This window comes from Natator depressus, chromosome 4, assembly GCF_965152275.1.
Source record: "Natator depressus isolate rNatDep1 chromosome 4, rNatDep2.hap1, whole genome shotgun sequence".
Classification (NCBI taxonomy): Eukaryota; Metazoa; Chordata; order Testudines; family Cheloniidae; genus Natator; species Natator depressus.
This window is the reverse complement of record NC_134237.1, coordinates 51,015,503-51,159,681: the sequence shown is the minus strand read 5'-3', so window position 1 is coordinate 51,159,681 and position 144,179 is coordinate 51,015,503. Positions and strand designations below refer to the sequence as shown.

Below are 144,179 nucleotides of genomic sequence, written 5' to 3'. Positions count from 1 at the left end.
GATATTGGCAAAGTGGAGAAATGGTCAGAAATAAATAGGATGAATTTCAATAAGAACACATGCAAGTATTACGCTTAGGAAGGAATAATCAATTGCACAAATATAAAATGGGAAATGACTGCCTAGGAGGGAGTACGGCGGACAGGGATCTGGGAGTTATAGTTGATCACAAAATAAATGTCAACAATGTAATACTTTGCAGAAATAAAAAGCATACATCGTTCTGGGGTGTAGTAGCGGGAGTGTTGTAAGCAAGACATGAGAAGTAATTCTTCCACTCCAATGAGCATTGATAAAGGCTCAGCTGGAGTATTGTGTCCAGTTCTGGGCACTACACTTTGGGAAAATGCAGATTTTGGAGAAAGTCTAGAGGAGAGCAACAAAAATGACTAAAGGTCTAGAAACCATGACCTACAAGGCAAGATTGAAAAGAATTGGTTTTGTTTAGTCTGGAGAAGAGAAGTCTGAGGGAAGACATAAGTCTTCAAGTATGTAAAAGGTTGTTATGAAGAGGAGGGTAATAAATTGTTCTTATTCACTGAGAATGGACAATAAACAATGGACTTTAATTGAAGCAAGGGAGGTTTAGGTTAGAAATTAGGAAAAACGTCCTAACTGTAATGGTAGTTAAGCACTGGAATAAATTGCCTAGGGAGGTTGTGGAATCTCCATGATTGGAGATTAAGAACAGGTCAGATAATACATAGTCCTGCCTCAGTGTAGGGGACTGGACTAGATGACTGTCTGAGGTCTCTTCCAGTCCTACATTTCTATGATTTGCAGGCTTTAAGCAACTAAAATGCAGCTGAAGATATTTGAGTAATGACTCTAACTGGATCTGGACTATTCACAAATCACATTTCTACCTACGGTTGTATAATTATTTTTTTACGTTGTTTGAAGTGTATGTTTAATGGGGACATCTCAGGAGACTGGATAATAACTTTTTTAATATTGGTTCAAATCCAGGCTAGAGAAGCAGTGACTGAAGGTTGCATCCAGCTGCTGGTTTATGTTAAATGGATTTGATGGTTTCAGTCTAGGTTGTAAGTGCAGCGGTATCTGCATCACTAATGCAGTAAACACTACTGCCAAACTTGCTAGCAGTTGTAGCAGAGCCACAGGGATGAATAGGTCCAGAGAGTGAGCATAAAGGCAGATCCTCAAGATAATGATTAAGATCTATTATCTCAACTACTGGAGCTTTGCATTCTTGTCTCTCTTGCATTTGTTCTGTGAATAAAGACCTGAAAACTCCAGAGCTGTTGCTCTAGCAGCTTTAATTGTATGAAAGTATTTTTACAAATGGGCACAGCGAACTTTAATACTTGTATGTTCAAATTTGACCTTCAATGCAATTGTCACAGGTAAATCCTAAGATTATCATAACTAATAGATCAAAGAAAAATAATGTTTTCTGATGCTTTCAGTTAGTTTCCCCATTCTCCTGGCTTGAGTAGATCTTTTCCTCAGTAACACAGGAAAGAAACATTTAATTTAAAATAAATATATATAGTTATAAAGCTACAAACAAGTTGATTTAGAAGCAACTTGAACATCTGAATCTCCTTTAATTTTTAAAAACTAGCTAGATTTTAAGTTGACTGACCCTTAAATGACTATTTGGGTCTTGGCTTTTTAATTACTTAATTGCTACCAGCAGAGAACAGAATATGATGTGTTGTGCCTTGTTCTTCAGTACAAATATTGGCAACGAGCAATGTTAACAGTAGACACAAAGCATGAAGCATTTACTTTTATAGTCCTAGAAAGGTTATGGAAGAGCTCAAAACAATTCATTTAGTTTGTGATAAATTCCACTTATTGTTTTGTAGTCAGTATTAGCTGCTACCACAAATCCATTGAGGGAAGTGAATAAGAGTCCCTGAAAAAAATGGTGTTTAATAAACTGAGCAAGTGCATAGCGTTGATTCTCCTTTATTCTAAAATGGGATGTTTTTCTATAGAGGGAAGAGACATATTGGAAAGTCCAGACCCCAAAAAAGCACTGCTTAGCTACAGCTGTCATCTCTGTTTGGAAGTTTTGAATCCCATCCAGAAGCTTAATAACCTAATAAATGGTCAAAGGGGATCTCTGACTATAGATTTCAGAGTAGCAGTCGTGTTAGTCTGTATCCGCAAAAAGAAAAAGGAGTACTTGTGGCACCTTTATTTGCCACTCAGTGGAAGAAAAAAAAAATTCCACTGAATGCATCCGATGAAGTGAGCTGTAGCTCACGAAAGCTTATGCTCAAATAAATTTGTTAGTCTCTAAGGTGCCCCAAGTACACCTTTTCTTTCTGACTATAGAGTAATTCAACTAACTATGTTAAAATTAGTCTTCCAAGCAATTAAACATTGATTTGTTTCTATCATTAATACTGTTTTGGTAGAACATTAACTAACAAAGGGAAACTTAAAGGTACAGACATGCAATTGCAATACCTTGCTATAGGTAACCCCTGTATATAATTTGATCAGAAATGATCACATTGAAATGGAATTGGGAACTACTCATCAAATTAATGTTATCAGAAGCAGATTCTTAGAAAAGACACATACTGAGCTAGTGCCTCAGCTCTCGTGAATCAGTGTAATTCCATTGGAGTGAATGGAGCTTCTCTGGTTTGCATCAGTTTGGGATCTGGCCCTCTCATTGCAGGTGGCTTTGCAGGGACTCTAAGCCTGGTTCTGGTTTACACAAAGGCTCCTTAACAATCTGCTGGTAATGTAAAGAGGGTTTAAATTGGGTGTAAATTATTCTCTAACACCCTTCAAGGCATGTCCGTGTAAAAGAGAATTAGGTCCTCTCTACTTCATAAATAAAAAGGTGTAACTGATTTTCTACATCTGTTCATTGCCGGTGGGTATAATTTCAACATGGTTATTATGGTATTGCTATGGAAATCTCTCTTAACTACCCCACAGTTAGTGATGCATGTGTTAAGGAAAAGTTAGCACATGTGACTCCATTTTGGTTTGGGGCCCACCATTGTTTGAATGCCAGCACATTATACACCAGGAGGAGTAATCCTTAGATACTGAATCCCTGTGAAAATCCTCCTCCTTGTCTCCAGCCTGCCTTGATTTGCACTATCTGGTTTTTGTCAGTCTCTAACTCCGTCTCTTGGCCTTGATGTGAGGCCTCCCATCCTGATAATAAAAGTTACTGATGCATGGCTTTAGGACCATGCTGTGTAATTAACATACTGGTAGAGCACGAGGAATGCACCAAGCAGGGATAGGTGGTAGATAAGACAAGGGTTTGTTTATTGGCTAAGGTTTCCGATGCACGAGGGCAAAAGGTATATAACCTTTGTATAATTTGCATTCAGGGTCCCCTCCTGGCTAGCAGGGGGGCACCACACTCGAGCGTAATAAACTTAGTGTCTTTTGGGAACTCTGCAGTTGTGGACTTTATTTCTGTGCCTCAGCCTAGATTTGAACTGTGCGTGACCTATCAGGTGTAATTCGTAGCACTTGTGTGCATGTCCTACCAGGTGTAATTCGTAACACATGACAGTGATCTCTTTCCACTAAAGCAAAGGAGAACAGCTGCAGCAGAAATTTTGCGTAAGTTTAGTACCCATTCAGTGTCACCCGCCCCCCGCAATTGCCTTGCACTGCACAAAATATATTCACGATTGCAGCTTCCAGTCCTATATTGAGTAGCCTATTCTACATGCTAGTTATCCCTCCTTTCCAACAGAGCTCTGACATTTCATGTTTTTCCTCCTTCCTCGCTTTCTCTGATGGGATCCTCACATACACTCCTTGCTAGAAACTCCCTTTCCTCTAGCTTCATTTGCTCCCTCTAGGCTTTTCCAAGGTAGCGGATTCCTGTGCCTCATGAACTGGCTTCCCTGGCCCCTTTGGCTATGCTGACAGACAGACAAGATTGTTGTATGCGAAGCCAGAAGGTACAGAAATCTTTCCCTGCCCACCTTCTGCCATGGTTGGCTGGGGGAGGAGGGTGTACGTCAGTTGGATATGATAGCATGGAACTTTGTCCAGTGGCTGACTGTGATTAAATGCTCATAAATTTGAATGTGTAACACTTAGGGAGGGATGACCTGATTAAATGCCCTTGTGTGGTGTAGTAATTCTAAAGTCAGGCTCCTGTGCAGGCATGAACTGACCCCTGATACTAAAGGTGGTAAATGACCAATGGGTTTATTTTTTTGTTTTGTTGTTTGTGCCTCATCAGACAAAAAATATAGGCCACTTGCTATACAGGGGTGCAGAAGTGTGCAAGTGAAAGGTAAACAAGCGGTATATTTGCCTGGTTGGGCACATCTACAGGAGTGTAATAAATAAGGCCATTTAGCACCAAGGTCTCTTGGCCCCTGTAGTTCTGTTGCTACAATCCCCACACAAGCATGATGGCTGCTCCTTCCTACCCATAATCTGTAACACACGCAGAACTGAAAGTGGCATCAGCTGGGCCACAAAGGCTAAGCAGAGAGAGCTGGCCCTACCTGAAAGAGGGTGGGAAAGTACAGCAGTAACCCCAGTGAGATTGGTAGTCTGCCCTAAGAAAGGGAGGTGGATAGCTGCCTGAACTGTCAAGGCAGCTACTGGCCTGGGTAAAGTAAGGTATTTTGTTCAGACTGTATTTCCTAATTGTTCATTGAACTTTAGAGGGGTAGCTGATATTTTAAATGTAAGTAGATTTACGTAGCGACCTAGGCTTAGGATCCAGCCAGTCTGTCCAAAGAACAATGTGCGGTGTTGGGGCTGAAGTGGCCTTATCTCATTGATTACAATGCGCTCTCTGCACAATCAAGATTGTGTTAGTGCAAAGTATGCAATGAAATCATGTGGGCTTATTCTGGTTTCCCTTTTCAGATAAATAGAAATTATTTCCTAGTCTTCCCCAGCAGCTATAATAGGAGGCCCCTTAAATTTTTTGGACAGAATAAATCATCTAATTTATCTCATATGACTTCCAAAACGGGGGTTTCACCAGCACTTTGTGCAGTACCATCAGCTCTGCTGTGACTGTCTTTGTGTTTACAAGTTTCACATACTTACAAATCTGAGATGATGCTCTTTAACCAATCTGTAGTTGCTCAAGTATTTTAATAGTCTAGGGTCGCTTATTTTCTCTCTCTTCCATTTGTCATGTGAGACTTTTAAATACAGATGTTGCATAGATCAGTTTCTCCGTTAGTGCTAATATCTATTCAAAGAGTACATTCCGGGATTGCGTTCAAATGTTCAAAAATGAGATTTACTTAAATCCTAGGATTTTAAAAAAATACAGCTGGAGTTCTTTTAATTTCGCCATTCAAGGTGTGAACTCAAGTCACATTTTTCAAGTTTTTCTCCACAGTCATGCTGCCTAGAAACTTTAATTAAAAAATAATAATAATAAAAGTCCTGCCCTCCTCACTTGCCTCCAGGAGCTGGAACTTTATGAAAAGCACCAAGAATTGCAACACTTCTGATAAAAGGGTGGGAGTTGGCAACAGTGATTTGAAAATAGTGCTTTAGGTAGCCTGACTGTGCTATTGCAACACCCACACTAACACTTCATAACAACAGTGAGAATGAATAATCTAAAGGTGGGAAACAAGAAAACATTTGCCCGGTTGCCGGGCTATTTCTTGCAGCTGAATGTTCAGCCATGACAGTCTAGAAATCTTTGCTGTCTCCAATTTCTGAGAGGGTTGATTGAGTGTGTGGTAGTAGAGAGAAGGAAAAGCTATTGCATGTAAAATACTGTGTTCTCCCTTCCTGGACTTTTCAAAGTAAACACAGAGGCTGCACTATGAAAGACAGCAGAAAAGGATCACAGGCAATGGCTGAATGGTTCTTGGTTTCTTTATACAGACACTCTTGAAAGCAGCCATGCTGCTTTTCCTGCTCGTGCACCTAGGTTACGGTGTAGTGTAGAAATGGCCTTTGTTTGATAGCATGCCCTGTTTGCTTACAGAACTGTTTAAATTCACTTACCAAAACCAAAAACAGCCAACGTTGTGAAGGTGGAATTTAGGTTGCTACCTCACACCAGTGCTGCCTTTTTTCCCCCTTCTGGAAGGTAAGATGACCAAAACTGAAATGATAGAAAACAAGGAGAGGCTGAGCTAATGTGTCTCTTGCTCTTTACACAACATCTGTAGTATAGAGGAACCACTGAGGCCTGGTGGGCTTTAAATAACCATGTATACTAAAGACGTATACAACTGGCAATTCCTAGCAGCGCATATACACTGCTGCTATGGGAGGATTCTGGTGGGTTCTAAAACACAGATTACAGTGAAGGCCACTGGAGCGCGCTCACAACCTATTTAGAGGGATGCTTCCCAATTTCCATATGCTATATTCTGCATGCCTTGATTAAAATGTTAGTTACAAGAGAAACAAAATACAAATTTATAGAAACCATACAATGAGCAGCTAGGGTGCTATTTCACCTGCACTGCAGCTGCATAACCTTAACTCTGTCCCTGTGGGGTTCTAGTGTAACCCGCTTTGTCTGGGGTGCTATAGCAGAAGGGACCTAGCTGTCTTTGGCAGCTCACAATGAACCAAGCATGCTGGGTGGACCGAGGCAGAGAAAAACAGGCTGTTGGAGATCTGAGATCTCCTAGAGCTGAGTGTATATGCCTGTTAACCTTGACTTTAAGAGAAGGGATCTCACCAGTGTCCTTACTTGCTAGTCTGTGAAGGATGCTGTTTGAGACAACTACAAACTTCTTGGATTTGGAAGGGTTGAAAACTCCACTTGTTATAAACAGTCCCAAAGACTGAGGAGCAGTGGGGACACTGGGAGCAGAGAGAGTGAGTGTTTTGATTACGTTCTATTGAGTAATTATTGAAATAATTGAAAGTTTTTCTTTCCTTTTACATTATACCCTGTTAGGGTTCCATCCCCACTCTGAACTCTAGGGTACAGATGTGGGGACCCGCATGAAAGACCCGCTAAGCTTATTCTTACCAGCTTAGGTTAAAAACTTCCCCAAGGTACAAACTTTGCCTTGGCCTTGAACAGTATGCTGCCACCACCAAGCGTTTTAAACAAAGAACAGGGAAAGAGACCACTTGGAGACGTCTTTCCCCAAAATATTCCCCCAAGCTCTACACCCCCTTTCCCTTGGATCTTAAGAACAATGAAAAATCAATCAGGTTCTAAAAGGAAGAATTTTAATTAAAGAACAGGTAAAAGAATCACCTCTGTAAAATCAGGATGGAAAATACTTTACAGGGTATTCAGATTCAAAACACAGAGGATCCCCCTCTGGGCAACACCTTAAAGTTACAGAAAACAGGAATAAACCTCCCTCTTAGCACAGGGAAAATTCACATAAAACAAAAGATAAACTAATCCACTTTGCCTGGCTTACCTATACTGGTTGCAATATTGGAGACTTGGATTAGGATGGGTTGGAGAAGATGGATTTCTCGTCTCGCCTCTCTCAGTCCCAAGAGAGAACAAACACGTAAACGAAGAGCACAAACAAAAGCCTTCCCCCTCCCCGCCCCCAAGATTTGAAAGTATCTTGTCCCCTTATTGGTCCTTTGGGTCAGGTGCTAGCCAGGTTAGCTGAGCTTCTTAACCCTTTACAGGTAACAGGATGTTGCCTCTGGCCAGGAGGGATTTTATAGCACTGGATACGGAAAGGTGGTTACCCTTCCCTTTATATTTATGACACGCCCCCCAAATCACAGATAGGGTGAAACACTGGCTGTGATTTCTTTCTGGAGCTCGAGGGTAAAACAGAGTTAATAAGACACATGCATCTCTAAATATACTACTAACTGTATAAAAACTAATGATATTTCCCACATCTTAAGGACAATTTGGACCAGTTGATTCTGGGAAACTTTCACGGGAGAGTGCATCAGCCACTTTGTTAAAAGCTCCTGAAATGTGTTGTATTTCAAAATCAAAATCTTGGAGAGCTAAACTCCACCGAATAAGTTTTTTGTTATTTCCCTTGGTAGTATGAAGCCACTGTAGCGCAGCACGATCAGTCTGCAGGTTGAAATGCCGTCCCCAAACGTATGGGCGTAGCTTTTCCAGAGCATAGACTATGGCGTAACATTCCTTTTCACTGATTGACCAGTGGCTTTCCCTCTCAGACAGCTTCTTGCTGAGAAGCACGACAGGATGGAACTCTTGATTTGGTCCTTCCTGCATTAAGACTGCTCCCACACCACGCTCGGACGCATCTGTAGTTACTAGGAACAGTTTGTCAAAGTCTGGGACCCTTAGCACAGGGTCACACATGAGTGTTGCTTTAAGCTGGTTAAAGGCCTTCTGACACTCTTCAGGTCACTAAACTGCATTTGGCTGGTTTTTTTTGGTTAGGTCTGTCAGTAGGGTGGCAATTTGGCTATATTTCGGTACAAATTGCCTGTAATATCCGGCAAGCCTAAGAAGGATTGGACCTGTTTCTTTGACTTTGGGACAGGCCACTTTTGGATAGCATCCATGTTGGCCTGGACGGGGTTGATAGTTCCTTGACCGACCTGGTGTCCAAGATAAGTCACTCTGTTTAGGCCTATTTGACACTTCTTAGCCTTAACAGTTAGTCCTGTCTCTCTTATGCACTCGAAGACTTTTTGTAGATGTTCCAGGTGGTCTGCCCAGGAATCCGAAAATATGGCCACATTGTCAAGATAGGTGACTGCATATTCTCCCAGTCCCGCTAGGAGACTATCTACAAGTTTTTGGAAGGTAGCGGGGTGCATTCCACAGTGCGAAAGGAGGCACATTAAATTCATACAGCCCGACATGTGTGATGAAGCTGACCTTTCCTTGGCGAATTCATCTAGCGGTACCTGCCAGTACCCCTTGGTTAAGTCCAAGGTAGAGATGAACTGGGCCTGTCCCAGTTTCTCCAATAGTTCATCTCTGCATGGCAATGGATAGTTGTCTGAGCGAGTTACAGCATTTAGCTTACGGTCCACGCATCTCCCCATCTGGTTTGGGAACTAGAACCATTGGAGATGCCCATGCACTGTGGGAAGGGCGGATTACACCCATCTGTAGGATATCCTGGATCTCCCATTCTATAGCAGTTTTAGCTTGAGGAGACACCCGATAAGGTTGGGCTCTAATTGAGTGAGCATTACCTGTATCAATGGCATGGTATGCCCGTTCAGTCAGTCCTGGGGTGGCTGAGAATGTCGGCGCATAGCTAGTGTACAGCTCCTTGATCTGCTGTTGCTGCATACGCCCGAGGGTCATGGAGAGGTTCACCTCTTCCATGCCACCATCATTTTTCCCTTTGTAGTAGACACCTTCAGGCCACTCAGCGTCATCTCCTCCGTGGGTTCTAAACTGACAAACCTTTAATTCTCTGGAATAAAAGGGCTTTAGAGAATTAATATGGTACACCTTAGGCTTTCAGTTTGAGGTGGGGAATGCTATGAGATAATTAACAGCTCCCAGGTGCTCTTGGACCGTGAATGGCCCTTCCCACAATGCTTCCATTTTATGGGCCTGGAGCGCCTTTAAGACCATGACCTGGTCCCCTACTTTGAAGGACTGCTCTCTGGCATGTTTATCATACCAGGCTTTTTGCTCTTTTTGACATCTTTTAGGTTTTCTTTAGCAAGGGCTAAAGAGGTTCGGAGGGTGGTTTGTAGATTGGTTACAAAGTCCAGAATGTTAGTTCCTGGATAAGGTGTAAACTCCTCCCATTGCTGCATCACCAACTGTAATGGCCCCTTAACCTCATGGCCATATACAAGTTCAAATGGTGAAAACCCTACACTGGGATGTGGTACAGCTCTGTAGGCAAAGAGCAACTTCTGCAACACTAGGTCCCAATCATTGGAGCTCTCATTTACGCATTTACTTATCATGGCCCCCAAAGTTCCATTATACTTCTCACCATGCCATTTGTTTGATGGTGGTAAGGGGTGGCAACCAAGTGATTTACCTCATGAGCTTCCCAAAGGCTTTCCATAGTTCCTACCAGGAAATTAGTTCCTGCATCAATAAGGATGTCAGAGGGCCAACGTACCCTGACAAAAATGTCTGTTAGTGCCTGACACACACTTTTAGCCCTGGTGTTGCTTAGAGCTACTGCTTCCGGCCCTTGGGTGGCAAAATCCATGAAAGTCAGTATGTACTGCTTTCCTCTGGGTGTCTTTTTTGGAAAAACACCCAGAATATCCACAGCTACTCACTGAAATGGAACCTCAAAGTTGGGGAGTGGCTGGAGAGGGGCTTTGACCTGGTCTTGGCGTTTTCGCACTCTTTGGCATACCTCACAAGATCGGACATAGTGAGAAACATCCTTGCCCATTGCCTCCCAGTGGAATGACCTCCCCAAACAGTCTTTGGTCCTGTTCACCCCAGCATGGCCACTAGGATGATTGTGGGCTAAGGTCAAGAGCTTTCCCTGTACTTAGTTGGAACTACCAACTGTCTCTGAGGATGCCAGTTTTCCTGATGCCCACCAGAAAGAGTTTCCTTGTATAAAAGTCCTCTTTCTACAACAAACCGGGATGGATTAGAAGAGTTGAGAGGTGGTGGGTTGCTCTGTGCCTCTGTCCAAGCTCTCTGGAGGCTTTCATCTGCTTCCTGTTTGTTCCCTTGATGCTGGAGGCATCAGTTCCTCAATGGATTGTGGACCTGGGCTTGGTCCTTCTGGAAACGATGCAGGTGATGGGGCTGTTTCCGTTGATGGTGAACCGCTCTCCACTGGTGCACTATGGGGTATTTCAGGCTCTGGCTGAGCCTCTTGTGTAGGGTCATCTGCTGCTGCCAGTGCAGGCTCGGTGGTGCCCTCTGGTGTTGAAGCTGTAGACGGGGTTGCAAGCACTGGACTCAGTGCTGGCAATGGTGCTGGTGCTGGTGCTGGTTCTTCGCCAGTTTCGGTTCGGGGACTGGCTTTGGCTGGGTCTCTGGGACTGGATCCACTACAGCCGTTGCAGTTGTTAGCAGGGGATCTGATTCCACCACCTCCATCTGGGTCTCTGATAACACAGACGGGCCCCTGGTGGAAGGCTCAGGAACAGGGATACGTGTGGAAGCTTGCTTAGTCTGGTTGCGGGTGACCATTCCCACCCTCTTGGTCAGCTTTACCTGGTTGGCCAAGTCTTCCTCCAGCAGCATGGGAATGGGATAATCATCATAGACTGCAAAAGTCCACATTCCTGACCAGCCCTTGTACTGGACAGGCAACTTGGCTGTAGGCAAATCGAAAGAGTTGGACTTGAAGGGTTGAATCGTCACTTGGGCCTCTGGGTTGATTAAGTTGGGGTCTACTAAGGCTTGATGGATAGCTGACACCTGCACTCCAGTGTCCCTCCACGCTGTAACCTTCTTCCCACCCACACTCACAGTTTCCCTTCACTCTAAGGGTATCTGGGAGGCATCTGGGCCTGAGGACCTTTGGTGTGACCCCGGTGCAATGAACTGTGTAATCTGTGGGGGTTCTTGGGGCCATTGGCCTTCACATGCCCCAGCTCATTACATTTAAAACATCGCCCAGTTGACTGGTCACTGGGGCGAGGTGGGTTGCTGGAGAATGGTGTGGTGGGACGATAAGCTGTCTGGGGTTTTCCTTGGGATGTAGGTGGGGCCTTGGGTTGCCCCCGGTGATAGGGTTTTGTTTCGGGTTGCCCCTTCTGATATTTGCTCCAAATGCTACTCGTTTTTTTCTTTTCTGCCACCTCCAACCATTTGGCTCCAATCTCCTCCGTCTCGATTACAGTTTTGGGCTTTCTGTCTAGGATGTACCTTTCTATTTCCTCAGGAACACCCTCTAAGAACTGTTCCACTTGCATTAGGAAGGGCAACTCTTCTGGAGATTTAACTCTTGCTCCTGATATCCAGGCATCCCAATCTTTCACAATGTGGTAAGCATGTCGGGTAAATGACATGTCTGGTTTCCACCTTAGGGCTCTGAACCGCCGACGGGAATGCTTGGGAGTTAGCCCCATTCTGACTCTCGCCTGGGTTTTAAAAAGTTCATAACTGTTCATGTGTTCCTTCGGCATTTCAGCCGCCACCTCTGCTAAGGGTCCACTGATCTGTGGCCTCAGCTCTACCATGTACTGGTCTGTAGAGATGCTGTACCCAAGGCAGGCCCTTTCGAAGTTTTCTAAGAAGGCCTCGGTATCATCGCCTGCCTTGTAGGTGGGGAACTTTCTGGGATGGGAAGCAGTACCTGGAGAAGGATTGTGAGGGTTGGTTGGTATATGCTGCTGAGCCCTTGCCTTCTCCATCTCCAGTGCATGCTTCCTCTCTTTTTCTCTCTCCTCCGTAGCTCTCTTGTGGGCAGCTTCCTCTGCCTTCACCCTGGCTTTTTCTACCTCCACCTCCAGGCGCCTAAAGACCATCTGCCTATCATGCTCTTTTTGTTTCTCTTCAGCTTCGAATCTGGCCAGTTCTAGTTTATTAGCTGCTTCAGTGGTAGTCATTTTCCTGCTTTCTTGTGCTTAACTCTAGCTATACCTGAGAGTTAGGGGAAAAAAAAAAAAAAACTTGTGAATTTACCTGCAGGAGGTTAATTACCCTGCCTTTAGGTAGAGAAGACTCCAAAAAGAAAAATCCCTTTATAAAAAAACTAACACCTCTGTCTCCAGGCAAATAGACAGAAAACCTTCTAGCTGCTCTCAGCTTAAAAAAAAACCTCTTCAGGTCTGTGCTTTTGGTTCAAAAATGATCCCACCACTCTGCCACCATGTCAGGGTTCCTTCCCCACTCTGAACTCTAGGGTACAGATGTGGGGACCCGCATGAAAGACCCGCTAAGCTTATTCTTACCAGCTTAGGTTAAAAACTTCCCCAAGGTACAAACTTTGCCTTGGCCTTGAACAGTATGCTGCCACCACCAAGCATTTTAAACAAAGAACAGGGAAAGAGACCACTTGGAGACGTCTTTCCCCAAAATATCCCCCCAAGCCCTACACCCCCTTTCCCTTGGATCTTAAGAACAATGAAAAATCAATCAGGTTCTGAAAAGAAGAGTTTTAATTAAAGAAAAGGTAAAAGAATCACCTCTGTAAAATCAGGATGGAAAATACTTTACAGGGTATTCAGATTCAAAACACAGAGGATCCCCCTCTGGGCAACACCTTAAAGTTACAGAAAACAGGAATAAATCTCTCTCTTAACACAGGGAAAATTCACATAAAACAAAAGATAAACTAATCCACTTTGCCTGGCTTACCTATACTGGTTGCAATATTGGAGACTTGGATTAGGATGGGTTGAAGAAGATGGATTTCTCGTCTGGCCTCTCTCAGTCCCAAGAGAGAATAAACACGTAAACAAAGAGCACAAACAAAAGCCTTCCTCTCCCCCCGCCCCCAAGATTTGAAAGTATCTTGTCCCCTTATTGGTCCTTTGGGTCAGGTGCCAGTCAGGTTAGCTGAGCTTCTTAACCCTTTACAGGTAACAGGATGTTGCCTCTGGCCAGGAGGGATTTTATAGCACTGTATACAGAAAGGTGGTTACCCTTCCCTTTATATTTATGACACCCCCTATTAGTAATAAGGAAGTTATTTCATTCAACAGTCTCATTAACAAGAGGATTACATAGATGCAGCATAAAAGCAGTCCAGATATTGTTTGAACCTAGTGAGGTTGCATCACTGTTATACCAGCACATTATGCATCATTCTTTTAAATGTGGAGAATATTTGCCTAAACTGCAGGGACCAGATTTTAGGAAATTCTCCAATATGTTGTTTAATTGAGATTTGTGCAGCTGGGAAAAGCAAGGAAAAGTTGTCAAATGTGATCACTGGAAACTAGCAGCAATTACACTCCATATTCATGGTGCTTCACAAGCTGCATTGATGATTCTATTTATCTGCTGACAAGGAGTCCTGATTTGGATTTACAGTGCAAACAGAGAAAATGGCATTTTTTTCTTAAGGGGAAGTGAGACTCTAGATTTGCTTCTCACACTAATTCCCTTTTTTACCCACTGAGCAGCAAAAATGCGCTTTGATATAACTAAAAATCAGGTCCATTCTGAGCATTCCAGTCCCTATTGCTATCTTAAAGGGGTAGAGTTAAGGGTAGGTGGCTATCTTTTGTGTTAAGCACCACCACAGCTCTGCATGTCCTGGTTTTCATGACATTTGGTGTGGTTGTGGGTGTGTTTTGTTTTTGTTAACACTAACATTAGTTCTGGGGATATGCAGTAGATCTTAGCTCAGTTTTACCTTTCCCCGTCCTTAATGTTTGAGTTTTGATTTTGAAAGTCCATCCTTTCAGAAGGGTATGGGGAACAGAATACACTGTTGTGCAGTCACGTTAACTTCACCATAAAGAAGTGTGTGCACGTGAACGTGCTTGGTTTCTTGGGCTAGGAGGAAGGTGGTGGCTGACTCACCTGTCTTACAGGCTGAAGAAGACCCTTGTGGACAGGTGAAGCAGCACAGTGTGAGAATTCCAAGGTCTGGGGAACATGGGAGAGGCCATCAACTTCTGTGGAGCTGGGGAGATGCGGAACCGAGAAGTAAGGCAGCCTTCGGCTCTGACAGAATTCCTGCTTCACCAGAAGTTGAACTCCTTTTCAGCAAACGAAGGGAACTTTGTCAGCAGCAGGGGCTGCCTTACTCTTCAGATCTGAGTCTTCCCAACAGTTCGCTGGATCTTCAGAACCCATGCAACCCCATGATTCACAGTCCAGCAGCCCTACACCCCTGCCCTTGGTTACCTGGCCATCTGTCACTCACGATGGGTAGAGATTGCATCCTTGCTCTACCTTCACCTTAGCTGCCCTTGCCCTCACAAATTTCCTCCTAGGCTCTACTCTGTCCCCACCCGTCACTGCCTGTTCCAACTGCCCCTGTATGCTTCCTTTCACCTCAGTGACAAACCCACATCTCCCCCATGCCGACCCATCCCAGGGGCAGGGAGAGGAGAACAGCACAATCAGCCTGAGCCACCAAAGACAGGAAGTTTGGGGAGCAGCAGTAGGAAGGAGGAGTGACCCTGGATATAAAGTCATGGCAGCTGTCAATAACAGGAGAAGACTATAACAAACTTGTGGGGCACAGATGAGCCTGGGACCTGGGGCCTCATGGGAGCTCCTCGGCACTCCTGCAACCCAAATAATAAACAAGAAAGGACAGTTCCTTCCATGCATTGTAACTGCTGTTATTTGGGATAGGGGTGCACACAAAGGGCAGCTATGTGTGAACGGCAAAGCCAGAGAGCTCTGCTTAGCAGTACTCAGCAGAGTGGCAGTCAGGTCCTCATGGCTATATAAGGGCAGCATCACCTTGCCCTTCCTCAGTTTCTTCACACCCCAATGTTGGAATCAAAGGGTCGGATGTGGAATACACATGTGCATTCAAACAACAACAGTTACAATACAGACAAGGAGACATCTTTGCTTGGACTGGTTCCAGATGTGCATTTCAGTCAGCTGACTCACAAGCAGTTCTAGTAGGCGGTGGAGCTCAGCCTCCACTTGTACAACGTCTGCAGAATGCACTTCCCAAAGTTTGACTCAGCTTGAGCTGCTTTGGCAGTAATGATATTTGGTGAAAGTCTGCACAGAAGACCACAGAGCAGCGCTGGACATGTTCACTATTCAAAGAACATGGAGAAATGCAATTGGTGTTGCTTTCGCTGTCTTGAATGAGACTATAAATATTGGGGGGAGGGGGTCATCAAATTGGTCAATAATTTGGAGGCTGCTTCAGTCAGCCAGGGTGAACAAGAAGGCAGTGGGGGCCTCCAAATTATGCCTCACTGCATGAGCCCTTGTGACCCCCCCTCTTCCCACAGGCTTCCTTTGCACCCTGATTGAGCTTGACAGCTTTCAAATTATGTCTCTTTGACCCCCTGCATGATCCCCCAGCACACCAAGCCTCGCTGTGCCTGCCCTCACGTGACCCCCGACAGGCTTGTTGATGCTGTCACTCTCCAAATTATGTGTCATTGACTCTCTGCATTACCCCCAGCACTCTGAGCCTTGCTGTGCCTGACCTCATGTGACCCCCCCCCCACTAGGCTTGTTATTCATCCTCATGAACCCTGTATGACCACCCCCCTCCCTCCCCTCCCGGCCCAGCACGCCAAGCTTTGCTGTGAATGACCTTGTGTGACACTCCCCCCCACCCCCACAGGCTAGCTATTCACCCTGATTGAACAAGACTTCCTCCAAATTATGCCTCATTGACCCCCTGTACAACCTCCGCAGCTCTTCAAGTCCTGCTCTTCATGACACCTAGTCAATTGACTAATTGACACTGACTGCCTCCAGATTACACCTCATTGACCCCTGGATGACCACCAAGCACTTGAAGACTTGCACTCCATATCCTTGTGTAACCCCTCTACCTTGCTATTCACTCTGATTGACCATGACTTCCCCCAAACTATACCTCATTGACCCTTGCATAAACCCCAGCACTTCTACACTTGCTATCACCCTGTGTGACCCCCACTGCCTTCCTGTTTACCCTAATTCACTCAAATTGCCTTCACATTTTTCCACATTGACCTTTGTATGACCCCTCTCCACCTCCCAATCATTCACACTGTGTGACTCCACCTTGTTGATTCTGAACCTCCTTGACCTTGCATGACCCCAAATGCCTCCAAGTTTTTCTTAATTGATTCCTGCGGGGAAACCCCCCCCCCCTCCAGCCTTGATGTGATCCTGGCTGACCCCCCGAATTGATTTTTTTCCATGCTCAATGATCCATGTGTGACCCCCCCCCCACCCCCAAATGTATTCTGTGACCCCCCCAATGATTTCAAATATAAGCGGTACTGCAAAATGGCCTGAACACAAGCTGAGGTGTAATATCCCCTTAGATAATGATCAAACTGAAAAGCAGTCTGTCATGGGAAACATGGAGGGCCAAATCGCCTAGTGGTTAGAGTGCCTGGCTCCCGGTCCCCTGCTTGGTTGTCAGGCATCAGTCTTTAAGGGCAGGGAGGTAGGGAAATCCAGACCCTCCCTGTCTGATGGGTCCCTTGTTTTCATTATTCCTGAACAGGGGCAGCCCTCCTAGTAGGGAGTCTAAATTCGAACCAGTCTGTTCGTTTTGGTGCATGGCCCATCTAGTCCACTTAGTTGGGCGGCCTGCTTCCCATAGGGTCTTTCTTGTGGGTCTTGAGTAGCACCTTGTCATAGTCTGAGGCTCCTTCAGGGAGGTGGCCATAGGTTGGGGAGGCTGTGACATTGCACCCCCATAATGCTTTATAGAACTATGCTTATGAATGTAAATATGCCATAACTGGAATAAGTTTTATGCTACATATGCCATGTAACCATGTCTTTGCAAAGGTTATGATCTACTGAATGGATTCATCCTATTTGTATGCATGTATCATTTTTATATCTGAAGTTATGAGCATTGGCGCTGTGCTTGTATTTAAAGTGTTTGCTGTAGGAAGCACATAAGACAGTTTTGGTCAACAAAGTGTGAAGGGGTTATTCAAGTAATTGGGCACACTTAACTAACACTGAACACTGAAAGATGCCAATCCACATCTGAGCTTTCCTGGGAACGTGCAAACTAATATGTAAACAATGGTATCGGCCTATAAAGAACTGGGTCATGCATGGACATGTGACTTGCCCATGTGACGCCAAAACTCCATCTTGTAGCTGTGATTCTACACTGGAGAAGAGAGGTTTCCACCCACAAGTGAAAGACTATATAAGCCCCTGGCAACCCCTCCATTTTGTCTTCAGCTGTCTCAAGAGATAGCCTTTCCACCCTAAAGGATGCCTGTAAGAAACTGGAACAAATGACAGTAACTACAGGGGTATGAGTGATTGCTGGACCCAGACTAGGAAGGAGTATAGTCTGTAAAAGAAGCTTATTGGAACATCTCTGAGGATGAGATTTACTGGCATTTAGTTTCTTACTGTATTAGGCTTAGATTTGTGTGTTTTATTTTATTTTGCTTGGGTCTGTCCGTTATTACTTTGAACCACTTAAACCCTACTTTTTATATTTAATAAAATCACTTTTTACTTATTAATTAACCCAGAGCAAGCAATTAATTCCTGGGGGAGCAAATAGCTGTGCATATCTCGCTATCAGTGTTGTAGCGGGCGAACAATTTATGAGTTTACCCTGTATAAGCTTTATAAAGAGTAAAATGGATTTATTTGGGGTTTGGATCCCACTGGGAACTGGGTATCTGGGTGTTGGAGACAGGAACACTTCTTAAGCTGTTTTCAGTTAAGCCTGCAGCTTTTTGGGGACGTGGTTCAGACCTTGGTCTGTATTTGTATTTGTACAGGCTAGCATGTCTGGCACAACCAGGCAAGGTACCGAAGTCCCAAGCTGCCAGGGAAAATGGGCTAAGAGGTAGTCCCAGAACATCAGGTGGCAGGTCCAAGGTGGTTTCTGTGACCCAACCCGCCACAGAGACTGAGTCCCACAATGTCCCTGGGTTTCACCAACTCAGCTGACTTCCGAGGTGGAGGATCCTAGGTTTGCTCCAGAGTCTCCCTTGGCTGGGGAGACAGTGCTTCCTCCCAGGTGGCTGCCTTGGTGGGCAGGTTAGTGTTCTTTCCCCACATTTAGCGAGGTGGCTAGCTCCTGCCTCTCTACTGGTCAGGCCCAAACTGAGCCAGGCTCTTTCCTTTTTTCCCTCCCTCCAAGCCTGGCATTGACTGCAGGTATAAAGGGATGGGCTAGCTGAGCCCACAGATACAGCCCTGAAAATCTGTGGATAGCCGCAGGTATCTGCAGACCATGTTTGCAGATTGCGGCTCGGATGTGGATACAAAATTTTGTAAGGTCTGCCCACAGGATCGCTTTTATCCCTGATGTGCTGGCTGGCTGTTGCTCGGCTTCAACACATACCCCACTTAGTAGACCTAGTAGATGGTTTCTACTGTTAAGGAGGACCCTCTGAACTGCTTCCAAACATCGGCCTTCCTCCTCCTCAAGCCTTTTACCATGCAGACCGTGAAGTGTAGGTTGCTCAGCAAAGGCTAAACAACCTGGCCAGGATGCTGAGTCATCAGGTTGGGAAGCGAGGAAGAGATTAGACAGACTGAGAAGGTTGGAGAACCAACACTGTCTTGGCCAAGCCAATGCAAGAAGTATGAGTATGACATGGTCTAACTTCAGTTTGAGGATAAGCTGAGAGATGAGTGGGCTAGGAGAAAGGCATACATCAGGTTCAGGTTCAGATGGAAGGCATCAGTTAGCGATCCTGGACTGAGTCCCCATCAGGAACAAAATTGACAGCACTTCTTCATGTCTTTCCTTGCAAATAGGGTGACTGACAGGATGCGCCATTCCCTAACAGAGACCTCATCACACTGCTATTTAGCGACCACTTGCAGTTGTTGCAGAATGTCCTACTGAGACGGTTGGCCAATTTGGTTTTGAGAGCCCAGTAAATGTGCTGTTGTGCGATTGCCATCCTCCTTCCTGAAGAAGTGCCAAAACTTTGTTGTTTCCTGACAAAGCTGGTTGGAGTGGGCTCCTCCCTGCTTATTCACATAATACATTGCAGTGGTGATGTCAGTGAGCATGAGAACCACTGCTCTCCCTATCCGATCGCCCATGCATTGTAAATGGTTCAAAGTCACCATATGCAATTATGAAAAGATGCTTCCTCCTCTGACCACAAACCTTGGACCTTTAATGTCCCTATGTGTGCTCCCCAACCTACTGAGGAGGCATTGATGACCACAGTCTTAGTCAGTGGAGAATGGGCAAAGGGAACACCCTGGCACATATTGTTCTGTTTTACCCACCACTGTAGAGAGCCCACAGTCCAGTATCTCTGGAGGCAATTGGATAAGCATGTCCAATGACTGGCAACTCTGGTGCTAGACCAACCATGACTGAAGATGGCAAATATGCAATTCTGCATGCTGAACCATGTAAATTTATGCAGCCATATGGCCCAATAACTTCAGGAATACATGGACCGTGCCCAAAGGATGACATTGAAGGTCCAGACAAAGGGGCTGAATTGACTGGAATCGTTCATGGAGGAGAAAGGCCCTCAAATTCATAGATCTAGTAGGGTCCATAATGAACTCAATTTTTTGAGTTGGATTCAATGTCAGCTTTTTGTTCAAAGTCAACGCCAGTTGATTCAAAAGGTCCAGTGTAAACTGGACATGACTGAGGACTTTTTCCTCAGATCTGCGTCTCACTAACCAATTGTATAGCCAATCGCCTCCTTCTGCGAAAGACTGCTAGCACCATCATGTATATGGTAAAGAAATATAGGTTGATGATAGGCCAAAAGGGAAAAACCATGTACTGATAGTTTTGACCAGTGACAAAGAGACTCAGGAACTTCCTGTGACCTGGAAAAATTATCATGTGGAAATAGGTGCTCTGAAGATCAAGCACAGCAAATCAGTCATTGTGGTTCAATATGGGAATAGTCATAGTCAGGGTAACCACATGGAATGTCATATACTTGATACACTTGTTGAGACCGTGAATATGGAGGCTAGGTCTCATCCCTCCCTTGGACTTGGGGATCAGGCAGTATCAGGAGTAGACTCACCTTTCCATATGATGATGAGGAACCTCCTCTATAGCCCCTAGACCACACAGAATCTGCACCTGAATAGTATAACCTGATCCCAAAGTGATTAGGACCTATCTGTCCACTGTTATTGTTTCCCAAGCACTTGTAGAAACAAGATACCCTGTCCTGAAACTGAGGAGACAGAGTTGAGACATTTACAACTGGAATGTTGCTCTGGATATGCCAGTCAAATAGGCTGCCTGCCTGCCGGTGGAGGAGGATGGGGTGATTCTCTTCTGTGAGGCTATGTCCTTTCCTAGGGAAGTGTAGCTGCCTAGCAGGATAGGATGACTGACGGAAGTATTGCTGAGAGCAAGATTGATGGTGGTGTTGTTCACCCATAAAATGACGCCTCTTTGGGGCCTGGGTGTAAAAACCTCAAAAGTCACTTAGGAATTCTTATAAGAATGGCACCAAACGGTAAGTTCTCTGTGGTCTGTGGAACCTCCACCAGGAGCTTAGGACTGTGGAATATCACTAACTTAGGGTGGTCTCTTGAACAAACTCAGCCTGCATACCCAAGGATGATGCCATTCATCTCAGGTGGTCATGAGAAGATATAAAGTCCTCTGGTATCAGAGATGAAGACTTGGGAACCATAGCATCATCTGGGGAAGAGGGAAGCAGAACCATCGGAATCTCTTATGGTAACACATCTGACGGCATCAAGGGTTCAGGTTGCAAGAAGTCAGAGCGAGTCTCCTCAATCTATGGTTGTGGCCCAGGTAGAGAGAGTACCAGAGAAACAGAGGATATAGCCCCGGACTGAGCAGATGATTGTGACCTTGTTGAACAAGGAACCTCACAGGGATTCCAAGGAGGCCATTGTGCATAGAGGTAAGGCATCAGTGGCCAGTAGGAACTAGCCCAGGAAGCTTTTTGGCCCTACTGCAGGAATGGTACCGATCCCAGTAATGAAGGTGATCTCGAAGAGGTCTTGATGACCTCCGAGAGTGGTAACGCAAATGAGATGTCTCCCTGTTTGATCCCAAGAGCCCTTCCAAGCAATCCACCTAGAGTAGCTCCTTCGTTACCACTGGCCCTATTCCAATGGGTACTGCTAAACTAAGTTTTCCAGCTTCAGTGTGCTGGGTGCATGCATACACAAGTAGAATACATGTCTGCAAACACTCAAAGAGTGAGGTTCTGCTTACCAGCTGTGCTTCTGACAGCCTGAAAGGTACATAACGGTTGCTGGGGACAGAGACGATTCCATGGGCCCCAGGTATGCCTCTACAGAGCAAGGGAGGTGGCCCTAGTGCTTTTGAAACTGATCCTTTATTTAATGGATTTTCAAAAATAGTGTTTTTATAAAACCCTTAGGTAAGCAAGGAGCCAGCGGTGGCATCTTGCAAGAGAGAGACAGGATATCTTTCACACTGCCCTTTAAGGACATACTTGGGGACAAAATGAAGTCATATGTGCACCATTAACAGGGTCAGTGGAAGCCTTAAGCACACTTTCCTGAGACCCTCCTCCCCTCCCCCAGCTCTACACTAGGAGGGAGCTGGAGAGGATGGTGGTAGTGGAGGGAAAGGAGGTACACAGCGCTTCTAGCTGTTGGAATGGAGCTGGCACCCCTAGCTCCAGAGGCAGCTTTAGGGTCAAGCCCCAGCTGCACTCCAAAGCAGGCAGGAGAGGGAGTTTGCTCTCCACTAGCATCTCAGCAGCCCAACTGCCCATGCCAGTCTTCAGACAGCGCAGACTATGACTGGAAAAATCTAGCTCCACTCAAAAGTGCAGTCCCCTGCTCCATTCCTCCTGCAGCAGGAGTGAGGCCAGGAGTTGCACACCTCTCAGCATTATAACAGCTAGTTCCATCCCCCGACCCTCTGGGCTATGTGTGTGAGAAACTAGTAGCTACAGTGTATTTTGAGGGGTTGGGGAGAGTGTGATGGAATACACCCCTGTATTCACACCCTACACACTACTGGAATAATCTTTGTACAAAGTGTGTCTTGCGTTGGTCAGTATTGTCCTGATAAAAATATGTGTGGCAACACTGTATTGCGAAGTTATTAGATTCCCCTGTATGATGTTATTAACCTATGTTCCAAACCCCACAGGTTGAAGTCAGCAAACAGCTCTGTCCTCAACAAAAGAATGCATGCTTGCCTTAATTTGCATTTAAGCACTAAACAGAGTTATCAAGCAGGAAGAAAACAAATGAAGTTCAAACAGGTCGGGGGGGAGGGGGGGAAGCGGCAGAGAACATCCTTCCACATCCACTCCCTGTCTCTTGGTTCTCAAGATAGAAATGCTTTTCAAAGAGGACTGAAACTATAAAAAGGAGGGGTAAACACCTCAAGACTTCTCCCCTCTCTACCCACCTATCGCCTTCTCTGCATGAAAGATGACAAAAGAAACAGCCTTTTAACTCTGATGGAGGGGTTTGGCCCAGAGTTTGGTCAGTAAACTTGCTAGAAGCATGTGGTAAGAAACTGCTTCAATCTAATATTGTTTGTTAAGGCAGGCACTAGAAAGTATTTTATATTTTTTCTTGTAACCATTTGATTGTTATGCCTCGTTACTTGTACTCACTTAAAATCTCTCTTTGTAGTTAAGAAACTTGTTTTATCTGATCCAGCCCGTTTAAGTTGAAGTGTCTAGGTAACTCCATTTAAGCTAATGAGCAGAATATTATTCATTTAAGGGAATAACAGACTGGGTGCACTAGCCAAGATTAGGGTAAATCCAGAGATGTCTATTTCATGTAGTGAGAAAGTCACTCTGCAAGGGAGCAGGAAGTAGAAGTCCAAGCACTGAAAGTCTCTTTCACCAGGTTGCTGTCCAGATCAGTGAAGACTAGGGATGCCTTTTTATCTGGTTATATTGTTGATACCAACAAATAGCTTCATCATGTCCCCCATATAACACAAATGAACACCAGGGACATTATTTACGACAAAGCCAGTTTATTAGGTTGCTGGGATTGTGCCAGTGTTTTTGTTTATAAAAACAGACAAAATATGATTTTGGTAGGATGAAAATACATACACAAAATATTCAGTACCTTTGACATCCTTTCTGTGAGTAGAACATTACTCCAGGAAGCATACTGGATCCTGTTAAAGACCACACTGTCTCTAGGGCAGGAAAATCAAAACATGTTTGGTACTGAAAAGACTAGATTACATAGCTAAACATTATTTCATGTGGTTATGATTCAGGGCCCTTATTTACAAATTGTAAGTAATTTGCTTAAATAAAACTTATGCTAGATTCCCAGCTGCTTATTACTGAGAGTTGAACATTTATATTGTGTCTACATGATTTACTACCTTACTCTCAGTTCTCTTACTTTGGAATATTAAAAAATAAAAAAAATATGATTAGAAAGTTTGTTGAAATACTTTAAAACTATACAAACACTTCAGATAGGTCCTTTGAAAGAGGATTAAGGACATGAGTGAAAAAATAAATCCTTCAGGAGGACTGTAAACCATATTTATTTGTAGTACTACAAATACATTTAAGATCAATCCCTTCTTAAAAATCATTAAGGTCCCTAGTGTTAAAAAGCTCTTATTTCTAGAAGGACTGTAAATCAAATTCTATGTAAGGTTTGAAACAGATAAAACAGAGTTCCCTTTTTCAAGTATTGCATAAATAAAGTTGTCACAGTTGTGGTATTACAAAAATAGTTTCTAAATGAAAAAAATCCTAAAAATCCTAATTCCAATTTGATTAGGCCAAATAGATCTTTCTAAACCTAGAATAAAGCCAGTGGATTTCTCTCTTTCACCAATGCAGTGTGTAATAGAATAATTACATCCTTTATTACTTTTCATAGTTTGGTTAATATAATTACCTTGCTTCAGTTAGTTACTATAATATGACCATCAGGATAATAGTTGACAAAGCTCTAAAATGATCTGTGTGTTTAATTTCCAGTCAGCATCCTACAATACACATATTGTAAGCAGAGTTCCTCATTTATAAGTCTTTTCTTTGAACACATAATAATCAAGCACGCTATTGTTGTATCACTGCATATGAATGTTATATGCTGAATTAAGTTCTATGGCTTACATTCCCTTTTGATGTAACCATACAGTTATGTGCAATCCCAGAATGCTTTCCAATATGAAACATGACCTTCAAACCAGCATACAAAAAACAATTGAAATGAAATGGTTACAATACCTTCTCAATACCAAGTGAAGCAGAGGATTCTAAAAATCCAACCCAGTTCACCTTTCTTCTGCAAAAGAACTCTAAGGGGTTACCCAAGCAGGATTTAACCTGAAGATCTATTAAGGAAAATCTGTTTGGGGATGAACAAAATGACATGGTAGGTCTTCTACATACTTAATTTACATGATTCTGTATTTACATATGTTTTCAAGGATTTCCAGTTTCTCTGTTCTTTAAAGAGAATATATCATTCTACTATAATAGTGGGCAAGTGGGAATGAACTGAACACTATTTGGAAGTTTATCGCGAAGTTCAATTATCCAGAACATCTGCCTTCATATTTTTCTGGCAGAGACCAGTTTACTACCATTAAAACATAGTGACCTTGACATTTTCAAAAGCTAAGGCACAGGTTTGTATGTGGCAACTGGGCATCGGAACTAGCACTTTTTCCAAAATACTTTAGTCACTAAAACGCATAATAAGTTTCCTCTTCAAAATTGCGTTTTGTTTTTAAAATAATCTGAAAAAGTCAGTATTTGTTTCTCTCAACCTTACTAAAATTTTAGACTACTGGAGTATATTTATTTACCTGGGGATACACAATTCAGAGACAGCATTTGTTCTTAAATGATCCAAGTGAAGAAATCTGAATTAGGTTGGAAGATGTCATGAGAGTTATGGCTGTTGATATTAGCTTGCCACCAGACGTACAATACACCATAACATTATGCTACTTTGAGAGGGGAACATGCTGCAGTGATGCCTCTAACTCTACAACTATTCAAGTGCTGCGTGGAGCTGAACTTTTTCACTGAAATCACAGAAGCAACATGAGCTTATGTGATGTTACTGCATAACAACATTCTCCAAACCCAATTCACTTTCTATGAGAGCAGTTCGATTGAGCTCTCCTCCCTGTTCTGCAGCATATCAGTGCAGGAAGTCCTGAATCGAGATTAGAAACTTGGATCCTCCCTCAAATCCCATCCCTGTGCTTTAACCAAACTATCTTTCATAAGAAGGATGCCTGTGGGATAAAAGTGTGTGAACTACAAAGAATTTATCAAGTTTTAGGGTTTAAATAAGTATCTGAGATTCTCCCACCTTTGCCATGTATGAATAGCCAGGATTTGAGGTGGAATGACAAACTACTGAGACCAATGGTGTTCCCCTACATTCACATTCTAGGTTGATCTTTATTGATGGCCTTCCTTTCACAGCACACATCTACAGCTATAGCTACTTTGAGATGCAGTGGAAACGTCTAAGTCTTCTGTGTCATTATCCCAGACACCCACAAAACCAACAATTCACAACACTCATCCGCTGCTAGCCAAAGATGTGAGTCCTTTGGCTACTCCAAAACTCTGGTATAATGCAGGAGGACCAACGAAATGCTAACCAAAAAACAACAAAAATAAATAAATTGGATTATTAACCATACCATCAGTGATGGAATGCTCTCAAGCAGCAAGTAACTTAAGTGAACTTGCTGCATCAAAACTTCATTAGAAAGTCTATTTTTCTGTATATGTACAGTGAAGCTTCAGTAATTGAGATAGCACAAAGTGCAGAGATATGAGTGGGGCACACCTACACAAGAAAAAACACACATTAAAGTGCCAAAGGGATCATACATAATTGATACTAAAACCTGCCAAGATCATATTTTTAGAGTATTTGCAAATAAGACGAGGTGATAACTGCATGAATACTGTGATCTAACACCAGCAGGTCGTGGCAGGTTTTGGCTCAGGCTTTAAATGTATCTTATCGTTATCTGGGGGTTGACTAAGCATTAATGGCTTGTGGCTCTTCAACTTATGAGCCAGTGTCATAAATATGGCTTCCACATGGTCATTGTCATTGGGGTTTTTAGCAGAGGTTTCAAACAGTGGAATACTGTGAGTATCAGCAAACTTCTGGGCCAAGTCTGTAGGCACCTGAATAGCACTTCTCAGGTCACATTTATTTCCAACAAGAATCCGTGGTATATCACCGGCAAGCAAGTGCTGTTTGCATTCTTCTATCCATGATGGCAGACTATGAAAACTGGCAATGTTGGTCATGTCATACACAAACACAACAGCATGTACATTCCTATAATAGTGCTGCACCATGCTCTTTCTGAAGCGTTCCTGTCCTGCTGTATCCCACAGCTGGATCTAAAAGGGCAAAAAGGAACAGAGAAAACAAAAAGAACTGATTTCAATTCATGCTGGACAATGACATAAATCATTCTGAACTATGAAAACCACATAGATCATCTCTGTATTAGTCATATTGGGAAGTTTAGTTCTTGAAGAAAATTCTATGGCTCTTCACCATAGTTTTTGAAGGTTCCAAAATATTATATAAATACTGTTTTCAGAGCCACCTATTCATAATCAAAGATATGAAAAAATTAGCGTTGTGTTTCGCTTGATCACCACTACAGATTTCTGTAAGAGTTTACAGACACTGATATTGTGTAAAATCTTACACCAAAGGATATTGAAATCTGCAGTAATAAAAGACTTTTTTTTGAAGTAGCAACAAATAGACATCTCTCAGCACACTCATTTTGCTGAAGAGGGTTTCTTCAGCACTGATAGTACTGAGCTGGTCAGAGGATAGAGCTCTGCACCAGACATGCTTCCCACACCTACAACCTTTTCAGTAACTGAATAAGGTAACATTTTCAAGGTATGGACTTCAGGAGATTTGGGGGTTTCAAAGTTCGGCACACAAGGCCAAGTTATTCACAACGGCAGATAATTGTATAGCTTGACTAGTTAACTGTAAATGTGTCATTCCCCTTCACCCCCCCCCCTTTTTTTAAAATACATTTGTCAGTCGTGTACATAAACAAAAGAAAGTAGAGAAACTGAACTCTGGAACAAGTTCCCATCATGTCTATCTACACTGAAAGTGGACTTCCTCTGTGCTCTATAATTTAATTTTGGTCAACATCAGGAGATCAAATTGGACTAATATTTTTTCTTCCTTTAACTTCTCAGAAATTCCTCTGGAAAAACTACTTCTTCCAGCAGAAAAACAGATTTTGTATTTTTAACCTTGTTTCTTTACTTTGTCCACTTGACAATACTTTTGTAAGTTGTGTTTCTTGTTTGCAGACGCTTTTCACACAGCAGTAAGGGAAAGTAACAATTTCAAAATAGGGAGATGTAATCGGAAACCCTAAGATTTGGCAGGGTGATTAAGGTGCAGCTGTAGTACTGGAAACTAATTTTTTTTTTTAAATTGACTAGGTTTTATATGTGCATCCCTTAAAATGTCTTTAGTTTACACAGCATTTCTTTATAAAAATGCCTATAAAATGCCTTTTACAACCAAGAGTTTGGTTGTGCAGGAAGTAGGACACTTAAGAGGTCAATGGCACTTGACTTTCAGATTCTCTACAAAGCTATGAGGTGCACTATGTGGAATAATAATATCTTATGCTGTTGCTAATAAAAGATGGCCAGTTTAAATTTACTATTTAATGTTACTTATAATAAAACTGTACATGGTACCATATACTTTAGCTATGGGAACATACAGCTTTGGGGCGACTGGACTGAGCATAAATGAGAGATCACTTGATATCTGTCACATTTTATGCTGTTACTTCAGTGTTTTTCTTAACTGCTTTCCTGATATATGCACAGTATTCTTGGAAAGGAGCCTATTATTGCAATTAGCACCTGAATTAAACGCAAGAAAGCTATTTTTAAAATTATTTCACTTTCCTTCTCCCTCCAACTATGATAGTGATTTGCAATTAAGAGTCAGAGAAAAGAACATGGGGCCCTGCAGACTCAAGAATCCTCTTCTGAAAGGAACTGGATGAATCATGAGATTAGGCTATCAGCTTTACACCTCTAATAAACTAGTTTAAAACTAAACCAGTGTGACCAAGTGGTGACCAAGAAGTTGTGTGGGATGTCTATTCAGAGGGCTACAAGTTGGCATGTTAAGTCCATTTCCTAAAGAAAAAATACCAGCACCATTATAGGCAGATAAGGTTGCCCAACACTTTCCATTAAGAGACCCTGTTTATAGCTACTTATAACTTAGCCAAATTTTAGCTAATAGGGCTGAAATTTTCCATGCCAGGTTGCTCAGGCTGAACTTTTTGAAAAGTTTCAACTAAAACTGTTCAAGCTGTTTCTGAGAAAGATTACTGAAAAATATTTTGTCCATGTTACAAAATAAAAATCTTACAACTGTTCCTCTGAGAAGCTCTAGTACAGTGGGCAAACTACGGCCTGCGGGACCGTCCGGCCCGGCCCTTGAGCTCCCAGCCAGGGTGGCTTGCCCCTGGCCCCTCCCCTGCTGTCCTCCCTACCCTGCAGCCTCAGCTCAGCTCGCTGTGCGGCCAGCGCTCTGGGTGGCAGGGCTGCAAGCTCCTGCCAGGCAGCGCAGCTGCAAGAGCTGCTGGCCTGCCCCGGTGATCTAGACTGTGGGTCGGCATGGCTGGCTCCAGCCATGCCGAAGCGGCTGCCAGTTCTGGTGCTCTGAGCGGCATGGTAAGGGGGTGGGGCGGGGGTGGAGTGGATAAGGGGCAGGGAACAGTTGGCTAGGCTTGGGAGTCCCGGGGGGCCTGTCTGGGGGTGGGGTGTGGCTAGGGGTCGGGGAAGTCAGGGGACAGGGTGCGTTGGATAGGGAGTGGGGTCCCATGGGGGGGGGCAGGGGGTCCTGGGAGGGAGCGGTCAGGGGACAAGGAGCAGGGGGGGGGGGGTTGGATGGGTCATGGGTTCTGAGGGGGGCAACCAGGGGGCAGGGGCCAGGCTGTTTGGGGAGGCACAGCCTTCCCTACCCAGCCCTCCATACAGTTTTGGAACCCCAATGTGGCCCTCAGACCAAAATGTTTGTCCACCCCTGCCCTAGTACCTCCATGCTTTGGAACAAAGACTTGAAGTTTGGAGGAAGGTGGGGGAAGGGCTCCCCCTGGCATCAGAGATGTGCATTTTGCCATTTCTGGAAATTCACCCAAAACTGGCCAAGTTATAAACCTCCAAAAAATTCCAAGCAGCACATGCTCAGCAGAGATTAGTAAGAGCTTTGCTGCTCAATTCTTCCAAGAGTCTACCTGCTCTGAGCATGCTCCATCCCCACCCTGCTTCTACATGCTGAAAAGACTGACCGCGCATCATGCCCACAGTGCAACTGAGAACATTTCCCTGGGCTACGGGGGCTGAATAGGACTGCCTCTGCAACTACTACTCCCCACTTCCAAGTCCATTGTGGTAAGCAAGCACCAGGAGCAGCAGATTCCTTGCTGTCAATTCTCCCCTAGCTGGTACCAAGGGGTAAGGAGGCTGCACTGCTCTTGCCAGAGCTATATCTGTTTTGTGACTAAATATAATTGGATACCTGACTGAGGCACCTAAATAATTTTTTTCACCACAATTAAAGGACTTCAGTCTGGCATCTTTCTCTGAAACAAAGTTCACTAAATAACAGACCAGGGGGAGGATTTTCAGCTGAAGTAAATGGAGTTATGACAATCCACACCAGCTGAGGACCCACCCTGTTCTCTCTTACCCTTCATTTTTCCCAGAGGCTGGCTCAAAGGATGCTATTTTTACTCAATATTTCTCATCTTTCCTGGGATCTGATTCTAGAGATTTGGAAAGAAAGCCTGAAAAGCCAAGAGATTTATGGAGGGTTTTCTTCAACTCAGAATAAGGGCAGATAAAATAAGGGCAGATAGCTCCTATGCAGGGACAGTGTACGGCTGAGGAGTTACAGAACAGCCTTATGATACGTGATCTGAATACTAGATTTTAAAATTGACTTATTTACTTGGGCAGCTGCAGAACTTAGAGAAACTCTCCCCAAAAAAGTGGAGATTATAAAAACTACACTAAGTGATAAAGTGACAGTGATGATTTGCAGCAAAGATGAGACCCAGAGCATTACTACCATTTGCTGATGCATTAGAAGAGGGGAAAAAAAGTTTTATGAGAAGCTGCAATTTAAGAACAGTTTGTTTACTTGCAGCCAGTCAGACTGTGAACCTGAAATCTATGATTTTACCATTATTTTTAAATATATATTCTTGATATGTTAGCTAATGAAGCAGATAAGTGGCTTTCTGTCGCTCTCTAGTGCTGCACAAAGTTTTTCACTTTTTATATACGCATTTCTTCTGTGAGCCAGCCAACTTTTACAGACACCCCAGTATTTATCTGAGATTCTGCAGACTATACTCAGAGTGCTTTTTGTACTTTCCCCCTCCCTGGCTCCTCACAAACACAACACAGATGATTAAACACACTTTGAAAAATGCATATTGATAGACTGACATTGAGACTATGATTCAATCATTATTTAAATAAACTGTCCATCAAGGGGTTGTATTTTTGTTTAAAGTATAATGCAGCCAAGACCCCTTTGGGACATTAGATTTGAGGCAAAAACAACAACATGATTCAACTACTGAAGCTGAGGGATAGGTATTTAAACAGTATGTTGACTTAACACCCTCCCCTCAAGCTAAACTAAAGAGGCTTGGGGTTGAATTAGATGGGATGAGCATTCTTAAAAAAGGCTTCTTCACTATGAACAATTTGTATGCACTGTTTACACCAATTAAAAAATATAAATGGCCTTTTGATTAAGATAGTTCATACATTTCTCTGCACCTCATTTTGCTTTGCAAATCAGTGAGGCGCTCTAAGGCATGGGATATGCTTTATGGGATTTCCTCCTTTTTATTTTATTTGTGTCATTATTTACCTCAATTAAATAAAAAAAGAGTTAAGACAATGGGTTTCTAGAGCTCAGATCAAATAGATAAGAAGTTAAAATTGAGAAGATCCTCATTTTCTGAGATAGCAGCAGTGCTTAGATATGATATACGCACTAACGCTTCAAAAAGACCTAAAAGTAATCAAGTCATTAGTCTACAATACAAATGTAACATGAACACTGGCTGCCCCTGTATTTTTTTTTAAATTCCGAGGTAACAAAACCCCATTGAAAAGAATTGTGCCTGTGTTACTTACTACCGATGACACAGCATTTCCACACCTGCAAGGGAAGTGCTCTGTGCATGAGTAGCCAGCAAAAGACCAACCATCCAGCTACCTGGAGGAGCGGAGAACAGCAGCAGAGAGGAAGGGGAGACTAATATGTAATAAACCCTTCCAGAGTAACAAGGTAAGAATTCTATTCTTAGCAGCTCCTCCAGGGCCCAGCAAGAACAGCAGCCATGCCTAGTCTAGGAGAGCGCTGCAAAGCACTCCTGCTGCGGACACAGCTTATAACAGTAAAGCTGTCCTGTTACTAGCATAGCCTACTTCCCCCCAGTGAAACAAGCTAGAATGGTAAAAGCACAGTTTTGCTGGTACAACTGTGTCTGCACTAGAGGCAGCACAGCTACTGTCAGTCAGAGATCTCACCTCTTCACACCAGGGACCGACCTGCTGGCATGACTTTAAATCTGTAGTGTAGACATGGCCCAAGAGTGATTAGGCTCACCAGTTTCCCTCTCTGATCCTCCAGCAGGCATTGCTTGAGAGGTGTTACCACCATATACAAGAAAATAAGTGGGCAGGAGCCAGAAAACAGAGAAACGGGTTGAGGTTAGGTAATTTAAAAAAAAAAAAAAAAAAAAGAGGAAAGAAATATAAGAAGTTGGGGTCCTATGGATGTGCACAGTATGCTTGCACATGGCACCCTTCCTGCATGTGGCAGTCCCTTATCAGCCAGAACACTGGGACTCATGACAAGTGGAAAAGACTTAATTAGAGCAGATCATCATATAGCTTTACGGGAATGGAATGAACGGAAGGAGTCTCCTGATGAAGAAGGTGGAGGACTGAAGGAACTGGTGTCCCCTGTAGGTAGCCTCCTCTAAAATATATATACGATAATATTATGGCCCTATGACCTACTAGAAGTATCTCAGAATTGAGGACCAGGCTGGATCCCCCACATTTCCTCAGCACCTACAAATACCTTATCAACAGTAAACACATCCACAACTTACATGGTGCTGGGGGGAGGTAGATAACCCTTTAGAGGCCACCTCATGACAAGAGATGGATATCAAGAGGCCAGAGAACACAGTATCCAGTTTCTCAGCTTAGGGAAGAAAAATATACAGTCTCAGAATAAAGAAGAGCTAAAGGAAAGATTCCTGCAGTTCCCATAAAAAAGGAAGGGACCAAAGCAGAATAGTGTAGGTCAGGGGTCGGCAACCTTTTAGAAGTGGTGTGCCGAGTCTTCATTTAAATTAAAGTGAATAAGGTTTCGCGTGCCAATAATACATTTTAACGTTTTTTAGAAGCTCTCTCTCTCTCTAAGTCTATATATTATATAACTAAACTATTGTCATAGGTAAACAAGGTTTTCAAAATGTTTAAGAAGCTTAATTTAAAGTTAAATTAAAATGCTTATCTTACGCTACCGGCCTGCTCAGCCCGCTGCCGGCGTGGGGTTCTGTTCACTTAGGCTGGCAACGGGCTGAGCAGGGCCTGCGGCCGGGACCCTGGCAGGCAAAGGGCCGGCAGCCAGAATCCCAGACCGGCAGCTAGCTGAGCGGGGCCGGCGGCCAAGACCCCAGACTGGTAGTGGGCTGAGCGTCTCAGCTCGCTGCCAGTCTGGGGTTCCGTCCACCGACTCCCGCCAGCCAGGGTCCCAGCTGCTGGCCCTGCTCAGCCCGTTGCTGGTTTGGAGTCCCGGACCTGCCCACACAGAGTAAGTACCTACCTTCTCCCTGGTTCTAGCCATTCTCTTCCTCTCTCTGCACTGAGATGAGAGTGGGAGTGCGCTGAGAACAGGGCTGGGGGTGAAGGAGCAGGCTGGAGGTTGGGGTGCAGGGTCTGGCCAGGAGCTAGAATGAGGGAGGGGGCTCAGGGTTGGGGCAGGAGGTTTAGGTGTGGAGTGCTTACCTGGGCAGCTCCCATTTGGTGGAAGGGGTGCAGGTGGGAATGTGTGTGTGTGTGGGGGGGGGTGGTGCAGGAGCTCCTGTTTGGTGCTCAGGGTGGGGGTGGGGATGTGTGGAGTGCAAGAGTCAAGGCATGGGGTGTGGGGGTGCAGGAGTCAGGGCAGGGGGGCTGGGTATGTGTGGTGGGTGCTGGAGTCAGGGCTGGGATTGTGGGGGGGAAGTGCAGGGGTCAGGGCAGAGGGCTGGGAGGTGTGGGGGGGTCAGGGCACGGGGCTGGGGCTCTGTGAGGAGGGTTCAGGGCAGAGGGCTGGGGGTGTGGACGGGGTCCTGGCGGTGCTCCCAGCGCCCTGCCCTGAGCAGCTCACGGCAGGGGGCTGGAGGGGATATGCCAATTCCACCCCCTTCCCCAAGGTCCCCGGAGCAGAGAGCGTGCTGCGCCTCCCTCTCCACCTCCGTCAGCTGATTGGCCGCAGGGAGGGAGAGGAGGAGGGGCAGGAACCTACCACGCTGGGGGAAGAGGCGGGGGAAGGGGGAGAAGACCAGGCAAGGCCAGACTTTTAATGGCATGCTGCTGTTTGCTGGCAGCTCGTGTGCCATAGGTTGCAGACCCCTGGTGTTGGTAAACAGAAGGATGTGTGACTACAGAAGAGAAAATGGTAGGAAAATAAAAAAACAGAATATGAAGTGAAGAGAAAATCTTCAGAAGGGAAAAGACACGCAACCAGAGAGAACAGAAAGACTTGGAGACTTCCCAGGTGTTTTTTTAAATCAGAAGCCATGCAAACAAATGCACGTAAGTACGGAGCATAAACATCAGCTACATGTTAAGGGATAAAGGGTTTACTGTCCTTTAATTCAATGGAGCAATCCCAAGGGTATTTTTTTTTTCCCCTCCACAACACATTAAGATCAACTCCTATATCCAAAAAACAATATGTTTGGGTTTTTTTTAAACACAAACTTATCATCAGAGCTTGAAATTAACTCTTGCCTTTCAATGCCTCATTGTACCTACCTATTAGATAAATTTAGTATATTTCAGTTCCTTTGCTTTTAGGAATTTGAGGGCCAAGGTTCACCCTTGGGTCAAATTTCACCCTAAATTTACGTTTGTAAGAATAATCTTTAAACAAAATTTAAGATTCAGAAGTGAGAGAGATGTGATATAGCTATCCAACCTACCACATTCCAAAGCTCAATTTCCCTCCTTCCTGCCCCTAGCAGTGTGACAATCTGAATGAAGTACATCTGTCATTGAAGAACATTACATTCTTTGATTGTTAAAAACTGACACTCAACACTTTGAGTTAACATGTAAAATATCCACAGTAGCTCACACCTCTCCACTGTCTTGTTATTAGATACATCTCTTATTTTGATATAGAATATTTGTAGAGTTCTCACTTCTGTTAAGTTGTTTGTATCAGAAATGATAAATCTTGAAACTGACACTAGAGATAAAGTGTCCCAGTAAACAGAATCTTGCTTTCTCCCTCTCCCTCCTGCACATCAACTTTGGGATTTATGTTTGCATTACAAAAGAAGCTTAATTTGGGAAACATTTCAGACCACTGCCAGAATAACTTGACAGCCAAAGGCCCAAATGCACATTCCAGAACAGTGGCACGCACCCATATGGCGTGAATGTTTGCACTTTACAAGGAAGATTGGTGGTGCTACACTGAAACATGGCATCACTGTTAATATGCTTCTAAAGCAAAGTCACAGTAAACACTGACATCTCTCAGTAGATGAGTTTGGAAATCAAGACACTTTTTAAAGGGCTGGTCTTGTCTTTTTTAACACCAGTCAGAGGCCAAGCTAAGGGGTTATCAGTTTAGTTACACCAATGCACTTTTTCACAAGGAATTGTGCACAAAGCTGTGAAGCAGGTGTGGCTATACCACAATGGTTGGAGTTCTAGAATATGGTCCCCTGATGCTTTGCTATGGAAACAAAAAAGGAGTACTTGTGGCACCTTAGAGACTAACCAATTTATTTGAGCATAAGCTTTCGTGAGCTACAGCTCACTTCATCGGATGCATCAAGTACTTCTTTTCTTTTTGCAAATACAGACTGACATGGCTGTTACTCTGAAACCTGCTATGGAAATGTGACCTGAAGGGACTACAGATCCCAGCATGCAAGAGTCGAGCTTTAACTAGGCGGACCGACAGCCCCGTACGATGGGCTCCCTAACCTGCTCAGCCTGCTTCTTTGCACCGAGGGATGGCAGCTCCTATTTACCCTATTAGGCAATCAGCCCGACGGCCATAGGAGCCCCAGGGCAGCCGCATTCTCACCCGCCGGCGCCGACAGCCCCGCGGGCAGCACGGGGGGCCGGCCGGCCGGCCCTGAAGCCCCCACGCCAGAAGGGAGCCGCTGCCGCCGGGATGTCAGGGCCGGAGGGGGAGCGGGCGGGGCCAGGTCCCGCGCTAGGGGCGGGGAGGTCCCGGGTGTTCGTGCAGCGCCGAGCACAGCAGGGCCGCTCCCCCCGCGGCGGCCGGGAGCGCAGGGCCGGGGCCCGGCGGTACCTTGATGCGCTCCCCGTCGATGGTGACGGCGCGCTCGCGGAAGTCCACGCCGATGGTGGCCTCCGTGCGCTCCGGGAAGCGGCCCGCGCAGAAGCGGTAGGTCAGGCACGTTTTGCCCACGTTCGAGTCCCCGATCACAATGATCTTGAAGATGCGGGAGCGCGCAGGGGGCAGCCCCCCAGGGCCCGCGCTGGAGTAGCTCAGCTCCAGCGAGGACTCCAGATCGGCCGCCGCCTCCATCCTCCTCCCGGGGGCCCGGATGGAACGGTTGGGGACGGAGCCTCCTCCCTCGCGGGCGCGCGCCCACCCGTTAGCCTCAGCGCGGCTCCTCACTGGCGCGCGCTCATTGCAGCAGCAGCCGCTCAACCGCCCTCACCTCGCTGCCGCGGCAGGCCAAGGATCGGAGTAACAACGCCCTCGCCTGCCACGTACGGTGATTTGTGCCACTCCCTCCGAGGGCTGGTCAAGCCTCTGATTCGCGGGGACGAGGAGACTTCCCGCGAGAACCTCCCTCGGTAGCCGCAACGCCGTTGTATTAGAAATATCGCGAGAAGTGGGATTAAGAGCGGGGCGCTGCCGGTCCCTTCTTCAAGAGTGGGTAGGGTAGGGCGGCGTTGGGAGCTTGAATGTAACGGGGCAGACGAGGCCTACGCAGGCCGCGTCCTCCCCATCCCCCCCGCCGGCGCCGCCCATTGCCCGGTTGCACCTCCTCTCGCCCCTCTCCTTGCCCTCGCCTGCTGGGCGCTCGCGTGGGTGGGGTCGCCTCGCGCCAGCGCGAGCCAGGCTGCGCGCCCTGCCCCCTGGAATAATCCCCCGAGTCGCCAGCTGCGGCTGGTCCCGACAGTTACTAAATCACGAACGCAAAACCGCCAGGGCCGTTCGGTTACCAACCCTCCAGGATTGCCCTGGCATCTCCAGGAATTATGTGAGGAAACCTCCAGGAATACAGCCAACCGAAGTTGGCAACCTTAGCCCCCCCCCCCCCCCCGCAATGTGCCACATCGGGGCTCCCATGCAAAGCGGGGCCGAGGAGGTGGGTAGAGCATGAGGTTGTGAAACAGTTACCTTCCCCCCTTAAAAATGACAGTCAGTATTTTTTTAATATTACATGTCACTGATAATGGCAAGGTAACTTTGAAACATTTCCCCCTGCCTTTGACTACTTTTCATCTGTAATCTGCCTACAGTTTTTTTTTTTATATCTGAAATGATAACTTTTGTAAAAAATAACATACTCAGAAATTATACGTATTCACAGTCACTTTGAAATAATCTCTGCCCCTTTTTAGTCCAGCCTTTAAGAGTTTGCTCTAAGGCCTGATCTACACTACAACGTTAGGCCAACACAAGCTGCCTTGCGTCAACCTAGATGTGCACTTAAATTTGTCTCCCACCAGTGTAAGTGCCCCATTACGCCAACATACGACACCACCTCTCCAAGCAGTGGGGAACCAAAGTTTATGAGGTCGACACATCTTGCTTGTAGAGACTGTGTTACTTATGGACCCTAGCAGTCCTCCAGCAACTCTCCCACAATGCCTTACACTGACCAGTCTGGTCACCATTGTGAACTTCACTTGTTAGACCCGCAATAGAGGTCTCCCTATGGGATGGGGAGCAGGCAGATGCCGGACACAGTGTTGGTATATAATACGCTAAATGCTCTTTATTGACTACAAAACAAACCTTACTCACTCCACATTCATACACCAAACATACTATACCAGAGTCCAAAGGTCAGAATGGTCCCGATGGCCAGTTGAGATTCTTTCCATCCATAAGATCATAAAATGCCAGGAGCTGGCAAAAACCACATCTATATCCACACGGGATAAACTACTCTTATTTGCGGAAGTCATTGGCAATATTTTATAGTCCATTCCATCACGTCATCGGTTCTTTGCCTTTGTTTACTAGGCCTTCTACCCACACAATTCCATAGAGACAATCCTGGGCAGGCCACCATGATCCAAGTCGTGCCATTTCTTCCAATTCTTATACAATTTTATATCAATCCAGCTGGTGTTGTTTCCTTTTCTGCTGATTCTCTGTATCTTTATCGAAACATAACAAGATTGTTTTTGCACAGATAGTTCTAATAGTTCTTAGTTCTTACTTTGGTTGCCAACTTGCAATGCATGTATTCATGTCAAGCATGCTTCATTCATACCAGGCCTCAGTGACCTATAACATATTGCATGGATGTGTGAATCACAATGTATATATATATATATTTATATATCCCAACACGTTGTCCCTGGGTCATGTAGACCAGAAGGTCCCTCTCCCCTTTAAAGCCCTACACATTTTTGAAATTCCTTTTCCTGATTTCCCAGTTTGGCGACCACACATAGCAGCTCTCCATTGTTTAGTGCAAGTGCCTGGCTAACCATGCCAGCTGCATGCTCCAAATGCACTCTGGCTTGGAATAGACAAGAGATATTGGATCCCCTGGGTCTGTGGGGAGAAGAGGCTGTGGAGGCACAGCTCTGAACCCACTGTACAAATGTCAACAACTGCAAGCAGATTGCAAGGAGGATGCAAGAGAAGAGTTACAACTGGGACCTGCAACAGTGCCACGTGAAAGCCAAGGAGCTGTGGTAAGCATACCCTCAGGCCAGAGAGGCCAACAATCAATCTGGTGCTGAGCCACAGAGCTGCTTCTTTTACAATGAGCTGCATGCCATATTCGGTGGAGACCCCACTACAACCCCACATACCACAAGCGATACCTCTGAGGAGCCCAAATCACAGGCCCCCGGCATGAACAATGCTCAGAGGAGGTGGATCAGGGAAAGGTGACCGAGGGAGCCAGCTGCCCAGTAAGCCAGGAACTGTTTTTGACTCCAACACAGTCCAGTCAGTCAAGCACAGGGTAGGGGAAGAAGCTTCGGGTAAATGTATACATAAATTTTCCTTTAGAGGAATGCCCCGCTTCCAAAGCAGCAGGACACAGGGTTTGACTTTTAATTAATTTACTTGTGCTGTAAGAGATAGTGATACAACCAGGAGAGGTAGAGTTGCTATCTGCTTTTCAGTCCCCTCTAGAATTAGACAGGGGGGCCATGCAGAGCAGTTTGGGTTTGTATATAGGGATGTCCCTTGAATCCTCCTGAGAGATTGCGATGAAAGATGTGTGGGGATGGCAGCCTTATTTCTTCCTCCATGGTAGGACCCTTTCCCACGTCAGTCAGCGTTAATTTCGGCAGGCACCATTGTAGTACACAGATTAGCAGCATACAGGCCTGTGCAGCTTCAGGATGCCAGCAGCAGCAGTGCTCTCTGTGCCTTTGTTACCCTCAGGGGTGAGATATCAACTAAAATCACCACCCTCTGTGGAAAATGATGCCAGTATTCAGTGCCACTGCCCTGTGCTACTGGTTTCATTCAACCCAGCCATTCCCTTCTTATTTGCCTAACCCCTGCTGGGCCATACTCACCATGACTTGCACAGTGCACAAGCATTCCCAAACAGAATTGACAAGGAGAACATAGTACTTAAAACATTAGGAGAGCAATGGGAGTGAGTTCTGCATTCTAAGTTTCGCTTTACATATTGAATATATTGACAGTGGTACCTCTGTGTTTTATCTGCAGCTGCAGCCATTGTGGCCTTGAAGGTCTCCCCGTTTGCACCTGCAGAACGCCCAATCCAGATAAGGCGGAGAAAGAAGAGGACTCGGGAAGACGAAGGTTTCTAACTGTCAGAGGAGTGAAGTTTTGGAATAGCCTTCTAAGGGAAGCAGTGGGGGCAAAAGACCTATCTGGCTTTAAGATTAAACTTGATACGTTTATGGAGGAGATGGTATGATGGGATAACATGATTTTGGTAATTAATTGATCTTTAAATATTCATGGTAAATAGGCCCAATGGCCTGTGATGGGATGTTAGATGGGGTGGGATCTGAGTTACTACAGAAAATTCTTTCCTGGGTATCTGGCTGGTGAATCTTGCCCACATGCTCAGTGTTTAGCTGATCGCCATATTTGGGGTCGGGAAGGAATTTTCCTCCAGGGCAGATTGGAAGAGGCCCTGGAGGTTTTTCGCCTTCCTCTGTAGCATGGGGCACGGGTCACTTGCTGGAGGATTCTCTGCTCCTTGAAGTCTTTAAACCACGATTTGAGGACTTCAGTAGCTCAGACATAGGTGAGAGGTTTTTCGCAGGAGTGGGTGAGTGAGATTCTGTGGCCTGTGTTGTGCAGGAGGTCGGACTAGATGATCATAATGGTCCCTTCTGACCTTAGTATCTATGAATCTATGACATGTCCAGTGAGATCCTAGGAGCCAGTGCTGCATTGGACTGTGAGCACAGCGCCTGGAGGATGAACATTGAGGACAGCCTGGAAAAGGAAAGAGTAGAGAGGAGAAAGGTGCAGGAAAAGGAGAGGGAGATGCACCTGGACATAATGGGGCTTCTCAGGCAGCAAACACAGATACTGCCGATTCTGGTGAAACTGCAAATTCAACAATACTGGGCTTGCCTCCCTCTGCAGCCCATTGAAAACTTAATTTTGGGACCTCCCTGTACCACCACCAATGTTCCAAGTGGCATCAGGGGCCACTGCACTACCCCCCACTCCACTTCGTGGGACCGTAAAGACAATCACAGCTTCACATACACTGATTTGTGAAAGCCATCGTCGGTGAAGATGTAGCTGAAATGGACGTGAACGTTCTTTCCTCTTCATACAGTCTGTTCTCTTGATTTATTAAGTTTTAAATATATTTGTTTTAAAATGTCATGGTTTATTTTTTTCTGCACTGAATTCTGTTACAAAAAACCTGTCTATTATATTAACTCATCTTTATTAGTTTGCAACATCTGCTACTGAGTGCTTAGCAGGTCTGAAAACAACCAATTACTTGTTACTGACAGTGTGACACAACTCATAGGGTAAGCCACAAACAAAATTAATAGATGTATCGACAATGTTATATTCCTATTTGCTCAATAATCATCATACAATTCCTAACAGGCCACAAAAGAGCAGGGCCAGTTAGAACACAGTACAACAAAATGCGTTACTGTGGCTCACTGTTAAAATGGTCTTTTAAAGTCTCCCTGAGACATCTAGCTCCAAGTTGAAATCTTCTACTGGACCTTATATCTGGCTATTCAAACGCAGCAGACAACCACTCCACCTCCGCCCTGCACCCCAGCAGAAAGGTTTCCCACTTTGCTTAACCTATATTATGCCGAAACACAGCAGGCAGCTATAAGCATTGGCATATTTTTCTCACCAAGATTCAATCTTGTGAGTAAACAATGCCACTGTCCTTTCAATTGACGAAAAGCACATTCAGCTGTCAAGCTGCACTTGCTGAGCTGGTAGTTGAATTGTTCCTTAGTGCTGTCAAGATGGCCAGTGGACAGCTTCATAAGCAAGGAGAGCAACGAGTAGGTTGGGTCTCTCTCCTTGACCAGAAATTCCATCCTGGACCTGAGAAATCCTTGCTGAGTGAACCTGCGAAAATAATTTAGCCTTTCTATACTTTGATGTCCCCACTGGCAAAATAGGAATTAACAATAAATCACTATCTCACAAATTAATTAAGACTAAATTAGGACAGTGAAACTGAGTCTCCCACAAGTGCTTTAACCACTGGACTACTAGCTATTTTGGGGTTGGTGTCTCTTTCCCTGCACCCCAGTTGGTTTTTGCAAGAGATTTCAAAATGCCTTGTTTGGTCCCAACAGAAAACATTCTGAAATCTTGAAGTTTTGCAGGATGGGAAAACCATTTCCCATCCAGCCATACTTATATATTTCAGAATAATTCCTGTCGTGCATATATGAAGCATTACTCAAGCAGAGAGGGTTCACTGACTAATGTGCTGTCCAAAAAGCCATCCCTACCGTGGGGTTGTTGGTGGGGCTTACACTAGACTCAGGTAGAATACACCAAGAAAACCAGACCTGACCAGCATTTGTACACAGCCCCCGCCATTCAACCATGCAGCAAACCCCACTTTCCTGTAGATCACAGAGGCAGGGAGGGAATACTCCGAAGCTGGTTATTTCAGGAGTGGTAGAAGGCACAGACCTCTTCCAAGAAATGCTTGTCTCTAGGAACAGGACACCTGCACTGGTGATTCACGGGAGAGCCCACCCCCTTCAGCAGCCTCCTGGCCACAAGCACCAGAGTCAAACTGACCTGCACAGGGGAAGGAAAGGGGTAATTATTCAGAACTCCTCTACCCAAGCAGTTACCTCAGGGAGTGGGACTGAGGCCACTAGTCTCCCTCAGGTGTTACAATGGCTGGGGAAGGGGGCAGCTGCTGAAGGGCAGGTCAGGGTCGGTGGGTCACTCATCCAGCCCCCAGTGGCGGGTTCCTCAACAGCATGAGCTGCTCTGCAGAAGCGCCAGCAGCTCCCTCAGCTTCTGCCACAGCTGCATTTGCTGCTGCTACTGTTGTGGCTCGTGGTGCCTGGTGTTTGGCCTGTGGCTCAAGGCGGGCTCCGTGCTGTCATACAGGGGCTGAATCTTGCTGGAGTCCATGGTCAATCCTCAGCCCTCTGGCCACTCCTGGCTCCCCATGGGTGCCCCTTTTGATGCCTCTGCGGAACAGAGTGAGCGCAGCACTCCCCACTGTCACTCAGTGTTCCGGGCACTCCCCTGCCCACTGGCAGCGCACACCTCTGTGCTGCACACTGCACTGCCTTGGACAGTTCCCCACATCATTCACCTGTAGGGTGACGAGACAGCAAATGTGAAAAATCGGACGGGGTGGGGGTAATAGGAGCCTATATAAGAAAAAGACCCCAAAATTGGGACTGTCCCTATAAAATTGGGACATCTGGTCACCCTATTCACCCGTAAGGCCATCCCCGGTGGTATGAAAGTGGGGGAGGGGCAGGTCCCCCCTCCTGTCCTCTCTAAATGGTGCCCCTGCATGGTCTAAGTAAGGAACAAGTAAGTGCTGAAGAGATTCCACAGAGATTATTTTTTGGTGCATCTGATAGTGTTATCGTGTGTGTTCCACTCCCTGGTAATGATACATTCTGCTGTTATTTGAACATCTAACTAAATATAATACATCATTTTCCTTCAAGCTTCTGCTCATTTCTTTTGATCAGTGTAAATTTTTTTTGACAAACCAGTTTGAATTGTTACTTTTGGTTACCTTTCAATTATTTTAGTTGCGTATATTAGGTCACAGGAAATTTTTTTACAACAGGAATTTTTAAATTTAGGGAACAGTAAAATAAATGTAAAGTGAAGTAGCTTAAACTTTAAAAGTCAGATTCTCCTTTGGACTGAGAGCAATGAAGATATCAGCAATAAGAGGAAGCCTGAAATCATTAGGGTTTATTTTTAACAAGAAAATTTTCCCCAATAATTTCATGATTCAGCATTTCTGCTGATACTAGGCAACACGCCTATCAAGTCATATGTAATCAGAACAAGTCTCTCTCAAGCAGGCAACAAGTCTCTCTCAGGCTGAAATTCTCCCAGGCCTGAGTTAGCTTTGGGGCAGTCAGTGTGGTATCATGGCATTGCTGACATTTTGTCAACACTGCACTCTTGTGTATGGGCAGAAGGGGGAAGGTAGAGCTTGACGTTAAAGTCTCACAATGTAGCACTGGAGTGTTCTCCTGTCATCTTCTATAACAAATGAGATAACAAGTTCATTTGTGACAGAGATACATTTAAGCCTAAAATGAGTGACATATCTCATAATGAGATGAGAAACAGGGCATTGTCTATTAGCAGATGCTTGAGGCCCCCCAGGTCCTCCAGCCTCAGAGGGGGTATTATGTAGACATCATCTACAAACAAACTCCATCTGTAAAAACTGCAAAGAAAATTACCACATGAAGAAGTAAAATATTATTGTGGCAAAGAGGGTAGAGAAATGAAACCATTAAAAAATATCTGACCTACCCTACACAGAATCCTGCACAGGTATTTGGGTAAGATGCTTACATATTAATTGCCACACTGGCATCTATTGTTTTAAAATCAGCTATTGTTTATGTGGTGGTGAACAACTAGCTCCTCCCCCTGTCATGATCTGATTGGAGAATTCAGATAAGGAGAGTTTGGCTGGACATTGGCTCTCACTGTACAGTTAGCTACCTGGTTGAGGGGGAGTGGTTTTAAATGACACCTCCCTTCCCTGAGTGACAGACTAAACTCAATACATTTGGGATAGAGATAAGGTACAAAGACTTACAACTGAGAGAAGCAGTATAAAAAGAGCACTAAGAAAAGGTGAGTTAGGGAACATGAAGGAGGAAATGTTTAGCTGAAGTTCTGAAATTCTGTAGATAAGTTTTGTTGCTGTTTTTATTTTATTTTTATCTTTATTTAATGGTGAATAGGAACAGTGTAGATACTGCAAATAAAAAACATCCTAGGTCTGTCCATAAAAAGAAAAGGAGTACTTGTGGCACCTTAGAGACTAACAAATTTATTTGAGCATAAGCTTTTGTGAGTAGGGGGTGGGGGTGGGGAATAAACATGGGGAAATAGTTTTACTTTGTGTCATGACTGATGGCCCATCAGTCATTTACACAAAGTAAAACTATTTCCCCATGTTTATTCCACACACCCCACACACACTGTTCCTCAGATGTTCTTGTCAACTGCTGGAAATGGTCCACCTTGATTATCACTACAAAAGGTTTTTTCCCCGCCACCCCTCTTGCTGGTAATAGCTCACCTTACCTGATCACTCTTGTTACAGTGTGTATGGTAACACCCATTGTTTCATGTTCTCTATGTATATAAATCTCCCCACTGTATTTTCCACTGAATGCATCTGCTGAAATGAGCTGTAGCTCACAAAAGCTTATGCTCAAATAAATTGGTTAGTCTCTAAGGTGCCACAAGTCCTCCTTTTCTTTTTGCGGATACAGACTAACACGGCTGCTACTCTGAAATAGGTCTGTCTGTATGTCTCATTTCTCTTATGTTGAGGAATTGATCTTTTCCAGCAATCTGAACTTTTTTGTGACTGTGTGGAAGTCTGGTGAACATTCTCTCCCCCACCCCTTTTAAAATAATAGTTTGCACCAATATAGCACATTTCATCCAAGGATCTAAAAGCCAGTAAGTGTCACAATTCCTTTACATCATACTCAAATGCACAATCTTATTTACTACCACAGCTAGATTAAGATGTAGTCTGTCCAGATATATGTATTCTGGTAAAATAGAGAAAGTGTTATTTGAGCATATGTGCACACAGAAAAATATGCAGCCAGAGTGCAGATTGTGCATTTCCATGTGATTTAGTGAAGTTTGATGATGTGTGCATTATGGCTGATCATATGTTGAAAGCACAAGGGACTTATGTAGAGGAAAGGAGTCTGTGAGCTTGTTTGGGTATTGCGATGTTTGGCTAACAAGGAATGTGAAAGAAGGTTGACTGTCTTGATTTTTAGTGATTGCTATGGTGGGATCTGCCCTCGAACATTCTTAACTCTAAATTAATGTTTTTGTATGGAGGAGAATTGCACAATGGATGTATATCAACACTGACAGTGTTCATAGGGATAGCTATAAACATTAGAGTAAGTTATCCTTCATGTGTTTCACAGTCTCTGTTATAGGCCCACTTCCTTTACCAAGCGATCACATAGCTGTGCTCCTCTAGCATGTCCCTTCCAGAGCCCCATTACCCTTCCATCTGTTACCTCATGTTCTACATGCATGTACTCAGCCTTTCCCCCTCTATATGTCCCCACCACCACATTGCTACATAATTTCAGAAAGCTGAATGCTGTAGCGGGGCATGGTGGGAAGCAGCGATGTGGTCAAGGGTACATTACTGACCAGGGAGATCTGGGATGTAGATCACAGAGGCAGTGTTACAGGGGAGAAAGGAGGATTGGGCTCTGTGGGAACCTGGGTGGGAGAAGTGAAATCTCGTCCCATGGTTCATCAGAGCAGCTGCAGATAAACCACCAGATATTCATCAGAGATCCTCTCTGCTCTGCTTATCCCAGCTTTTGACTGAAGCCTCACTTTTTCTTCCATGTTACTTCCCTTCACATTCCCACACGCTATTTCCCTGCTAAATTGCTCTCTCCCTCCCACACCTGCCCACAGAGTTGCACTTTTCTGTGGTGGGGGATTGAATGGGGATGGATGGAGATCAGGAATGCATGAAGGGGAAGGGAGCTAAAGTTTGGAGATCCAGAGCTCTGCATGTGTCAGGGGGAGCTGACTTCCTGTGCACCAAGGAGTCTGTAGCAATGCTACTGCTTTGCATCCCCACTGAACAGAAGCAGCCGCAATATAGGGCGCCCTTGCTATGCCACTGGCACTGACACTCAGCTACCTCACTGCTGTTGCCTCCATGATTGTGAGGAGTCCAAAGGGGTACCTGTGGTAGCAGCTACCTCTTGGTCCTGAGCCTGGCCACTTTTCAGTCTTGTAATGCTTGTAGCTTTTAAACATGGCAGCTGGGTTTTCACATGAGGGCTGAGCCAACCATATCACTCTGTAGACCACTGAAAGAATCTCCATGGATCAGTTTGAGAAGCTCTGATCTGGAGCCCTGATTACCCTGCTAAAACAAGAGTTTAACAGCTGTTCAGCATGATTTGACCATACCTCAGTTAACACTATTTGTTTTGGTATATGGGAACAGGGCCAAATTGTGTTATAATTAGATTTCAGTTGTTTAAACTGAGTTCTAAACATGGTTTTAATGTCAGCATCTATCAGATCCTTTACTTACAGTATCTGTAGGCCATCTAGTGGCCACAGAATTTTTGACTCAATTTTAATTTTACAGCAACTGGGTTGGACTCCTCACACTTTGCCTTAAATGCTTTGTCAGCAAGCTCTTTGGAGATGAGGGAGAAGCCGGTAATCTAAACCTTTGTTTTACTGACAACCAGGTCAACAGAAGTATCAACATTAGATGTTCTTGACACTGGGAGTGGGAGTGGTAAGAAAACCTGATTTTCCTTTTAATCCATGTACTAGTTGTCATTGCAGAGTAACTGCTCCAGTATTCTCCCCTTGTGTGGCCCTCTCCAGGAGTTCCAGTCAGGACTGCAGCCATAGCCTGTCTCTGGGAAAAGACCCTTGTCCCACTCCCCTCTGAAGGAAGGCGGGCCTAAGGCTGCACAGTTTCCTGCCTGATGCTGATATCTCCAGCAAGCCAGTCTGCCTATGGGCTTGTCTACACTCAGGGCATGGCGACACTTGCAGATGTAGAGCGCTTTGAGTTAAACCCACCTTCAGAGAGCGCAGTAGGGAAAGCGCTGCAGTCTGTCCACACTGACAGTGGCAAGTGCACTGGCATGGCCACATTTGCGGCACTTGCAGCGGCATTGGGAGTGGTGCATTACGGGCAGCTATCCCACAGAGCATGTCTTCCTATTCTGGCTCTGTGGCTTGTGGGAAGGGTGCGGGGCATTCTGGGTCCTGTCCCAACACCCCGTGATGCATCGGTTCACATCCCAGCAATCCCTGTGCTTCCGTCCACATTTGGCGCCATCTTTCAACGTTTTTTGTACTGGGCACTCTGTCTTCCCTTTCGGTCTGCGGGAATGGAGCCTGCACTGCTGAGGAGTATGCTGACGAGTGGTGGGGTCACATCATCATGCAAGTCTGGGATGACAAGAAGTGGCTGCAGAACTTTCAGATGAGAAAAGCCACTTTCATGGGACTGTGTGAGGAGCTCTCCCCCCACCCTGCTGCGCAAGGATACGAGATTGAGAGCTGCCCTGATGGTGGAGAAGTGGGTGCTATTGCAATCTGGAAGCTGGCAACTCCAGACAGCTACCGATCGGTCGCTAACCAGTTTGGAGTGGGAAAGTCGACCATTGGACTCGTGTTGATGTAAGTTTGCAGGGCCATTAATCACATCCTGCTCAGAAGAACCATGACTTTGGGTAACATGCATGACATTATGGATGGCTTTGCACAAATGGGTTTCCCTAACTGCAGAGGGGTTATGGATGGCACGCGTATTCCAATTCTGGCACCAGCCCACCTAGCCTCCAAGTACGTTAATCGGAAGGGGTATTTCTCTATGGTTCTCCAAGCGCTTGTGGATCACCGTGGGCGTTTCATTGACATTAACGCAGGCTGGCCTGGAAAGGTGCATGACGCACGCATCTTTCGGAACACTGGCCAGTTCAGGAAGCTGCAAGCCGAGACTTTTTTCCCAGACCAGAAGATCACTGTAGGGGAAGTCAAAATGCCCATTGTGGTCCTTGGAGACCCCGCTTACCCGTTAATGCCGTGGCTCATGAAACCCTACACAGGGAGCCTTGACAGCAGCAAGGAGCAGTTCAACAACAGGCTGAGCTGGTGCAGAATGACTGTGGAGTGTGCTTTTGGCTGTTTAAAGGGCCGCTGGCGCTCTCTGTATGGGAAGCTGGACCTGGCTGATGACAGCATCCCCACGGTTATATCCGCGTGCTGTACCCTCCATAACATTTGTGAAGGGACGGGTGAATGATTCACTCAGGCTTGGAACTCAGAGGTTCAACACCTGGAGGCTGAATTTGAACAGCCAGAGAGCAGGGCAATTAGAGGGGCCCAGCACAGGGCTGCAAGGATTAGGGATGCCTTGAGAGAGCAATTTGAGGCTGAAAGTCACCAGTAATGTCTGGTGCCCTGCACGGGAGTGAAGTGCAGTGGTTCCAATGTTAGTAGGAATCTGTGTTTGTTACGCTGACTTGCAGTGCCTGTTTCTTTCCTGGACTAAGGTATCTTTTACTTTATGCAATAATAAAGAATGTTTTCAAAGCCAAAAAATCCATTTATTGAAAAGAAAATTCATTTATTGAAAAGAAATACAACTGCTTGGGAAACAGAAAGGGCAAGGGGGTTAGGTGGCGAACAGTACAGTCACAGATTTGCGTATGTCCTGTTATCATACTCAGCCTTCCTGTCTGGAGTGCTGTGCAATGAGTGCTGCACTTCAGGATGGCTATACTGCATGGTGATGGGGGTTGAGTACAGTGGGTAAGGGTTGTAGTTTTCAGGGCTGGGTGGTGAAGCTACAGGTGTTGGGGGCAGCTGATGGCGGTAAGAACCCGGATGTTGGGGAAAGTGGGTTGGAGGTGACATGGGGGCACAAGGGAAAGAGTTTTGGGACAAGGGCTATGGGGGGTTAGTGGGGTGGGCACGGTAGTGTTCTGCCTGCATGGCTACGAGCATCTGATAGAGTCTGCTTGGTGCTCCCTTATGCTTATCAGCCAATCTGTGCTTTGCTGCCGGAGCACCACACTTGTGGGGCACTCCTCATTCTGCTGGCGGATCCTCCTTTCACTGTTCTGCCACTCCTGCACTTTTTGATTTTCATTACTTGAATGCTGCATTACTTCATGCAACATGTCTTCCTTGCTTCTACGTGGCCTCATTCTGATTCTTTGGAGTCTTTCGGCTGGTGATAACATGGACAGCTGAGATCTCAAGGTTGCATCTGCAAAGGCAAAATGCAACACTTATCAGAGGCAGCATTGTTCATACCAGACAGAGCAATGATTCCCCCATACTTAAGAGCAAGCACAGTCTACACAATAGCATAATTTGCCCATCCCAAAGCGAGCACACATAACCCACGGGAGCCCCAAAATGGTGAGTAAGCACAGGGTCAAGTGTGACTGATTGTTTCACAGCTATGCTGTCCTCTGGGTTTCTGTGCCTTGGGGAGAGCCAACAGTGGCAGGGGGCCTCTACACTGAACACTGTCCCCACATTTTCCACAGGAGTTCATCCTGGAAGATATCTCGCTGCTGAGGGTGACCTGGGAAGCAAGGGAGGGTCTTCTACTGCAATGTGGCTTCCGCCCTGGCCCATATGCAGTTGCCTGTGTGCAGCAATGGTCCTCCCGCTCCTCACGGCACAGTGGCGTGGACAAGTTAGCCTTACTGGGACAAGGACCACAGTGGCTCTCCCAAGAAACCTGCGCAAGTGCAATGCCCAAGTTCTGGATGAGACCTTTGAAGAGATCACTGAGGCCGATTACCGCGATGTGAGAGAGCACATCAATGCCCTATTCCGCATCTCGGCATGCATGCAGCCCTAACACTCCTCGCCCCAAGAGCCCACGTTGAATAACTTCCTTCCCAAAATAAAAGCCACTTACCGGGACCTCCTCTGGTCTTTGTCCTTCCCTAAGCACCGGCCGTCGTGACTGGCTACCTTCCTCCTGGCTTGAGAACAGCTCCTGGTTGCATGCATCTAAGGATTCGGGGGTGTCTTCCTCTGCCTCAGGACCCTCGCTCCCGCTTTGCTCCTCCTCCTCAAATCAATCCCCAAATTCCAAACTCAGTCAAAACTTCTGCATTTCACTTGATTTTGCATGAAAACCATGCAAACCCTAAACTATATCATTTTGATGGGAAAGCTATAAATCATCCCAAGTTTGCTTGAAATTTCCACAACAGGTCTGCAAACTTTCCAGCAAGCTTGGCCTAAGTTTCAAGGTCCTTTGCCTGCTTCCACTGAAGTCAATGGCAGAATTCCCATTGACTTCAATGGGTGCAGAACCAGGCACCAAGCTGTGTTGTTTAGAGTTTCATATCACAAGGATTGCACAACTCTTGTGAAATATGAGGCTCTTTCCCCTGTTCTATTTGTTAGATAAAAACAAATATTTCTAATATACCTCATCTGTAAATTAAGATCAACTAATTTTGGAGACAAACATGAGGTACCACCACTCATTTGAAAGTGAAATAAACCATTTGGTTTTTGAAGCATCTTTCTAATTTAAGCTTTAACATTTTTTCATTATTTTGGAGCACCTGCACCAGAGGAGTGACGTTCTGGATCAGCCTTCCAAGGGGGGGTAGTGGGGATAAGAAACCCAACTTGTTTCAAGACTGAGCTTGATAATTTTATGGAGGTGATGGTGGATGAGGTTGCCTACAATGGCATATGGCTAAGCCTGTGTGTCTGTCATGGAAGTCATGGGAGTCACAGATTCTGTGACTTTCCGTGACCTCCGTGACTTCTACAGCAGCCGGTGCGGCTGGCTCTGGGGCTTCCCGAGCAGATCAGGCAGCCCCTGGGCCAGCAGCACTGGCTGCTGCTGCGGCAGTTTGGGTGTGAGAGGGGGCTCAGGGCTGGGGAAAGGGGTTGGGGTGTGGGGCGGCACTTACCTCAGGGGGCTCCCCAGAAGTGGCTGGCATGTCCAGGCAGTTCCTAGGTGGAGGGGCCAGGGGGCTCCACGTGCTGCTCGTGCCTGCAGGCGCCGCCCCACAGCTCCCATTGGTTGTGGTTCCCGGCCAATGGGAGCTACAGAGCCGAAGTTCATGGTGGGGGCAGCACGGGGAGCCCCCTGGCCTTCCCTCCCCCTAGGAGCTGCAGGGACACATGGATCCAGGTAGGGAGCCTACCAGCTCTGCCAACCCTCCCCCCCGCACCCATCACCGGCAGGGGTCCCGGACTGTGTGCCACTGCCTGCCTATCCCCCAGCATCAGCAGGGGTCCCAGGCCACTCCCAGCACCCACCTCCCCCTCCGAACCAGAGGAAGTCACAGCCCCGGGCCACCCCTGGACCGCCCCCCATCCAGAGCACCCCCAGCCCCCAGCCCAAGTTTTAGTTAGGGGTATATAGTACAAGTCATGGACAGGTTACAGGCCATGAATGTTTGTTTACTGCCCGTGACCTGTCCATGACTTTTACTAAAAATACTCATGACTAAAACTTAGCCTTACACCTTACATCCGGACCTACTATTAGCAAATATTTCCAAAGATTGGACAATAGTTCCAGAGAGCTCTGAGTTACTATAAGAATTCTTTCCAAGGAGTCTGACTGGTGGGTCTTTTCCACATATTCAGGGTGTAACTGATCTCTATATTTGGGGTTGGGAAGGCATTTTCACCCAGGTCAGATTGGCAGAGACCCTGGGGTTTGTTTTTTGCCTTCCCCTATAGTGTGTGGCATGGATGACTTGCTGGTTTGAACTAGAGTAAATGGTGGATTCTCTATAACTTGAACCCTTGCAATCAAGATTTGAGGACTTCAGTATCTCAGCCAGGGGTTATGGGCCTATTACAGGAGTAGCGGGTGAGGTTCTGTGGCCTGCAATGTGCATGTCAGACTTGATGATCATGATGGTTCTTTCTGGCCTTAAAGTTTATAAGGGCATTCAGCAGTTCCCAAGAGGGGCTTATCACTTCTTAAGACTGGAATTGTCTGCAGGGTTTTCTTCTAAATTTGGGCCTGATACTAGCAGCTAGATAGCACCATAACTCCCACAGAAATCAAATTAGTGGGAGTTCAACAGAACCTCCAAGAATCAGCCCCACCCCCATGTTGACCATTCTGTTGTAATCTTCCAGTATTTTCCATTTCAGATAGGTAGTAGCTTAAAGTTTAAAATATGAAGATTAAATCACTGACATTTGTTTCAGCACTCGTTATAACTAAATTTAACTTTGTATTGCCTCTTAAGATTTACCAACCTCCAAGTACACAGAAAACAATGCACAGAAATAAGAGAATACATTTAAATGTTTCTTGTTACTCAATCATTGGAGAAAGCATTTTTTCTCCTTTACAGAGACTAATGCTTTGAATATAGCATTCAAATGTGTTCAGTATGCAAATGTGCAAGAGCATAAGTTTGCTGATAGTCTTCTTTGGCAGAGGTAGAGGAATTCTAAGGAAGAGGCTTCCTGAAACTACAGTTACAAAATGTTCTGGATTTGCTCATCATTGCAAGATTAGATAATTATTCTCCCAGAGACACTTTTTAACTTGTCAGTCATATAAACATGGAAGAAAGTGTTGACATCTGAAAATTAATGTCTAGAGGGTTTTTTGGCGGAAAATTAAGGAACAAATTTACACTTAAAAACTAAATATGGGAGTATCTCTCTTCCACTGTCATTGTCTGAGGGGGGAATCAGAAAGCTCTCCGTAGGTGATAACCCTTTTGAATTTGTGAAAGTGACTTTGTTAACTCTGGCTAGAATCAAATTCAATTCAAGCAGGTGCTGTGTATGCCACAGATCTTGTGTGGCTCTCAATCGAGAGTATTCCAGTACTGGGTTTATCTACATCAGAGATTCTAGCAAATTCTTTGGTGGTGTGCAAATTGAACAAGCATGCTAGAAAGCTAGACAGCGCTGCTAATTAAGGGCCTGAACCTGCTCCTATTGAAATCAGTTGGAGTTTTGCTCATAACGATGGCTCCAAAATCATATTGAAACTCAGATCTCCAGAGTAAAAAGGCTCAATGACCCTATTTATTTCTAGACAGTGCGTGATTTATTCTACAACCAATTACTCCAATTCCTTCAAGGCTGCACAATTTTAAAATATGGATACAGTAAACAATACTAGATTAATGTACATTTATTTTAATTTAGACAAGTCTCAGTGCTCTGCAAAATAGCAGAGACCAAAACTCAAGCAATAGGTAGCAATTATCGCAGCGGTTGCCACGAGAAAGTCAACACTTAACCAGCAGCTGACGCAGAGTGGTATATGATGAGATACTGCAGTAGTTCTATTTATGACATGAGATAACTGTGATATCACTGACTTTTAAAAAAATGACATCTACTGTATCCTAGTTTGGCACTGTAACTGTGCAGTAATAATAATAATCTTTTCTCCATTTAGTTCAATGGCATTATGCCAGAAATTAATCTGGCCCAATCTTTGAAAGTACACTTTAGGGAAAAGCCCCGCCCCGCCCCGCCCCCCCAATCCTTAATGAAAGAAAAGTCTCATAGGTTTTTGCAGCATGCTTATGGAGTCTTAAAACTCATTTTCCCAACATTGTAAATGATATTTACATTTACAAACAAAATACAATTATCTGCCATAGCATAAAAAGTCCTCATTTTAAAGAGCCTTGTCCTCCAGATCCCTGTGACAACTTGCAGTACTTTCTAGTGGAATTATTCTTTGTGCACAGTATTACCATGACACCACTCTAACCATAAATTCCTTTATTAAATCTAAAGGCCAAATGGTTTTATATAATTGCTCTAAACATGCTCAAAAAGCCTAAATAATAAGCAGTTTACTACATCCTAACAGCAACAAAATATTTATAAGTTTTTGCTCAAGATTCTTACAAATGGGCTAAACCCAGGGAGCCCATATTGGTCGGCTCCAACGTGGTCAGGCAGGTATTAGCCCTGAAGCCTTTAAAAGTTTACTTTTTTATACCCTTTAACAAACAAGTGATGTCATTGCCAATTATCAGACATTAGCTAAGGCCAGATGAAGGAATTTCTTATATAGCCAATTATTTACTGCGTTTGGTACCTATTTAACGCTTTTTTATTTCTATTACTACAGCTCAAACCTTAAATAAGATAACAGTGGTATTTCAAAGGTCACTACAAGTTTAAAACAACTCTTTTTTCTCATGATCTCATGCTTTTGAGTCACATGCTTGGGGCCTATTGCTAATGCTAATATCCCAATTCAATTTAATACCACGGTTCACCCAAATCTAATGTGTGTCTATATTCCTACAACTTCTGTTTTGTTTTTAAACAAACTAATGGTACAATCCAGAAAAAACTGACTATCAAGCATAGTGCATTTTTACCATGAAGAGTCCCATTGAACTTCATGATAGTAACCACTGTGCTCAGTAGTAAAGTGTTTGCCTGATGGAACATTAGGAAGTACAATAACACTGTATTTTATACAACACTGTACCTAGAAGAGGGTCCTGTGAACAGTCCCACTTATCTCAATCTATAAATCAATCCATTGTCAGCCCACTGTGAACCTTCTTAAATCTCTTCATTTACTGCTTAGACCTTTTCTGAATGCCCTTGGCACGTGACACCCAAAACTACTGTTATGTAGACATTTCTGTTGGTGAGAACAAGTCCCATCATTTTCTGTAGAGAGATTAAAAACAAATCCTTGGAGCTAGTAGAGAAAGGTCACCCTTTTTCAATAGTTCATTCCCTATTTAGTTGGGGATTGGTCCTGCTTTGAGCAGGGGGTTGGATTAGATGCCTCCTGAGGTCCCTTCCAACCCTGATATTCTATGGTTCTATGATTCTGTTTGTTGTTTATTACTAGTAATTTTGTTCAATTCCATAATGGATTTATTCGCACTTTTGTATTATATTTCCAATATTTGCAAAAAGAAAAGGAGTACTTGTGGCACCTTAGAGACCAACAAATAAGGTGCCACAAGTACTCCTTTTCTTTTTGCGAATACAGACTAACACGGCTGCTACTCTGAAACCTGTCATTTCCAATATTTGTTTACCTCCAATATGTCTTTTTAAGCTCATTATTGTCTTGCAGCTTTTAATTATTGGTTGATCAAACAGGTTTTCGGCAATATGTAGTGCCTATTTTTGGCCAGAATAATGAAGCAGCCTGGGTGTCACACAAAGTTAAATACCAGCAATCTAAAGTTTGATGCTATATTAAATGGCAAAGGCCTTCAGGCCTCTCTTTGACTGATGAGATGAGGATCTAAAAAAAGGATTGGATCAGTGAAGCATATAGTTTCACTCCCTAGCTATGGTACATGCAAACACTTATGGAATATAGGGGAATAGTCAGTAGAAGATGAGCAAAAATTACGTCTGCCATTTGTGTATCCTGAGAGGCTACTATAGATTAGAAATACAACTCCCTTAAAATATTTGTATTCCACATGGAAAGATTACATTGCTTCACACAGTTTTCTTATGTACTATCGTGTCTCATTTTCCATGGTCATTGAATAATTGATTTCTATCTGGCAAACTTGGAACGTGGAAGAGAGTCTCACTTATCTCCGTTCTAATCATGCAGCTTTTGTAAATAGAATGCCAAAAATAAATGTATTAATTTGCCATCTAAATGGAAGTAGCTAAGTAATTCTGGCAGTACAGTATATTTAGTAAGGTTATTTTGGATTTGCATATTACAGGGACAGTACAATATCTGAGATCACTTGAAACCCTCTTTACAGAAATCTGAGAGCATTAACTTTTCACCCCTGCTGGCAGATCCACTGCTGTTGCTGTCGGTCCTCCAAGGGAGTGAAAAAAAAGGAGCCCAGATGCGGATTCTACTAAGAAGTGATGATGAGCCATATTGCATCATTGGAACATTACTGCCTCATGTTTAGGGCTGAATATTTATTCTTATCCAAAGATTATTTTGAGTAAAATTAAATGCTCAAAAATGGTGATAGGAAAAAGGAATCCCTAGAAATTTTATGGTCGGTTTTTAAAAAAGGTAAAATACTGGAAATTCAGACAAATTTTACCAAGAGGGTTCAGGCTGAGAATGTACTGATTAGCTCTTGGTTTTTTTTAATTCAACTTACCAAACAGTCCCTCTTTTCCTACTTAATTTGATCTAAGCTTTTAAATTATTTATAACAATTCAGTTATAGAGGTTCCATATATCGCTATTTGTTCCCAGGATCATCTATTTCTGTAATCTTTTAAAAAAGTGGTACCTGATCATATGTTAGGATGGAAGTATCAAAAACACTCCATCTTGGCCTAGAATGGGTCCCATCAAAGTCAGTGGTGACACATTCCCTTTGGCTTCAATAGGCTAAAGTTGATCTCATTTGAAAATCTCACCCAAAATGTGAGAAACCAGCTCTGGGTAAAAAACTAAGAACTAAATATTCTGTTTTTATTATTCCATATAAATCAATGTATTAGTTGGTTGATTGAAATGAGGCACAGGTTTTTAAGTACGAGGATGATTAACCATTGGAACAAACTATCAAGGGATGTGATGGGTTCTTCATCATGGTTTGCCTTTCTGGAGCCAAACACAAATTGTTGGGCCTAATACGAGGTAATTGGGTGAAGTTTAATGGCCTGCAGCATACAGGAGGTCAGACTACTAGACGATCTACTGGTCCCTTCTGGTCTTAAACTCGATGAGTCTATGAATCTATGGCAGGGAGGATGGTTATGTGATTGAGGTAGGCAGTCAGGAAACCTGGGTTCTATTCCAGTCTCTGCCAGTCATCTTGTGTGACCTTGGGCAAGTCTAACCGTTGTGCCTCAGTTTCCTCATCTGTGAAATTACCAGCTCATAGGTATTCTGAGAGACTTAAGCAATGTTTATAAAACCCATTGAAATCCTTAGAAGGTGCCACAGAAGTTCAGAACTTTGTTTAGCTGGTGACAATGCCTTGCCTGGAACATGAGAGAAATCTGATAAGATATTCATGTTTATAAACACAAGTACTCTAAATTAGTGACAGGGATGTTTATCTCTCATTTGTTGAAGCAAAGGGGCTTCATATTTGTATATATTCTCAAGTGCTATGGGTATTAATAGGCTTAATCCTGCAGATATTACTCAGTCCTTACACAAACAAAACCTGCTTCAAGGGGAATTTTGCCCATGTAAAGGCACAGCAAAGACTGAGAGAGAGAACTCATGTTCCAGTCCTGCAGTCCATACTCATGTGAGTAATCCTGATTGGAGTAGTCACAAACTGAACTATTCCTTTTAGTAAGAATAAGGGTCCTTAGTGCCTAAATACAATATTGTGCTACAGAAGTCTGTTTAAAGGCAGTGTAGTGCCAAACTTGTCATGAAGAGGACTAAAATAATTAGCTAGTCAGTGAGTTTCTATAGTATAGGTGGTAACCAAATCACTTCTATGTATACAGATTATCATTGGAAAAGGAGTTAGTTGTGCTAGGCCAATATGTCATCAACATAGACAAAATTGTATGCATACCTCATGCAACCTCTAGATTTATAAGTAATCTCCCCAAAGTGGTTCCTGTGGTTTTAGTGTGATGGTGAGCCAAGGGAGATGGGACAACTTTATTTTAAACACCTAGACAATAGGTTTGAACAATTTTGACAATGAGCCATTAAAGCTATTTTAGAATGTTTTGATCCAGGAAATACATTTATAATCAAAACCCATGTTCCCAGTGTCTTTCGACCACATGCAATTCTATATACTGTGCGCAGAAGGCTCTCTCTGTATGCAGCATGAGCACTGCAGACAGTTTTATGTAATGTCAAGAGCCATCTATAATTATCTCTGTGTGTCCCGCAACCATTAATAAATCATATTTGGTAGCACAGTGCTCAGCCACCAATTAGGCCAAATTTCTAAGTTCCCAATTCATTAAGGATATTGATCCCCATTAAATGTATTTTCATTACTTTGTTTGGTTTGAAGTTTTATCATCTCCTTTCCTGTTAGTCAACAGCTGTCAATACAAAGTATTGCAAGAATATTAGAATATATTTTTATCACTCTACTTAGGCTGGCAAACTTTTTCCCTGCCTAACCAATCTTCTATTTGTTACTTAAAGGCACAATCCTGTTCCCATGTTAGCCATGGAAAAACATTCACTGATTTCCATGAGAACAAGACTGAGACCTGAACTTTCTCTGTTTCTTTTTTCAATTCCTTAATTTCATTTAGGGCCCAATTCTGAGTACACCAAAGTCAATAGGGGTTTTGCTGCTGGCTCAAGGACAGCAGGATGGAGGCCCATATGAACAATTTAATAAAATGATGTTCTCAAAAAAACCCAAACCGACCACCAACACAAGTGGCACTAGTTGGCACTCTCCTTAGAGGCATTAAGAAGTGCATGGGCTACAGCGACAGAACTACTTTATTACCTATAGAGCCCATTCCCTTCAGATCAGGATGTGGCTTGAAGTGCATCTGGTCTGATCAGAACATCAGTCTCCACAGCTATCATCCACACAAAATTGTATTTGTTTCAAGAACGTGATGTAGTGAAAGGAGGTTTGGAAACAAATTCTGGTGCAGATTTGTGTTGTTCAGGTCACAATCTCCTACCGAAACAATTGCTTAAGATAAGTAAAGATTAAAAACGTAGATGGGGAAAATGAAGATATAGGGCCTGATGAAAACTTTTTTTTTTTTTAAACTATTCCTGGCATTTGCTACCAGGATTAACCTTCAGTGGGACTACTCCCGGCAGTGAGCATCACGATCAGTAAGTAGTAAGGTTTTGCAGGAGAGAGCCACGATTTTTTAAAAAACGGTATTTCTGGCTGTTGCTGATATCGGAGTCGGAATACCCTTCCACACTGGCATCTAAACGGAGAAGAGGCAAGAAGTTTTGGCTTTAATTAGTTTATTTGGAAAAATATTCAATACAGTATCATTTTCCCCAAACTTTTGCCTGTCTTTCAAGTACATTACGGATTTACATTCATCAGACTCTATCCAGCGCTTCCCCTTTTCTTCATATCATCATCCCGTCCATCAACCTATGTCAGCCTTTCAGCTGCCAACCATTCCCCTAAACAGATTGTCAACAGCAACATCCTGCATTGGGAGACCACAAGATATATGGCCCTGTGCTTGGCCATTTTGTTCACTCAGTGTTATGGAATCCCGGTAGAGATCTTTTCCTCCATCCCCATTTATTCTTCCCTCAGGTGTACTTTCAGAGCACAATAAGTCATTTGCACTCATGTTTACATTTGTGTCCCTATCAATACTTCATCAAAAGGGTGAGGGACAGCAAGCTCACTTGCCCTGGCCCCCTTTTTCCCAGGCAGGCCAGAGGCTTAGATATATTTCTGCAGACATTGTTTCATATGCTTTATCTGGAATCTGGCTTTGCTGGTGGCCTGCATGCCTCCATACTACCTTGTAATCTTTCCTTGCTGTGGGTCTTGCTAAACTGACCACTGCCACCACATGTAATGTACTGAATGCTATGTCATAATGGGGGAGGACTCAATTCTGATTAAACTGAATTCTCTCTCTGCATTAAAGCAACTATTTATGGAGCTGCGCCAGCTGTATTTTAGCATTCCTAAGCCTGGGCGCACAGACTGACTCCCTGGAGCCTGCAACAGTCTTCCCTCCTTCACCCATGCTTCTCCCACCAAGTTCCATGCAGGTTGCTACAGCCATCTGATACACTTGAGGAAACCTGCAGCAGCAGCATTCAGACTTGCTTCCCTAAATAACATGAACTCAGAAGCTAGTGGGGGACAGGAAAGGGCTGGTTTTTGTCTTCAACGAGCTAGGTTTCTGCATGATGATTTGCAACACTAGGCCAAGGGCTCCCTTCAGGCATAAAAGTGGCCTCCTCCTCCCCCCACCCCAGTTACATGCTCCTCATTGGGCTGCCATTCAACCGCACTGCCCCCTCTGGGAAGTGGGGTCAACAGCAAAATGGACTTGGAAGAAGCAAGGCTGCCATTTGTCACAAGCAGCTGAGATTTGGGAGAACAACAGAACCATGTCCTATGACCCTCAGTCTGATCACACCATAGTTGTTCTCTCTGCCCCCATTGGCATTGCTGGGCCCCCTCAGTTTCTGCTAGCCATCTGCCTATACTTTCTTGTAGTCTGTCACCATCTGTAAGTTGTCAGAATGAATCAACAATGCCGCAGCTTTGAAAAGAGAACATGCCCCACTGACCAGTCACTCCCTGCCCCACCTCTGCCTCCCTTCGCTGCAATGAGATAAAAGGCAACTACGTGGTATGGAACACTTTTGTATCCTCAGGAATGCCCCTCCCTGACAATTTCCATGGTTTTTCACCATTTGGTTCTCTGAGAGGCATGAACAGGGCCTTTTGCTGAGAATTGTGCTAACCCAAATCATTGACACAGGCATTTGAAAACAATTGTATACCACACTTAGGTATTCAAACAAACCCATACACTGTGGTAAAATACAGTTCCAACACGTGTGGACAGGGCTAAACAATGTCAAAACTGCATTAAAACAACTTGTTCTAGCCCAGACTGAGGATAGGCTAAAGCAAGATTATAATGTAATTTGGCCCAATACACACAGGCTGAACTAAATAGCGATAGAAAGCAGATGGGTCACAAGCAAATGTAAGCACCATCGATAAGCTCCATTGTTTTAGCTGTATAGAGAGTGCCTTCTCTAGCAAGGGAAAACTGAGCAGTAGTGGTTAATATGGTGGTTTGATAATCTGAATATTTAAAGTCTTATCATGCCGCTAAATTGGGATTTTATGAAGTGGCATGATTGATGACAGTTAATACAGAATCATATTTTGTTCTAGCTTGAGCGCTCTGAAGATCAGGCTCTAAAAAAAGATACAGCTTTCTTCTGAACTCTGTGTGCCTTTACATTCTATTTATCTAGAGTGATTAAAATGGCTTTGATTGATTGTTACAATATGTTTTATAATCCCAGATATACTGAATAGGAGGCAATTTTCCTAAAAGAGAGAGAACTTTATTATTTGCAGTCTGACAATATAGACAATGTACCAGCTGAACGATTATGTACAGATATGTTAATCTTCAAGGTGAAATTTCCCCCAGTTCAGCAGTCTTTTAAACTTGTTTTATTACTATTTTAATTTTACTGTAGCTGAATTTGCCAGTTGGCACTAAAGCTGCCTTATCAGTAGAAAGAGCATTTTGGCTTTGTTTTAAAATAGACTGAAATCCGAAAACAGTAGAAAAATCATTCTGCTGAGTTGGACTGTGGGGATTATTCTGATTCTTTTGTTAGCATATCTGGGGAGAAAATTATAAAGATAGGGTCAGAGCCTGCTTATTTAAAGGTAACAAATAAGAACAGGATAGGGCTGTCTCATAAGTAATTCACAAAATAAACATTGAACCGCACAAAGTACAAACTTATACCCTGGTATTGCAAACTCTTATGCACATAGTCCTTGAGATCGCTGGCACTACTCACATGAGCAAGGGTTTGTAGTATTTAGTTAAATAATCCATATTAATTCAACCAGTACATCTACTTGATATCAGAGGTTATTTTTTGTATTTCAGTAGCACCTAGAGACCAGAGCCCTATTGTGGCAGGCACTGTACAAACAAGTATAACAGATGGTCCCTGGCCTGAAGAATTTACAAACTAAAGTGTAAGACAAGTGACGTGATGGAAAAATCCTAAAAATGTAGGACTGGAAGGAACCTCAATAGATCATCTAGTCCAGTCCCCTGCACAGAGGCACAACTAAATATTATCTAGACCATCCCTGACAAGTGTTTGTAAGGAAAAATAAACTACGGGAATTTTTCCAAGCCAAAAAGGTCCATTTTGCAGAAAAGCAAAGATACATTCACAGCTAAAATGTGTCAAAATATAAGTGTCTTATTACAAAATTGAAATTATCTACACTGCAAATAAAATGAAGTGAAAATGCTAACTCATGGATGTTGCTGATTGGAATCCTGCAAAAAAAATTTTTTTAGTACAGCTCTACATAAACAATCATCCAAACAGCTAAAAGTCTAGAACTTTACAAAAAGGCTTTGAATTAAATGAAAAAGATACCTTATAAAAAACCCAATTATTTATTCTGCAAGAAAAACAAATATAATGGAGTAATGACAGTTTTGGAGATTAAGAATATTTTGCTTTTACATTTTCTTTTTTCCAAGCAATGCATTTGATCAAAGCAATTACTTAGGAAGAGCTTTCCCATTTTAAGTTACTACACTAGCAAGCACAGATCTGCCACAATAGTGGTGTTCTGGTGCAGATGAGAAGGCATCGCTCTCATTTCCGAGAGGCTCAGGAGCGAAACAAATAGCACAAAGGTCGTGGAAACGTACAAGGTAGGAAGAGATCCTGGTCTAGTTGTAGGTGTGCTTCTAGACAAAAGTGATAACCAATCAATTAACTATCAGATCCACCTTTGATATGCCCAATTTTTTCTGAAAAGACACTACATGTCTATTTATATCATTTGTAGAAAGGCAATATTTGTACAAGTCACAGCTGAAGCAGCTCTTTTGTGTCAACTGGCCACTTGTGTCTACAAATCCAATAAGAAATTAGTTGTCCACTCATATATAGTGTAGTGATTTTTAGGCCACAGACTTTTTTTTTGTGCTACAGAAGTGTCTATAGTCAGTTAAAAATCTTCAAATACACATGTAATAACATATCAAGGAGTTTGTGATGGGATTCATTGACTTCCTCCGAGGGTATCTACAGTGTATCTGCAACCTGTTTTGCCAAGACCTGGAAAAGCTGGAAATCCTTGGCTAAGGACAGTGCCAGGGGCATGACAGCCTCATCTGGGGAGGAGGAGAATATGTTGTCCTCGGAGTCACCTATTCCTCGATTTCACCCTCCTGCTCCTCAGCAATCTCTAGAGGTTCCCATGTTCTAGATGCTGTAGCTGAGGGAGCACATCTTGAGGGTTCAGGCGATGGCTGGAAGCTCGAGAAACGTGGGGGCGATATGCAGTCCAGGGATCCCAGTGTGGCCACTGGGGCAGTGGAACAGAGTGAGCATATCAAGGTGGTGGTGGGGCCGTCTGAGGTTATACTCAAGGACCCTCTCGGTAGTGGGGAGCATGGGAGGAGTAGTGGAAAATGGTCTCCTCTGGCTCACTGTCTGACTCCGCACTTGAAAGTGGAGGTGCATGGCAAGGTACGGGAGAAGACTCCGGCATTAGGAGGAGACTCAGTGCTGAGGTCCTGGTGCCGAGGAGAGACTCTGGTATGTCAGATAGCCACAGGTCTCTTGAATGCTGGAATTCCGGTGGTGCTGACTGACCTGGTACCACTGGTAGTACAGAGAGCGTTGGGGATCTCGCCCATACCAACCTCTCCGGCACCAAATGAGGCTTTGATGATGGTGCTGAAGATACATTGCATACCGGCAGTGTCTTCATACTGATATGCCATTCACGCCTATCTTTGTCAGTCAGTACTGTTGTCTGAATGCCTGTGCCCATCAGGTCCTTAGGCATGTCAATGGTGCCAGCCGCTCCAGATCTTTGTGAGCCATGGGTACTGGCCTGGGATTGTCTTGGTGCTGACAGTATTGATGTTACTAGAGATCTTGTGCAGCTAGCTTGGGGCTCACCACGCTCTTCTGCAATGACTTACGAGAGGGGTCCACCATTGATTTCTTTGACCCACAATCCTTGGATGTTGAGGGCTGTGGGGAAGACTTACATCTGCCAGATGACTCTCAGCGCGGGTCTAGGGAAGTTTGGAGGGCTGCCTCTATAAAAATGATCTTCTGTCTCAACTCCCTGTCTGTTTGAGACCTGGGTCTAAGTTGCTGGCAGAGACCACACTTGTGTGTGATGTGGCCTTCCCCGAGGCAGTGTAAATGCTTATCTGCCACAGGGATGGCCTCTTTGCATAACAGGCACTTCTTGAAGCCCGGTGAACCAGGCATATCCCATTGGAGGAAATGGTCCCCAATGAAAAAAAAAGGGGGAGGAATAAAGACTTTTGTTTTGTTGTTTTGACTGGGGTTAGAGAACATAAAAGGAAGAAAGTCTCCTTAGTCTTAGTTGTAGGCTAACCAACTACTAGAAATGGTAAAGAAGCTAATGATCACAAACAGACTGCTAATGGCTCTCTCTCTAGCCAGGGGTGGTTGAGAAGGAACTGAGGGGGACTAGTCTGGGTGCACTTGCTAGCCTAGTGGCAGGCACGAGGAGAAACAGCGCATGCGTGGGCCTAATGGACACTGCTAGCAAAGTTCTCCAAGCAGCAACGCAGGGACCCAGGCACACCTACAGTGGAGCACCCCCAGGGACACTACTTGAAGAAGTAGTTGGATATTTGCAGAGTTCTCCAGAATATTCATAAAAACAATGAAAAGATGCAGTGACATAGACAAAAAAGTTTTGGTCTGTATAGACATCAAAGGGACCAGATATTTATTAATCTTTTAGAGGGTCTGTAACCCTCAAAACAACTTAGAAAAATATGTACAAGTTGGAGAGACATTCATACTTGATGGAAATGAGATATACCAGGGAGCAAGAAGACTTGGCAGTTTACATATTGAAAGCACTGTACAAATGGTACCTTACCTAGCCCCTCTACTTCAAATCCCCATGAAGGTCACAGTCAGTGCTTTTATTATTCATGTCAAATATAAACTCTGCCTTTATGGTTACGGCCAGTGCTTTTATTATTCAAGTCAAATATAACCTCTGCCTTTATGAATGCATTAAAGGCAAGGAGGCTGTAGAAAAGAAACTGCTCAGGACCAACACAAGAAAAAAAGAGAAAGTGGTGGAAGAACATCTAAAATGTAATAAAGGAAAAGGAGTTTTCCTTTAAACAAGTTCAGACTATCATTTGTTGACATGATACTGGTTTGGCAAACAATTATTTCACACAGGAGGCAATTTTACATTAGAAAGGCTATAAACACCAGGACATTTCTGGGATCAGATCAACACTTCAGTGGACTGGTGTTCAAGTTTCATTAGATTTACTGGTCTTCAGCATTGCACTTTGTGTGCAGCTCCAACCAATGTCAACCATAGGTAGTCATGTCAGTCATTAAATAGTAGTTCTAAATAGAGCTTTTTTTAGGGGGGGTAGTGAATTGGTCATGAGCCTGTCCTCATTTTCTCCAGAAGTATTTGCTATTTGTAAGTAGTTTTTGAATAGCTTAGACAACTCGCTATTCATTATTCTTGTTGGGATTGGTTATCTATGCCACACAGCATTGTTTCTGCTCCGACTGCATGAAAGAAGCCATTTTAAAGAAAAGGTAGTAATAGACTGATGAGGCCAGAAGAGCCTACTACAACTTGTGAAAGGACTGGTAAGCCTCACTCAAATCTCAGGAGGAAGGGCAATTCCCATTTGATCACCTTGCCTCCCAAGTCCAATTCTTATTCAGCATAGGCTTCTGAGTGTCTTTGAAGGCCTTCTGTGGTTTGCAGGAGTCCTTTCTGTATAACTACAGATGGTTTATCGGGCAGGGATGCAGAAGTTCTTTCCCTTCACCACTGTCCCCTGCAACTCTGAGCTGCCATCGAAAATTCCCTCCTGATCTAGCCACCCCTCATGCTTCCAGCAGAACATCCGTTCCCCTTCCCCTATGCCCCCACTTTTAGATAATGGATAGGAGGAGCTACCAAGCATCAGAGGGCTGTAGAGGTGAGCAGCTGAGAAGTGCGGGAGTCATGGTAATAAGGAAGCACTAGTGCTTCCTTTCAGAATTCACAACATTTTCACAGGTACCAAGAGGCTTTTGAATAATGTGACCCCACAAGTAAGGAACAGACTTCAGCACTTTTATTCACAAATCAGTTTCTTACCATTTGACAGCTCTGATGCTGGCACTTGCTTTCACAAGGGAGAATGGGCAAAAAACAGGTTGCAACACTGCTGACAAAAAAAGAAAACATCAGTACAAGTGTGAATAAATTGGCAGAGTTTACAACTTAAGAACTTGCAGTTTAGCATGCACCTTGCAGATGCTGCTGCAGTTGACAGACTATGAAGCTTGCAGTGGACATAATAGGTGAGATTTTTATTGCATTCAATTTTCAAAAACGAAAATAAGCCAAATAAACCCTTGTCACAAGACAGGCGGATGAACATTGTGTTTTTTTGTGAATTAAAGTATAAAGGACTAAAATTTTGTGAAATCCATGCGAGAATGGGACTGGTGCCGGGCAGGGTTTGAATTTGGAGTTAGTGTATTGTTTTTAAGGTGTATATTTGTTTTTTAAAGTGTATTTTTGTATTTCAATTTTAACTGCCCTGTTAATGCATTTGAACTATAAGCAGCTTAGGAATGCCATTCTAAACCATCTTGGATTTGTCTCATAATGTCGCAAACCATTTGAGTCGTGGTCGTGTAGCTTTCTTACAAACCTGTTGATGTATGGCCTTGTAATTCAGCTGGTTGTCTTACTCTCTATCCTCCTAAGCCCCCCTCCATAATGTGACTTGCAGGTGATCAAGCCCCTTTCTTAACCTTAAAAACAAATCTCAAAAGACCAACATTGAAAGCAGGCATTTGTGTGAATGGTTTTGTCACACCACTGAAAAATGGTACACACTCCTGCAGTTTTCTTACTGCAACATGGCTAAGTTTACAGGTCCAGCAGATTTAGTTACATTTTCATATCAACACACACACTGACAATGCATTTTTTACAAATCAGCCTAAAAGCTGGATCTTGACTGTGCTACTTTATGCCATGGCTTTCAGTCTCCCCTTGCCTGCCAACTTCTCTCTTCCACTCTCATTGCTGCTTGTATGTTCTGGAGAGGAATAGCCTATGCACATAGTCCCTCCACCAGTTACCAGATTTGCTCATGCACTGTAGCTTTACTTTCCAAGAAACACAATCATGATGAGATTCAGATAAGACAATGTATCTCTTGTCCCTCAAATGATCCAGTAATAGACATTCTGCAATTGAAACATTTCTAAAAATGTCACCAAGTTCAATACCACCTAACCAAATTTGGATCACAGCTTTAGTTAAAAGAAAAGGAGGACTTGTGGCACCTTAGAGACTAACAAATTTATTTGAGCATAAGCTTTCGTGAGCTACAGCTCACTTCATCGGATGCATACTGTGGAAACTGCAGAAGACATTATATACACAGAGACCATGAAACAATGGGTGTTACCATACACCCTGTAACGAGAGTGATCAGGTAAGGTGAGCTATTACCAGCAGGAAAGAAAAAAACCTTTTGTAGTGATAATCAAGGTGGGCCATTTCCAGCAGTTGACAAGAACATGTGAGGAACAGTAGGGGGGAAAAATAAACATGGGGAAATAGTTTTACTTTGTGTAATGACACATCCACCCCCCCTTTATGGATTTATTCAAGCCTAAATTGTCTTTATTCAAGCCTAATTTAATGGTGTCCAGTTTGCAAATTAATTCCAATTCAGCAGTCTCTCGCTGGAGTCTGTTTCTGAAGTCTTTTTGTTGTAATATTACGACTTTTAGGTCTGTAATCAAGTGACCAGAGAGATTGAAGTGTTCTCCAACTGGTTTTTGAATGTTATAATTCTTGACGTCTGATTTGTGTCCATTTATTCTTTGACATAGAGACTGTCCAGTTTGGCCAATGTAGATAGCAGAGGGGCATTGCTGCACATGATGGCATATATCACACTGGTAGATGTGCAGGTGAACGAGCCTCTGACAGCGTGGCTGATGTGATTAGGCCCTATGATGGTGTCCCCTGAATAGATATGTGGACACAGTTGGCAACGGGCTTTGTTGCGAGGATAGGTTCCTGGGTTAATGTTTTTGTTGTGTGGTTGCTGGTATTTGCTTCAGGTTGCTGTCTATAAGCAAGGACTGGCCTGTCTCTCATGATCTGTGAGAGTGATGGGTTGTCCTTCAGGACAGGTGGTAGATCCTTGATGATGCGTTGGACAGGTTTTAGTTAGGGGCTGAAGGTGATGGCTAGTGGCGTTCTGTTATTTTCTTTGTTGGGCCTGTCCTGTAGTAGGTAACTTCTGGGTACTCATCTGGCTATGTCAATCTGTTTCTTCCCTTCAGCAAGTGGGTATTGTAGTTGTAAGAATGCTTGATATAGATCTTGTAGGTGTTTGTCTCTGTCTGAGGGGTTGGAGCAAATGCAGTTGTATCGTAGAGCTTGACTGTAGACAATGGATCGTGTGGTGTGGTCTGGATGAAAGCATGTAGGTAAGTATAGCGGTCAGTAGGTTTCCAGTATAGGGTGGTGTTTATGTGACCATCGCTTATTAGCACCGTAGTGTCCAGGAAGTGGATCTCTTGTGTGGATTAGTCCAGGGTGAGGTTGATGGTGGGATGGAAATTGTTGAAATCATGGTGGAATTCCTCAAGGGCTTCTTTTCCATGGGTCCAGATGATGAAGATGTCATCAATGTAGGGCAAGTAGAGTAGGGGCATTAGGGGACGAGAGCTGAGGAAGCATTGTTCTAAGTCAGCCATAAAAATGTTGGCATACTGTGGGGTCATGCGGGTACCCATGGCAGTGCCGCTGATTTGAAGGTATACATTGTCCCCAAATGTGAAATAGTTATGGGTGAGGACAAAGTCACAAAGTTCAGCCACCAGGTTTGCCATGACATTATTGGGGATACTGTTCCTGACGGTTTGTAGTCCATCTTTGTGTGGAAAGCTGTAAAGGTGTATTCTTCTCACTTAGCTAGTTATAGAAGGATAAAAGAAAGAAACAAAAATCACTGTCTGCTGGTGTAAGGGCCTTCCCTTACTGTGACAGTCTGGGGCCCTGTTCTTAGGCTAAGGCCTTTGGCTAAGCAGCAGAGGCAGCCTTAAGCTGGGAAGCGACCGGTCACATCCTCACATTCCAAACTAATCACATTGAAATAAGGTGCTATTGGGCTGTTAGGAATACAATCCTGTCCTGATAATGCCTATCATCTCCAGAGAAAGGAAAGAGCCTAGAAGATGTAAAAGGAAACTTAGTTTGATAGCATCCTGTCTGGCAAGAACTCACTTATCAATAGCTGGGATGTGAAATCCTCATTTCTTTGTTGTTTTATCACTGTAGTCCCCATTTCCCTATTGTTTGTCTGTATAATCTCTGTCTGGTTCTGTGATTGTTTCTGTCTGCTGTATAATTAATTTTGCTGGGTGTACACTAATTAAGGTGATGGAGATATAATTGGTTGGCTAATCATGCTACAATATGTTAGGATTGGTTAGTTAAATTTCAGTAAAATGATTGGTTAAGGTATAGCTAAGCAGAACTCAAGTTTTACTATATAGTCTGTAGTCAATCAGGAAATAAGGGGGGGAACGGGAACAGAGGTGGGGAAATTGGAATAATGTTTTGCTAAGTGATGAAGAATGGGAACAGGGACACAGGTAAGGCTCTGTGGTGTCAGAGCTGGGAAGGGGGACACTAAGGAAGGAAACTGGAATCATGCTTGCTGGAAGTTCACCCCAATAAACATCAAATTGTTTGCACCTTTGGGTATTGTTACTCTCTGTTCATGCGAGAAGGACCAGGGAAGTAAGTGGGTGAAGGAATAAGCCCCCTAACAATTGCACCTTATTGCTATTACCATTTGTCTACATTTACAGCACCTCTCCTCAGAGGATCCCACAGCACTTGGCCATTGATATTTGAAAAAAATGTTTACTAACATCATGTACAACTAAACTATTTCACTTCAAAACAGACCTGCCTTGTCAGTGTCAGGTATAGGCTATACTTGTAATACTGATTTCAGTGTTTGGAGAAAGGAACTGAGGTTAGTCCTTAAATTTCAACATCCTACACAGGTTTGGTGTTCATTCATAGTACTGAAGTTTAATTTAAAGGAAATCAGCTACTAGTAATTGAAGCCAAGAATTTGAGATCCTTATAAAAATCCCTTTTTGAATCTTAAGAATATCCAAAATTATCCTAATTATCACAAAAATTGTGTGGTTTTGTGGAAGGGATATTAAACCTTCTATTTCAGGGTTTAAGCCAATCTCTGTTAGAGATTAAAATGAGATATAATGTGTGTGTGTGTGTGTGGGGACAGGGCAAATTATCCCACATCCATCTACTGCAAGGTTCTTGCACCTTCTTCTGAAGCATCTGGGGCTGGCCATTGTCAGAGACAGGATAGTGGACTAGATGGACTTTGGGTCTGATCTACTATGGCAATTTCCATGTTCCTTCTAATCTCTTTACAGCAAGGCAGGTCAAACTACTTCTCAGTAATGCTTATATCAACCTAATTTTCAGAGGGTTCAAGTGAACAGACATTTATATGCCTGCAGCAGTATATGTACGTTACTTTTCCCCCATATTTGTTGAGCTTGCTAAAGTAAGTAGGTTTTATTCATGCCCAGTACTCAAGATGATCAATGTCCTTGGAAGAGTGACCTTGGCATCTCCTCTTAAAGCTGTATTAGAGCAATACACCCTCACCAAAAACTTTATAAACAGGTAGTTTGGGACTGTTCTAGAGTACTCAACAAGTCAATTGTAGAGTTACTCAATGTTGCCAGTGCAGACTAGATCCCAGTTCAAAATGAGTTATGAAAACACAAGTAATGAGTCTTTTTTTTCCCCTACTCCCATGGAACAGCAAGAGAGACCGTTCTAAACTAGTTCAAACTGAAGCCATTTTTAAACCAGTCATGCAAGGGCGAGTTTCAATTCAGTGTTTAATTTTAATTCAGTACATTTAGATCACAATATTGTACCAAACTGTTTTCGATTTGTGTGGCTGGTGGCATGCAACCCCAGCTGAACCATCCTTGTTGGAATGGTAATTTTGCAGTGAAGTTGGCACTGGTTATAGTGGCCTTATAAGAAAACATCTTATCAAAGGAAGAGGTCTTAGCTTTATGTTTGAACCTTTTACTTATTAAACTTTAAATAGCACTGTTAATTATATGTACAAGGCGCAAAGAAGCCATGGTACAGATATCTCAAGAACGTGGATAGGACGGACAGGAGAGGGTAAATTTCAGAAAGGATAATTAAGTGACAGTTTTTCCACTCTATCTGCCCTAGTCATACACATTTATGTAGCAAGCAGAAAAAAAAAAATGAAGGGGGGAGGGAAAGAGATAAACAGGGGAAAATGTTCTATGTTTCCTTACAATTGGTAGTATTAGTCGATTTTGGGATCACTGCTTGGAGCAGCTCCCTGCTGAAGAATGTAGTACTGCAAGAATTGATGGAAGATGAAACTTTATGTATTTCCTCTGTGGTGGAAAATACCCTTTTTATTCAGGATGCCACCACAGAATGTGTTGCATGGGCTCCGATTTTCTCTCAAATTGATTTATCAGTGGTGTAATAGAACTCAATATTGCAGAGCTTGATGCACCTACCTATGCATTACTTGGATGCTTTCAAAGGCAGGCATTTAAGGCCAAAGAAAACAAAGATGGACTCCTGAATTGGTTGGTTCTACTAAGATATTTTCCTGCTCTTCTCTTGCGCTTTCTTTTTGGGTATTGGAGGGGAAAGCACAGAGAACCCATTCTGCCATTTGTGTTCCCAGTGAAATTTGGTCTGCATCTCCCATGGAAAGTCTCACCCTTTGCATCTTGGGCTAGTTCCCTAAATACCATCTTGGTTCAGGGACCGCTTTATTTATCTGCTGACAACTTTGTCATCTTTTGTAGCAAGTCTCCTCTTTATGTGGATTACCCTGAGGCACTAGGTGATCTTAAGTCAGGGACAGAGCCTGATTGGCTTTGACATTTAGACTTCAGCTTCTTATATCATGTATGCTGTGATTGTAATATTGTCTGATTGAACCAGGAAGTGCTCCTTCCTCAGGTGATATCTGACATCTCAAAGAGCCAACTCAACTGCTACCATCTCTAGGGAGCTGAGGCTCTGAAGTCCTCCTGACCTTGACCATGTTCTGTGTATTGTGGTGCCCCTAGTGTGCTCCTCACCTTGAAAGACTGGTGTCAATGGTGAGTATTTTGGGGTTCAGAGTAGGAAGGCAGGCTCCTACCATCAGTGGGGGCTTTGTTACCACCAGCTGAAGGAATGAATTATTCTGGATGATAGTTTCACATTCCTCTGCATTTCTTGCTGGAAATGGTTCCAAAACTTGAATCCCAGCAGTTCTCAATACATTCCTGCCCACGAAGTATGCTCTATGCATGAAACAAGAACATATAGAAGCTAAGGTAAAGATGGATGGATGACACACTTGTTCCATGATATTTTAAGATCCCAGCACTGATCTTTGAAGCCCTTCTTCACATAGGGAAAATTACTTTAGCTTATCTAGCCTTATAGGTGCACAGTCCTCCCAGAGCAGATCAAAGAACTCTTTATCATGAACCACTGTGCCTGAAGGATTGATCAGGGTGAAGCTTTGAACAGAGATGGTGTGGCGGTGTCTCTAGTAACCACAGCTTGTGTGTGTGTGTGTATGTGTGGGGGTGTGAGACAGAGGCCCAAACAAGCCTTATCAATTGAGTCACTTGGCAAAGTGAAGGTGATGGAGTGCCTCTTGGCTTTCCCTGTTTGCCTGATCCATCATGATGAAGAGACAACAAATACAGAGAATGAGTTTAGAGGGTGGTCCCATTCATACAGCAGAGCCCCAGAACAGAGAGAATGGAGGGGGGGGGGGGGAGATTTTGCTCCCTGCTGACTCACAATTAACTATAAAAAGGCAGGAGCACAGAACTGCCTGCCTACAGTACTAGAGGCAGAGAAAGTGGCATGATGGTTGAAGCAGCATGGCCAAAACTCAGACCCTTATGGACAAGGCTGAATTGCCTTCAGTATTTGCAGAAGAGGTGTAGTCCAAATGTCTTGGGACTGAAGGAGGGGTCAGGATCTATACATCAGCACCAGTCACAGAGTCAGTTAAAAAGTTTCCAAGGTATTTGAGTTCCTGAAAGCCCGGCAGATTAAAACACATATATGGCAATGCAACTTACATTTCACTACATTTACAATATGAACTAGACCATTTGCATACACAAGGATAAGTCTGTATCCATGAAAACCATGCTTATAAGTGATGCTGAATGCATTACATGGAAAAAATCAATAGTAAAAATTGCCCTTCCTATTTTAAGAGGAGGGTTAGAGAAACAAGTAGCCCCCCTAAAGGCCACAATTATAAAAAGTGTCAATCATTAATTCCACAATATGAAAAAAGATACAATTTATACTTTCACTTAATTATGATATTCTGTAATTGAAATATTGCAAAGAAGGCACTGACTTTTTAGTCTATAGTCAATTTTTTCATTGCTTTATGGTCCATAAAAGCATTGGGCACGTCTCTCATCTATACCATTAATGCAGGTGGCTTGAACTTTATTTTGCAAGTGATGAACTGTAGTCCACAATAGCTGTCAGCATAACCTTTGTTGTTGGGATTCTGAAGCCAAGTAGTAATGCATTTTGTATTATTGGATTTCCCTGATACGAAGCACTAATAATATAATGCATTAGCACTTAATATACAATCAAAGTCCACCCATCAGCAGTGACACATTAACAGTGGAACTGAACAGCATATTAAATCAACTCTGAACTGCACCTCTCTCTTCATCCAGTAATTTACAAAGTCCAACACAGACTGGTTAAAATATTCACACAACTGTTTTTCAAAACATTTTATTGCATTATATTTGGTACCTTATGTTTGACAAAGGAAATTACATCTGTAACTGCAGGAATAAGAATCTGGTCTGTTATCTGAAAAAAAAATCTTGGGCCCCTTAAAAGTTACAAAGTCTTGTGTTTGCCTGAAACAACTGAGCAAGAAATATATTCTTAGAAATGTAGGGCTTCAAGTATTACAAACCTGTGACACTGTGGAAAAGTTCCAGAGGTATCTAAACTGCAGCACTTGTTATTCTCTGCATAACGTGAACAAGGCCTGCTGAGGTTTTAAACTATTAGTCTCTTGATCAGTCATAAAATGGTAGTCAGGAGTTCCGCTCTTTGTAACTTCAAGCCATAGTGTGTTCTCATTTTGTTTTCACTCTCTGTGAAAAATGCACACTATCTTTCTAATTAGTTGGTGCCACATCACAGTGCATGATTTCATTTGGTTCTTGCATTACAGTTTTAACAAGTTTGGCCAAACTATGCTGTGAAGTTCATCTCAAAAACCAGCAGTGTTTTTTTCTTTTCAAGTTTAATTAAAATGAAGAGATTGTTCTAACTGGTTTCCTTCAGTTAAAATCTGTGGTGCAAGAACACCAAACTAATCGTGCACAGTGAACTTTGGAGACACAACAAGCTTACTGAACACCCTATGTTTCTTAATTCTGGCTGGTATCTATATGTCCCAGCCTCTACAACATCACATGTATGTTGTAGGTTTCTCTGTAAATAGTGATTCACAATGAATACTTCCTATGAATAGAATCATCTCCGTATCAAAATCAGTCAGATGCTAAAGCCCCAACAACTCTTTGTGCTCAGTGAAAGAATCCAGTGCTAAAACAGCGTTTTTGCTGTCTGAGATAATAGTAATCTCACAAGACAAATTTAAAGTAATATTTCTGCCACACACCTGCTCTGAGGGTTATGAGCCTCCAGATTTCATATAAATTAGTTTAAAAACATGGGGGTAGGTAGGTAAGGATAAGGGGGATTTTTTCTTCAATTTTAGCAGCTTTTAATTTTTCTTAAGAAACTGAACAACCTATATCCAGTAATATGTTAGATATTTTATATATATACTTTGTCAGCAGGATAAAAAAAGTAAAACTATTTGAAGGCAACATTTTTACTCCTTCCTTTCTCTGTGTAAGTTAGAACAATTCAGCAGGTGCGTGACAAAAATATTATACACCAGATATGGACCAATGTTATTCCACTCTCTCTTTTCTTTCTTTCTTTCTTTTTTTTTTTTTTAAACAAAGTTGTTCATATTTCATTGGCCAGTTCTTCAGTTTCTGCAGAACTATCTCCATTAATCGTGATCTTCATATCCTCTTCATATCCAGGGGGCATGAAAGCCAAAGCATAAGGGAAAAGCTTATGACAATTCGCTCTGTAAGTTTCAGCTGCTTCTTTACAGTCTCCCAGGCTACCATCACTCAAAGCTTCTAATACCTCCATACAAGTCTAATTAAAACAAAAGAACAAAGTGTTAAATCTTCTTATAAATATTCATCTGTGACACTCATTAAAAGATAGGTTTCAGAGTAGCAGCCGTGTTAGTCTGTATTCGCAAAAAAGAAAAGGACTACTTGCATCCGATGAAGTGAGCTGTAGCTCACGAAAGCTTATGCTCAAATAAACTGGTTAGTCTCTAAGGTGCCACAAGTACTCCTTTTCTTTTTTCATTAAAAGATATAATACTTCTGAATATATAGTTATTTTCTAGCTTTTCTAAATAAATACATATACAGAACATTATGCATATTTGAGAAAGTTGTATGAACATTTATAGACTTAGTTTAAGGGCATAACTGCAAAAGCCTTCTGATAGCATATTGTAAAAATACTAAATTTACTCTCTAGAGTGAAAGCATCAAGTAGTTGCAGAGTCTTTTAACACAAATAATTATCACTTCACTTTGTTGACTTTGCTGAGAGAAAAAACTGGAAGAGTATCAAAGGGTCAATACCACACAGTTCCAGAGGTCAGCAATTCCAGTGATAAAGCATTTGGTTTAAATTTTGTTTCTAGTTTTACCTACACAATGATTCTAGATGAAATCAGAAGTATTTTTTCCTAAATATTTGGACTGTACCATTATGTGACTGTGTCTAGGACTCACTAGGGTTTATAAAACAAAGGAGAAAATACTTATCAGTCATTATTTTTCCACGTATAGGTGTTTTGCATTGCAAGAGATCCGTATTCCTGCAATAACACTCCTCATACATAACTAGTGGGACCTCATTGCTCAAAATCCTCAGCCAATGGGTTCCAGAAGGGACCAGTGCAGTGGAGCTCTACATAAGCCACAGTGCTTCCAAGTATTAGCTCGTAAGTAAAAGGTGTGATTCTTAAAAAACTGTTACAGAATCCCCAACTCTAAGGCAAAAAGAGGTCAAGTTACAGGCAGAAAAATACTATTCAAAAATTACAAGGAAGTATATTTTCTTTTTATCAAATGTAGATGCCTTGCAATAGATCCAAGTCCCTGGAGACTCAAAGAGTTACAAGAATCATGTGCCTTTTGTTAAAAAAAGGTATAGAACTCTGCATTAAATTGGGCCTGCAAGTAGAAGAGTTTGGAAAGAATACCTGAAGGCACCTTGATAACCACACAGGGAAAAGATACTCGACCAGAAGAATGACATAGTTTAGAGAAAACTGTGGAGAACCGTCTACAAATTATAAAGACATCTACTAAATAAATAAAACATCTGGGAGGTATAACAGGTGGAGCATCCATAACCCAAAGACTTACAACATTTGTGGCAAAAATCTAGATTTTTACTATGCGGCTGAATCCAAGCAATAATATTTTGAGCATCTGAAAACTCCATGTAGTTTCCCTACATTTGTTAAAAAGGGTAAATGAGACGACTTGGATAATTATAGGCTTGTCAGCCTGACATTGATCCTGGGCAAGATAACTGAGCAGCTGATACTCAATTAATAAGGAGTTAAAGGGTAATGTAATTAATGTCAATCACCAGGGGTTTACAGAAAATACATCCTGTCAAACTAATATGGTATCTTTATTGATGAGATTACAAGTTTGGTTGATAAAGATAATAGTGTTTACATAATATATTCAGACTTCTGTAAGGCATTTGACTTAGTATCACACAATATTGTGATTAAAAATCTAGAATAATATAAAATGAACATGGCACACATTGAATGGATTAAAAACCGGCTCATTGAGAAGTTTCGAAATGTAACTACAAATGGGGAATCGTCATCAAGTGGGTGTTTCTCCAGTGGGATCACACAGAGGCTGGTTCTTAGCCCTATGCTACTTAACATTTTTATCAATGACCCGGAAGAAAATCAAAATCAATCACCGATAACGTTCGCAGATGACACAAAAATTGAGGGAGTGATAAAAAATTAAAATGATGGGTCACTGATTCAGAGTGGTCTTGATCTCTTGATATATTGGACGCAAGCAAACAATATGCATTTGACTATGGCTAAATGTAAATGTATACATCTATGAACAAAGAATGTAGGCCGTACATACAGGATGGGGGACTCTATCCTGGGAAGCAGTGACAAGTAAATTTGGGGGTTGTGGTGGATAATCAGCTGAACATGAGCTCTCACTGTGATGCTGTGGCCAAAAGAGCTCACGCAATCCTGGTTTGCACGAACAGGGAATTCTTAAGTAGGAGTAGAGAGGTTATTTCACCTCTGTACTTGATATTGATGTGACTGCAGCTGGAATACTGTGTCCAGTTCTGGTGCCCACAGTTCAAAGATGTTGATACATTGGAGAGAGTTCAGAGAGGAGTCACGAGAATGATTAAAGGATTAGAAAACCTGCTTTATAGTGATAGATTCAAAGGGTATGTCTACACTGCCATTAAACACCCACGGCTGGCCCATGTCAGCTGACTCAGGCTTGAGAGACTTAGGCTATGGAGCTGTTTAACTGTGGTCGAGACCTTTGGGCTTGGGCTGGAGCCTGGGGCTCTGGGACCCCACGTGGCTCCAGCTCAGTGGTCTACAAAGCAATTAAACAGTTCTTGAACTGATCCACTCTCTCTGCAGGCTGCAAAGAATAAAGATCTTCATGTGAGTCCAAGATTACACAAAGTAGCTCAAAATCCAATTTCTATTTACTGCTAATTGTTGGAACTGTCAGGCTAAGGGTATTTAAGATGTGTGACTGCCTGATAATTAGTGGTTCTTGGATGATGAGAATGCTATAATTAATCCTACCCTTCGAGTGGCTATTCAGTGTTTTCTTAGTCTGTTTTTAATGCAAGCAATCATTAAGTCACTAAAATTCAGAATCAGACTTCCTTTCACTGGTTAAGAAAATAGTACCACAATGCTGGAAAGCATCAACAGCTCCATCAGCTAGCAGCCCTGTAAAGCATGTTCTCGAAGTATCACTGAAAAACATTTTCTATTTTAGGACTATTATACTGAAAAAACCCGACTCCACAGCTAGTCTACTATACTGGGAAGAAGAAACTGGTAACATGTGATGCTGATAAATGGTTTATTTTTAGTTTAACATGAAACAGCACTAAGTTCTATAGTAAGTATATGAATTCTGCTGAAGAAAACCTGAGTTTTTTCTTCCAAGAATGTGAAAAGGAAACAGGTCTGCTACAACAACTGATGGACAGTGATCTTGGTAGTAAGAAAGGAACTGGACAGCTGGCAGCACAAGAGACACCTGGGTTCTGCAGTTGGGGTTATATACAATGCTAGAGCCTAATGGCTCAGCTTTTTGAGCTATAGGCATTCCAGTCAAGCACTAGGAGCAAGAGCCAAGGAGCATACTGAAAAGGAACAGCCTTTGAAGAACCACATTTTCTAGTAAGTTCAGGGGTGCTGGAAAATTTTTTATAGTGGGAGTGCTCAGAGCCATTGAACCAAACTGTAAACCCTGCATATAATGGAAACCACTTCAAGCCAGGGGGTGCTGCAGCACCCCCCGCATCTCTAGTTCCAACTCCTATGTGTAAGTGTCAAGGGTCTAGTAAGTGTCATTGGAGAAAGAGGAAATTCAGAGGAGTTTTGTACATTAATCCAGACAGTTTTGATCTGTCCATTCTGATTTGTTCAAAATAGCGGCAACTATAATGACCTTTATTTGCGGTCCCAATACTAGATTTTCAGTCATCAGATACACGTTGTCCTAATTCTTTCCTATATTATTTCTTCCTGAAAGAGAGAGAGTATTTCACAGATTCTAAGTCCATACGCCCCCCGAAAGGGCAGGATAAAAAGATTCCTAAGTCTGTGGCAAAAGCAGGTAAGATGAGAAAGAAGCTATTTTAACAGTTTTTATGACTGACAAAAACATCCTAAAACTAGGATTTCTGCCCACCTGCAGAATACCATTAAATGTACAGATTATGGATGTACCAACTGTCTAATACAATCCAAAACTTCCCAAACAACCAAAATGATATTGCTTACAGAACCAAAAAGTTGAAGGGGGCTAATACAGCAGGGAGACAAAACATAGGAACAACACTCCTGGTTCCAATTATCTAAAAGAGGCAAATCTCAAGGTCCAAAAAAAATTAAAAAAATCTACCCTCTTTACCTGAAGATTCCTGTTGGTAATGGATTCATCGAGGGATGTTGCCAGCTCTACTGCTCTTTTCTGACTGGAAGGATCCAAATAGTACACCATTTTGGCAGCTGCAAGAGAAAAATAATTTTCTCCAGCATAATATCAAGTCAAACGAATCTGTATTACACAATATAAAGACTGCACAGCTCTGAAAAAAAATAGGATACTGAGTTCTAGATCAAAATTCAAAACTGGCCCAAAGGGATTACCTTTGGGAGTCTTATGTTCAATGTTCTCCAGATTAGAGTAAATAGATGCGTGATCTATGTCTATTTTTTAATGCATAAGAGTCTACATAAAACAAATTAAGATTGGCACACTTGGTGGTAGTTTCAAAATACAGAATAGGCATGGAGAATGTATTAACCTCTAAATGCTAGTGGTGGCCCCTCTAGATCAAAGCTGAGGCACAATGTCAGGGCTGTGTTGGAAACCTTGCATCACCACTGCCCAGGCTGTAATGCAGTAGCCACTATAATACGTAATCACCATTGGGAAAGGGTGCTATGGTAAACCATGACTTGAAAAATGAGGACACCTAATAACTGGATGACAAACTATTAGGCTGAAGTAAACATGGGAGATTAAGAGGGAAGGTTCTACCATCGGTGCTGCAACTAGGGTTGGTGAGGGTGCTGCCCCACCATCTGGCTTCAAGTAGTAACAACAACCCAAATACATGGTTTCCGCCTTTAGCACCCCCACTATAAAAATTGTTCCAGCAACACTGGGTTCTGTGAGGTCAAGGGAACAATGCCCTGATGAGAAGGCCAATCCTTTATGCAACTCTGCAGGAAAAGTGGAGGTTTGTATGCTTCAAATTACTGTCTGCACCTTGGAGATGTTTCACCAGCACTGAACATTTTAACACATTTTAGGAAACCTGCATTAATATAATACTATGGTTGACATTTCAGACATACATGAAGAAACTCAAATTTGGCTTCCCACAGCTATTACAAATCAGCCACTTGTCTATATGTAGCATTTCTATCGTCATGTATAATGTTAATTTTAATGCTTTAATATAATATTTAAAAACTACATTAAAAGAATGTTTCAGTTCAGAAGTCAAGCACTCAGAAGTTCCAAACTGACAGAATCCACGCTACCCATGCAACCTTAGTTTGGCCTCTTGTGCATATACAGGATAGCCTTTTATCATGATTATGTTACATTTTCCTCAGGACCCTGGTTTCATACAGTAAATGAGTAGTTATAGTGTATTTTAATTTATCCTCCTCATTAAACAAGGGATCGGTCACACACTGACTGTAAACCATCTAAATCCCGCACTGAATAAAAAAATTATTATTAATTTCCTGGTGAGTGTGTATCCTGAGCACTGTTCCCTCTAAGCTGTGTGTGCGCGCGCCCACACACACAGATCCTAAACCCCACACACGGCGAAACACCACGCGCACAAAAATTTGCACAGAAGCACAATTTGCACAGAAGAAATTTTTTGCGCAAACGGCCCGTCAAAAATTAGAGGGAACATTGATCCTGAGTTCACCATACTATCTGAGTACTTTACGAACAATTAATTTATCTTTCCAGCACCCCACTGAGATTAGGTGGCATTCATACAACTGGGGAACTGAGGCACAAAGAGATCAAGGGCAAAACTGTTGTAATTAAAAACAAAAACAAAACACCTCTTAAAAATAGAAAATCTATCATTTGGAATCACACTGACCCTCAACTTGGGTCATCAGAAAGATTGAGACTTTTAGACACACAGCACAGACATCAACCTCTTCAGCTAATGGTGTAACTGGTAGCAGGATAGTAGACTGTTATTGTCTACATGAAACAGCTACTAAAGAGGATGAGACACTTTGCCAGTGAGTTTCACAGCTATTTGCTGACAGCAGAAGAATATACAGACTCAGGACACCTGGCTGCAATTCCAGATAAAGGAAGAGAGTATTCTCTAGTGGCTACAAACCATTCTACAGGTTTCTGCCCTATTGGAACCAACCAGTTCAGACAATGATTGAGTACAAACTGAAGCAGAAATTCTTCCATGACACATCAGCACTTATGTTGAGCCAGTAGAGACGGCAGCTGCCTGAATGTTTAAGTGCAGCATATTTAGACTACTGGACCCACTATTTATTATCTATTTTGATCAAATACCACTTGTTGCCAATACCATTTGCAGTTATAATCTCGGATTTGCACCAAATTTAATCCAACAATTTCAGAAACATAAAACCAGCATTGAAGGATCACTTTGATTTTAAAATCAATTAATTATTGCTAGAATTAGAAAGAAAGCTTGCTGGAAAAATGTTTCACAACATTAAGTTTTTCCATTTTATGGAAGCTTCCCATCACCAGGATATTTTAAACTTAATGAATCAGTAAAATAAAATTATTTTGTAAAGTGTCATTCAGATAAACCATATCCCAAAACGTTTTACAGAGTTAAACAACAGTTAGCGTTAAAAGATCTTTCATGACACTTCACTTACACTAGAAATGTCTATGGGCCAGAGATGATGCAAAGATTTTTTACACAGTGCAGCCAAGAATTGAGGCATAGAGGGAGAGATTATTAAGATATATAGGCAAGGAGAAAAAGCTGTTTTCAACTGAGAATTTAAATGGATACAAGAAAGCCATTCCAAATGGAAAGAGCAGCCTATCACACCGACAGCGTGGGAACAGAGAGAGGTCAATGTTACATGAGCATAGGAAGTGGGAAAGAGAAAGAGAAGGGTCCTTGAGGTAAATCCACAAAAACAGGAAACATAATTTAGAAACAACAAAAACAAAGTACCTGATAACCTATGTGGTAGTGAGTCATAGTTCTTTTTAAGGAAAGCTTCATTGAAGTTCTTTGGATTAGTTGCCCCAAAAAGCCGATTCATTTCTTGATTTAACACTGTTCTAACTGTATCAGGTAGATCTTTACTTTCAGATACTATTGGGTAAAAAGGAAAAAAAAAAAATCTTTAACACAAATATGGATACTTTCAACCATTAATCACAGCAAAATATAACTGACTTGAAAAATATCACCCACCATTTTTATATCAGTGTAATTGAAAGAAATCAGCATCAACTGAAAATTCATTAAGATGAAGAAAGGTAAATAACCAAGAAGTTCTATTTTTTCCTCTTTATACTTTATCACTAATAAGCCTTTACAGACGAAGCATTGCAAACTGTGCTTTTACAGATTATATTGAGGGTAAAGGTTACCTCATTATAGAGATGCCAAATACTGTAACAATTGCTGGTGCCCAGAAATTGACAAAAATAACAGCGATTTACCCTACAATAACTGTGGTTCTTTGAGATGTTGTAGGCAGTGTGGATCCTACTGTACGGTGTGCATACATCTCATGCACTCAAGACTAGAAATTTGAGTAGCAGTGTCTGTCAAGGGTGCGCATGTCATACAAAGGCATAAAGGGTGGGGCAGCTATGACCCTCCCTCAGTTCCCTCGCAATTCGAAGCCAGTGTCTAACAACGAAAAGCAGGGATTGAGGGCAGGTTATGAGATCTACACTGACTACAACATCAAAGAATCACAGTTACTGTTGGGTAAGTATCATTCTCTCCTTCTTTGAGCATGATACAGAATGGAAATGCACTGCACAATCCACTTGGAGATTCTTTGTGATAAGATGGCTTGGCCTTTGGATGGACCAGAAAGGGCCACAAAGAGGCAGGGAGACAGCTAAAATGGATCAGGTCCTATTAAGGTAATACTGTAAATGCTCTGGGTGTCCAGTGTGTGTAGTTTCTTCTCTCCTATTGTGTGTGATTTCAGGAGGAACACTGGCAAAGTTAGGTAAAAATCTGAGACTACCTTAGGGATGAACTTGGGGTGCAGTCTTAGCACCGCCTAGACCCTATGGACGGATGTGCAAGCGGATACTGCTACTAGCTCAACCTTGAGAGAACCAAGCACTTGCTTCAGGAGCAGCATATAATCTAGTATCTTTGGTATTGGTGCCTCAATTGAGTCTAAGTTGTTTTGGGCTGACCATATGGAAAATCTTTTCTACTTTGAGAGTAAGTCTTCCTGATGGAGGACCTTCTACTTTGGATGAGAATTAATGAAACTTGAAGGGAGCAACCTATTAGTACTGCTCAACCAGCCAACATCCAAGCTGTCAGGTGCAATGACTGGAGGTCTGCATGGTAGATGAAGAGGATACTCACCTTGTGAAGTAACTGTGGTTCTTTGAGAAGTGGGTCCTTACGGGTGCTCCACTTCAGGTGTGCACGCACCTCTTGAGCTTTTGATTGGAAATTTTCCATTGGCAGTATCTGTTCTGCCTGTGTGTGCGCTCTACACAACACTGTGCTGTGCACTGAGGGTATATAGAGCTGCGAGTGCGAATCACCCTCGGTTCCTTCTCTATTTGAATGTTCAACAAGGAAATCTGAAGCAGAGGGGAAGGAGGGTGAGTACTGGAGCACCCATAGGGACACACATCCCAAAGAACCACAGTTACTGCCCAAGGTCAGTAACTACTACTTCTTCAAGTAGGGTTTCTATGGGTGCTCCACTACAGGTGACTCCCAAGCAGTATCCCCACAGGGAGAAGGGAGCTTCGGAATTGAGTCCAAGACTAAAGACAGTACAGCAATACAAAGAACCGCATCAGATCTGACAGCATGGACCACGGAACAGTGTTTAGAAAAAGTATGCAATGAGGGTCATGTAGCAGCTCTGCATATCTCAGACACTGGAATGCTCTTGAATAAAGTTGGGGAAGTTGACTGTGATCAGGTAGAGTGTGGTGTTATCGCTTGGGGAGATAGAGCACCAGCTGCGATGATACATCCTAAAAGAGATCCACCTAAAAGCCTCTGTGTAGAGATCGTGGACCCCTTGGATCTCTTTGCGATGGAGAGAGTCTAGGTGATTTCCAAAATTGTTTGGTCCCATCTAGATAAAGGGCCAATGCCTGTATAATATCCGAAGTATGAAAGGAGGTCTCACACTGAGATCTATATGGATTAGGGAAAAATACTGACAGATGAATGGCCTGGTTAAGATGAAAATCTGACTGCACGTTAGGTAAGAACTTAGGGTACAGCTGTAAAAAGACCTTATCCTTGAAAAATACTGTAAATGGGAGGTCTGAACAATGCCCCAATCTCCCCAACCTTGCAGGCTGATGTGATAGCTTCTGGACAGGCCATATTCATAGATAAGTGAAGCAAGGAGCAGGATGCCGTAAGTTCACACAGAGGTCCCATGAGGTAGCTAAATACGAAGTTGAGATCCCAAGAAAGAGTAGGATCCTTAACCAGGGGGGTAAAGGTTCCCTAAACCCTTAATAAATCTTGAGGGCATAGGATAAGCAGTGTTCTCTATTATGCTCCTATGGAAAATGTTCACAAATTACATCAAGTTTGCAGCATTTAGTGAAGTTATACTTGGCCATGATTGCCTGATAGTTTGCTATCCAAAACTAGAGGGTTGCAGATGAGTAAACCTTTCAGCCAAGAAGGTCTAACCTCTTCTGGTCCTCATAAGGGGTAGACCTAGAGTGATGCTGTTTACCCCTCTCATTTACTTCCATGACCATGGAATTAGGTGAGTGAGTGGGAAAACAAAAATTCTGAGTCCCTGGGAGAGACATAATATTTCTTATCTGCCCTTCTGCAAGTTGGTGGGATGGTGACATGAGTTTGCCACACAGTCTTTACTGGATCTAGGAGCACTTCATTAAACAGATAGCACAACCCATGTGGGTGGTGGTGACTGAAAGAGCTGGACGGAGCTTGTGTTGTGGGCCTTTATATTTCAGATACCTCTTGAGAAGGTTGGCAGCCACCCTCTCCACAAGGTTTTTGAACTGTCAAAAATCATTGGCCATTGATGGTGGTGTAAGCAAGACGGCCTCATTAAGAGTCGATGATGAAATAAGAGTTCAAAGGGTGGCCTCCTTATCCACCCTAGTCTCCTGCTGTTCAAAGGTCATCTCATGTTGGGGATTTGATAGAGCAGACTGTTTAGCCCTAGCTTCTCAGTGCAATGGAGCTAGAGATCTGGCAAACTGTTGCTGATCCCAAGGATCCCAGTATGGCATGGGGGCCGGGGAGGCATATTGGAGAGGGGCTGGCACGCAATACTGATCTCTCCATCCCTGTTGTGGGTGAGGATCCTTGTCAAAGTATGGGTTACTGTATGGATGTGGAGGGGAGCCCTGCACTGATGAGGAGACTGATTGAAGGTCTTCATCCTCCTCCTCAGCATCCTCCAATGAGAAGGCGGGGGGCAGTAGAAAAATACAGAGAATCTTGTGGTACCAGGAAGGAAGGATAGTCCAAAGACCGGGGCACCGGTAATGGGAGTCATTCAGTATCCCTAAGAAGTGGGGACTCTGGATCATCTAAAACTGGCATGTCTCTGGAGTAGCAGAATTCCTGCAGTACCGAGTGGGTCAGTACTGATGCAGCAGTTGAGGTGGGTGATACCATTGATCTGGAGCCAGGACCAAAACTGTTTGGTGCTTCAATTTTCCTGGGACCGAAGGTGCCGAATGAGAAGACACTGATAGTAAGTCTGATGCAGATGGTGCCGTTCTAGAGGAATGTATGTCCTAGGCCTCCCTGTCCTTCACAGATAATAACGGAGGGCCTCCTAGAGCTGTGCTTCTCCAAAGCACTCTGGGATCTCACAAATCTGCTGGTACCAGAGAAAAGTCCTTCATTTCCAGAGTATTGAGCCAACCCATTGAGGGCTCCAACACCATAGACTCAGTGGGAGATTGGAGCCTTTTGGGAGCCAGCTTTTTGTGGTGGGAGACCAAGCTCCTCCTCTTTGGAGCTTTCCCAGAGTTCTCTGAAATCTTGCCCCTCTTAGGAGAGACCTGGCTGAGGTCAAAGGGGCAATGGATCTGGCAAGAGAAAGATGTACGGCGTGTGTGTGTGCTCCTGTCCTGACTCAGAAGTGGGTCGAAGGGAGCACTCCATCATCAGAAGCCTCTGTTTGGTCTCCTGATTCTTCTGTGCTCTAGATTTGGGAGCTAGGCAAAAGTTACACTCTTAGGACATATGGGACTCTTCCAAGCAATGGATACACTTAGAGTGGCTGGGATAGCCTCCTGACAACAGAGGCAGCATATGAAACCTGGCTAGCAAGGCATGCCCAGCCAGGCCAAATAAGCTCCCAAGAAAAGGGAGAGAAAAAACCCCCAAACCTCTCACTACTAACAGCAACAACTAGTGTTAACTAGAAACACTAAATTAACTAAAAAAACAACTGAAGAACACACTAAGGCATGGCCACGGTGGACATACTAGAGCTCTGCCTCAGACCAAGGTGGTAGTGAAGAAACTGAGGGTGGCTTTATATACCCTTGGTGTGTGGCATGCATATATGTGGGCTGAACAGATGCTGCTAATGGAAAATCTCCGATCAAGGCTCAAGAGGCATAAGCACACTTGAAGTGGAGCATCCATAGGGACACTACTCAAAGAAGAACTGACTGTGATTCCAAGATATTATGTCCAAAGTAGGCCATGAGGTGCCCGGGAGGTCATGTGAATGTCTACAGAAGATCCAACAACCAAAAATCTGTCTCAGCCAGTAAAGAGCTATCAGGATTTTTGTACTGTGGTCTCTTCTGATCTTGGATGCTATTCTGAAGATCAGGGGAATCTGTGGGAAGACAAGGGGAGTCCTTGATACCACCAAAGAAAGGTGTCCAGCAATGGTCCTTGCCTCATGCCTCCTCTGGAGAAGTCTGTCATTTGGTGTTGTCCCCTGTGGCAAACAAGTCTACTGTGGTAGCTCCTCATTAATGAAATATGGGATCTATGACAAATTTCTTCATTGGCCACTTATGGTTGGTCACTGCATGTCTAATTAACAAGTCTGCCAGTGGAAAGTGGGATGCTCAGAGCCAGCGGGGTTATCCTATGTTGACGATTCCACTTCCAGAGCCTAATGGCTTCCAGGCAGACAGAGCATGATCAAGCTCCTCCCTGCTTATATAGTACATCTTGGATGCACTGTCAGGATTTGCACCACCGTGCACTCCTGCAGAACAGGCAGAAACATTATGCATGGAAGCCTGATAGGTCTCATCTCCGGGACTTCTATCAGTAACTTCAGATTATCCTGAGACTATGTCCCCTGCATCTGCAGGTGGCTCAGGTGGGCACTCCTGGCTGTCCCTGAAGCATCTGTGATGTGTGTCAGTCAGGGAGGGCACAGAGAACGGGATCCCTTAAACAGCTTCCCTGTTCTGCTGATGGGTCTTTTTTGAGAAAGCAGGGATGTAGATTTGGACCCCTTAACGAAAAGGCAGGAGTGCTGAACCTTTAACAAAAAAGAACTTTTCTTCTAACTCTTTGCTCAGGTATTTCATCTTAAACAAGTTTTAAATACAGCAAATAAGCAGTTCTTCTCAAAACAAGTCCTGTGTTCCTAATGTAAAAAAAAATTAAAAAATTAAAAGAAATAAAAAGCCTTTGTTGACCCATCCTCATCATCTTCCATCCTGCTGAAAGTACAGATTCATTGTCCTCTTCTCCCACATCCTGCTGGAAGTATAGAGCCACAGGACCACCACCTGTTCTTTGTCCCACACATTCAACCATTTCTAAATTCACCTAGACTCTTTCACCAAAGTAGACTTCGGGCATATAGTACTCTAAGCAACATTTTGTATAAGCACACCTCCTTACTGGAGAAATTGCCTGCCCTATGATATAACTGTTCTACACTTCCAGCAGGATTGGAGAAGAGGTGGGGTTCCAACAAACTTCTTAACAGCATGTAAATTAGCCTTTAGGTGTCCTAAAAACATAACAAAGAAGCAGAAGTGCACAATCCCAATTTTTCCTCCCCCGCTTTGCAGATCACATCTAAAAAGTTTGTCAGCAGAAGTTAATCAGGGCCATTGAAAAACTCTATTAGTGGACAGTCGTTTTGTATATTTTAATTTATGGATAAGTGCACAGAACACAGGCGGCTTTCCTAAAAATATTTTACTGAACAGTTTAAAAGTATTAACCTGAACAAGTCATCAGTAATGTAAGATGTAGCATGTTAACATTTTAGTGCAACTTTGCCTTAATAAAAAGTTTTAAAAAAAAGTCTCAGAATGTTTTCTTCTTAACAAATAGCAAGATTTAGGTGTTGAGTATACATTTTATACAAAATTCATGAAGGCATGTTGTGGTATAAAACTATACTGGTATGAGTTTCAGATGGCCACTTTAGTCAACTACTCACAATTGACTTCACTTGATGCCAAGAACTGGCAAAACCACTCCCAAGTTATGCAGGACATACAAGATCCCCACAAAATCTTTTATACCACCAAACACAAACAAGTACTTTGGCTATGCCACATTTAAAAAAAAAGAAAACACCTCTCTCCAACCCCATAGCCATTTAACTGCAAAACCAATTGCTTTAGGTACCATTGCCTTAGAATGGGGGAAAAAAACCTCTAAAATTATCAAAGGGTTTTCTAAAACTGAGGAAATCACATTAGTTAAAAGGATAATGTCAACATAAGTTTGGGCCAAAATTAAAGTTCTGAAAAAACAAAGTAGTATTCTCATGGAGCATTTGTAACCCAAAGACTGCAGCATTACAAACATGAAAGTAAAATGTTTACGAAAAGGTAAATCTGTATTCACTGATTTTCATTATCATAGCTGTAAGAAATGCAAAAAAGCAACAGAACTTACATAGCAGAAAGCAAATTTGACTTAGAATTCCTTACTTTTAATAGCACTGGTTAAGAAGTTTGTTTACAGAATATGATTGTTAATATCACAGCGCTCCTTTAAGTCACTCTGTAGTAGCCAAAACTGTACTGTTAATTTAGCAACATGAAGTTAGTCATTTAAAGAGCATTCTAATGCATGTACATTTGATATTAAATATTTTGAATTAATTGTGTTGATAGTTTGTAAACGGAAACAGATTACCACAAAAGATAGCCGCAGATAGCATACATATTACTCCTGCGGGAATTCTGCACCACTGCACACGTGCAGAATTCATGTCCCCGGCAAAATTTGTTTTCTCCGCAGAAAATACATTCTTTTGCCCACCAGAGGCTGCTGTGGAACCAGACCAGAGGGCAGCTGCTCCCAGGTGGGAGCAGCCCTCTATGGATATGTAGGAGAAAAGGCTGCATTCCTCAAAGCACCCTGCCTGTGGGGCCAAGTGAGGAGGCACAGAATATTGGGGGGGATGGACAGTATGGGGCACATGGGACTTCTGGGTGGGTCACAGACTGGGGTTCAGAAGGGCTAGTGTGCGACAGACAGGTGGGGGATGAATGGGAGTGGGGTGCAAGGACACTTGGGGACAGGGGCAGATGTGTCTGACTAAATGAAAGAGGTTAGGGGTCAGCCACAGTCTGCATGGGTGAGGTTCCCCAACTCCTTAGCAATTCCACCCCCTAACCTCCCTACCCCAAACTCTTCCATACTTCTCCCACACACACTCAACAACCCTCCAGGTTCACTTCTAAGCTTCTTCCCAGGAATTACTTCCCTCTCCTTCATCTCCTCCAGTACCCCTGACCTCTGCCTCCCCACCCAAGCCTTTGCACTGCTTCTGAAGGGTATGGGGAAATAAGTTTCTGTATTGTAGTTTAAATGAATTATTACTCAAAGTTGTGTCTTAATATGCCTAATAAGGAATGTATTTGTCAAAAAACATTTCCTGAATCTTCTTTGTGGACTGTATTGTTATAGACATACTTCTTGACAGATATCATAGATTCACAGGACTGGAAGGGATCTCGAGGGGTCATCTTGTCCAGTCCCCTGCACTCATGGCAGGACTAAATATTATCTAGACCATCCCTTAGTTTGAAATAAATTACTAAAATAATTGAAACTGACATGATTATATTGTGTTATTTTGACAAATAAAATATGCAGAATTTTGCATAATTTTAACAACTCGTGTGAAGAATATAAAAAATTTTGGTGCAGAATTTTTAATTTTTTGGTGCAGAATTCCTCTAGGAATACTATACGTAGAGATATATACGACAGATACATACCACTGCCAAAGAGGTGAATCATACACTCATGAAGCCAAGGATTACTGGAGTCAATAGCAAATGCTCTCTTCACAGACTGCAGCATCAGAAGAAATTTCTCTGTAAATGAAATAATGGTGGTGGCTGGTTATAGAACTATCTCTGAAAATCTTTTAAATGAAACCATCAAATTAAGTTTTAGATGTTAAGATTGAGAAAGAAAATTATATCTGAAATGTCAATGACCAGAACAAATCAAAGATGAATGTATTACCATGGCTTCTTTTGCAAGTAGTTCACCCCTACTTCATTAAAGTTAGTGAGTGAATGAAAATACAAGCTATTCAAACTAAAACAATGTTTTATTTGATAACTTAAATGTACAAAAGTTAAGCAATTAAAATGTCTAGTTTGGACATCAACTGAGTATCTTGTTCTTTTTGTAGTGTTTCATATTACTGTACTGGTAGTACAGTATCTCAATACAGTATAATATGGCCATATTAAGGTTGTGGTGAGAAGGTACTGCAGATTTCAGTTTTGGTGCATGGCAGAAATGCCTAAGGGCATTCAAATCACACTTTTTTTTTCTTAGCTGAAACTGAAAGGCAGGAAAAAAATCAACATCAGAAGTATCAGTGCTGAAGTCACCACAGAGGCAAGTGTAGATAATGCTGACGTGGTCTGTGTCACAGAATTCTAAGCAGCAATAGGATACTTATTATTCAGTCTGGACCCAATAGGAGGGAAGAGAACACTGCCCACAACCCCTCAATGAAGAGCCCTGACCAAAGCGCAACTTAACTGTACTGATCACACATGGACGTTGTCAAGGTTCCTTCCCCACTCTGAACTCTAGGGTACAGATGTGGGGACCTGCATGAAAGACCCCCTAAGCTTATTCTTACCAGTTTAGGTTAGAAACTTCCCCAAGGTACAAACTTTGCCTTGTCCTTGAACAGTATGCTGCCACCACCAAGCATTTTAAACAAAGAACAGGGAAAGAGACCACTTGGAGACGTCTTCCCCCAAAATATCCCCCACAAGCCATACACCCCCTTTCCTGGGGAAAGCTTGATAATAATCCTCACCAACTGGTACAGGTGAACACAGACCCAAACCTTTGGATCTTAAGAACAATGAAAAATCAGTCAGGTTCTTAAAAGAAGAATTGTAATTAAAGAAAAGGTAAAAGAATCACCTCTGTAATCAGGATGGTAAATACCTTACAGGGTAATCAGATTCAAAAACAGAGAATCCCTCTAGGCAAAACCTTAAGTTACAAAAAGACACAAAAAGCAGAATATACATTCCCTCCAGCACAGCGTATTTTACCAGCCATTAAACAAAAGAAAATCTAACACATTTTCTAACTAGATTACTTACTAACTTAACAGGAGTTGGAAGGCTGCATTCCTGATCTGTTCCCAGCAAAAGCATCACACAGACAGACCAAACCTCCCCTCCAGATCTGAAAGTATCTTGTCCCCTCATTGGTCATTTTGGGTCAGGTGCCAGCGAAGTTACCTTAGCTTCTTAACCCTTTACAGGTGAAAGGGTTTTGTCTCTGGCCAGGAGGGATTTTATAGCACTGTATACAGAAAGGTGGTTACCCTTCCCTTTATATTTACGACAGATGTTAAGAGCATATCCCATTTTGACTTACGAGTGTCCTGATCCAACACAGTGAGGATCTTTCTGCTACAAAACACATCAGAGTGAAAGAAACCTAAATATTACCTATGTTTACATAAGAACACGAGCCTGAAATCAGATTAAAACACTTAAATCCAAATGTAAAAATCTGCATGCCTTTAACTTGCATGCATGAATGACGATGGATGCAAGCAAGCACACTGGGAATGTGAAAGTTTGCATATTTTTATCTCTGGTTCGTAAGGATTTAAAGAATACAGCAAAAAAACTGGATAAACACCAGCACTTCCAGATCCACAGAACAATCAGGGGAGGGGATGTGTCCAATTAAAAGCAATCTGCATCAACTAGTGATACTTCAGCAGTATAGGTCAGTGATGATTAATGTAATATCTATGAAAATTATTCTAGTGTGATAACTACAAAGTTCTTTATTCTATTCGTTCTCTCACCTACCTTTCCTGAAGTAAATCTCAAAAGCAAAAAGATGGGTCTCTATTTTGTTCTTCACCAAATTCTTCAACGGTGTTAAAAATTTAATGGCTTCTTCCAAAGGTGCTTCAACCTAAAAAGGCAAGAAATATGCAATTCAAATGGGAATAAAATGAATTAGATTAATTTTCTTCTTTACCAATAGGAATATGAACTTTCTAGTTTGAAATCAAACCAGCAATAGGACTGCTCTCATAGGGTGATGTACACTGGATGCCCTGAAAGTATATTATTTCATATATTGCATGTCAGATATTGCATTCATATACTGGTATAAGAACATGGATTGTCAAAGTATTAGCCTGCTTTGGTGGCCTTTTTTAAAAAAAAAGTATCCTCAGGTATCTAGCACTCAGTTGACACGCCACTCGACAGTCACTGGAGCTGTCAACCCATAGCACCAATCCCAATTAAGACACTGATAAGCTTTAAGGTAGACTTTAAGTGACTAAATGTTGATCTTGGTCACTAGATCCCAGCTAGAACAGTCCAGTAAACAAAGTTTTATTTCTCTCCTGCTTTGTGTTTATTTTCTATAAAGTGCAACAATTTTACTTTGGGATTTCTGAACAACTCTGGATGTCATAATTTAGGAATATTTTGTCTAATTCACTTAAAAAAACTTAAAAACGTCTCTAGCCCTTTCCCTTGTAGAGATGGATCTCAAAATTTAACTAGCCAACAGGGGGGCTCATCAGTAGAAAACAATTTCCTCTCCAAAAGATTTGTGAGAGCTCCTGCTGAGTCTCCTAAGATTCACTGGGGGTTCTCCTCTCTCCTGAAGCCTTTTAGGAAGTCCATTCCAAAAGACGAGCTCCTCTCACACTACCCCAAGCCCTATGTTCTCAGCTAGTCACCTCCCGTTCCCGTAGGCCTCCTGAGGTCTTCCAATTATCTTGGGATTATAGGAGGAGTCTCTGATGAACCAAAGGAAGTCTGTCAGGTGGAAAAGACAGGAAATGCTACTGCTTCCTCCCCACTTCTTCCAGCTATTCCTCTGATCTGCTCCCAAGCACCTCTAATGCCCTCACTCCTCCTGCTACTGGCAGTTTCCACAAATCACCACATTTCTGGTGGGAAAAGGGAGTCTTGGGGGAGAAGCTGAAGTTTGGCTGAGGAGCACCTTGCTTGGATGTCACAGGAGCAGAAAGATCCAAATAGGAAGGGCACTCCGGAACTACACAGGGCTGCAAGACAATACAGAAGCAACACAATGGTACTCCACCTGACAAACCTCCTGTGGTTCAGTAGAAGGGAATCCTGCTGATGCAACAATAGCCTGTGTATACATTTAGCTCAGATCACATACCCAAACACTGCTTCCCTGATACCATGATTCTTCATAAATGTATGTAATGCACCCAAAGGAGGGGCTTTGCCTCACTCGGCTAGTGCCAGTGGAAAAGAAATCACTATCTGCAGCCATTGCTCCTCTTACTCATCATAGCAGAAACAGAGTGGTAGTTGTACACTTCTGTTTCTCTGAGGCGGACCCTTAATATAATCCCTCAGAGCCCAAGGAGAGTTTTTTCCAATTGAAAAGGAACAAAAGATAAATTCAGAGCAGGAAATAAAACATATTGATACATATTAACCCAGGGACAAGAGACACCTCTACTAATCCCACAGTATCTGCCTGCATATGGAGATACTGACAGATTTCTGTGAGCAGAGAGGCCCAAAAAAGGCATGGGGAGCAGCTGCCATTAGCTGAGCTAACATGACTAGTGCAATCAGCATTCTTCTGACAAGGCATCTGCAGTATCCACCATTCTGAAGGATTTGTTCTACCAGAGATCCCTCTCTGATGGTTAATAAAACAGAAAGTCTGCCTTACTGCATGTTAGTTTAGGGATTAGTTAGAGGCCCTGGTGCTAAAACACTTACTGAACCCTCATGGTAACCTCAGATGTCTGATGTCTAATGTTTAGAGACTGAAGCAATTTAAACAAGAGCCAGCTGTTGCCTTTATCACTGGTAATACACTCTTTCAAAAACAGGAGAATCAAAGTCATTTTCTGCCAAAAGCCAAATATTAAGTTTTAATTAAGGTCTGTCAACAGAGATTACCCTACTGAGAATTTTAAAGTTAGCAAACGTTTTGTTGCATTCAATGCTGGCATTTCACTTGCCACACAAAGCTTTCTTTGCTTCACTCCTCGCAGATAAGCTTCATACAAAATCAGAACTGGTCACTCAACTATTCCTCTGCCACAGCTCTTATCCATGGTCTTCATCAGAACTAATACGCATTAGTGTAATTCCTTTCTCTGTGGTTTTGCTCAGCCTTGTCTCTAAAATTCAACTTGCCCAATCTGTATCTATTTAATTTCCATACCAAAAACCAAATCAATCTTTTGAAATCACTGGCTTCCTGTCACCATATCAGCTTTCAGTTAAAAATCCCCCAATAGTATTCAGGTTTCAGAGTAGCAGCCGTGTTAGTCTGTATTCGCAAAAGGAAAAGGAGTACTTGTGGCACCTTAGAGACTAAACAATTTATTTGAGCATAAGCGTTCGTGAGCTACAGCTCACTTCATCAGATGCATTCAGTGGAAAATACAGTGAGGAGATTTATATACACACAGAACATGAAAAAATGGGTGTTTATCATGCACACTGTAAGGAGAGTGATCACTTAAGATGAGCTATTACCAGCAGGAGAGTGGGGGGGAGAAAACCCTTTGTAGTGATAATCAAGGTGGGCCATTTCCAGCAGTTAACAAGAACGTCTGAGGAACAGTGGGGGAGAGGGAGGGAATAAACAAGGGGAAACAGTTTTACTTTGTGTAATGACTCAACCACTCCCAGTCTCTATTCAAGCCTAAGTTAATTGTATCCAGTTTGCAAATTAATTCCAATTCAGCAGTCTCTCGTTGGAGTCTGTTTCTGAAGTCTTTTTGTTGAAGAATTGCCACTTTTAGGTCAGAAACCGAGTGACCAGAGAGACTGAAGTGTTCTCCAACTGGTTTATGAACGTTATAATTCTTGACATCTGATGTGTGTCCATTTATTCTTTTACGTTGAGACTGTCCGGTTTGGCCAATGTAGATGGCAGAGGGGCATTGCTGCACATGATGGCATATATCAGATTGGTAGATGTGCAGGTGAACGAGCCTCTGACAGCGTGGCTGATGTGATTAGGCCCTATGATGGTGTCCCCTGAATAGATATGTGGACACAGTTAGCAACAGGCTTTGTTGCAAGGATAGGTTCCTGGGTTAGTGGTTCTGTTGTGTGGTGTGTGGTTGCTGGTGAGTATTTGCTTCAGGTTGGGGGGCTGTCTGTAGGCAAGGACTGGCCTGTCTCCCAAGATCTGTGAGGATGATGGGTCGTCCTTCAGGATAGGTTGCAGATCCTTGATGATGCATTGGAGAGGTTTTAGTTGGGGGCTGAAGGTGATGGCTAGTGGCCTTCTGTTATTTTCTTTGTTGGGCCTGTCCTGTAGTAGGTGACAGCTCTCCCTCAGCTCTCGTCCCCTAATGCCCCTACTCTACTTGCGCTATATTGATGACATCTTCATCATGTGGACCCATGGAAAAGAAGCCCTTGAGGAATTCCACCATGATTTCAACAATTTCCATCCCACCATCAACCTCACCCTGGACCAGTCCACACAAGAGATCCACTTCCTGGACACTACAGTGCTAATAAGCGACGGTCACATAAACACCACCCTATACCGGAAACCTACTGACCACTATGCTTACCTACATGCCTCCAGCTTTCACCCAGACCACACCACATGATCCATTGTCTACAGCCAAGCTCTACGATAGAACCGCATTTGCTCCAACCCCTCAGACAGAGACAAACGCCTACAAGATCTAAGCATTCTTACAACTACAATACCCACCTGCTGAAGTGAAGAAACAGATTGACAGAGCCAGAAGAGTTCCCAGAAGTCACCTACTACAAGACAGGCCCAACAAAGAAAATAACAGAAGGCCACTAGCCATCACCTTCAGCCCCCAACTAAAACCTCTCCAATGCATCATCAAGGATCTACAACCTATCCTGAAGGACGACCCATCATCCTCACAGATCTTGGGAGACAGGCCAGTCCTTGCCTACAGACAGCCCCCCAACCTGAAGCAAATACTCACCAGCAACCACACACCAGAACCACTAACCCAGGAACCTATCCTTGCAACAAAGCTCGTTGCCAACTGTGTCCACATATCTATTCAGGGGACACCATCATAGGGCCTAATCACATCAGCCACGCTGTCAGAGGCTCGTTCACCTGCACATCTACCAATCTGATATATGCCATCATGTGCAGCAATGCCCCCTCTGCCATCTACACTGGCCAAACCAGACAGTCTCAACGTAAAAGAATAAATGGACACACATCAGATGTCAAGAATTATAACGTTCATAAACCAGTTGGAGAACACTTCAGTCTCTCTGGTCACTCGGTTTCTGACCTAAAAGTGGCAATTCTTCAACAAAAAGACTTCAGAAACAGACTCCAACGAGAGACTGCTGAATTGGAATTAATTTGCAAACTGGATACAATTAACTTAGGCTTGAATAGAGACTGGGAGTGGTTGAGTCATTACACAAAGTAAAACTGTTTCCCCTTGTTTATTCCCTCCCTCTCCTCCACTGTTCCTCAGACGTTCTTGTTAACTGCTGGAAATGGCCCACCTTGATTATCACTACAAAGGGTTTTCTCCCCCCCACTCTCCTGCTGGTAATAGCTCATCTTAAGTGATCACTCTCCTTACAGTGTACATGATAAACACCCATTTTTTCATGTTGTGTGTGTATATAAATCTCCTCACTGTATTTTCCACTGAATGCATCTGATGAAGTGAGCTGTAGCTCACGAACGCTTATGTTCAAATAAATTGTTTAGTCTCTAAGGTGCCACAAGTACTCCTTTTCTTTTTACAATAGTATTCAAGATCCTCATGGAATTAGTCTGCTCTCCCTATCTGTCCAACCTAAACTCTTCCGTGCTGCTCCCTACACTTCAAATGTTTTTCTATTCCTCCTACTCAAAGCCTATGTTTCACAAGAACAGAAGCATAGAACATTCTTCTCATACGCTGTTCTCCCTCTACCTACTGCAGTTTCTTTGAGTGTAAAAAATTCCATAACTTGTAATCCAACCTCAAACTCATCCTCCAGGTAATTCCAAACAAATGTTTCACCCAATTTTCTCAATCATTTTACTGAAACTTTTTCAGTTACCTCCTGATTCCTACGAATTCCACAATGCCTGACAAACTGCAAATACAAATGACTATGTGATGTGAAGAATGGAAAAATGAATGTATCGATCTCACCTTCAGAATATGAAGATTTTCAACCTGCTAAACTTGATGATAAATCTAATTAGTGACCTAGTACAACACATTTATGAAGATATTTCTACTTATTGTGAGTGAGTGAACAACAGTTCTTGCTGCAATGCATGTGGTCTTTGAAGGATTAGAGACAAACTCAGTTCCTCCATAAAACTTGTAGATTACAAACCAGATAAGAAATTGTTCCAGAAACCTTTGTTTTGAAATGGTGACACTTCTGAATAGAAGTTATGCAAGAATAAAATTTAATGGCTCTCTGGAGTTCAAGACAATATGCTGCAAAGCTGATTTTAATCTGATAGCCAATTACTGAACACAGTCAGGCAAGTACCTTTGCTAGTTTCTCAGGGATAAGTTCTTCTTTTGGACCGCCAATTTCCTCATCATCATCATCCTTTTTCTTCTTCTGATTTCTCTGCTGCTTCTCTTTTTCTGCATTCTTTTTCTCTTCCTCTAGTTGTGCTTTTTTCTGTGCTCTTCTCTGCTTATTGCGAAGCTTCTTTAGCTCCTTGTCAGACATATTTGCTACACACAGACAATGTTTCAATAAATGGGTGATTACACAGATTTGATTTTTTTAAAACTACGTATTTGAATTTACTCTACTTCAAACGACTGCCAGTTTCCACGTCTATTTTCTAACCCATATTTTTCCTATTAAGTAATGCTGCCATTACATCTGTAAAAAGTTTTGACTTAACAAGTCAGTGGCAGAGCTGGGAGTAGAACTCAGAGCAGAGAACAGATCCTTGAGTTCTAACAACTAAAGAAAGCACCTGCTTAACAAATTACGTAAATATTTAGCAAAAATATTTGAGGTAAACAATTAAATTTTTAAATATATGGTGTGATTAGGTTTAACTTTTAACTGCCTACACAGATGAATAGGCAGAATTGAGAGGTAACACTGCATCAGTTTACATTTGATTCACATTTGGGATTTCCATAACAACCAAGGCATTGTGAAAGTTTGAAACAAAATCCAAAAATTAATCTGTAAAAACATATTGCATTTGTGCCCTTTCTAGCTTCTTTAGACCTGAAGCTATGCAAGTGAAACTGAGATGAGAAGCAATTTTCACTGAACTTTTTAAACTGTCTAGTTTTGTTCATTCCTATTTCTTTAACAAAGATTCAGTACCCTTCCTTTCAACTCCTCTATTAAGTCCCCAGTCCACAAGTCATCCAAGTTGTCCTTCAGTTAAGAAGACAAGACTGACATTTTAATAATAAAAACACCCTTCCACCCCCCACCAAATACTTAACACTGAGGACTTTATAGATCAAAAAGCAGAAGACATCTGTGACAGTCTGTACCATCATGTTTGCCCCTTTTACAAAACTATAATGGATTTTGTATAAAGTATGCCTTGTGAGGTATTATTTGAAAACTCAATTTCCTGATCATTATTGTCCTGGTAAATTGTGTATGGCAACACTATATATAAAGTTATAAGATTTAACATTACTGAGACACGTTCCAAGTTTAGAAAAGCAGGCCCAAACCAGTTCCTCAGAGACAAAAGGCAAACTGATGCCTCAGCCAGGTGTAAACAAAATCAAATGAACTATCACCTGGTTACACGACCATTGTTCAGCAGGAAAAAGGATGTGAGCGAGAAATTTACACTTTGGCAAAGAAACAGCTAGAGGTTCTTGTCCTCAAAATATCTCTCCTTTCATCTCTACTGACGGCATCGTCAACACTTGAAGGACAAAGGAAGCATCAATGGACTGGGGAGGGATCATGGCTGAAAGAATTTCAGTCCGTAAGACTGCTAAAACATGTAGTGAGAGACTTTTGCTTTGAAATCACTTAACTTGTTAAGATAGGTGTCAGTTACATTTTATTTTGTATTTCTTTGTAACCAATTCTGACTTTTATGCCTCATTACTTGCAATCACTTAAAATCTCTCTTTCTGTAATTACTAAACTTGTTTTATTGTTTTATCTAAACCAGTGTGTGTTTGGACTGAAGTATTTCAGAAACTTCATTTGAGATAACAAGATTTGTGCATATAAATTTCTATTAATGAAACGATGGACTTTACACCAAACTTGTATTGTCCAGGAAGGTGCTGGGCAGTACAAGACGCACAGTTCTGGGGGAAAGTCTGGGACCGGGAGTTTGCTGGTGTTGCCCTGAGTGTAATTAATGCGTGGCTGTAGCACTCATATAGTATAGCTGGAAGCGATTTACATTCTGGAAGCAGTGTGTGAGCTGACCACGAGTGGTTGCTGTCACAGCTACACAGTGTAAAAGGCACCGGAGAATTGCGGGGTCACAGCTGTCCATCAGTCTAGATTGTACCCTGGGGAATGTCACAACAGCACAACTCAATTTTTCTACCTTTCGCAGGTCACCTTCAAATTGTGCTGAAACTTGTTGGAAGAACAGCTGCTTCAAATGCAACCCCTGAGATCTGCTTCATCGAGACAAGAGACCATGAATATGCAGTGTTTTCTTGATCAGTCTCAAATGAAATTTGAATGGTTTTCTTTGGAAATTATAAAAGGGTTTGAAAAAGTGTTTTAGAATTACCCCATGAAAATCCTACTTGGATTTTAACTTTAAATCTGTATTGTATAAACAGAATGCGTAGAAGTAATAACACCACTTTTCATCTGTAGATCTGAAAGCACTTGAACAGAGGAGGTCAGTATCATTATCCCATTTTTACAGATGGGGAAACTGTGGCACAGAGAGTTAAAGTGACTTGTCCAATGTCACCAAGCAGGCTAGTGACAGAATAGAACCCAGATCTCTTGAGTCTCAGTCCAGCTCTCTACCCACTGGGCTACACTGCCTCTATTTTTAATAGAAAGTTAGCATTCACTTGTTACAAGTCAATTCCTGGCTTGCAACTTTTACCACTGAATTAGGAGCTCCAGTCTAACTATCAATGTCAAACATACAAGTATCTACATCTACAGAATATACCCCAAATACATAAACTGCACACAAAATAAATCCAGGAAATTTCTTATACCTGTATCAGCCTCGTGTTCTTTATTCTCATCTGTTAGAGGATTATCATGAAGCTTCAAATATATCTCTATGGCAATTCGTGCAGCCTTGAAGTAAAATGGATGTTGCCGAAGTACGTCTTCTAGTTTTAACAAGTCCACATAAGATCTAAGTGTAATCTTTCTCATACAGTAAGTGTGGAAGTCAAACTGGTCATCTGTAATTTCTACAAAATGCTAACAGAAAACAGCAAGTTTTAGCAAGTGTTAGAGAACCAAACAAACCTGAAATTCAAATACATATTTTCTTAGACGCAGCTATGGAAAAAAATTGCAACTGAAGAAAAACCGGCCAACTGATAATGGATCAGTGCCTTACATACTCAACTAGTGAGTGTCATTCAAGTTTTGGTACTTGGACTTAAGAAAAATGTATGAAGTTATGGGTGAAGTTACAAAATGACGTTTTTCTCCTAAAAGCTGACAAAAATAATTCCACGAACTGCCTAATACCCAACGTCAAAAAAGGAACTACTCCAGGACCAATGTAGAGTATAACAAGTCAGGACCAAAAAGCACAAGTTTAATTCTTTCAGACACTACTACAGTGAATAGAGGAGAGGAGTGTGCTGGAAAACAAACAAACTTGTAAAAGAATATTTATTTTGTGAGAAAGAATTTAACATGAACTATAAATTTTAAAGAAAAAAGCCATGGAAGACTTTGTGGAATGGTCCAGCCTTAAGCACACAAGTTGAGTAGTTGCAGAGTACCAAACAAAGTTTTGACTTGTGGCACAATTTTTCTCCTCCAGCAATTAAACCAGAGACAAATCATTCTGAGCTTCTGGCTGCTTTCTGGCATTTTAGGACTAAAAAAGTCATTACAATGGCCTTGTTTGTCAAGACCCATGCAGATTAAGTTCCAATCCTGCAAGCATTTAGGCACATGTTTAACTTTACTCATACGAGTACTTTCATTGAACACAATGGGACTTCTCATATGAGTAAGATTAAACACGTGTGTTTGCAGGATTAGAGCTTTATTTAATACAGTTACAATTAGACATGGGTATAGGCTGCTGTTTCACACTTGGAAGGCCACAGCATGCCACAGGAAATTACAAGGTTTCTAAGGGCCAGACTAGAGATATTAATGTTTATATGAAAACATGCAATGACAGTAAAGCAAAACTGGAAATTTTAACAGATTAAATTACTTAGATACATACTCTCTCGATTTCATGGCATTTCTTAAGTGCTTCTCCAAATTTATTCATTGCCTTGTAAGCTTGGGCACATTCTGTCTGGAACCACATGCACTGCATTTCATTCAAGTTCTCTACTGCTGAGGTTCCTTCCTAAAAGCAAAACAGAAATATTAGAAATAATCCAAAAACATTTCTCTGCTCAGGCACACCTCAGTTTTCTCCTCCCTCCTGCCTCCCCTGAAGGAAGAGAGGAACAGAGCAATGGAGGCAATAACTAACGGCAGCTTGTGGCCTCAGTGCCTCTGTAAACAATGAGAGAGCAATCATTTTGAAAGGGAGCAAGCTGATGAAAGACTATGCCAGCCTCTGCTGAAAAATAAACTTTCAGTTATGAAGAACACTGGCAAAAAGTGACCGTCAATTCTCAAAAATTCTTCACATGTAGCCCATGATCAAGATTTCAGTGCATTTTAGCCTCTAATTTATAAAACAAAAACAGAGCACCTATCCAAGGCTAAAGATGCCCCTTTCAAGATGCCCCTGCCATAAACAAGAAGAAATAAAATTAAACAACCTGCAGAACACAAAACTGTCCTCCCCACAACTCCGATTACTCTCAAAAGTCCACCTCCCCAGCAGCCCAACAAATAAGATGCACCTTGGAGTATGCCTTGGAAATCGTTACACTCAGGATATTTCAGACATATGGGATGGGGATAGCCTGTTCCAGAGATAAGGGACCTCAAAGAATACTATTACCAACTATATGGAACTTCTATGAGGAAAGTTTAAATAGTCTCTGTTATTGAGATCATTTGGAACAAAAAAGGATTTGACAAAGGATTCTAAATTTCGTAAGGGAATTTTAAGAATTAATTTAAAATCTAAATTGATTTATCTGTAAGTCCGCAGAAACTTCTGTACTCAGAGTAAAGTGCTGTACTTTTGGGGAGGATGTACTGCATTTTTCATATGTAACAAAGAAGTTGAATCCTTGTAAGTGCAAAACTCAGCTTAACCTTAACTATGGAGCCATTATCACCATGTAAATGAAATTTAGCTACAAACTGCTACAAGTGAAGCGAGCAACCTTCATAACTCAGCCAGAACAGGGAAAGAAAGCTCATTACTGACCAAAATAGAGGCTCAGAAGGACAGCTAAAATATGCAACGTACTTTACACTTGATTATGTCTACATTTTATTCATCAAAAACTATAGTAACTGGAACAAACCCTTGTAAACTTAGAACACATTTCTTCTGCCTCTTTAATCAAGTTGGCTTTCAACATATATTTTGCACATTTGGAGTTGATAAATCTGTCTGCTGTGTCCAAAGCCTGGGCTTCATCCATCCACCTCGCAGCTTCTTTAATGTTTCCAGCATGCTTAAAAAGAAAAATTCAAATCAAGTAAGCAAGGAAATTATAAAATGCATACATTTTAGCCTTATCCACCCACTCTTCATTAACAAATTAAATATTATAAAATAGGGTTAATTTAAATAAGGTACCAAAAACTTTATGAAACAGTCTTCTTACAACAGACAAAACCATACCTCACAACAAAAAAGCGGCGATACAACTGCATCTCAATATTATAGTTTCCCTCCTTTGACACTACTGTCTCCACACAGACCTTGTTAATCCATATTTTGCTAATTCACAAGCCTAAGACCTCTTAATAAAACCAGGCCTCACTACAGCACTTTCTGAGTTGTTACAGAGAATTGGGGTCAGATTAGGGTGTTTTTAGGACATGATTATTTAAAAAATAATTAATAAGTTTACTAGTTTATTATGATTTAGCAAAGTAAACTAAAATGACAATAACTGTCAATCAACAAAGTACATTTGGTGATAACACTTCCTTTTTAATTGTTTTTTTACTAATAATTAGTAATGATTACTAATTTGCAATAAACTAATTGATGTATATTTAGGGAGGTTCTACTATATGGAATTTTAAGAACTCATGGAAACATTTCTATGGGTCTTAGGTTTTGTAAAAGTCTGCTCATACAAAACCCAACTCCTCAAACAATATTAGTGCTGAACCACTACATGGAAGTACAGTCATGATTAAAGGTTTCACTGCAAAATAAAAGAGAAGTCATATCTGATAATTAAGAACAAATCAATCAAGATTACCTTATAGATTTTAGCCTTCACAAGGAAGAGTTCTATCAAGGTGGGAGTACTTTCTATAGCAGCATTTATGTATTCCAGAGCTATGGATGGCTGCCCAATTTTGTCATAATGTTGTGCTAAGTAGTACTGGACCCACAGTAAAGTGGTTGGAGGTTCTTCTTTACCGTCATCTATGGGGGGAAAAGATGTCATATATTCCATTTAACCAGCATATAGCACAAGGAATATCCTATTGATGTAGTGTACAGAATTCATTGTTTATCTCTATATCTAACTCTCAACCCACTGATAAATCAAAAGTAGGAAACATGTCTACTTTATCTGGAGAGTAATCTTAGCACTTTCCAGTAAATTACTGTTTTAGGTCAAAGATCTAGTATGCCAATTGCAAATGTTAGCAACTTAAATATATCATTGTGTTCGGCATTTACATCAGTATATTTTCAATACACCAATTTAAAGCACTTTAAATATTTAACTAGCTCAGACTAAGTGGCACCAATCTATTCTGGTCTCATTATAAATATCTTTAAAAAGCTTTGGACATAGCTAGCGTTGGATTAAACCCACCGTGAATAGATAAATGTATTCTAATTTTTTCCAAAGTAACCCTAAATCATAAGATATCTCCTTTGTGTGCAACACAAACCATGACTCTGAAAGGACTTGATTCTGCAACACGCTGAGCCCCTGATCCAGCAAAGCACTTAAGCACCAGTCAGTAGAGACTACTCAAGGCCTAAAGTTAAGTTCACTCTGAATTGGGAATGGAGTGCTCAGTACCAGAACAAGCCCAAAGGCTTTAATTCTTCAGTACAGTAACGCCTCACTTAACATTGTAGTTATGTTCCTGAAAAATGCAACTTTAAGCGAAACAATGTTAAGCGAATCCAATTTCCCCATAAGAATTAATGTACATCGCGGGGGTGGGGGGGTTTGAGTTAGATTCCAGGGAATTTTTTTTTGCCAGACATAATACTTTGTGTATACATATATATAAAAATACACACACACACACACACGATAAGTTTTAAACAAACAATTTAATACCGTACACAGCAATGATGATTGTGAAGGTTGGTTGAAGTGGTGGAGTCAGAGGGTGGGATATTTCCCAGGGAATGCCTTACTGCTAAATGATGAACTAGCACTTGGCTGAGCCCTCAAGGGTTAGCACATTGTTGTTAATGTAGCCTCACACTCTACAAGGTAGCAGTAATGGAGGGAGGAGACACAGCATGGCAGAGAGAGAGAGAGAGACACACAGACACACACACCCTGTGTGAGAGAGACAAGCATTGCCCCTTTAAGTATGCTGACCCCACTCTAAGTACACTGCCTTAAAAAAAAAAAAAAAAAAAAAAAAGAGTACTTGTGGCACCTTAGAGACTAACAAATTTATTTGAGCATAAGCTTTCGTGAGCTACAGCTCACTTCATCGGATGCATTCAGTGGAAAATACAGTGGGGAGATTTATATACATAGAGAACATGAAACAATGGGTGTTTCCATACACACTGTAACCAGAGTGATCACTTAAGGTGAGCTATTACCAGCATGAGAGCGGGGGGGGGGGGGGGGACGGGGACGGGGGGGGGACACGACACACACACAACCTTTTGTAGCAATAACCAAGGTGGGCCATTTCCAGCAGTTGACAAGAATGTCTGAGGAAACGGGGGGGTTCGGGGGTGTCCTCCAGGATAGGTTGTAGATCCCTGATGATGCGTTGGAGAGGTTTTAGTTGGGGGCTGAAGGTGATGGCTAGTGGCATCAAAAACCAGTCGGAGAACACTTCAGTCTCTCTGGTCACTCAGTTTCTGACCTAAAAGTGGCAATACTTCAGCAAAAAAACTTCAGACTCCAACGAGAGACTGCTGAATTGGAATTAAATAATTAGGCTTGAACAGAGACTGGGAGTGGATGGGTCATTACACAAAGTAAAACTATTTCCCCATGCTTATTCCCCCCCCCACCCCACTGTTCCTCAGACGTTCTTGTCAACTGCCGGAAATGGCCCACCTTGATTATCACTACAAAAGGTTCCCCCCCCCCACCCGCTCTCCTGCTGGTAACAGCTCATCTTAAGTGATCACTCTGGTTACAGTGTGTATGGTAACACCCATTGTTTCATGTTCTCTATGTATATAAATCTCCCCACTGTATTTTCCACTGAATGCATCCGATGAAGGGAGCTGTAGCTCACAAAAGCTTATGCTCAAATAAATTTGTTAGTCTCTAAGGTGCCACAAGTACTCCTTTTCTTTTTGCGACTACAGACTAACACTACTGCTACTCTGAAACCTGCCTTTTTAAGTAGATCAGAAAGTTGAGACAGCAGCTGCTGCCAGCAAGCTCCCTTAGTCCTGAGCCCTGTCGTGTCCCCCCTGCTCTGTGGAGATGGAGGGCAGGAGTGGGGAGCAGGAGGGGGACACCCTGACATTAGCACCCCTCTTCCCCCCTGCACCCTCTGCACAGCAAACAGAAGGCTCCCAGGAGCAGCTCCAAGGCAGAAGGCAGGAGCAGCACATGGCAGTGCGGGGAGGGGCAGCTGAACTGCTGGCAATTGATAGCCTGCTGTGAAGCTGTCGCACAGGGACCTTAGGGGAACAGGGAGCTGATCGGAGGGCTGCCGGTACACCCTGGTTCCAAGCCCTCACCAGCTAGCTCCAACGGGTTACTCTTTCTGCAAGCAGTGGACAAAGCAGGCGGCTGCCAAACGACGTTATAAGGGAGCATTGCACAACTTTAAACGAGCATGTTCTCTAATCGTTCAGCAACATAACAAGGAAACAATGTTAACCTGGACAACGTTAAGTGAGGAGTTACTGTACCTGTAACTAAGGCTGCGTGTCTGTCAGGGTCACGGATTTCATGACTTTCTGTGACCGCTGTGACTTTTGCGGCGGCTGTTGCGGCTGGCTCAGGGGGCTGGGGTGGAGGGCGGTGCTTACCTTGGGATGGGACTCCCCGGAAGCGGCTGGCATGTCCCTGCAGCTGCTAGGCAGAGGGTGAGGGGGCTCTGCGTGCTGCCCCTGCTTGCAGGCACCGCTCCTGCAGCTCCCACTGACAGCGGTTCCTGGCCAAGGGGAGCTACAGAGCCAGAGTTTGTGGCAGGGGCAGCATGCGGCATCCCCCAGGCCTTCCCTCCCCTGAGGAGCTGCAGGAACATGCCATCTGCTTCTGGGGAATTGTGCGGAGCCAGGTAGGGAGCCTGCCAGCCCCTCCAACCTCTTCTCGCCCCCTGCACCCTCCCCCAGCAACAACAGGGATCCCAGGCCACCCATCCCCACCCCAGCGGGGGGTCCCAGGCTGTGTGCCACCACCTGCCCACCCCCACCAGCACGGGTCCTGGCTGTGCACTGTCACCTGCTCCCCCTAGCACCTGTGGGGGTCCCGGCCCATGCGCCGCTGACCGCTCCCCTACCGAGCGCCCGCAGGCCCCTGGGCCCAAGTTTTAGTTCGGGGTATATCGTACAAGTCATGGACAGGTCACAGGCTGTGAATTTTTGTTTACTGCCTATGACCTGTTCATGACTTTTACTAAAAATACCCATGACTAAAACATAGCCTTACATATGACATGATTTACCCCACAATCATATTTTTACTTTTAATACTTTCTCTCCTATGAAAATTAAACAGATTGAGTTTTGTTCAGCCATGTCCACACAAATGTGCCCCAATTTAAAGTTTTTTTAAAAAAACAATACAAGTTTATGTTTAAATTTTGAATTCAGTTTGAAAGATTGGCTTATTTCAGTTTAGCTTAATATTGTAAAAAAACCAAGCCAAAATAAAGTAAGCCATTCTCTTAGCCAAAGAGCATCTCCACACTACTTGCACTGGTTTGAAAAACAAATCTTTTGTTAACTGGTGCAAGTTTACATGTAGACAATGTTTTCACATTCAAGGAAGGATGAATTTTTAATTAACTGCCCAAAGAAGGTCTTTACAAGATTGTGAAACAGTCATCGTTTCTTGGAAAAAGGCAGACTGGCCAAGATATCTAAATATGGGAATTTTAGATTTCAAGTTCTTCTCTGTAAATAGAAAGTTTTATTGTAACATGAACAATATATATACTAAATACTATCAATACAGTTACAACAGAATCCATTTTTATTTCACATGGCTGCCATAATTATAATTCTTTCCTCATCACATTTAAGGGTGTCCCATCGTATGATATCTTGAAGTGAGTGCGGACAGCTGCCTAGGCTAAAACAGCATACATTCTGAGTACAGATTGAGAACATACTATGGTACTCAAATTGTAAGGAGGGCTACAGCTCACTTTTCCACTTTCAAAAGTTTGTAGGGTTTTTTTTCTATTCCTTCACCCCTGCCTGAATTGTTACACATAACATATGATGGGCACAGTGTTTTCATAAAGTATTAAATCATTGTTACTCACCATTGGGATTAAATAACCTGCAGCTTTTTAGAGAAGTTTCATAACCTACCACCAACTCTTCTATAATTACCACCTCCACATGCAAAGACAAGACAAGAAATATTAGTGATCCAGGTGTTATTTCACTTTAACATGAATGTCCTTGGTGTTATCCACACGGACGATAAGTGATCTACTATTGCAATATACTAAGTCCTAGTACAGAGGGGAATGTGCTCAATTCCCATCTCCCCTGTTGGCATATAGAGAGAAATCCTCACAATTTTGTGTACACATACACTTAATTGATTTCTGTTAAGTAGTTCATGGTTTGGTACAACAACTGACTTGGAAAAGAGCTATGTAAATTTGCACAATAGGAAATGTAGAACTGGATTTTTGCTTTTGTGACCTAGAATAATGAGAAAAATCAAGTCAGTGACAGTAACAGAGTAGTGTCAGCTGGGAGATCCCAGTCTAAGCACTGAAATTCCAGGCCAAAGTAGGCTCCAACTTAATATAAAGTTGCTTTTATTCCTTTAGTGTATAAAAATAAACCCAAATTGTTGGAAAGATTCATTTACCTTTTCTTTATCTTTGTACAATGATCTCAAAGTATTAAAAACAGGTGGACAGCCTTTGCTGAAATTCATCCTTAGAAACTTGTCCAAACATTCCTTAAACTTTTCACCTTTGGGGGAAAAAGATCTGTTGATTTTGTTTTTACCAAATATTACTTTGCGATTTTAACTTTTTATATTGTTAAATAGGAAGTTTTAGCAAAAAAAAAAGTGAAATTATTTTTATTTGCTTGCCAAAAATGCACATACCAGATAAAAAGTTTAGTGGCAGTCTTCTTGGAACTAGTCCCCTTGGGTACTTAGTCCAGGCCTCTTCATAGATTTTCAGCCTCTCAAGCATATTGGCTACAACAAAACAAAATTTGGAATTACTAAAAAGAATCTTTTCTGGTAATTAAATTACACCCTCCCCAGAATGCATAGTAAGTAGTAGCTGTATACTTTAAGTAACATAGTTAATTTGCAATGTAGTCCATTTTGAAAGGTCATTAAAAAGTAGTTTCAGGTACAACGGTTATGAGTCCCCCTGCAAGTTTGTTGATTGCATTTTCCCCTTTTAAAAAAAGGTTTCTATCCTCCATTGCTGGGTGAATGACCCACACAGAGGAAAACCAACTATACAGATGGAGCAATTAAACTGATTGTATTTGAAGTGCTGTCAAAGGCACAAAGTAAATAAACAGAAAGAAATCATACTTCTGCCTGAAAATTATATTGACTGTAAACACAAGATTACCATAAATGAGATCAGAGAAAAAAATTTAATTGATAGTGTCCCTTCTAAAAAAAAGGACTTTGCGTTCTATTTCTACCATTCATACAAACAGAAGGACTACAGCTCTTACAATCTGCCATTTTTTATTTATCTATCTTTTACCCGATGAAGACAAACAGGACATCAGGACAAAAAGTCATGCAAGTTTTTCAAGATGTTAGTAACAAAAACATAATAAATCCCTACTACATATCAAAAACTAGACTAGAAGTTGTCAAATATATGTGTCCCTTTAAGAACGTACTTAATGCATGTTTTCAATGCATAAGTAAATGACAACTGAGCAAAAACAGATTCTTGATACTCTATTATTACAAGCTGTAAAATCATTACCTGGTTTAAGTGCCTTTTCTAAGCCTTTGTAGTAAGCCCAGTTTTCAGGATTCCTTTCTTGCAATCCTCTATACACCTCAGCTGCTTCTTCCAGCCTGCAGAGTTGTAACAGAAGTTCTCCTGTTTAAAATTCATAAAGTTATACACTGAGTGTGAGGAAGAATGCAACAGCTAAACATCTGTAGTGCTAATTTGATGGTTAGACATTCCTCAATTCTTTGTTAATCTACGTTTCCTAGACATGAATATCAATGGTATGACTGACAAGAACTTCAATTTTGAGGTTTAACAAGTTTTCATGTTCATAGCCAACAACTGATTAAGCTTTTTAGTTGAAGATTTATATAGGTAGAAGGAGTCACTTCATTAAGAGTGAGGAAGAAAAATTAGATGTATCTTGATTAAAATTTTTGAAGAACTAAGTACAGTTCTACTATGGAAAGTAATTAAAAATGGTACGTGGTATTCCATGTTTATAGTTTCTTGACGTCCAAATCAAATATGCTCAGTTTGCAAGTAAAAGGAAAAGTTTACAAAGTGTGAGTGTGAAAAACCATCTTTTCAGATTTGTACATCAGCTATTTGTCTAACTTGTGAGTTGTACTGAGAGATTCTGCAGGCAATTCTTCCCTCACTGATAGCTGGCAATGGGACGGCATAGTGATAACAAAGATAGAATTTGGACCAGCAGGTGTAACCAGCATTTCTGTTGATGCTACAGCCAGAACACAATCCATCTATTTCAGAGCTGCATTGACTTAGCAGTGCTAAAAAACAGTAGATGTAATTTTACACACACACACACACACACACACACTTTTAAAAGAAACTAGACATCACGTAACTGATGACACCTCCCCCTCACACACACACCCGTTCAAGTAAGCACACTTGACTGAATTCATCAGAGGTGATCTGGTAATGAAGAAGGAATCATGTTTAGATGAAAGTCTCAATAACTTAGTGAAATTTTGCTCTACAGAAAGGAAGAAAAGAGCAAAGTCTTACCCCTCTCCTCTATTCCAGCAACTTTCACAGCACAAGCTAGTGTTTACTACAGAAATGTTAACTTGGGCTATGGGTCTTCACATAGTAGCCACCTTAGATAATCTTAAACCATGGAGAGACACCTCTGGCCCACCCACCAGCATGACAGGACCAGGAAGTAGTATCTCACCAGAAGAGAACCAAATTCTGCCAAGAACATTAGAAAGTCCAGTGAAAGCAGTAGACCCAATGCTAACTCTTGTAGACCTAAACTGGCCTGTCTGGTATACTTCATAATTCAGTCATATAAAAATAGCTCGTTTCTCAAACAGCATATACAGGAACCACACACAAGATTCCATAATGCAGATATGTATAAGCACAAAGAGTGACAGCATCCTGAAGAGGCAAAATACCTTTAGTTTCTTCAACAGCCAGTTTATCACAGATCTGCTTTTCATAGGTACCAAGGTGTTCCAAAGCTTCTTTGTAGAGTCCTGCTTCTCGGAGGACTTGATTCTGATACAACAGCAGCTCACTGTACTCATAGTCCACTTTATCAGGAGACGTCTGAATGTAAACAAGGCAGATGAGTGTTCACCCTTGTAGCGTATACTTAAACTTAAGGTAAACTGAATTCATTTGGTTTTAAAAATCTAAATGTTATTAAATTGTTTGTGTGTTTGAAAGACAATTACTTTTTTTGGCTCACAACTAATCAAAACATGAAGAATTCCATGTTTTCTTTTTTTTATACCTGTTGAGTCTTCCTAAATTCCTCTAAAATCTTTGCTGCCATTTCATAATCTTCCAGCAGATGATAAGCAATAGCATAACCAATCCACGAGGCTCGCTGTGCAGGTCGGAGCTGAAGTAACTGGTACCTGGTTTCCTGTAAGACAGTTATAACTACTAATTTTCCTGTTCTCATGGACTCTAAAGTTCTCCATAAAATACTGTAGCTTTAACATTTCAATATATTTTAGTAAGACTACTTGACACAGTACAAAGGAAAAAATAGCAATTGTGCCAAATTAAAAAGCTTGAACTTTGATAAAGTGAAAAAAGATAACATTTAACTAAAACAGTACTAAAGAGGTCCTATTTCCAACTAAGCTGTCCTCATGAGCCAGGCTAACATTAATGTAGGTATCAAGGCATGTTCTTCTCTATCCTAAAACTACTAAATAAAAAGCATCATTCAGGATGTTTCAGTTTGGGACCTAGGGAAAGTTCTTGTTGTAATGACACTTCAGATTTATCAAGGAGCCTTTATGTATTCAATCATAGATTCTACCCAACCCAACATAAAAGTGCTTGCATGAAGAATGGCTAGTGTAAATGGCATCCATCTTTATGGCGATTACAGTTGCATCTGCAAATGGCCTTTAATTAGTTTCTGAACCTAGCTGTATGACTCTTCAGGGAGTCATGAATTTTTTTGACTCAGATTTCTGGAACAGCAAGTAATGTAAAAATATTTTTAAAAAGTCACTATACACATAGAAGGTAACAAGCATGAGCAATAAACAGAAAGGGATCATGAAGGACAGCTAAGAGTAATAATAAACAGTAATGCATAAAACTGGGAGGAGCTGCATTATGTCCACTCTTAATTAACCTTTATATTAAATGAACTAGCAGTAGAAAACTGCATGATGACATTCACAGATTCAAAATTGTGATGAGTTTTGAGCTTCAGTCAAGACAGATTAAATACAAAGGGACTTGGAGAAATCAGAAACATGAACAGCATATGAGATTCAACTTGAAACATATGAGCACATATGTTTGCTGGAAAATATTCCACCTTCAACACACATGGGGAGATAAAAAACTAGTAATTCTTAATTACAGCAAATCAGACATGAGTTTGCAATGCAACAGGACAGCAAAAAAGGGCAATTCAATTTGGGGATGCATTTGCAGAGATGTGAGAGCAGTGGTTGTAGTCCTTGTCCACAGAAACAAAACACCATAGTGCGACTGTACCTAGAATAGCATGTTCAGTTCTAAGCAACATTTTACCAGAAAACTATTGACAAACTGACATGAATTCAGAAAAGAGCAACACATTTAGTCAGGGGCTGAAGAAACTGGCTTAAAAGGAAAATAGAAGGTTGAAAACTAAAATATGTTCAGTTTGGCTACAGGATAATCAACAGGAGAAACATGGTAACAGTCTATGAACAATTGAAAATCTAAAACCAAGGAATGAGAGGAATAGATAGAGGCTTATAGGGGGAATAACAGGGATGAATATATGGGAGAAAGTTATGAAAGGAAAACACTTTGGTTGAATACCAGGACAGTTTTCCTGATAGTAAACTTTGTTAGGCAGCAGAACAGTCTCCAAAAGAAAGTGGTAAAAGCCCTATCAACACCTGGGACACTTGTAGACTAGACAACACTCAAAGTGTCCACCAGTGAACAATTCTGCTTTAATAGAAAGATAACCTAGCAAATTATATTCTTTATATGAAAGTTTTTAAAAAGTAGTCTTCTGCATATCTGAGTATGAATGTCTAAGTGTTAAGCATATAAGCGTTTAATGTTTTGATTCCTATGGTCTTTAACCCGAGGAAACTGTATGCAAGTTACTAATTATTGCACTAACCCTTTGCTCTGTTTCCCTGGAAATCAACAACAACATAAATACTCTACTTACCCTGTAACCCTCAAGATCCCTCATTTGAATCTGTAGCAGAGAGAGATCTCTCAAGATTTGAAGATTGTCTTTATCCCATTTCAGTGCATTTCTGTAACATTTGATAGCTTCATCATACTTCTTGTCTGACCTCTGGAGAAGACCATAGACATGCCAGCCTGGAAAACTTTGTTAAGGGTACTACTGCATTTGAGGGTGAAGAAAATCAATCCAGAAAGGCAGAAAGAGCGTGTCTACTAGGTAAAATAAATAAAATAATAATTAATAAATAAATTATCAATCCAGCTTTGTAACAGACAGTAACACCACTAGAACGTTCAAACTGATGATATAAAGCTTTTCACCAATTGATATTACAGGAACACGGTGGGGGGTGGAAAGGAGAGAGATGGACGGACATTATCGCAATTCATTTTCCTACTGTTTGACAGGACTATCAACTTGTATTACCTGCATTTTTTAACTTGCCTAATACAGGCCCCAATTCAGGGACACACTTAAGTATGTATTTAAGCTTCAAGTATGTCACTAGTCCCACTGACATCAATAGGATAATCGTGTACTTAAAGTTAGGCACATGCTCAAGTACATTCTTAAATCAGGGCCATAGCAAGCAATTCTGAAGGAAAAAGTTTACACTTCCAAATACAATGGAAAAGAACAGCATGATTTTGATTCAACAACTATAATTCTTCTCACAAAAGCAAGAATGTGTATTTAATTGCTTGTGCTTTGAAGGATAGCTTTGTGACAAAATTTAGGTATGAAATTGTTCAAGAAAAGTTTAAACAAAATGTACTTGTATACGTATATGCATGTTAAAAGTACCAGTTGTACACTTTCAATTTTGGAACAGTGATAGATGTTAGCTCTTGTTCACATTCTATAAAATAATCAGTTACTCTAACAACAGCCTTCTCTGCATTCACAAATGGAAGGTATATTCAAAAAGGATACAGACATGACTCTTTAAATCATTCCGTAAGCCTCTACGCACTAGTTCATATGCTTCCTCTTTCTTCCCTAGACAGTTCAGCGTTAGTCCTTTCATTGCCAGAGTTTCTAAAAAACATTAGGATTCAATTGATACCAATCTATTATTTTATTAAACACAAGAGACATTACATAAATCAGGGGTGGGGAACCTTTTTTCTATCAGGGGACACTGACCCACAGAAAAAAAATCAGTTGCGGGCCACACAGCCCCGCGGGGTGGTGCGGAGACTCGGGGCTTCCTCTAGGCTCCCAGGTGGGACCAGAAAAGGGGGTTCAGGGTGTGGGAAGGGGCTCCGGGCTGGGGTGTGGGAGGGAGGATGGGCTCCAGCTGAGCGTGTGGGCTCTGGGATGGGGGTGGGCTCTGGGGTGCAGGAGGGGGCTCAGGGCTGGGGTGCGGGAGGAGGTTCGGGGTGTGGGCTTTGGAATGGAGTTTGGGTGTGAGACGGGCTCAGGGCTGAGGGTTTATCTAGTAAATGCTCTCTGCCTACCCTGGCTCCGCGCTGCTCCCCAAAGGGGCTGCTATATCCGTCCCATCGGCGTATATATATGGTGTATGCTGCCCGCGTCTGCAGGCACCGTCCCCACAGCTCCATTGGCCATGGTTCCTGGCCAAGGAGAGCTGCGGAGCTAGTACTGGGGGAAGCGCACAGAGCTTCCCTTATCTCCCCTGCTTCTAGGGGCTACAGGGACATGTCGGTCGCTTCTGGGAGCCGACCGGACTTTTAACGTCCGGGGGGAGAGGAGGCTTCCAGCCCACAGTGCGGTGACTTGCCACGGGCTGGATGAAATGAAGCAGAGACCCAAATTTGGCCCGTAGGTTCCCCACCCCTGATATAAACTAATAACTTAATGCATATAAATATTCATACATAAGACTTTAGACTCAGGAAAGTTAGTAGCACAAAGATTCCAATTATTCTATTTTCAGGTCCAAAAGATTACACTTATAGCTTATTCAGTTAGCAGATGAGGCTCAAACAATCAGTTAAAAAAAGGAACCAGTATCCTACTTTAAAGCACGTCGGTTTTCCCTGTATACAGTGGTAGGCAGACATAGTCTCTCTCTACTGGAAAGGAGTGCCATGTCTGTTTAAATAGTCCATTCTTTGACAGAAAAGGGAGTCATTTAAAGTGGATTCCAGAAAAGGACAGTCATGCCAGTTTAACAGGTAAAAAGGAAATTCCTTTGAGTACTTGAAAGAGGTTCAACCGAAAGAGTGAAGAAGAAGAAGAAAAAAAAGTTAGGTGGCAAAAAACCCTTTTTTCTCTTCCAAACTGTGTCCCCCTCACTGGAGGATGAAGATAATTCTAACCGCAATTTGTGTGTGTTGTTCGACCGAACCCCTTCCCCAAATACTGTACTGCTTGTTCAGATATGAGACAGAGAAAAAATAAAAAGATTAAGGACAGATATTAAAAATGTTACATCAGCAATAAAGTATCACATTATGATGCAGGGTTTCCAAAAGTTACACTTTGTACTTCATCAGTTTCCCCTTAAAATTACTTATCCAAAGGATGAACAAAAAGATGCTGAAAGACTTATGAAGTTTTATGGAAAATCTCTTAAAATATGTATTACTTGTCTTAAAGCATATAATAAGCAGGCTATGGTAGTTTTAAAATATGCCATCTGAAGCCTCACCTCCATGTTCTGCAAACTTTGGGTTAGAAAGGATCTGTTTACAAAACTTCAGCCCATTTCTGTACTGTTTATGTTCATAACACCTCTGTAGAAGAACAACAAAGTCAGTAATTTAATTCACAAATGTTATGCAATGTTAAAACAAAAAGCTAAAGCACTATAATTTCAGATATTGAAATGTCTGCGTGGACAGTTTTGGACTTCAAAAAAAATGGGCTATGTCCATTAACATACCATTGTAATGTTAAGAATATCAGTCATTTGTACCAACATATTGGATATTATTGCTTTAAGCAATAAAGAAAAGGAGTACTTGTGGCACCTTAGAGATGAAGTGAGCTGTAGCTCACGAAAGCTTATGCTCAAATAAATTGGTTAGTCTCTAAGGTGCCACAAGTACTCCTTTTCTTTTTGCGAATACAGACTAACACGGCTGCTACTCTGAAACCTGTCATTAAGCAATATAGTTTTTCTAGCGGTAAAAGCTAGTATTTCATGTCCTTGTCAATTTATTAACCTCACAATAGGAATCAGTGGCACTTCATCAAAATTAAAAAACATCTTCATACTGTACCCACACTCAGGCTAAGTAGTTTATCTAAATACTTATCACAATGTAAGTGATTCATATTTGAAGATAATGTTCCTGTATAACAACTGATATTCGTTCAGACTCTACATTATGGAAGCCATATCAGACCTATTCAACTCCTTTAAAACAGATTACCTTTTTTATTAAAAAAAAACATGCCTTACAAGTGTTCAGTCAACTTTGGCATAATGCCTCTTCACAGGGGGATATAGCATAACACAAATATTCTAGATGGACAAATGGGGAGAAGGGCGGTTGTGATGGTTCTTGGGGTACCCAGAGCTGAGAGTCACCTTGTTACAGCGGGAGTGAGTCTTGCCTGTGGCAGCTCCGGGTTAGCTCCTTACCTCCTCCAGGCTATGCCAGCCCTCACTTCACCTTGCAGGTTAACAAGAGGTGCACCTCAGTTCCTGAGCCCCCTTGAAGCATTCCCATGTGATAACCAGCCCCTGACACTGGCAGCTCATAGAAATGACAGGTCTTCTGCTCCCACAGGAATAATGTAGCCCAGTTTACCAGTTTTACCTTAAATTACCACTCCTCTATAACACACAGCTCTTATGAACACTCATAATAAAAAAGATTTAAGTGAAAAAGAATAGAGGTTCCACTAAAAACAAGAAAGTGTGATGAAAACAGATGGTTACAATATAAAATAAATTCATACAATACAAACTAGGGCCTACAATTAAGTTACTTTCCTATCAAATAAAGTAGTTTTCTCCCCCCGACCCCAAAGTTCATTCTCTTGCAGATCTAATCTTTCATGAAATACACCCCCTTTCAACAAGTTTTCTCCTCAGTGAATGGATGCAGAGGGTCTTTCTCCACCCCCACATATACTGAATCAAGTTTTTTTGTCTTTATTCACAGGCAGGGCGAGCGCTTGTCTGTTACAATGCTCCTTCTTACCTCCAAGTGGTTTTGATTGTTTGCAGTTGTCTTTGGTAGTTTTCCAGTGACTATTCTTGGATGGGGTAAGGGTCGGCAATCAAACATGTCACATAATTGGCTACCCAGGGTGGGGTGACAACTCCCTCCCACATGAATGGGTCATCATCAAGACACATGGTTACCTGGGGACTAACTTTTACTCCAAGACCATAAGGGAATATTTTTCAATATAGTTATATTAATCCTTAAATATTATCCATACACATTTCTCATAGTCATTATGAGTACTGGTAAGTTACAAACTTGCAGTACAGACCTCACCCTTCATTGATAAATACCATAAAAGTGATGTATTAGGTCCAGTGAGTTTGTCAGGTCTGAGAGAGGAGTAGCCTGTGGAGAAAAGTGAACCCTTCTGCCAGTTGTCACCAATGAGCCTCTGTCACAGAAGTTATTAATGTGAAATGTAATCTTTATTGGCCACATAGGCAGAAAAGATTGGGAAAAGCAGCAAGGTTCAGATCTCTATAATCTCTCTGAAAGTAAAGAGTTTCTAAATTAGGTTGCCAAATGCCACTGCAGATGTCCAATGACATAAGGGATGAGCCTCTGGGTAAGCCACATGTTCACCCTCTCTGATCTTACAGGACAGAGATTAAAGCTTTTACTACTAAATTCAACCATTGTGCCTACCCTCCAGAAGTACCCACATGAAGTCATACATAAGCCACCTTGAAGAGCATCAAGGAAAGACTCAACTACCAACTCAGCAGGTGCAGAATGACAGTTTGATGTGCTTTTGATAGATTAAAGGTACACGAGTGGTGTTCACTCACTAAATTGGATCTCAGTGAGAAAAATATCCCAATGGTTAGAACTGCCTGTTGTGTCCTGCATAGTAACTGTGAGGTAAAGGGGAAAATCTGCACCCAGAGTGGAGGGCAGAAGTGGAGAGACCGTCTGGACAGGCAGACAAGTTTGGACAGGCAGACAAGTGGGCCATTAGAAGAGCTCAAGTACTGGGTGCTTAGAGAACCACTATGTATTCTGCACTATGTATTGTGAACTAATAAAGAACATTTTATTTGGAAAAAAAATTGAAATGTATTGGAGTAGTAAAAACCGTTCAGAAAAATAATGTGCAAAAAAATAGCAATGTAATTAAAATTGTGGCTACACATACACCAGCCATGGCTCTCATAGGTCAGCATAGGCGAAGCTGCGGTTTTCCTTGCTGTCCCTTGGCGTGGAATAGTAGGGGTAAATAGGTGGCCCGTGAGACCAGATGGAATGTTGGGGAAGGCAGGGAGCTGGTACCAGGCAATTCTCAGACAACTGCAAAGGGTGCGGAGTCCGGGATTGCTGGACCTGTATGTCAACCAGCGTCGGCTCTGTGGCATTTATGTTTGCTGCCTCAGAATCCCCATTATGTCTTGGTGCATTTCCCTCTCCTTTTCCTGCTGGGATTCCTGGGCCTGTCTCCTGTCCACTCTATCCCTCTTCTTGCTGTCTGCAATGTCAGCCCTCCACGCCCCTTGTTCATGGTCTGATGCAGCACTGGCTTGCAGGATCTTGCCAAACATGTCCTCTTCTTTCTCCTTCTCATCAAGTTAAGGTGTTCCGAGAGTGTAGCAGGGGCACCCATCAAGGCCAAAGTGGCAGCAGCTGTGATTAAAACAGAGAAGCGTATCACTGGATTTGCAGTCAGAATGGAAAAGGAAAAAGAAATTTCAGAACTCCCTTCCCTTATTCCAGGTTAAAAAAAACTTAATATGACATGCTTATTAACACTTTAGCTTTGGAGCGACTTTGCATAGCACTGACCTCCAGCCCCAGCCATGGTGAGTATGAGCCACCATGAAACGAGTGGGGGGGGGAAGTAAAGATTTATGATTGTCTGAATCAAAATTTTGGTCCTTATTCCATGGGTACAAGTATAGGGGAAATGGCACTGAATATTGGCACTATTTACCACAGGTGGTGGTGATTTTAGCTGACCTTTCACTCTTGAAGGTAACAAAGGCACAGAGAGCACAGCTGCTACTGCTGTCCCGACCTGTATGCCACTAGCCTGTTTAATGCACTGGTGGCCAGCCAAACTCATTGCATAATGGCATAGGAAAGTGTCCTGCTGTGGAGGGAAAAATAAGGCAGCCATCCGTAGAAACCTTTGGGAGAGGATTGCAGAGTATCTGCATGAAAGTTTAATTGAGATGTCATGGAAGGATACCCTATGTACATAAACAAACTGCTCCACCAGGTTGTCCCCGCCTAAACCAATAAGGAAATGAAAAGCAGATACCAACTCTACTCTGTTGTACCACAACCTCCTCTCTTACGAGTAAAACAATGCAAAGTCGATATCTGTGTCTTGTTAACTTGTTGGCAGGGTGCCATCTTTAAATGTAAAACATTGCAAGGGAAAATGGATGCACACACTTACCCAGGGTTCTTTCCCCTTCACTGGGATCATCTGTGTTTGGCTGGCAGGACTGGCTAGATGGTGGTGGAGACTAACAGGTTCTGACTCGTGGCATGACTGGATCCCTCCACTGCATCTTCCCCGCTCCTTCTCCTCACTGTTCACGGGCAGGGGGTCTCAGACTCCTCCAAAGTTTTCAGGGTGGTCTGCTTGCAGCTGCTGGTCTCTCTGCCAAATATGGCATGCAGCTTGGTGTAAAAGTGGCAGGTCAGCAGCTCAGCACAAGATCAATTGTTGTGATATGCCTGTTGTAGTTCCTTTACTTTCACATGGCACTTCATACCCATTTGCCTGCAACCCCTGTGCAATCTTTTCGTAGATGTTCTCATTCTTATAGCTGGTCCATAGCAATGTTTGCATAGCCTCTTCTCCTCACAGGCCCAGGAGATACATACATCCTGTCTATTCCATGGAGGAGTCTAGTGTGTGGCACCTGCATGGTCGGTTGGGCAGTTGCACACTCAAAGGAGAGTTATTAGGTGTGCTCATCAGGCTGGGCAATCAGGAAAAGACACTTCAAAGGGTGTTATTAAATAGGGTGTGGCGGTGGCTTCCAGTCTGTGATCCTAGCAGTCGAGCTCAGAATTGTGACTGAAGTGGCTACTGCAGCAGGGAACAGGGCATTGTGGGACAACTGTTGGAAGACTGTTAGGATCAAAAGAGGTCACACACTGTTTACACTCGCACTACATCAAACTCAGTAGGTCGACCGGGACTCAATGCCATAGGGGGAGGTGGTTTTACTGTGTTGCTGTAACGGGGCACTTATGTCAGCCGGAGACAAATTTGAATGTAGTCCGTAGACACATACACAAATAGGGTTGACGCAAAGCAACTTATGTTGACCTAACTTTGTACTTGTAGACCAGGCCACAGATATATGCCATGTGGTTATTAGATAAAGGTTTCCGGCAATATTTATCTAGTTTAATTTGAATTTGATCTTCAGTTTATCATGTGATCCTTTGTTATTTATTCCTGGATATAACAGAGAACTGAGGGACTTATCTACTTCTCAAACCCACACTAATCACAAAAAAATCATACTGCAAAGAAATGGAAAGCAGAAAAAAGTTTCCTATTAGTGTCTGGTACAAGTTCAATGACCTAGTAAGTCTTGAGAGTTTTCCTCTTGGTAAGTCAGAGCTTGGCTTCCTTTGAAGAAATATGGTCTTCATTCCTGGAAGTATATAGTAAAGACACTCTACAGCAATAAGGTGTTAGTCTGTATCATGAGGATTGCATATGGTATCCTTTCCTGTTCTCTCTACCTCCTTTCCGTTTCTCCCTTCTATTATCTTGTTCTTGCTAATTAGATTCACTTGAATGTAGCTAATAAATGTTATTTGTATGGTATGTAATTTTCTAAAACTGTTACTAAGATGTTTACAGTCAACTACATATTTGAAACAGATTTTTTCCTCAGCAAATGGGAAACCACTAGCAAGACTCAAATACTAAATTGTACACATTTTTTTCTCCTTTCTGGAATACTGGGATAACACCAGATCCATTTTGCTTCTTTTAATACTTTCATCACAGTAGCACTAAATCCACAAAGACTTAGGCACATGTACACGAGCAACCTGAAACACTTGGGTAGAGTTTCACCAATATAAACAGTGAGAACAGCCCCACTGATTCCAGTTGTGGAGTAGTTTGGGGCAGAGAGCCCATGGGAATACTCATGTGCAAAGTTACACATATGTTTAAGTCTTCACACCTTTGGGGCTTATACTATATTTCCTCATGACTCCAACAAAAACAATTACCTGAATGCAATCCTTGAGGTTTTGTAACAGGAGCAGGAAACTCTCCAAAATAAAAATTATTTAAATAAGCTCTCCAAGTGAAACTACTCCGCTTTGAGCTGTGGAACTGTTTTTTTTTTTTTTTTTTTTTTAAACTGAGCAAGGTAGTTTTCCTGCTTAGTATAATAGCCTCCCACAGATATGGAACCTGAGACCTTTCCAGATATATTTCAGAATGCCATATTCAGCAGGAGAGGATCCAAGATGTTTTTAAGGCTTTGTCTATACTACAGCCTATGTCGGCAGAACTTATGTCGCTCAGGGGTATGAACATTCCACTGCCTGAGTGACATAAGCTACACTGACATAAGCATCCATGTGCACGGTGCTATGTTGTGGAGGTGGGTTTTTTATGCCAATGGGAGAGCTCTCTCCCATTGGCATAGAGCATCTTCACTATATGCGCTGCTGCAATGCTGTACGTATAGACATGACCTAAATGTCTAACTAGGATAACAAATTGGATTTCCCGAATCTGCTATTTAAATAGATCGTAAGAGATCATTGTATAAGATGCACCGTGAAATAAGAAAGTGTGAAGGAAAAGACCAATGATTTGTAATATGTTGGACAGCAGTTAATTAAATAAGAGAATACTTTAACAGCAAAAGCTGATCACTACACAGAGGATGTTCTTTTTGTGTGTGTGTTTTATTTTATTATATACAAGACACTTGATTTCTTCTTTGTAATTACATGATGCAATTGCTCTTATTACATTGGAGTTTTCCTTTAACAGTACCATGATGGAAATGCTATTGAAATCTACTAAAGCTGCAGACGTTCTCCAGTTTCTCCCTTTTTTTTCTTTGAAGTGGTCATCTTGATGAGAACATAGCTTTCAGTAGCACTTTAAAAAAAAAAGTCAGGATTAATATATGTTCCCCTTTCGTACCTAAAAATTTGAAGGGTTTTGTTATTTAGTTTAGATTTGAAATTTAGGATTTGTTTAGAACAAAGACTATGATAAGAATTTTAAATGCATTAACAGATTTTTATTTTGAAATATTTAAACACTCCTCTGCAGTTTTGTAAAATCCAAACCTAATAGTTTGTTTATGTATGACACAAAGCAGATAAACTGACCATTCTAGTTCCGTCATCAAAGGGACTAAAGGAGGGTGTGGGGGGCGCCTAAAAGTGCAGCTTGCAATAGTAACACAGATAACACCATAAAGAGAAGGGGACAAATTTTTGGCTTTGCAGTTCAGCTTTAAGTACAACTGTTACACTACTTTGCCTGCTAGAAACACTGGATCTTACCTCTTGGCAGTTTAGTTGTATGTGCTTTGACAGAAGTCTTTTATCTTGACATTTAAGGCAAGTCAACAAAGATGTATATTATAGTCATGAGAAGTAGGAAAATGTCTACACAAGTTTTAGATGGCCAGATAATTTTAGAAGATGCTGAAAAAGTTTTATTATGATGGCCAGCATAACACAAGTTAAGAATGACAGCAAATTTTCTCTTTTAGACAACTAAGGACCTGATCCTATGACCACTGAAGTCAAAGGAAAGACACCCATTGACTTCAATGAGCTTTGGTAAGACCCTAAGAGCTTGTTACAAATTAACTCAAACACTGACACCTGAGGTGCTGAAACTGAGGACCCAGCAGTAATACACCGGATCCTTGCTAGAACGCACATCTATATAACGTGAATTCGCATATAACGCGCTCATGGCCATGGATCCCAAATTTAAATACTTTAATTGCAATTAATTTTAACGCGGTCCCCGCTATAACGCTGTCCCTGCATTAAAGTGGTACTGCGCATGGATCCCAAATCCCGCGTTCTAGCGAGGGTCCGGTGTAGTTGCATGCTTTCTTGGGAAATGAACAAACTGATTATAGATAGGGTAGTTAAAAATTCTAGGCTGCTGTTTTTGTTTTTTCCGATGTTGGTAGGCCAAAGGAAGATAAATTGGTCTGACACGGATTTCCTACATGAAGTATCTCCAAACTTCCTGGTTCACATTCTCCAATTTATTTCATTTTGTAAAAGGAAAACTTCAGTGATTGTGTAATTCTGAAACTTGACTAGCATGTGTAAAATCATTTTTTTAAATCTGTTTTAATAAAAATGGAAAGATACATTGACTTCATGGAGACTGCTATCTTCCCTGTGAACCAGTTAAATAAAAATAGCAAAGTACCCTTGAATAGGAAAAATATTTATAAATAAGTTTATCTGCATATTTTTAAATGCACGCTGAAATGATTTTATTTAAAATTGTTTATTTCAAAGGCAGATGGTGTTCAGGAATTTTAGAGACAAACAAGTATCATCCACCCTAAAAACATGTCTTTATGAAGAGCTTCCTCAATCCCTGTGTCTGTCTGTACACACTCCATTTGGAATGGGGGAAGGGGGTAGGTGAGGAATTAAGGGAGATGTATTTCCCCCCATTTAAATAAATGGGAAAATGTCCTTTCGTTGAAGTTTGCCAACAGGCCCCAACCCACTGTTCTGGGCACTCTAGTTCGCAGACTCCAAGCCATAGTTTGCAGGCAACTTATACAAAATAAATAAAAAACATCAACTGGCACAGAAATGTTGAAACTTCCCCAGGTATCCGTTAAATTATTTGCACTTATATAGGGCTTTTCAAACAATAAATCACCAAGGGTTTTACAGCCATGAGTAGATATCCCTTTCTATGTGTGCTATGGACATAAAATTTAACTTTTTAAGTTACCTACCATTATATGGTGATATCTGATACATCTCAGTTAATTCTCTATATTTATTACATGAAAATAACTGAGGTATCTGCTCATGAGACTGTAAGGGACACCACTATATATAAGATGAGGCAGACTTGTCCAAAGTCACACATTGAGTCAGTGGCAAAAATGGGAACAAAACTCACAGTGCCTACTGTTCCCTGCTCTAAACACTAAATTATTCAGCCTGATTTTTATTGATTTATTTTTTCATGAAACATTTATTCCAGGGCTTTGGAAGTATGATGTGTACTAGACAGACTGAGCCATATAAAACAGATTGAGTGAGATCTATAACCTATAATACCCTAGTAAGAAGTCCAACCCTCCACCCCCATGTTGAGAACGGGCAAGGGCTCACATCCCTGTATGGGTAGAGACTCTCAAGCAGGATTTAGGGATACCCCTTTTGAATCACCTTTCATCTAACAGATGGACAATAAATACATCCTTACTAACACCACCCACAATCAACCCTCCAGATGTTAAAAGGTTGAAGAAACTTTCTCTCTGTTTCTCCCCAAACTCTTCCCATTCAGAGCCTCCTGGCTGCCAGCAGGATAAGGTGGAGGGACTCCGCTTCTTTACACCTCACTCAGACTCCTGGTTGCTGCAACAGGGGACTGAAGGAAGGTGTGCCCTTCCTTCAACTTTCTGGATTAGGCTTGGCAAACTGGTCAATTGACTATTATTTGAGCATGGTCAAATAGTTAAGTATTCCAGCAAGAATACCCTCATGTAGGTAGTGACCTACATTTTTGACTGAATCATGGTGCCATCTGTTAAGAAGCCCTACTTAAATGTTTGGATCACTTACTATACTACATACTAATGCCACCTGTTGGGAAAAAGGAGAACTAATTGAAAGTTGAGCATCTTGATTGGCTGGCATATACTAGAACAAACATTGTATGTATGTGTAGATTTATTTGAATACCATGCCATCAACACACACAGCAGTTTACAAAAAGCACATTAAACAAGGTAAGACATGGCCCCTGCCCTGAAGAGTTTACAATCTAAAGTGACTAGGCAAACATACAGAAATTAACTGAAAAGGGAGTGGGGCGTTCAGTCACTAAACCTCCTTCCTCTACGCAAAGATGTGCAGCGATTAAGCTTCTCCCTTAAACAAAAGTAACACAGCTATTAAACCCCCCTAATACTCCCCTCCCCCAATAATCTACATTAAATGCCCATGTAAGAAAACCCTCACTCCTCCCCCTCAACAAGAATCCCCTTCATACCGCACATGTATCCCCAGCAATACTTTGCCGATAATATGCAAAGTTCTAGGCTAATGAAGGAGGTGTAACATTACATCTCTGTAAAGACCCTCTCTTCCTGCAGCTGTTTATTAGTCCACTGCATTTGCTGCAAGAAGATGGACTGCCTGCCACCTTTCCCCTCCATCTAATCTGTAAGGCTCCTGGGAGGGAGGGAGAGGGCAGCATGCCCAAAAACATTGAGTGCCTAGAATCTTCTGATATAGCAGCCGTTAGAAACAGAACTGCACGGTTACCGGTTGATTGAAATCCACGAGATACTTCATAAATGTAGATATTAATGTCTCACTACTTCTGGAATGCTAACAGTGACATCACAATATACACAGAGTCAGTGAAAGCCAAAAATTATTTGTATGGAAATTTTTTACTCCACAAACTTTGAAAAAAATTAAAGCTAAACACAACTACTGTGCTTCTGACTATGTGATACATGTAGATAGAAAGGAGAAGTGCTTGTTAAATTCTTGTGATATATGTAAAGCTACTGTCAAAGAAGAATTATTGCAGTTAAACAGTAAGAAACATAAAACTGGTCTACATCAACATTTCTCTTCTGTGCATTCTTCTTCTACTTTGTCCTCAGCAGCTGCATCACAGAGCATGGCATCTTTTGATGCAGATAGTGATACAAGTAACAATGAAAGTGAAGCGAATTCCATTTTTTCATATTAAGAATTTTGCTACTCCATCTTTTTTAGCATCAAAAATTCCTTACTCCTGGAAAGTCTTCATATGTTCATCATATTGGCATTACAAGGTTTTTTGATAGTGTCCTCGGACCAGAAAAACAAACCTGACCATATGCTCGCTAGAGGTATTAATGCCAGCAATAAACCATTTCATATAGGAAAAAATCCTTATATACTAGATTTTTTTCATAAGTTGTGTCCAACTTATGAAGTAGGAAACAGCCTTCAGGAAAGTCTTCTGAATGCCAAAAGTGGATGTGAAAAAGAATTGGTGTTCTTATTCCTCAAGCTTCTTATGTGTCTCTAGTATCTGATGGATGAAGCAATATTCACAGTGAGAACATCATCAACTTCATGGTAACAACTCCACAACCAGTGTTTTACTCATTCCAATGCACAATTGAGCATAATCACGCAGCCCAATATTGCTGACAATACAATAAATGAATTGGGTCCACACAGAAGGGTATTTCAGTTGTGACTGAGAACATGACTAATGTGAAAGCAGCTTAGTCTTTGCTGAAAAATGAGTATCCACATCTTCTGTGTTATGAGCATGCTGCTCTGAGGAGGCAGCATTTCATTGGTGATGTTGAAGATTTGACAACTTTCTCATCACATATGAGAAAAGTGAAAAAGCACTGTCAAGTTTTTCAAAAATAAAGTACCAGCAGCCATTCTCTGCATCATTTAGTAAAGCACTCAATTTCATCCACATTGAGTAAGTCTTGCATACTCAATGGGGCTCCTTCTATTAAATGCCTCAAAGATCTTCCAATATGCAAGCAGACTCTTCAAAAAGGGGTGGCTGGGTGCTACCTTCAAGTAATCCTCACTCATGTTCTTGATGATGCAGTCTTTTGGATGCATATCCAAAATTCATTTCACTATTTGAACTCGGAGCTCAGTCCATTCAGAATATGGAAAATTATAGTTCTATATTGTCTGATGCCAAAGATGATTCTTGAACATGAAAAACATTTGTGAGAATACTGAACACAGTACACATACAAAAGCTGATGGGAAAAAGACAAACAAAATATCACAGAAAAAAATCAAGCGATCAGTCCTGCCCATAATGCTGCCTATCTTCTTGATCCATACTATTAGGGCCAAGACCTTTCTGATGATTAATTTGATTCATCTGGTGACCTCATAGTGGCTGTTGCAAGTGTTAAAGGACATGCACACAAACCAACATGTCTGATGGAAGTAGCAAATTGTAAAGCAAGAAGCATCCCATTCAGTTGTAAAACAACCAGAGTGCAATCCCAGCAGTTGAATCAAAACAACTTTCTCGATCATGGTGGAAAGGGTCATGCCCAACTTGCAGTCTAGCTGCAACAGCAGAAATTCTTTTAATACTTCTGTATACCACTACTGCCTGCACAGAACAACATTTAAAAATGACTTCCTTTATAGTTGCTATGTTTGTTTTATTTCTGTTACAAAAGAAAAGCAAACATAGCAACATAGCAATAATGAAAGAATGTGTCAATTATTCAAGACTGAACAGTTTCATTTTTTAGAACTTCATTTAATTATGTTTTGCATTTTTCTGAGTTAAAATAATGCAGTTACAAAACTTGTTTTTTTGTAATTAGGCATAAGAATCTAAGGCTAAGCCTACTGGAGACCATAAACTCTTACTCCTTTTGTTATAGTTATTGTCTAACAAATTAGTGCTTTAAAACATTTGACCATTTTTCACATTTAACCAATGTTTGCAATTGACCAATTATTTTTGACTGCTCAAATGCCCAACCGTACTCTGGCTGATGCAACGGGGTCATTTCTATTACTCGATCCTTCTCGGAGCTGCCAATTTAAGTTCTCCTCTCTATTCAATATCTCTAGTGCCTTCATCTGCTGCTCAGAGCTTCCCAAAGAAACTGCTACAGAATAAAACTTGACTTGTTCTCATCAGTTTCACTATGTACCCACAAGGTTATAAACAACCACAATGAAAACTGACAGGTCTTGTCAGCGATCACTCTGATACAACTTCGGAAAGCGCTGAGCAGCAGCATTAGCATTAAAGTCACGTGTCTACAGACATAAGACAACAATGTACCGCTTTACACTTGGTATTAATATGCAAAGTTTATCTTCACACCTGTAAAGCCTATAAACTTTTTTTTTTTTTTAAATAATCTGCAAAAGCTACTTCCACTAATTCTCCCTCTTCCCTCTCACCAGAGGCAAGTAGGCAAATGGACTTTTCTGGCCCTAACTTACCCATCCAACATATGTTTATTTTCTCTAAAAACTGAGTTTTAATTTAAATGGCCATGTATGTATATTCTCTACTAAAGCATAAGGATACAAATCAAGCAAAGGACTAATATCTGAGTGTGAATCATAGTGTCGAAGATATGGCATGAGCTGCTAAGACAATGATGCATTTCATATATCTTTGCTTCAAAGAAAAAGATACAGCTGTAGGTCATTTTCTGCCACAAAGTACCAGCAATCTTCCTACTGTGCATGCATTCAATCCCTTGGACAGGACACTGAATAGCTGTCCCCACTTAAGAACTCAGTTTATTGCCTAGAAATTTCAGTCAGTGAACAAGCTCTTCCATGTTCACTAATGATCACACTAACAGTAGCTGTAACTCTATGCCCCCACTGCAGGGTCCCAAAGCCTGAGTATCTACACAATTAAACAGCCACATAGACCAAACCAGAGTCAGATAACACGGGCCAGCCCCAGGTATTTAACTGCAGTGTTAGCCTGACATAACCTGACTCTCTCTGGCTGCTTGAAGCAAGCAGTAACAGTTTCAATACTCGCACCATTTATACCCCTCAGACTTGTGGTTTGTTGGCTACTATGATGATGGTAGTGGGAGGGTCTCTGCTAATCTACCTCTTCCCAAACTTCTGTTCTTGGGTTTTCCTCCCCAAATGGCTCAAGTGCCTGCCTCCATTGCTGTTCATTGCTTTCTCAAAGAGCCACTGATTCTTGTCAGTTTCCACTACTGCGCATAATGGTACTAAGAGGAGTAGTAAAAACTGACAGGACAATGGTCTGTCTTCATTCTACTGCCACTTGAAAAGCTGTGAGCAGCAATGACACTGGAGCCTTAAGGTCTATCTTCTCTGCAAAAGAAAAGTGCGGTCTTAACTTGGGTTACAACAGCAGTGAAGACATGGTCACATTTTTAAACTCTGGTTAGCAACTCGAGCTAAAGCCTAAACAGCAGCCTTAGGCTGAATTTGAGCTGCTAATCCACGTTAAAAGCAGCGCTGCCCTGTCTAAGGGCATGGCTACACTGGAAACGTCAAAGCACTGTCGCGGGAGAGCTCCTGCAGCAGCGCTTTGAAGTGCAAGTGTGGTCCCACGTGAACACTGGGAGAGACGTCTCCCAGCGCTCCTGGTAATCCATCTCCACGAGGGGATTAGCTCTGAGCGCGGCTCCCAGTGCTCGGAGCCTGTTTACACTAGCGCTTTAAAGCGCTCTGACTTGCTGCACTCCTGGGGGTGATTTTTCACACCCCTGAGCCAGCAAGTTAGAGCGCTATAAAATGTAAGTGTAGCCAAGCCCTTAACCTCTATTTTAACCTGAGTTAGTTGACATGTGTTAGCTAACGAGAGTTAAGAACACACTTTTTTGCAGTGATGACATATCATAGGAAGAGGATACTTGAACAGTTTATATTTGGGTCATGTTGGGAACAGTCTCTTTGCAACTATAAAGACTAGGTTTTCTTTAAATGAAAGTGTCAGACTTCTCTTCCCTGCATCATTAACTCAAGCTATAACTTGAGTTTTGCCCCAGCCCGACTTCCATCCACATACAAGAATCTCTAGTTAGTAATGCAGTGGAGACGCTGTAGCTCAAGTTACAATAAATCATCTGCTGCTAATCCAGTCACTCTTAATATCACAGTGTATCTTGAGTGTTTTGCAATGTGGTCACTCACTCTAGCTCAGTGGTTCTCAACTTGCGGCACACGTCCTGCTTGCGGCGCAAACAGCATACAGCTGCGGCCCATGTGACATCCTCAGGGCCATACAAGTAGTATTGGATGCAGCCCACATAACACATTGTGGATCACATATGCAGCCCACAATGGTCAATAAGTTGAGAACCACTGCTCTAACTGCTCAAATGGAGTAACTCCAGTGTACTAACTCAAGCTCCCTGGGGCAGTGAAGACAAGCCCAAGATTCTGAAAAAGTTGGTGACACTGATATGAAAACCACTACACATGAGCAAGTGAATTTTTTGAGCCCTGACCCTACCAAATAACACAGTGGCCCCATGGCATCTGATACCCCCACACCATCCTAACAGGGGATCCTGGTTCAATGATAAATGACATATATAAAATGGAGGACTGGAGATTAGAGCACCTCAGCAGAAAGATGTGTTTAATCTGAACCAGCTGTGCAAACTACCTGATTAATCCTATGCTGCAGAGATAAAACACTAAGAAATAGTCTTCTGCCACTGATGGAAAAATCCTGGCAGACCAAATTGTTCTGGATCGCAAACAGTCCCAGCAATCTACATTAGTCCCAGCGCCTAAAGAATCCTCCAGCTGCAAAGAACCTTGTGTCTTACTCCTCAGAAGAGACTGACTGAAAGTATCACAGGTCCACCGGAATCACTTGGTGGAAAAAAATCTCCCTCCCCTCCCCACCAACTAACTTCAGGCGAGTCTAAGAAATTAAGTGGATGTTTCTTTTGTGGTGGTGTAGAAAGAATCTGTACAAACATCTGAACTGTTCCTCCATTCATTGTTGATGAAATCTAGTGAGGAACAGATGCTGACAAAAGACAAACTCCTCATAATCCTTAATCATGGAAGTGTGACTCTTGCTCAAAAAGCAATCTTTCAGCATCAACTACCTTAGCAACTATTGCCTTATTTTTAGTGTCTCCTTCTTGGAAAAGTTATTCAAAAAGTGGCAGCGGGCCAAACAACAACAGCTGACTTCCATCCAATACTCTAGATCTTTTTCAAACAGGCTTCATGACTGAATATGGCACAAAGATCACACTGGTAGCACTGATGGATGATCTCTCTCAGAATGGAGAATGAAGATCCATACTACTAGATCTGTTGGCATTCTTCAACATCATGGATTACAAGGTTCTGCTAGCTCAAATGCAAACTCTCACAGAAGTAGATGGAAACATGTTAGGTCTGAGAACAGAATCACCATAAAAATAGCAATGCACGATTGGTCACCTTCTTCAAGAACCTGAATCTGCCAAGTCCAGAAAAGTTCAGTCTTGTTACTGCTCTTATTCAATGTCTGTGACACATTTAAAAGTGATAACACACAATAAATCAATGTGGTTATCTAAACTGACTATGTCCAGAAGCAAAACCAGCAGACCCTTCTGACACCAAAGTACTGGAACATAAATTGCTAGGTTAGAATCAACTGGAGCAAGAGAGAAGGTAGTATTTGTTGACAGATGATAGATCCAAACTCAACCAGTTTTGTACAGTATCTCCTTCACTGAGACTATTCCCCACTTCAGACTGTAATGCAATGCACAATCTCTGAGTTCTGCTAAATTCATATCTGCTCCTAAATTCCTGTATTTACAGCTATGGCTGACTAGGAGATTTTTCCTATTTCCTACAGGTAAGGGCCTTAGGTAGAAGCTTCTTTGATCACAAGCAACGGTCTTTTCCTTCACACTTAAGAAAACAGAGAATCAAATGATGATAGATACTATGAACTTTTGAGCAGGGAATTTTGTGCATAAAATCCATGATACAGTTGATACTAGACAGCGATTTCAGTTGGTAAACAAGCTTATTAAATTACCTAAGTACTTACATGACCTGTAGTCCCCAAGACCTTCAAACACTAATAAACTGATCCTCAACATTCCTATAAGGTAGGGAAATAATATTCCCATTTTCACAGAAGCAGTCAGGTCACAAACGTGGCTGTGTAAGAGACAGGAACTGAACCTAGGTCTGAGTTCCTGCCCACTGCCTCAACCACAAGACCATACTTCCACCTAATTACTGGAAAGATATATTAGTAAAATACCCTTTCTAGCAGGAAAAACCAGAAACCAATACAGTAATATCTTGTTATCCCTACCCATTTGAAGCATGGTGATCCATAGAGTTAAACTACAGAGTTCAGCATACTCAAGTAACCAGTAACATTATGGTGTAGCAATCATCATAGTTGGTGTATAGCATATTAACTCAGTGGGTTATCACTAGAAGTTGGAATTATCACAATCTTTAATCTTGGACCAGGTTGCTGCTGCATGGCATAAAAGAATATATCTTGAACAACACACAGTATGTACTTAATACTAGATCTAAAACACATACTTGGAATATTTTTGATATGATACTTATTTTAGCACATCTAGTACAAAGCTTTGAAGCAGTGGAAAAATATAATCCCTATAGTAGACATGGCCTAGGTGTAATTTCCTCATTTGAAAATGTTTTCTTTACAAAATTGAAATTAAATATTGTTATATTTGAGGCTCAAAAAAGTTACCTTACACCTAGTAAGCCTATGATACTAGCCAGGGTGAAAAGTACATGTGACACCATGCTTTCCCAAAAGGATATTGTTCCCCAAAGTTATTTCCTCTGCAATTTGAAACAATAAAAAAGTTTTGTAATATCATGTACCATATTTAACTATCATTGCAAATCAGCTCTCTGTTTATTCCCCTCCCCCACTAAATGCATGTAACTACAAGGTCTGGTCAAACAAAAGCATTCATTTAATATTTGACATATCAAATTAGTACTAATCTAAATACCTTTGCTGAGTTGTATTTGACCAGCTAGTCATACCACGAAAGCTGATTAAATAGCATAAGTATTAACTGAATATTTGCCAAAAACCTGTAAAATTCACCAGTCATTTGTAAACTACAACTCATCCAGTCCTTCCTCCTACATGCCTTGATTTTGTTTTAACTTCTTTGTCTTTTTCTTCACTCCACTTTCTCCTTTCCTTCCAAGGAAAGTGCATTTCTCCATTACATTACAACTCACCAGCAACTGCAAAGGGGGTGTATGGTTTTTTATCCCTCCCGCAATTTTCTGGCTGGTGAAAGGGGTGTTTATTACTCTTCCCTCTTCTCAACCCCAATTTAAGTCCTCCTTTCAGTAAACAGCTCCAGTGTTAGCCTCTGCGGTTGCTCATAGCTTGTCCAAGTACAGTTGAATGAAATATACCCAATTCATGTCAGTTTCACTGATGCCCACAAGGATCAAAAAGAAACAGTGAAAAGTGACAACTTAGGAAATCCACTTTCCCTCTTCTGCACCCTGTGGAAGCCCTGAGCAATAGCAGAGGTACTGGAGCGCTCCGTCTGCAGATTTAAGACAACAGTGAATTAACCTTGGTTTGCACTTGTATACCTTCATATCTCTAAGGGCTAGAGAAACATATTCAAAAATGAACTTAAGTTCAGCAGAAAGTGGTAACTTCCTTGGAGAGTCTCTCTTACTCATACTGAGTAGGGTGAGTGGATTTTTCAAGCCTTGATTGTTTGTGTTACAGTAGTGCCAAAATGTTAAATGAGCTACAGACAGAGCACATTCCCAGTAAAACTGCCATACATCTATGAGCAAATTAGGAAAATCTTACCCTATTCAGTTCTTTTAGCAAACAGTGATAGGACAGACACAGATAAGTGGAAGAACTGGTTTGCAAGCAGATTTCTACATAAAGATTTCTGTAACAGATTTTTGATCTTGACAGCTTTTAAAAAACTGACAACTGCTCCAAACCTCCAAAGATTAAAAGGTAAATTATTTTCCCAACAGACTGATGAGATCCTGTCCTGTTTCATGCATCCGATGAAGTGAGCTGTAGCTCACGAAAGCTTATGCTCAAATAAATTTGTTAGTCTCTAAGGTGCCACAAGTACTCCTTTTCTTTTTGTCCTGTTTCTGTAAGACATAATATTCAAGTTTTGAATTAAGAGTAAATTTTCTTAACACTATGAATAAATGAGACCCCTCTCCAAAGTATACAGAATTGGTTTAGTCTCCAAAATGTCTATGTCTGTTTTAACCTTTGTTTACAAAAATAAAATGGCAGTTTACCTGCTTGAACTACTGAGTTTACAACAGCCGAGAGAACTGCAGTTTAGATGGTTCTGTATTCTGATAAAAGTTTTGTGTAACAATATTATCTACTGAAGGGCAATATGCCTCTTTTGGGTACCCTGTGGGCTAGATCACATCAGTGTCTGCTGAAAAAGTCTTGAAGCTATAAGTCACCTCTTGATATATACGAAGAAATGACATACCTGAAACAAGGTGGCATGTTCCACATGTTCACTGGTCAAGCTTTCAATAGGAATACTGAAAAACTTATTTTTCAATCTACCTATTTTATTTTGCAACAAAGTAGAAAACCACAGAGCGGTCTACACATGTGAACCGTGGTCGTGGGCTCAAATACCATGAATCGGAAAGGTGCAGAAAGAGTGAGGAGCATTACAAAATACACCTCTACCCCGATATAACATGAATTTGGATATAACGCAGTAAAGCAGTGCTCTGGGGGACGGGGTTGCACACTCCAGTGGATCAGCGCTGCTCTGAGCGGTGTGTTAAGGGTGCCAGGCTGGGGGGCTGGATAAGGGGCAGAGGGTCGGATAAGGGGCAGAGGGTCATGGGGGGGGAGGGGTGTGCAGGGGGGGTTGGATGATTCGGAGGTTCTGGGGGTGGGGCGGTCAGGGGACAGGGACAGGGCGTGGGAGTCCCGGGGGGCCTGTCAGGGGTGGGGATAGGGATCGGGGCAGTCAGGGGACATGGAGCGGGGGTGGGGTTTGGATGGGTCAGGGGTTCTCAGAGATCAATCAGGGGGTGGGAAGTGACTATTAATAACGGAAATGCTCAAGGCCAAAGCAAGTTCGATATAACACGGTTTCACCTATAACGCAGTAAGATTTTTTGGCTCCCGAGGACCGCGTTATATCGGTGTAGAGATGTAAATGTAAAATTGTATATCACACAGGAACTGAAGTTATTTAGGTTACAAACATTCCCCCACAACTTGGTGACAACAGAATTTCCAGTTAAAACAAACAAAAAAACAGAACAAAAACAACAGGCTAAACAAAATCTGCTTAGTCTGGAACAGACCTCAGCCTAAAACCAAGTTTTCTGAGCTAGACCAAATTAGGCTGACTTTTTCAAAGCCGGGGCAAACTTTATCGCTCCTTAATGCCATCTTCACTAAATTCCAGCTATGACAGAACACTCCAAGCCACACCTTTCAAAGTGGAATGACAAGACAACTTTGACATTTGAGGAACTTTTCGAAGGAAGTTTGAAGAGACTACATAGCAAGGATTTAGAATGTACTTGTGTCCACATTTGGGTGGTGACTTCTGTTCTTGAGTATTAACTGAAGTTATGTGTTTCATGATGATAATACATACCTTTGCACTGTTAACTATTGTGCAGTTATCTACACTTCTGTACATTTATTTCCAATGTAGTGTTTTTCAACTAAACTCTCAGTAATAGAATACATATATGATACATTAAGAGCAAACGTTTATATAAGATTGTAAGAATGTTTTGCACAAAAAACCTCAAGATGTGTACATTAAAAGGGATATTTCTCATTATTTCAGTAGAATTGACAAGATTGAACTAACATGAATAAGATGGAGCCTTCTAATGAGTTTCTCTGCATAACCCAATTGTATTCATCTGTGGTACAGACTACTATTTCTGCAATCTGAGACATTTCATATAGATTACAGCATCTGGCTTAACATTTCTGATCTCTGGGGGCACATAATAGTTTAAGAGTCTTTAAAAACAGACAAACATTTTAGAATCTAAACTAACGTGCAACAGTTTGCAAAAAATTTTGTAGGAGAGAACTATATGATATTTCAAGATTAAGTAGATAAGAGGGAATCCTCTAATCATGAAACTCTTGACAATCATTCATTAATTGATCCATCTCCTTACAATACTCCATGCACACCAAGTGCCTTATAATCAAATTTCATACTGCATTGAACCAAAGCTGATGTGCACTTATTATATTGCTTTGTACAGTGAATTATGTATTCCTTTTATGCATACTTTAAAAGGAAAGTACAATGTCTTAGTTTGTACTCTTAGTAATTATTTTCTGGAGCAGAGTTTGTTTCATTGACATATGCCGAAATTAGAATCCAGGGAAAGTTAACTGTCAAAATGTTTTATGTAGACAAGGCTTAATTGCTCCTTTAGTCTAGGAAAAGTCACTCTAAAACCTTCACCATTTTACATTTCCTCCTGCCGAAGACACATTCCCCATTGAATAGCAAGATCTAATCTCCCCAAATCTGACTTTGTAAAAAACCCAGAGGAATCCCAAGGCCCCCAACTATTGTACGAACAGAATTAGTGAATTCGGGATGCTTTAAGAAGTCCTTCGTTCCCAGGCACCGGGGGAGCAGGGGGGCTTTCGACCGTCCTCCCGGTCCTCTTCAGGGGCAGCGGGGGAAAGACAGAGCCCGAAGCGGGGAGGATGCAGCAACCAGCGGAGCAGGGGATGACGAGAGCCGGCGCCAGGGCCCAGGCAGAGGTGTGGGGGCTCCCTAGGTCCCGTCCCACCGAAGCAGCGAGGGCTGCAGCTCCCTACGCTTCACCAGGGGCAGGGGCAGGGGCCTGGCCAGGCGCCCCGAGGGCTCCCCGCCCGGCTCACTCACCAGGATGCGCTTGAAGAGCGCGTTCTCCTTGGGCGGGAGGCTCACGGACGGCATCGCTCCTGCTGCTGCCGCGGCCGGCTCCGGCTCCGCTTGGAGGCTCCGGGGGGCGGGGTGTCTCCTGCCGCTGCTCGGTCACCGCCGCCTCCCGGGACTCCCTGCCGGGCCGCCCCCTCCTCGTTTCCGTCCCAGGCCCGGCCCCTCCAGGCCGCCGTATCCGCGCTAGGTTCCCCCTTGCCCCACACCGAGGCCCAGGCGACAGTTCACGTGGTAACTGAACAGGCCGGAGAGAGGCACCGCCAAAATGGCCGCCGCCGCTTAGGGCTTCCCCAGCCGGGTCACGCTGCTCAACGCGCATGCGCCGCGACCCGTGGCCCAGCCCGGCTCGGGAGTCGGCGCGGGGCATGCTGGGAAGTGAGGCGGCTCCCGAGGTCCGCCCTGGTGACTCAGAGCCCGTCCCAGGCGTCTCCCGCAGAGCGGCCGGCGTTGTCGTGACTCGCCTCCAGCCTCCGCAGCCGCAAAAGCCGAGGGTGGAATGAGGCCGTTCGGGGGCTTTGCACGTCCCATTATGCACCCAGCCCAGCAACCGGCACCAGCCCTCCCTCGCCCCGCCGCGGCTCCGGGGCCGCCTCTGCTGGCAGGTTTTACGGGCCCCGCGAGCTGGCTGCAGGCGTGTCTCTCCCACTGGAGGCTGGACAGCTCCGGCCCGGCTGGACTAGGGTTCAATTGTGTTGATCGCTTGAGTTAGCCAGCACTTTGTAGAAGCCTAATGTAAACAAGGCCCGCTCCCTGTAAGGTGTCAGCCTGGTGGGGCTAAAGTCGGGGGGCTGCGCGTTGGCTACATTAGAATTATTAGATTGTTAGCTCGTGCTAACGTGCCTTTAAATCCTACTGTAGATCAGGCCTGGATAGATGCCATTTTCAGGAACATACCGTACCTCCCTCTCTGGCTTTTTACCAAAAGTGATGAGTCGCTACCATATGTGGGCATTTGGTGCAGTGCCAGCTCCCCTTACACGGCTCTTACACCCCACCTCCACCTGCAGCATCACCCTGTTATCTTCTAACCTTGCAGAACCAGTTACAAAAAAGGCAAATGACTGCTATTTTTTGGGACCCGCCTTCACAGTGCTGTGCCAGCAAAACAACTCAGAAGCTAGTCAACTCTTGCCCCAAGACAGTGGTTCAGGCCACTGTTTGCTCTCCTCTGCTTCCCTCTTGGGCCGTGGAACCACAGAAAACACAACTGTTGCACGTTTGGAAGTCTGTAAAGCAATTCTTATGTGCAGTGTTAGAATCTTGTATGGTATTTAAATGCAAATTAGGATGAGATCCTCAGTTTTTGTCGATAACTTCAGCAGGATTTGAACCCAATTGTCTAATGAAAAGTTTACATTCAACCTATTGTGCCACAAGCCTTCAACCGATGATATTGTGAAACAGTTTTGTACCCTAAATAATGAAAAGTTCTGAACTGCTTTTAACATCCAAATTAGTAATGGGATGAGAGTTAAAGTACTTTTATGGATTAGAAACTTGCTAAGAAACAGAAAACAAACAATAGGAAGAAACAGTCTAGTTTCAACATAGCAAAAGTTAACAATGGGGTGCCTTGCTTCTGCACTAGGGGCCTGATCTATGGCCCACTGAAATCAATGGGATTCTTTCCTTTTACTTCAGTGGGCTTTGGATAAGGCTGTATGAGGTGTTTAATATATGTATTAATTATCTGAAAAAAGGAATGGACACCAGGACACAAAATTTGCATATGAAGAGACTAAAGAGTGCTTTGAGAAGCTTCAGAAGGAACTAAAGATTAAGATCCCAGTCCTGTAAAGATTTATGCACATTGCACATGCTTAACTTTACTATTGTCATGCTGACTGAAGTAGCTCACGACCATGAATGCCATCCTCAGGGCAGACTGTCAAAAAACAGGGCAAAAATCCCAAACTGGTTGTATGTTCTATAATTAGATTTCACCAGCCTAAAAACAAGTGTGAACTCCTGAAGCACTATAACAGTCTTACCACAGAGTCGTAGATAGTCCCCTTGGGCATTCCAATTTATCTTGCCATCCAGGCAAGAAAGACTATGTGATAGATCAGGGGTCGGCAACCTATGGCATGCGTGCCAAAGTCAGCATGCAAGCCGATTTTTAATGGCACGCTGCTGCCTGCTGGGTCCCAGCCACCGGTCCCGCTCAGCCTGCTGCCGAACCCAGGCCAGCAGCTGGAGTGCTGTCGGGTGAGTAAAAGCGCCTTTTTTTGGGATCGCTCCCCCTGTTCCTTCCACCTGGCTACACGGCTGGTTAGGGTATGTCTATCCTGCAATCAGATGGCACATACCATCCGACTCAGGCGCACGGGGCTTGGGCTAAGGGTCTGTTTAATTGCAGTGTAGATGTTTGGGCTCGGGCTGGAGCCCGAACTCTGGGACCTCCCGCCTTGCAAGGTCCTAGAGCCTGAGCTGCAACTTGAGCTCAGACATCTACCCCACAGTTAAACAGCCCCTTGGCCCATGGCCTGCGAGCCCAAGTCAGCTGGCCCGGGCCAGCCACAAGTTTTTAATTGCAGTGTAGATGTATCCTCAGAGTCCAGACAGCATAAAGCAGGGGCCTCACACTCAAATGACCACAAGGGCCACATGAGGACTAGTGCATTGGCCTGAGGGCCGCATCACTGACACCCCCCCCCTCGCTGCCCCCAGCCCCGCCCCCACTCCACCCCTTCCATGAGGCCTTGCCCCCGCCCTGCCTCTTCCCACCCCTTCCCTGCCCCCATTCCAACCCCTTCCCCGAAGTCCCCACCCCCCACTCCGCCCAGGGGGTGCAGGAGGGGTTAGGGGTGCAGCAGGGGGTCAGGGTGTGGCAGGGGGGTCACGGCAGGGAGTTGGGGTGCAGGAGGGGTTTGGGGTGCGGCAGGGGGCTCAGGACAGGAGGTTGGGGTGTGGGGTGCAGGAGGGATTCGGGGTGCGGCAGGGGGGTCAGGGTTCAGGGTGTGGCAGGGGGCTCAGAGCATGGGGTTGGGTGCAGGAGGGGTGAGGGGTGCGGCAGGGGGGCAGGGTGCAGGGTGCGGCAGGGGCTCAGGGCAGGAAGTTGGGGAGCAGGACGGGTGTGGGGTGCGGCAGGGGGCTCAGGGCAGGGAGTTGGGGTGCGGGGTGTGGGCTCCAGGGTGCAGCAGCATGTACCGGGGCCAGGGCAGGCTCCCTGCCTGCCTGCCTGCCCTGACCCCCGGCCCCTGCACTGCTCTGCTTGGGGAAGTTCCCTGTTCCCGGCCAATGGGAGCTGCAGGGGGCAGTGCCGGGAAGCCGCCCCCGGGCCGTAGGGACGTTGTGCCGGCTGCTTCAGGGAATGGTGTGGGGCTCGCGGGACCACGGGAGGCAATCCCACGGGCTGGATCTGGCCCACGGGCTGTAGTTTTCCCACCCCTGGCCTGGACGTAGGCTGGCGGGGGGGTGCGGGCTGCTTGGCGGGCCGCAGGAAATAGCCCTGCGGGCCGCATGTTTGAGACCCCTGGCATAAAGAGTCCCAGTTTCTCCTTATTAGGGATTTGTATTGCCCCTGAACCTAGAATCCAAGCTGATGGGATGAGTTCATGTGCAAGCCTCCCCTTCTTGGAGGGGATTGGGAAAACAATCAACAAGGTCTCTCTACCCTTTGGTACTACACGATGCCTCATTTGCTTTCAATGGGCCATCTCGTATGCAGAATGAACACTTTACCTTCATTAATGCTTCTTTTCCTGTTTGGTGAGCACTTTATAAGTGGGATACAGATATTATAAGTAGGATTAACACATGTAGCATCCTACAAGCGTTCCATAAAGTATAAACACTTTCTTATAACTATTATCTATTCTAACTATACTAACCCACAGGTAAGTTTCCAACTATGCTTAGGTCTGTATTCAGTGAGGCCCTGGGACTTGGCATAAGCTGACATCTGGTCTGCCAGCATCACAGTTACAATGCATAGTCCCACTGATTTTGATAGGACTACTCCTGGTAATAAAGTTAAGCACATGTATAAGTGTTTGCAGGGTTGGGACCCATGTGACTCGTTTTTATATATTGATGCACAATTCTTTAAAAAGCTGGGAAATCTCCACACAAAATACTTAGCCCACTGTAAGTTACAGTTGCTAGATGGCATATTCCATGAAACAAGTCATTCAACACCCCATCTATACTCCATCTGTTTGACTTTTGTCCCTCAAATACCTTTTTTCCACCCCCCAGACTGTTGTGATTTTTATCATGAGTATCATATTTGGTGTTTTCCCCAAAGCCCCAGCTACTAGAGCCATGCGATTATGTGAGATTTGTAAATGTAATGATTTTTAAGTCAGTTGTAGATTTTGGGGGGCCTGACATGATTTGTGAATGCTTGGGTTTGGCACTGCTATGCCTCCCACTTTATTCTGGGAGATTATTTCTCATTGGATGGTTAATTCTGTCAATTTGCTACTCTCTAATTGAAGGTTTCAAGTGGAAAAATACAGAAGAAAATGAAAAGGTGCAGAGATGGTGCTTAGAGGATGAGACTTGTAGGTTACGAAAGAAGGCCAAAAAATGAGGATGATTTAACACCAAGTAGGTGATGAGTTAGAGAAGAGATACTCAAAAGTAGGAAGGGTGCAATGAACATTGATTTGTCCCTCTGCTTTGAATGGTAAATGAAAGGGTAGACAATAGGGGGGCATGGAAATCAATGCTGCTTTATATAGTGTGCAGCCCGCGAGGGGCATTCCTGGGGGCTGGTTGCTGGGCACCTGCCAAGTGCTTCATTTATAATGAAACAGGTGCCAGGGCTCAAGCAATTGCTTTTACGTTCACATATGATGCAGCAAGCCCAGAGGTGGTGGGGCTATGAACTACCGAGCCCTGGCACAAATTAAACACTGCACCCATCCACCGAGTGAGGCGGGGCCGTTAGGCAGTCCATGAGCCCCGCAGTGAGAGTGGCAGGCTGTTGCCTCAGCAGCCCGGCAAGGAGAGGAGAGAGGGTCCCTGCGAGAGGAGACGGCCTGGGCCGGGTCGCCACAGCTCTCCCGCTTCCGGGCGCTGTGCTAGGGCCTCTCCGCAGCAGGGGGAGCCCTAAGCGCCCGAGCCCCGCCCCCGGGCGGCTCAGGCCGGGCTGCGGCGGCGCGGGCGAAGCTGGGCCAGGAAGATGGCGCCGGCGCTGGGGCTGGTGAAGCGGCTGTTGCTGAGGTCCGGGAGCCTGAGCCACAGTGAGTGCGCGCGGGCCCCGCCCTGGCGGGCATGGCGGCTGGGGAGACCGGACCGCAGCCGCGGGGACGGGAGAGGAGCGGTGGGCCCCTCCCCGGCCGGTGTCTCCGCGGGGAGGGCTGGCGGCCCCCCGGTTTGGGGCTGGGAGTGACCTTCAGCCTCTCGCTGGGCCAGCACGCGCCCCTGTCCCTGGCGGAGGCGGGATGCGGCTGGCAGGATCGGTGTGGGGAGATTCCCCCCATTTGGTGCCTTGTGTCCTGTATCGGCTCAGCGGGGGCGGCCGCGATGGAGGGGGTTTGCACGGTAGGTGCCTGCCCGCGACATAGGGTTTGTCCTGGATGTAGCCCTTTCTTGCCTCCGAAGGTAGGTGATCAGGCTTGGGGGAGAAAGCCGGTTTTGCTGGTCCCCTCTTTGGAAGAGGTTTGGAGAGGGGGAGCATTGACGGGATTTGCCCGTCATATTTATTCTGTGTGTGTCGTTTCAATGCCCATGAGCCCATCTGTTAAATGGGGCTAGCTGGGGCCAGCCGTGGACACAAACAAACAAACGACCTTTCCTGACCCCTCTCCTCTGGTGCCTGTAAATCCCAGAAGTTCTGTACCAACTCCCTGCCAGACTGTCCTTCCTCTATATTTTCACACATATCTTAGAACAGACAGAGGCAAATCTTACCCTGCTTTTGCCCTCAACCTCTTACTGCCATCTGTGAGCTGGCTCAGGTTAACAATACGGCCTATCTCATAATATTAGGATTAAGTTTTAAAAAATATTTTTAATTTTTGCATATAACATTTATAATAGTGAAATCCCTATCCTAATCCCCCTTTATATTGAAACACTTAACGTGCTTTGAGAAAACTGGATGAAAGAAGTTATAACTTATTTATTGTTGCTCAACAAAGTAATAAAGACAATCACCAGAGCAACTAGGGTGACCAGATGTCCTGATTTTATAGAGACAGCCCCAATATTTGAGGCTTTGTCTTATATGGGTGCTTATTACTTTCCATGCCTGTCCCAATTTTTCACAGTTGCTATCTGGTCACCCTAATAGCAACAAGGCACTTATATAGAAATGCACAATATTATTGCCTGTATTACATGGAGCTGTTTTTATTTCACACACACATTTGTTTCTAGGAAGGTTTTCTTTGTTATCACCCTTTAGCTCAGCCAGGTTTTATTACTTTTATCATCAAAAATAATTGGTTAACCTCTCCCTGAGTATCTTAAATTCCTTCCCCCTGAAAATGCACATCTT

General features: G+C 42.7%; 2 protein-coding genes across 3 annotated transcripts; both read right to left on the bottom strand.

The window, feature by feature from the left end:
• Positions 1-23,377: 23,377 nt before the first annotated feature.
• RAB33B (RAB33B, member RAS oncogene family) lies at positions 23,378-36,448 on the bottom strand. The gene is made up of 2 exons (XM_074950874.1): positions 36,020-36,448; positions 23,378-26,769 (listed from the first exon to the last, which is right to left on the bottom strand). Exons 1-2 carry the CDS (start codon positions 36,257-36,259, stop codon positions 26,326-26,328), a joined length of 684 nt encoding a protein of 227 aa, XP_074806975.1. The 5' UTR covers positions 36,260-36,448; the 3' UTR covers positions 23,378-26,325.
• Positions 36,449-74,085: 37,637 nt separating this feature from the next.
• Positions 74,086-137,980, bottom strand: NAA15 (N-alpha-acetyltransferase 15, NatA auxiliary subunit). 2 transcript variants are annotated; one of them, XM_074950871.1, is made up of 20 exons: positions 137,693-137,973; positions 116,522-116,606; positions 114,838-114,942; positions 113,881-114,038; positions 111,970-112,104; positions 111,629-111,782; positions 110,226-110,345; positions 109,367-109,462; positions 109,121-109,227; positions 108,558-108,630; positions 104,141-104,310; positions 103,226-103,378; positions 102,013-102,141; positions 100,805-101,018; positions 98,145-98,338; positions 92,460-92,568; positions 90,369-90,467; positions 82,138-82,281; positions 79,320-79,417; positions 74,086-75,213 (listed from the first exon to the last, which is right to left on the bottom strand). In XM_074950871.1, exons 1-20 carry the CDS (start codon positions 137,744-137,746, stop codon positions 75,013-75,015), a joined length of 2,598 nt encoding a protein of 865 aa, XP_074806972.1. In that variant the 5' UTR covers positions 137,747-137,973; the 3' UTR covers positions 74,086-75,012. The 2 variants fall into 2 exon arrangements, with proteins under 2 accessions (XP_074806972.1, XP_074806973.1); XM_074950872.1 differs by lacking the exon at positions 79,320-79,417 and having other exon boundaries at positions 75,042-75,213; positions 137,693-137,980.
• Positions 137,981-144,179: the final 6,199 nt, after the last annotated feature.

Bases quoted from the DNA above. Each gene is read 5' to 3' on its own strand.
- RAB33B (XM_074950874.1), bottom strand. From the start codon at position 36,259: ATGGAGGCGGCGGCCGATCTGGAGTCCTCGCTGGAGCTGAGCTACTCC. The intron at 26,770-36,019 runs GTACCGCCGGGC...TTGCCCTTTTAG, and splicing joins TCGACGGGGAGCGCATCAAG to ATCCAGCTGTGGGATACAGC.
- NAA15 (XM_074950871.1), bottom strand. From the start codon at position 137,746: ATGCCGTCCGTGAGCCTCCCGCCCAAGGAGAACGCGCTCTTCAAGCGC. The intron at 114,943-116,521 runs GTGAGGCTTCAG...AATGTTTTTTAG, and splicing joins AAAGTTTGCAGAACATGGAG to AAACTCTGGCAATGAAAGGA. The intron at 112,105-113,880 runs GTAAGTAGAGTA...ACTGTCTTACAG, and splicing joins GGGATCTTGAGGGTTACAGG to GAAACCAGGTACCAGTTACT.